General features: G+C 45.0%; 1 long non-coding RNA gene across 1 annotated transcript; it reads left to right on the forward strand.

The window, feature by feature from the left end:
- The first annotated feature begins 1886 nt into the window (after nt 1–1886).
- LOC105708688 (uncharacterized) lies at nt 1887–76009 on the forward strand. Its single transcript, XR_010337601.1, has 8 exons — nt 1887–2033; nt 27952–28083; nt 29257–29353; nt 49736–49849; nt 73391–73602; nt 74091–74221; nt 75096–75201; nt 75838–76009. It is a non-coding gene; the product is annotated as an uncharacterized LOC105708688 (long non-coding RNA).
- The last annotated feature ends 68170 nt before the right edge of the window (nt 76010–144179 follow it).

Genomic DNA, 144179 nt, shown 5'->3' on the forward strand with positions numbered 1-144179 from the left:
GCTCAAATGAGCCCAGGTGTGGCTTGAATGGCCCTTCCAGAAGGTACAGGCCATAAACCATGCCAAAATCCTCATGATGTCAACTCTGCAGGCATGGAGAGTACATAAGCTGTGGAGGATGGCCACCTCCACCTAGATTTCAAAGGATACCTTGGGGAGCCACAGAGCCCAGGCAGATAACTGACACAAAGGTGGGGCTGCCACAGAGAGCTCCCACTAGGGCAATGCTTAGTGGATCTTTGGTGGCAAGGCTACCCCCAAGATGACAGACCTGGAGAGCCATCAGCTACTAATGCCAGCCTAGGAGTGCTGTAGATACCCAACTCTAATCCCCAAGAGCTTCGATATGGGTTAAACCCAGCAAAGCTATGAGGGTGAGGCTGCCTGGGGCCTTTGGGGCCCAATCCACACCTTCATGTGTCTGGAAGACAGCACATAAAGTTAAAGATTATTCTCAATCCTCAAGATTTAATGTTATTTGCCTTGTTGGGTTTTGGACTTTCTTGGGACCCAATATGTCCTTCTTCTTTCCTATTTATTCCTTTTGGCATTTATTTCTTTGTTCCTCCATTTACCACCACTGTATTTTGGAAGGGCATAACATGCTTGGTTTCACAGGCTCATAGCTGGAAAGGAATTTGCCCCAAGATGAAGCATATCCTGAGTCTCATCCATATCTGATGTAGATGACATTTAGATGAGACTTTGATCCTAGACCTTTGAGTTGATGCTGGAATGGGTTAAGATTTGGGGGTCATTGGGATGCAATGAATGCATTTTGTATGTGGGGAGGACATAAATTTTGGGGACCAGAGGCAGAATGCTATGGTTTGAATGTCTGTGTCCCTTCTGAGATTCGTGTTTAAACTTAATCCCCCAATGCACCAGTATTAAGAGGTGGGGCCTTTGGGAGGTGATTAAGTCATGAGGATTCTACCCTCATAGATGAAATTCATGACTTATGAAAGGGCTGGAGAAAACTAGCTGGGCCTTTTTGTCCTTCTAGTCCTTCTACCATGTGAAGACAGTGGAGGAAGTAGCATCCGAGGTGCCATCTTGGAAGCAGAGACAGGGTCCTCCTCATCATACACCAAACCTGCCAGTGCCTTGATCTTGAACTTCGCAACCTCCAGAACTTGAGCAATACATTTATGCTGCTTATAAATTGCCCAGTATCAGGTATATTATTACAGCAGCACAGACTACAACATGGAATGGGAAGAGTTTAGAGTTCCCAGCAACAATACAGAATGTGGCAAAATGGGAGAAGGGATGAGTTGATCAGGTGGCTGGCAATCCTGAGACATGGCATGGAGTGGCAGCTAGTTGGCGGTGCCTGGTCTGGGAGAGACTGAAAGGACTTTAGAAATGGACACATTGACTTTATTCTGATGGACATCTCCTCCCTGTTCTCAAATCATCAGAAAGGGTGCTGTGGACACAAAGGTTTTGTCTGAGTGGTGTTTCTTTGATAAGAGTCACAGAAGGGGCCAGACACCCACGTGTAGGTTGACATGGCCCCAGTCGGCGAGGGCCATTTGCAGCAATATGCTTGGAAAGCACAGGAACTCAGGACCAGAGATAACCATGGGAACTTCTGGGGTGGCATTGCCTTTGACAAGTCCTGGAACGGGGATTTGGGCCATTGCAAACTGAATGTTAAAGGCCAGGGTGACACCAGCTGGCTTGAGTTACAAATGAGCAAGAACTGTCACAATTGGCAGCAGTGTCTCCACATACTGTGCTATGAGCAATGTTTATAACTGATATCGTTTAGCTGTGTCCCCACCCAAATCTCATCTTGAATTCCCACATGTTGTGGGAGGGACCTGGTGGGGGGTAATTGAATCACGGGGGCAGGTCTTTCCTGTGCTGTTCTTGTGACAGTGAGTATGTTTGATGAGATCTGTTGGTTATTATAAGGGAGAGTGTTCCCGCACAAGGTCTTTTGCCTGCTGTCATCCACGTGGGATGTGACTTGCTCCTCCTTGCCTTCCACCGTGATTGTGAGGCCTCCCCTGCCATGTGGAACTGTAAGTTATTAAACCTTTTTCTTTTGTAAATTGCTCAGTGTCAGGTATGCCTTTATCAGCAGCGTGAAAATAGACTAATACAATAACCCATTCCCAATCTTGTTTATATCATGATAGTGTTACACCAATGCAATATTCAACATTGGAAGAGCAACATTATTTCATAGGTATGGATTATTAAAATGAAGTGCAAAAATGTGGAGTGCAAATGAGCTTTAGGTAACGACTCCCCAGGTAACCTCCAGCAAGTCCCGTACGTTCCCTTAGCCTTGGATTTCTTAACAGAAAAATAGGAGTTAGATGAATACATGAGCCTGCTTACCTCCAAGAATTATCAGAAAAATACATCTGTGAAAGAACATGGAAGTGTTTTGAGTTAGAAGCAAAAGATTGTAATGTCACAGCATGTTGAAATACCACTCTTCCTATTTTTTCATTTTTCGGACCCCAAACCAGAAAAACCAAAGGCACAAACAAACAAACAAAAAATCAAGTGCGTGCACACACACACACACACACGGATAAGTTCTTATGAGCCAGGTCAGAGCACAGAGGGACGGAAGAGAGAGGACAGTTTTTTGACTCTGCCATTTTGCACCTCTCCACTTCCTGCCGCATTTGGGAGGATATACAATGAGAAGAGTCTGAGAGAGGGCTTCCAGCGAGAGCTGTGGGGGCTGTGTGTTCGCCCTCCCCTCCTGATGGATGGTGCTGTGCTTCTGTTTCATGTCAGGGCGGTGGAGGAAGTGGAGGACTAAGGCGGAGAACTGGTCAGGAGGCTGCCTGTGCCCCCACAACCCCCTGCATGTCTCTGAGCCACCTCAGGTGAAGCTGGAAAGCAGCAAAAGCCTGAAATTGGATGAAATTAAAGACTTGATTCAGATCCAACTGGACTAGGCCAACAGATCAGGAGACAACTGGCATTGAAAAAACAGTTTATTGATCTGGCGCGGTGGCTCACTCCTATAATCCCAGCTCTTTGGGCAGATCACCTGAGGTCAGGAGTTCGAGACCAGTTCTATCAACATGGAGAAACCCCATCTCTTACTAAAAAAAAAAAAAAAAAAAAAAAAAAAAATTAGCCAGGCATAGTGGTGTAAGCCTATAATCCCAGATACTCGGGAGGCTGAGGCAGGGGAATCACTTGAAGCTAGGAGGCGGAGGTTGCAATGAGCCAAGATCGTGCCACTGCATTCCATTCTGGGCGACAAGAGCGAAACTCTGTCTCAAAAAAAAAAAAAGAAAGGAAGAAAAGACAGTTTATTAATCACAGTTCCCAAGAGGGGGGATGTGCCTTGAGATGGGGGCCACATAGAGGAGTACCAGGTAAGTTGGGGGCAGAGGGAGCAGGGAACGAAGGGGCCAGAGCCTTCAAGGTGGTTCTGCAGTAAGGAACGGGTCAGACAGGTCGAGCAGGTTTAGGACTGGCCAGTTTGGAAAATTTCAGCAGGCTTTGGGCACAGGACTGTCCCTGGCTGTCTGGTGCCCCACCCTGGGGTGATTGGGGGCATGGATGAGAGCCTGAAAATGGAGGTGATTGGAGGTGTGAACTCTGGATTGGTTGGTTTTTATTTGAAAAGCAAACCCCTGAGAGGAAGATGTTCCCCAAGGAAGGGGAGAGCAACAAGGGAGGCAGGAGGCCAAGACAGAGTGACTCGGGCATCTGAGTGGGTTGTCCATTACAAGGCACATTCAGCATCTGCATGCAGGGCAGATGTCAAAGCCTCAGACTGACAGAGTCTGGAAACATGGCTAATATGCAAAGCCAAACTACCTCTGCAAACCTTAGCCATAAGGAGTCTGGGAAGGGTGATTTTTTAGGCTTACAGTCTCTGCCATCTAAAAAGTCAAACCAGAAGAAAATTGGAACTGACATGGAGCAAACCAATCTACCACCAAACACATACAAATCGCACAGTCCACAAATATAGAAACACAAACACAGAAATTAGAGGTCAAGAGTAAACAGTCTAGGCATTCTGGCATTTACTTGCACTGCAACGGGTCCAGGTGCAGGCCTCTCTGTGGAGACCACTGTTTGCGATCAGTAATTAAAAACCACATGATAATGCCTGTGGTAGGAGAACCTCGTGTGCTGCAGAGGGCTTCTGCAGACCTTAAGCTGTTTGGACCCAAACACAACTCCATAAGGTGGGCCTGCGGGTGTTGTCCCCATTTCTACCCAAGGAAACTAAGGCCCAGAGATGGTAAGTTGGTAACAGACCTGCAGCTTGAGTTCTGGTGTCTTCTTGGTCACATACTATAGGGTTGCATGAATATTCTAGAAGTGTCTACCAAAAAATTGTGGTCTTATATCTGGGTTTTAATAATTGTGTATATCTTTGATTCTCTTTCAACTTAAGGCTAAATGCTAGGTAAATAATTAGGAAGAAAACTTTTTTGTGAACTTTAGGTAAACTATTGTCTAACTCTGTAATTCCATACACTTCACAGATTTGAAAGGGTATCTGAAGACAGTCTCTCCTAGTTTCTTGATTTACCTTTCCAATATTGACAATTTTCCACTATTATCAATATTCCAATATTGACAAGTACATCAAGGGAGGAAGGCCATTTCTGACTTCTGCCATAAAACAGCCATGGCATCAACTTCCATTACTTCAGGGATGTCCAATCTTTTGGCTTCCCTGGGCCACACTGGAAGAAGGAGAATTATCTTGGGCCACACATAAAATACACTAACACTAATAATAGCTGATGAACTAAAAAAAAAAAAAAAAAAACACAAGAAAATCTCATAGTGTTTTAAGAAAGTTTACGAGTTTGTGTTGGACTGAATTCAAAGCTGTCCCAGGCTGCATGTGGCCAGTGAGCTGTGGGTCAGACAGGCTTGCATTACTTTTCTGAATTCAGAGCCCTGAAAACATGGAAAATACAGAGCCTTAAAATTTTTAAACTCATGTAAGCAAATTCTGAAATAGAACAGGTTTGGTTCTGTGCTGGTCAGCCTGTTTCTAAACAGATCACATGTTTTGAAAAAAAAAAATACTCCATAGAGATTTAAAAAAAAGACAAGTTGAGATACCCTGAAGGAACTCAATGACTCAGACTCCAGACAAATAAATTACACCTTAGATTCAGACTAATTCTGTGTGTGCTTCTAAAAAAATATGCAAACAGACGTAAAGAGTTACTTAGAGTTTAATGGGTTTAATGTATTAATCACCGTGTTGCAAAACCAGGATACTAAGCTAGCAAATTTAATTGTGGAAAGAGAATCCAATTGCAGGTTTCATTTATCAGGGAAATATTTACCTCCGTTTCTGTCGGATTTTTATTACAGCAATGAATAGTCCTACTTCATTGAGACTTCTGTGTCACTAGAGAAATCAAAACGCTTAGTTTACTTTTCAACATGGAATTGAAAAAGAAAGAGACAAGTTTCTTGGGAATCAGCTGTAATATGACAACTAGCCCAATGGGGAAAACCCACGGGGACCTAGCTGGTTCGTTCATGCTTCCTGTTTGTGTGAAGGAGTCCCAGATCTACCCCAAAAGAAGTCTGTTTTTAAAAAGGAAGGGGAGCCATTAGGGTATTCTCTGCCTGCCGCTGAAGTTACAGAGATGTGGTCAGTGCTGACACGATATAATCTTAGAATCACAGGGAGCAGGAGAATGAGATCCTTCTTAGTCAAATAAAAATGAATTCCCCAGATTACTAATCTTTGCTGGATTCCATGGAGGAAAACTATACTTTTCTGTGGCCTCAGGGAGCTTAGGTTTTCATTTGAGTCTACCTGGAAGATTCACCATCCTTCCAAGGGAAACAGAAAGAGAGAAAGTAAAAACAAAAGAACCTCAAGTCTGGGGTTTGACATGTGGTGCTCACAGAACATTCCTTTCAGCAGCTGGTGGCTTATTTCTATTGATTAAGAATGTGGGCTTTAAAAAACAAACAAAATATATATCATTCCATTGTCCCCTGGCTTGCCAGTTTCTGATAAGCAGCGTCTTGCCTGAGGCTTTGTTTCTCTGCATGATTTTTTTTTTCTCTCTCTCTGGCTCTTTTTAAAGACACTCTCCTTGTCACCGGTTTTCAGAAATTGGATTACGAAGTACCCTGGTGAGGTTCTCTTTGTGTTTACACTATGCGCTGAGGGTGCTTATTCAGTGCCTTTGATCTGTGGATTTATGAAACTTGAAATGTTTTCAGCACCCAAAAAAAGGAAGAACATGAGCTTTAGGGTCAGCAAGACTCCAAATCAGGTTAAAAGCTGAGTTAGCAATGGGATCTTAGGGAAGTTCCTCGAATGGACTGAGTCTTGATTTTCTCATTGGTGAACAGGATAATGCCAACCTTACAGGGCAAGTGTAAGGGCTACATAAGCCAGGCAAGCGTGGCAAGACAGAATTCTGCAGTATTAGCCAAGTTTCTCCCCACATGGTCCCTCCTTGCTAACCACAGCTCCTATCACCTTTGCCCTCTATTCTCTCAAAAGTGTGTATGGCCTTGGGGGGACAGATACAAAAAGGTTAACAGCTCGGGTCTTGCGGGGATAGATACAAAAAGGTTAACAGCTCAACTCTTGAGCTCCAAGTGGGCTCTCTCCTTTCCTGTCCTTAAAAATGTTACTGGATATGTGTAAGGTTTGTTCTGAGGTTCTTGCCGAGTTTAAAAGGAAGAAACTGAGGCCAACAGAAGATCCAATGTGAAGCGTTTATTCAGGCTTCCAGGCGAGGTTCTCAGGTCTGACAAGACGGGCCGGAGAAGTTGCACGGACTCCGCTCAGACGTGGAGTTTTATAGGGAGTGAAGGCGCTCGATTGGTTGTGGAAAAGCAGGACTACTATTGGGTAAGGTTACAAGCCTTTGTTTGCATACAGGACTTGGCTGCTATTGGTTAGAAGTACTTGGCTGCTATTGGCTAGAAAGACTCGGCTGCTATTGGCTAGATAGACTTGGCTGCTATTGGCTAGAATCACAAGACCCCGCTTGCATACTGGGTTATTTAAGCGAAAGCCAGGCTGTGCGAGAAAGGGAGAAGGGAACATGCCCGAGCATGTCCGAGCTTTCATAAAAAAAGGCAGGGGTTGGGGGTGGTGTGCGTCCGAGATCCCAGCGAGGCAACCGGCCTTACAGTATGCAAATACAATACCATGCAAATGCAAATACTGTGCACAAATCTGAAGTGCACAGCTTGATTATGAAATACATGAATGTCTAAACTGGGAGGCTCACAGAATGTCCAACACAGTGGATGAGAAAGCACAAAACTCACCAAAACACATTGCTAAAATGTTAAAACACTAATAACAAGACACTGTGCTAAATTCTCTCCCCATCCAGAGACGGGGAGAAAAGTTCACATACAAAGGAAAGAGAATTGGAATTTCATGGGGTCCTCTCAGAGCCATAACAAAAGCCAGAAATTCAGAGGGAAAAATGATGCTATTTTTTTTTCTTTTGAGACAGAGTCTCTCTCTGTTGCCCAAGCTGGTGTGCAGTGGCTTGATCTCGGCTCACTGAAACCTCTGCTTTCTGGTTCAAACAATTCTCTGCCTCACTCTCCCAAGTAGCTGGGATTACAGGCACCTGCCACCATACCCAAGCAATTTTTGTAATTTTTTTCTTTTTTTTAATTGCATTTTAGGTTTTGGGGTACATGTGAAGAACATGCAAGATTGTTGCATAGGTGCATACGTGGCACTGTGATTTGCTGCCTTCCTCCCCTAATTTTTGTATTTTTAGTAGAAACGGGATTTCACCATCATGGCCAGGCTGGTCTTGAACTCCTGACCTTGTGATCCACCTGCCTCAGCCTCCTAAAGTGATGAGATTACAGGTGTGAGCCACTGCACACAGCCCAAAATGACTCTTAACAAATTATCCATCCAGAGAGAGGAAGCCTTTGCTACCGTCTCTTGTGAGGCATGGTTTAAAAATATCTACCTCTCATGTTGTCTCTTGTGAAGCATGGTTTAAAAATATCTACCTCTCATGTACCATTTCTTGAGTTATTAGAGGAAAATAAAGGGGTATACCAAGAATGAGAAAAACAGGGGCTCCAAGGGAACAGAGCATCCCAAAGCAGACAGAAGCACAGGCACCCCCAGCAGCGGCATGTGGGGACCAGCACATTCTCCGTCTTCTCAGTAGGAGGACTGAAGGCTTAGGAGAATAATATCCTGGAAGAAAATGGAATGGTTCAGTTACCGGATGTGTTTGGTCATGTAGGTAAATAATATTCAGAGGGGTTTTATAATTCTGTTGAAGGATTAAGGAAGAATTAACAAAAAAACCAAGCAAACAAACAAAACATCATTAGCTACCCAAATGACAACTATTAGTATTGTCTGGTGGAGGACCTTTGGGCACCCCCCCCCCCCCCCCCCCCGGCCACATGGAAAGTGCCTAACTTCCGGATGAGGAAAGCCCCTCTTCCCTCGCAAGGAGGGTCCCTTATCTCACTCTGTCTGCCGCCTTGGCTCAGCCCGATTCCCGGCAAACATCCCCCCCGCCCAGTCCCTTATCTCACTCTGTCTACCGCCTTGGCTCGGCCGATTCCAGCAGCCTTCCGGCCGGGCAACCAACTGAACCAATCACCATCCGCCCCATCAGCTCTCCAGTAACTTCCAGCCCGACAAGCTCCCCGCCCGGCCGACATCCCCCCCCCACCCCCCCCCCCACCCCCCCCCCCCCGACAGCCAACCTGACTCATTGCCACCTGCCAAATCAGCTCTCCCACTCCCCCAATCCTTCTACCCCTATAAAAACTGCCAAACAAAGAAAGCCGGTGCGAGACTGCTAACTCTTCCCCCGTTACGAGTCCAGTCCGCCCGGAGACTCTCCAATAAAGCCTGAACTCCTCTTTCATCTGGTCTAATTCGGTCGCGCCTTGGGGTCCAAGTTATGAGGGTCCGGGCAGGTCAGACAAGTATTATTAGATTCAGGGAAAAAATTAAAATTGTGAGGAATAAGTTAAATGACAGTTCCTGACCATCATAAGGTAAGTGCAGACTATGGATGTGGTCAGCGTGAGGTTTGTTCTTGGGTTCTTGCCAAGTTTAAAAGGAAGAAACTGAGGCCAACACAAGAAGATCCAATATGGAGAAATTTATTCAGGCTCCCCAGTGAGGTTCCGTAGTCCGACAGGAGAAATCAGAGAAGTTGCACAGACTCTTTTCAGATGTGGGGTTTTATAGGGAGTGAAGGAGCTCGATTGGTTGTGGGAGAGCAGGACTACTATTGGGTAAGGTTACAAGCCTTTGTTTGCATACAGGACTTGGCTGCTATTGGTTAGAAAGACTCGGCTGCTATTGGCTAGAAAGACTCTGCTGCTATTGGCTAGAATCACAAGACCCTGCTTGCATACTGCGTTCTTTAAGGGAAGGCCAGGCTGTGTGAGAAGGGAAGAAGGGAACATGCCCGAGCTTGTCCGAGCTTTCAGAAAAAAGGGGGTTGGGGGTGGTGTGCATCCGAGCTCCCGGCGAGGAAGCCGGCCTTACAGTCAGTATTGGGAAGATGGAGGAGAGACTGGAGCTTGAGGGGCTGAGGAGATGCAAGATACTAAATGCTTGTTTTCCATAGCAGGAAGTCAATGATGATGTCTAAAATTAATAAATCAAGAAATAATCTTTAATAATATATTTAGAATTAAGGCTGTAAATACTAGAATGGTGAAGAGTTAAAAGTGTCTGTTTTCATCACAAGGCTTGTGGTTCTCTTTGATTTTAATCATGTACTTGTATTTCTTTGATGATTTAAAAAAATAAATTGTCGAGAAAAAGAAAACTGAGAGTCTTGAGAAAAAATGCTTTTGATTTGCAAGAGCATGAGCTTGAGAATCTAAAAAGGTTACCCTCTGAGGATATTGCCATAAACAATGCATTAGAAAGAGAATCGATGGCTAGTGGCCTGACATGCCCTTTGGATCTAGATCATTGTCTGAGACAGAGCTGGTGGAGAGGGAATGAGAGGGTAGGTCCTGGCGTCGGGGGTGCCCCTCCCGCCTTTCTGCTTTCTAGACCAAGTTGCTTCTGGTGAGAAATGATCATTGAAGTCTCAGAAAAGTTTCAGAATTTGAGAGTCTGGGGGCCTTGTGCTCCATACCCCAGAAGTCAAATGTCACAGCAAACCACACAGAGAAGACTCCTGCCCCTCGGTTGCAGCAGAGGGCACATGATGAACATGTGGCCAGGATAAGGAAAGTCCCCAAGAACTCACCTATCTCCTGTGACCCCAAGAGGCACAGGAGAGCATTTGAACACTTCATTGTCTGCTCTGTTAGGTGGCTCCCAGCAACCCCCAATCCCAATGGCTTGAAACAATGAGGTTTCGTTTCTTGCTTCTGTGACATCTTGTATCTGCTCACATTGTCCTCATCCAAGGACCTAGGAAGCTGGAAAAGCCACCGCGTGCCCCAGACACAGGGAAAGGAAGGTGGAGGCCTGCTCCGTGGCTCTCACAGGCTTCTACCTGGAAGTCACACACATGCTTTTCCCTTCCCTTTGAAGTTAGGTGACCTTATGCCATGTTTTGGCTGATGAGATGTCTCTGCTCATGTCTCATCATCCCAAACATGACATAAGGTCACCCAGCTTCAAAGGGAAGGGAAGTGTAATCTCTCTAATTTTACTTCCAGCTCTCTCTATGTACCCAGAAGAGGAAAGCTGGAAGTAAGCCTGAGTGAGAGGTGGTGAAGCCACAGGGCCCTCCAGGCTGGGGAGAGAAAACAGAAGAACGCATGGGCTGCTGTGCAAGAGGGTGCCAGGCCCTCAGATTTCCTGGGAGATGCCAGTGGGGACGGATTCTAGCTCTCAAGGGCAAATCAGGAGAAGCACACCCCAGTGTGCATGGGAGCAGAGCGGGAGATGGCCTCAACCAGACCCCACTCTCAACCGCTGAATGCTGCCTGCGTCAGTCAGAACGTCAACATGTGCTCAGAGGAGTCAGCACCGGATTGACTGCATTTCACGTGAAATGACTGAGAAATCCGGGGAATCATTAAGTTTTTTGCCTCTGAGCAGAATGGAGGCTGGAGGCAGAAATGAAATGCTGTGAAAGTGAAAACGTGGCCTTTTTGCACGTTTGGGTTTTGTGCGCTGTGACACTGTAACCTGTTCTGTGTGTAAACCCCACAGTGTAGTGCCCGGCAGGGAGCAAGTGTCTGGTGGAGAGGTGGCCACTGGGGCTGTTCTTCATTCCTTTCTCTAAGAGTTGGTTCTTGTTCCACTGCTTCTAGGCTGAGCACTCAAGAGACAGTAGCCAGGTCTTTAGGGAGAGGAGACGGTGCTGGGAAAATACTTCTATTGTCTGTGGTGTAAAGCTGGAAAGACCCATGAGATGCAGTCATTCACACCTTTGAACCCTGGAGACCTCAGCACCCTCCTGCCCTGAGCTTTGTATCCATCACCTTGAAAAACACTTGAACGGCTGAGGTTGCAAAAGCCTCATGTATTTGATTTCACTTACACTCCCAAGTGAAAAGGTGATTCTTGCCTGTCTGCTTTCCGAACATGGAAGGAGACACTAAGGAATGGTGTCCCTCTTCAGGACATGTGTGGACCACGCTGGTGGGAGGTGACCTCCAGAGGCCGAGTGACAAGGGCAACTGATGCAGCAGCTGGCTCTGGTCCTGTCTGCCACCACTTGGAGGGGTGGCCTGGGGTAAGCCCTGACTTCCTCTGGAGCTTGATTTGCTCCTCTGCCACCCCAGTGGCTTGGACTGATGGCCTCCCAAGGTCACTTCTGTTTTTAACATTTGGGTCATTTACTGCTACAGAGGCCCAGGGAAAGGGAGGCAAAAGCAGAAGAGGAGACAGAAATGAGAGAAGAGAAAAGGGAATGGAGGAACTGAAGAGGGAAGTACAGAACGAGGAAAAACAGAAGGCAGGAGAAAACTCGGTGCTGTATTTGCTGAGAATAAGGGACCTGCCTTGACGCTTTATATCCTTAATGGAGGTTTATTAAATGCCAGAACCGCAGCAGAGTGAAGAGCCCTCAGCAATGCATCTCAAAAGAGAAGGCTCGGTATTTATTTAGAAGACAGTCATTTCATTTTCCAGGGAGAATTTTCAGTAAAAGGGGTTTACATGGGCTATTAAATTCTTACCTTTCAATGTATCTGCCTAAAAGCTGTAAAAACAATAACAACGTCTTGCATTTCCTATGAGTCAGCACTTTCGAAGGACATATAGTACCTAACAGCATCCTCACAACGGCATTATGAAGTAAATACCGCTGAAGTCCCTGTGTACTGTGTATGCACACCCTGGCTCAGTGAGGTTGTCATTTGCCCAGCAAGGAATGCCAAGATTCAAACCGAGCTCAGTTTTATTCCAAAGCATGAGACTCCCAGGACTTTCCACTGTGTGAGCTAATCATAGGTTTATTTAGACAGCTCCTTAGACATGGACGCTTGAGTGGTTTCCAAGTTTTTAGTATCAGAAGCAACGCTGCAGTGAATAATCTTGTCATGTGTCAGTTCATACTTGTCAGATATAATCCCAGGAGTGGGGTTGTTGTGTCAGAGGAAGGACCTTTGAAATTTTGATGATGATTGCCCTTGGTAAGGAATGCCCCATTTTGCAATCTCATTGAGAACAGACATTGGTGCCTGCCTTTTGAGTGACAGAGGGTTTGTTCAAACATCTGGAATTTTACCAATCTGATTAAGGAAACATCATCTCCTAGTGTCATTTTGATTTTTCATGCATTTAATTATGAGTGCTTGCAAGAATTTCAGATCATCTGTGTTTCCTATTCTGTAAACCGCTCATGACTTCTGCCCACTGTTTAAAATTAATCTGTGGTCTTTCCATTTCTCATTTCTGGGAGCTCTTTGTGTGTTTTGGAGGAAACTAATTTTCTGTGTCATGAGCTACACACATTTCCCCTTGTTTTTGTCTTTTTTACTTGTGTTGTGCTTTGGTTTTGTTTTCTATACAGGTTTTTTTTTTAAATTTACATTCACAATTATTACTCCTTCCTTTATGGCTTGTAAATTTTGAGACAGAGTTAGATATGCCAGTCTACTCCAAGGTTATCCTAGCAGAGTTCTCCCAGGAAGCAAATGGCACATTGGATTAGGGTAATTCACAAGGGGTTTATACACAAAAGGGTGAATTGCATAAACCCTACAAAAGTTTACTGCAAGGGTGTGGGCAAGTTTTAGGGGACTCCCAAGGATGGTGCTGAAATCAAGACTTAGCAGCAACAGAGGAGTCATGACTTCTAAGCCCTAGGGGACAGAGAAGTTACTGCAGCCTGGAAAAAGAGAGAATTATGTAGACCAGGGCACCCAGAGAAGAGCAGGGTGTCTGTCAGGAAAAACAGAGACCTGCAGGAAAAACCCAGGAAAATAAATATCCCTCCTTCACCTCCCTTGTTCCCTCCCCTGTCTTGTCGCAGCTCCACATTGGCCCCACTTAGCGAGGCCTTCCAGGGTTGAAGACGTGGGATTGCAGATCTGAACTCTGTGGGCGTCAGTGGGAATTGCAAGAGCTGCCTTCTGGCAGTAGTATTTCTACGGTTTTACTTTTTTGCATTTGAAACTTTGACCCATTTGCATGTATCTTGATGCGCTATGTATAGTGTGGCTGTAACTGTACCTGTTCCCTAAGGGCTATCCGTTGTCCCAGCGCTGTCTGTTACAAAGTCCACTTTTACACACTGATGAGAGTATCTATATTTATTGTATATTCATTTCCCACATACATTTGGGTCTATTTCTGGACTTTCTCTTCTGTTCCATTGGGCTGTCTATTCAGGTGCCATTCAGTACTAATTACCGAGGCCTTGCGATGAGTTTTAACAGCTGGGAAGACCAATCCCTCCTCATTTTTCTTCTGTTTTAGGATTTTCCTGGGCTATGCTTCCTTGTTTGTTTTTTTTTTTTGAGTGCATCTGCTTGTCTACTTCTGTATTTCTGGAGGAAGGAAACTTTAAGAGATTTTAGAGATTGTGTTAAATTTGTATATTTCTTATGAAAGACTCAAATCTTTATAAAGTAGTTGTTTTCTTCTTTAAAACAGTGATTTGTGAAGAAATCCAGCAGACATCACCTTACTAAATAAGAGAAATTATCATTCACCACAATGGGGTTAACTAGCATCAGGCACTGCTGTGGTTTGAATGTATGATGGGTCCCTTCAAAACTAATATGTTGAAACCTAACCACCAAGGTGATGCCATTAGAAGGTGAGGCCTCTGCTTAGGCCATGAAGGTTCTGCCCTGTGAATGGAATGAATGCTCTCATAAAAAGGCTAGAGGGAGCAAGCTGGGCTTTTTTGCCCTCTACCTACTATGTGAGGACACAGTGTTTCCCCCTCTGGAGGATGCAGCAACAAGGAAGCAGAGGCCAGGAGCTTACCAGACACTGAAACTGCTGGTGCCTCGACCTTGGGCTTCCCAAACTACAAGACATAAATTTCTGTCCTTTATAAATTATCCAGTACCAGGTAAGCTGTGATGGCAGCACGAATGGAGTGAGACAAGTGCCTCCCAACTCATGCAGACTCAGGATTCACTGTGAACACATCACTCAAGCAGGATTCCTGCCAAAAATGCGGGTCCTGACTCTAATATAACAGCATATCATAAAAAAATTAAATTGGGGTCATTCTCTAAAAGAAGTGGCCCGTATTCTTCGAAACTTTCAGGATCTGACTGGGCGTGGTGACTCACACCTGTAATCCCAGCACTTTGGAAGGCCAAGGCGGGTGGATTACCTGAGGTCAGGAGCTCTAGACCAGACTGAGCAACACGGAGAAACCCTGTCTCTACTAAAAATACAAAATTAGCCAGGCATGGTGGTGCATGCCTGTAATCCCAGCTACTCGGGAGGCCGAGGCAGGAGAATTGCTTGAACTTGGGAGGCAGAGGTTGCAGTGAGCTGAGATCACGCCATTGCACTCCAACCTGGGTGACAAGAGCAAAATTCCATCTCCAAAAAAAAAAAAAAAATCCCAAAAAACTTTCGGGATCTTTAAGTCCTGAAGAAAGGAGACAAGGGAGACGTGACAACTCCATGCACCTCCATGCAAAGAGGTGGTCCTCTTTGGATCCGAGATCAGAGAAAAAATATCTATAAAAGACATAAATATGGCAATTGATGAAAGTCGAATATGCACTGTAGATTATATCATAGTATTGCCTCAATGCTAAGTTACCTAAATGTAATCATCGTACTGCGGTTACCTAAGAGTTATTGTTCTTACAAAATTCATGCTGAACTATTTAGGGGTAAAGGGCATGGTGTCTGCTATTAAGTTTTAAATAGTTCAAAAAATAGTAATATACACATGCGGTTAGAGAGGAGTAATAAAGCAAATGTGGCCAAACGTTCACAATTGGTCATCTGGGTGAAGAATATATAGGAATTCTTTTTTATTTTTGAGATGGAGCGTCGCTCAGTCACCCAGGCTAGGGTGTAGTGGCGCAATCTGAGCTCACTGCAGATTCTGCCTCCTAGATTCAAGCAATTCTCATGCCTCAGCCTCCTAGTAGCTGGGATTACAGGCACCGCCTGTAAGGCCGGTCGCCTCGGGAGCTCGGACACACCCCCTCCCTCTCCGGGAGCTCGGACACGCCAACCCCCCCTCACACAGCCTAGCCCTCCCTTAAAGAACCCCGCCAAAATGCAAAAGAAGTCTTGTAAATCTACCCAATAGCATTCGAACCCTCCCTACCTGCCAATAGCAAGCTTGCCTGCTCCGTATAAAACCGCACGTCTGAGAGGACTCCGTGCGACTTCTCCGGCCCCTCGTGTCGGATCGCAGAACCTCGCCCGGGAGCGGAATAAATTCTCATTGGATCTTCTGGTGCTGGCCTCAGTTTCTTCATTTTAAACTCGGCAAGAACCCAAGAACCCTTACACCGCTACCACACCTGACTGATTTTTTTGAATTTTTAGTGGAGATGAGGTTTCACCATGTTAACCAGGCTGGTCTCGAACCTCTGACCCCAGATGATTCTCCCGCCTTGGCCTCCTAAAGTGCTGGGATTATAGGCGTGAGCCACTGCACTCGGCCAGGAATTCTTGATATTATTCTTGCAACTTCTGTAGCTATAAAATTATTCATGAATAGAGTTAGAACAAAAGAAAGTTTGTGTGAGTGAATAGGGAGAGGAGATGTTAAAAGGTATGAATTCCTCCCTGCTTTTAGCCATTTGAGCTTGATTTCCACTTTTTAACACATTGTCCAAGAAACCCAGAAGAATATCAATCTATTAATTAATCCATAGAAGTCAATCTGATTTTTTAATTCCCTTAATTAATCATCACTATTTGGATGACACACAGTCACAGTCACAAGTTCCTTCCATCCTGCAGCAGGTCCAGGCAGCCAGTTTTATTGGGTGTTTGCCATGTGCTGAGCACTTCCTTCCTACAAAGACCAAGGGTACATGCAACGGAACAGAGCTTGCTGCTGTTTGGCAGTGACTAGTGTCAGTGACCAGAAAATGATGTTTGATTTTGATTTTCCAAGCTGAGAGGGACTCTCCTTAAGCCTCTTCCTTGGGGTCCTGCCCGCAGTGGTAGGAACAACACTGGCTGCTGCTGCCACGGCCCCACCACCATTCATGGAGTGCTTACGAGGCACAGGGCAGGTGCTGTGGTATTCGCTCACGTGACCTTGTTTTCTCAGAACAACCTCCTATGGAGGTCCTATTACTAACCCACTGACAGATGCGGAAAGTGAACTAATCCTCCCCTCGTGAGTGTTGGTGATGGGACTCAACACTGGCTGGTTGCTTCTAGAGCACACCTCCTCGTGTGCTCTTCAGAATCTCTGCAATGCCCAGGGGCGCACAGTGCACCACAGGGCTGGGGCCATGAGGCCGTCTCTAGCAGGATGTCAGGCTTCTTAGCCAGAACAAAATCGTGAGAAACACCAATAATCCTCGGAATGGAATCCTCTTGCCTTACAAAGCACAGACTGATGCAGAGAGCCAGTACCCTAGGTGGCGAGGAAGCCAGCCTCCGGGAGTCTGGGAGGAGGGCTGGTACACAAATTATGCATGCTCCAGGAAAGGATTCACAAATAAATCCTATGGATTCAGAAGGCAGAGGGTCAGTGACAAAAGGAAACAGATGCTCTTTTTCAAACAAACACGGAACCACTGAGAGGTGGGAGCAGGAAGGAGCGGCGGGATGGTGAGGGTGCTGCGGTGGGACACAGTACTGAGCAGGGAGAGGAAGTTACCTCCCTCTTGGGCCAGCTATCCCGAGCCCATCGATAAATAAAACCCTGTATTCTTTGACTGCTCTGCTGCTGTGCTCTGTGTGTGTGTGTGTGTGTGTGTGTGTGTGTGTGTGTGTGTGTGTGAGAGAGAGAGAGAGAGAGAGAGGGAAAGGGAGAGAGATTGAGGTTGAGGCTCACCTTGATTACCTAATGATGCCAGGGTCATAATTGGATTCTGCTAGGTTATTAAACCCCAATTCTAGGCTGAGCCAGATAAAGGAGTAGCCAGTGGATAGTAGTTGCCCAAAGCACCACTCAACATGGGCCATCGCAATGAGCACTGCTGTGCTCCACCCCCTCCCCTTGTCTCCCTGTCCTGGTTCCTGTGTGCCCAAGCCCCGGGGCTGCGGCTTGGATGTCGGACCCTCCAAACCTCCTGTTGAAACTGGATCCCAATGTTGAAGGCGGCATTAATGGGAAGTGTTTGGGTTTTGGGGGTGGAGTCCTCCGGAATAGATAATGCCCTCCCTTGGAGCAGAACCAATAAGTTCTTGCTCTGTTAGTTCCTGCGGGAGCTGGTTGTTCAAGGAGCCTGGTACCTCCTTCCCTCTCTTGCTTCCTCTCTGCAGACGCTGGTTCCCTTTCACCTTCCCGCATGAGTGGAAGCAGCCTGGGCCCTCCCCAGAAGCAGATGCCAGTGCTTCTTGTACAGCCTGCAGACTCATGAGCCAAGTAAAACTCTTTATAAATTATCCAGCTTCAGGTATTCCTTTATAGCAACGCAAACATGGATGAGGACACCTAGCATCCTTGTGCTTTGCTTCTGATGGCCAGCACCTGTGTCCCGACTGCCTTTGGGTGACTGCAGCCATTTTGCTTCCATTCCTAGAGTTCTGAAAGTATCCAGGAGTGACAGCTCCTCGAGGGTGGCCCTTGGCAATGACTAACTGATGAAGAAATATGGAAGCCCAGGTTCCTTGCTATGACACAGGACAAGCTCTGAGAAGGCGTAGTTTTCACTCCAAATTCCTCTGCAGGGTCAGGCAGAAAATGCTTTTACCACGTGGCTTGGAGGCCTCCCCTTCTCGCCATGCTGTTCCTGCCTGTTGGTCAGTTTCCCCAGGAGAACTGCCTGAAGAAATTGCCTGCACAAAAATTGTGGTCTCGAGGTCTGCTTCTGAGGAGGCTGACCTCCGACACCCACTAACACAGTCCTAGAAAGGTAATGGTGAGGAGAAAAGCAGCATTTATCCACCTGATCATGGCTCAGAGAGACGACCCCATGTGACTGGAGAGAATCCTCAGATGTGACTATGGTGCAAGGGGTGAGCCCTTCCCGCTCCAATAAGTTGACAAAAGTACCCTCTAAGGAATGCAAGTCCAGTCACCTGTGGGCTTTTTGGTCAAAATATGTAAATTGAGTGCCTGAGTGGAGCTGCCCTTGACAAAAGTGTGTGGAGTTTGAGCCTCGGCTGGAGAGGAAGGGAGGACGAGAGCTGGACGTGGCACTTGGCTCTTCCTCTAAATAAATATCGAATAGCATTAAATTTTATGAAAACCGCAGCTTTCTCAGGGTACCCACTGCCTCCAGCTGACCCTGCTTCCTAGTGAGAATGAAGAGGGATTTTTGCTGGGCCTGCTGCAGAAAAATTCCTAGGAAATATTCCTATTCCTAGGAAAGGAATAGGCTGCCAGGATTGGGAGTGACAGGCTTTAAGGCCCTGTGTGTGGCTGAGGTGTCCTTGAAGGAGGGGAGAGGCTGCAGTGGCAGGATTCTGGATTCCTTTCCTGGTGGCCTGGGGGAGAACTGGACAGTGGAACCAGAGCTGTTTCTCCATGGCTGGAGCAGGACACATCACACCTGGGGCCCCAGGCAGGCTCACCTGGGAGCCTGAGAAGCGTGAGGGTTTCCAAATCAGCCCCTCCACACCAGCCACTGCCAAATGTCTCCTAAGCCTGTGTTCTGGTGAAACTTCTGCGTCATGAGGAAATCCACAGGCCACATTACACTTGGTGAGCGGGTCTAACAGTTATGCTGATGACGTGGCTGAGCAAACTGTGCAGCAGACAGCAACGGTCAGGCTTATGACCCATCCATCTGTGCGGATGCCAGTTCTCAAGACGAGGTGTTGGCTTGCTCCGAGGGGTCACGACCAGCTGTGGACGTCCCCCTGGGCTGCAGGTATACAGAAGGAGCCAGGTCTGCCCCTGCCCTGCCTGCCAGACTTCCTGTGTACTGCAGAGTCCCGAATGCACCCTGACAGCTGCGAGAAGGCAGGCTCCAGGACCTGCTTAGTAGCAAAGAGGCAGAAAGAAAGCGCCGGGGGGGGGGGTGAAGGTGGGCATGGGAGCCACTCCTGCTAAGCAGAGCGCTGGGTGAGGGGCCTGCCATAGGGTCTCAGAGGACGAGGAGGCAGAATGATAGTGTGGGTTTCGGTAGTGGCAGTAATTACAGTACTCACCGCAGAGGGCTGCTGTGAGCACTGGATAATGCATGCCAGGTGTTTGGAAGAGGAAGAGTAGCTGGTCCAGAAAAAAGGCATATTGTGTTATTATAGATGCACATACACACACAGAGAATTTCACAGACCACTTAAATTATTTAGTTACTATGCATATTTATTATAATCAATAATAATACAGTATTAGATACTATATAAAACATATTAAATGTACTACATTAATATATTATCTAATTATAATTACATGTATGATAATTACCGTGGCCAGGCTGGTCTCAAACTCCTGGATTCAAACAATCCTTCCACCTTTGCCTCCCAAAATGCTGGGATTATAGGCATGAGCCCCTGCACCTGGCCTAATAATTTCTTATTTATTATGAAATATATATCCAAATTATTAAACTTGATATATTATGTACTAAGTTAAGAGATAAGTATTTTAAATTTGTCGGATTGAATGCTACCATGTATCAATATATTCTGTTCCATGCATAATACATTGTCCACGGTATTATGAGCCAGGAGCTCGAGGCGGGAGTGTTCCAGATTTGTGGAGGTGATGGGAAGAGCAGTCAGTCCGTGAGTGCACAGGGGCCTGGAGTGCAGAGAAGGGTACAGAGCAAGCTGAGAATGCCGTCAGCTGGGCCTTAGGGGAGTTGGAGCTGCGTTCTGTAGACCGCGGGCCACTTTCCTTCACTCAGGAGCAGGTGCTGAGTGCTTCCTAGGAGCCGGCGCTGTGCTATGTTTAGGAGAGGAGGCAGGGATGATGCAACGGGCCCTGTCCTAGTGGAGGTCTCAATCCACAAGGAGACAGGCACTGCAGGGGTCTCACCCTGGGATGAGCATTACAGAAGGCAAGTGAAAGACCCCCAGTGCAGAGCAAGGGGGAGCCATGGCCTGAGGCGAGGGAGGGGTCTCAGGGAAGCCCATCGCCAGCTGAGCTCTAAAAGGAGTCAGGCAAGTTAAGGGCAGGGCGTGGCCCCTGCATGGGAAAGACTGTTGGACACCCAAAGATGGCTCAAGGGAAGGTCAGAGGGAAGGCAGTGTCCACTGGGTGGACTGGACAATGGCCCTGGCTTGGACCTGGGGAGCAGGGAGCGAGAGGGAGCAGCCTGGGGAGAGGCTGGGATAGAGGCACTGGGGAGCCACATTCAGAGGCAGAGAGAGAGCACAGCAAGAAGTTAGGGCTGTTAATTCAGAGGGCTGGGTGTCCACTTCTCACTGGTGATGGAACAGGCGGCTTCTGCGAAGGGCCAGGGATGATGGAGGGGAATTGGGTCCTGGAGCCTGAAAGTAGGGCATGGTTGGGGGCTGATGGGGACCTGCGGTCCTGAATGAAGGAAGGCAGCGTCTCAGAGCAAAGGGTGTCCAGCAAGCCTGACGCTGGGGATGCCAGAAAGCCAGGCATCAAAGGTGACACAGGGGCAGGGAAAAAGTGACATTATCGAAGATGGGGTATACCTCTTGGGAAAAGACTGACTTCTATTTATTTATTTACTTATTTATTTTAAGATAAGGTCTGACTCTGTTGCCTGGGCTGGAGTGTGATAATGTTATCATAGCTCGCAGCAGCCTCGACCTTCTAGGCTCAAGCGATCCCCCACCTCAGCCTCCTGAGGAGCTGGCACTACAGGTGTGTGACACCGTACCCAGATAATTTTTAAATCTTTTGTAGAGATGGGTCTTGCTATGCTATCCCAGCTGGTCTCGAACTCCTGACCTTCAAGCAATCCTCCCGCCTTGGCTTCCCAAAGTGCTTACAGGGATTACAGGTGTGCACCACTGTGCCAGGCTTCTGCTTTTCATATTTGCAATGTTATCATCTGAAAGTTGACTAAGCTTGTTTTCCTAGTGTGAAATTCAGGATTTATAAATTCAAATAGACTTACAAGACAAATACACGATGTTTAGAATTTGTGATTGATAACCTCTAACTGAATAAACCATTGGCTTTCTTGATAATTGTCTGTAATTAGAAAGATTATACATCTAAACAAGGTGGAAGTCCCCCTTCCCTCCCCAACACACATGTGTGCACAGCTTCTAGAATATGTTACCAAGTTGTAATAATCAGACTTCTGAGAATTCTGGCAGGACTCAACGATGCCGAGAAGGCACAGGGAGGCTGCTCTGACCTGTATGGAACGGATGTTTGATCAGTTAGAGCGCCCTCAGATGGAAGGGCAGTTCCCAGAAGAGGGGAGCTCTCTCTCCTGGTCTGTTCAAGGTCTGACAGTGGAGATTGGGAACAGGCTACATAAATGAGCAGACTGCCACTAAGGTGACTCAGCTCTGAGGTCACAGTCCTGTGATTTCCCAGCTTTGGAGACAGTACCTTGGACATCTCCTTTTCCTTAATTCAAATTTTCACTATCACTCACTGTCCCATCACACAGCTTGTGGACATTCTCCTTTAAGAGAACCCTGGACCGACCCACCCAGGAGGAATGGTTGGGATGAAAATCTCCTGATGCTCATGCTTTCTCCCCTAGTATTTAGACCAGCTACACTGAAACCCCAAATGTCAGAGTAATTAAGTCTGTGGCTGCTGTAACTTTAAGCACAACAGCCAGGCCTGCCCAAGGATCAGCATCCACCGTCCCAAATACAGTCCCCTCAACCCCATCATCTTCCCTACTCCCCAACATCTCCCCCACTTTCCATCATCTTCCCAATTCCCATCATCTCTCCCGCTCCCATCATCTCCCCCAATCCCATCATCTCCCCACTCCCCATCATCTCCCCCACTCCCATCATCTGCCCACTCCCCATCATCTCCCCCACTCCCCATCATCTCCCCCACCCCCATCATCTCCCCGACTCCCCATCATCTCCCCCACTCCCATCATCTCCCTCACTCCCCATCATCTCCCCCATTCCCATCATCTCCCCACTCCCCATCATCTCCCCCACTCCCATCATCTCCCTCACTCCCCATCATCTCCCCCAATCCCATCATCTCCCCACTCCCCATCATCTCCCCCACTCCCATCATCTGCCCACTCCCCATCATCTCCCCCACTCCCCATCATCTCCCCCACCCCCATCATCTCCCCGACTCCCCATCATCTCCCCCACTCCCATCATCTCCCTAACTCCCCATCATCTCCCCCGTCCCCATCATCTCCCCCACTCCTCATCATCTCCCCCACTCCTCATCATCTCCCCACTCCCCATCATCTCCCCAGTCCCATCATCTCCCCCACTCCTCATCTCTCCACTCCCATCATCTCCCCACTCCCCATCATCTCCCCTACTCCCATCATCTCCCCCACTCCCCATCATCTCCCCCACTCCCATCATCTCCCCCACTCCCATCATCTCCCCACTCCCCATCATCTCCCCCACTCCCCATCATCTCCCCCATTCCCATCATCTCCCCCACTCCCCATCATCTCCCTGATTCCCATCATCTCCCCACTCCCCATCATCTCCCCCATTCCCATCATCTCCCCACTCCCCATCACCTCCCCCCTCCCCATCATCTCCCCCACTCCCAACATATCTCCACTCCCCATCATCTCCCCCACTCCCATCATCTCCCCCAGTCCCATCATCTCCCCACTCCCATCATCTTCCCCACTCCCATCATCACCCCCACTCCCATCATCTTCTGCATTCCCCATCATCTACCCCACTCTCCATCACCTCCCCCCTCCCCATCATCTCCCCAGTCCCATCATCTCCCCCAGTCCTCATCATCTCCCCCACTCCTCATCATCTCCCCACACCCCATCATCTCCCCCACTCCCCATCATCTCCCCCACTCCCATCATCTCCTCCACTCCCCATCATCTCCCCCACTCCCATCATCTCCCCCACTCCCCATCATCTCCCCAACTCCCATCATCTCCCCCACTCCCATCATCTCCCCCACTCCCCATCATCTTCCCCATTCCCATCATCTACCCCACTATCCATCACCTCCCCCCTCCCCATCATCTCCCCAGTCCCATCATCTCCCCCACTCCTCATCATCTCCCCACACCCCATCATCTCCCCCACTCCCGTCATCTCCTCCACTCCCGTCATCTCCCCCACTCCCATCATCTCCCCCACTCCCCATCATCTCCCCCACTCCCATCATCTCCCCACTCCCCATCATCTCCCCTAGTCCCATCATCTCCTCACTCCCATCATCTCCCCCACTCCCCGTCATCTCCCCCACTCCTCATCATCTCCCCCACTCCCATCATCTCCCCCACTCCTCATCATCTCCCCACACCCCATCATCTCCCCCACTCCCCATCATCTCCCCCACTCCCATCATCTCCTCCACTCCCCATCATCTCCCCTACTCCCATCATCTCCCCCACTCCCCATCATCTCCCCCACTCCCATCATCTCCCCACTCCCCATCATCTCCCCTAGTCCCATCATCTCCTCACTCCTCATCATCTCCCCCACTCCCCATCATCTCCCCCACTCCCGTCATCTCCCCCACTCCCATCATCTCCCCCACTCCCCATCATCTCCCCCACTCCCATCATCTCCCCCACTCCCCATCATCTCCCCCACTCCCCATCATCTCCCCCACTCCCATCATCTCCCCCACTCCCCATCATCTCCCCCACTCCCCATCATCTCCCCCATTCCCATCATCTCCCCCACTCCCCATCATCTCCCCCACTCCCATCATCTCCCCTCTCCCCATCATCTCCCCCACTCCCCATCATCTCCCCCACTCCCCATCATCTCCCTCACTCCCCGTCATCTTCTTCCACTCTGAACCACCTCTCTGCAGTGGTTCACTGTCGTTCAGTGGAGCGGAATTCATGGATGCCAGAGGAGCAAGTGTGTCTGCAGAGATTTCCATGAAGTCAAAATACATCTTTTTAGTAGAGGTAATGTTGTTTTTGTGAACCAAGGTTTCAAAATGCCACATTCCTCATTACCTTTTCAAAATCTCCCTGTGTGAAGCTTTTTTTTTTCTGCCCTCTGCTATTGAGCTGTCATAGACAGGCAGTATGAGAGCCAATCCTTTCATCTCCAGGGAACTGTCCATTATGAAGCTCCGTCCAGGTCTGTCCTACTGTCTTTCCCTGGCTTACCCAGAGCACCTGCCTTGGTGTAATCCTCCATCGCTGCCACATGGAAGTGATTTTTCCCTTCCCTCTACTGGCAAGGCTATCAGTGGACCCTGACACGGAGCAAGGCACTTGACGGCGTCTGGAATTCAGATGGTAGCACACAGGTTGCACTTCCAGGAGGCAAGGAAGCAGCCCTGGACCAGAACCCTGGAACTCTGCTCTCCCAGGTGACCTCGGGGGAGCCATAGTCCATCTTAGGCAGTCCTGCCTCCTCTTTGGAGACAGGAAATTGAATACAGTGATCTCTGAGGTCTAAGTGGCTCTAAACCTCTACCATGGACAGCTAGGATGAAATTTCAACGAGTATTTATTGTTTTTCACCCACCTAGTTCTTCCAGTTTGGTTAGAGAATAGGGCCCTGAAGCCCAGCCTGGGGCTGCAGCGGCCTTTAGCGTGTAGCCCAGCTCTAGACCGGGTCCCTGAGCAGCTGCTTCTTGACACTTCCCAAGGTCAGCGCTGTTCTGTGCCCCTTCCGAAGGTGATCCTGCAGGACTCCAAGCCTATGCGAATATCTCTCTGTCACTCCCAAGGTGGCAGGACACAACACAGGACCCACAAGTCATCTGGGAAGAGGAAATAGGAAACCCACTGGGGCAAAGATAAGCCAGAGCGAAAGGTACACCAAGCTGCGTTTCCAGCCAGAGGGAATGTCTGGCCTGGGATGGGCTCTGTGGATGAGTCAGCAGGGAGTGGCAAACTTGACCTGGCAGGTCCTGGGCTTGGGATGGAGAATGTTGATTGCCTTGGGGTGCAAATGAGAGAGGAGGAGGGGGAGAGAGAGAGGCTTGCACACCAGACAGAGGTAGAGAAAGAGGCAAAAGGCATATGGCTCTGATTTTCCCTTCCAAGAGCCTGTCAGTAAGAGCTGAGGCCAGTCTTCGTGCAGGCATATTGTTTTCTCACTAAACCCTAAGTCACTGCTGTTGCCCTTCAATAGGCTGGCGGTGAGCAGGCATGGGAGGAGCAGGGACGATGGGGAGGTGCAAAGCTGACTATGGTGGGCTATGGACCCTCCAGCACGCCTGTGCACAGCTGTCAGCAGCAGCACTCATGCCTCTCTGAGCCAGGCTGCGTTCATCAGCAACCACTGTGTCCTTTGCAGGGAAAGGACCTGAGCCCAGGGAGCTAGCAGAGGTCACCCTTGGCTTTTCACCAGCAAATTCTGTTGTCTAAGGACAAAATTACTATTTTGCCAGAGTATATGACTTTAAAGCAGAGGGCTCTAAATACATTCCAGACAGAAAGAAGGAATTCATTTCCCCCTTCGGTACAGGGTCAGCTCATCTGAGGACGAGTGTGCCCTCTCCTCAGCTATGACTGGAATTAATCTCCCAGAGTTAGACTGTTTGGTGCAAAAGAGAAATGAAAAATGCAGCCCGAGGACATTTAACTCAATAGGTGCAAGATTCTGAAGGGCTCTGGATATGTCTGCTCTGTGTAATTAGCAAGAATATAATCCAATTTAGCAAGCGTTTATTAAGTAGAAACTGTGTGCCAGGTCCATTGCTGGAGCTTTCAATCTGACTAAGACTGACATGTTCATATGCTGTCTGGTGATTTTGGTGGTTGTCAGGGAGAAGGTGAATATTGTCATTGCTTCATTGAACAACTGCTTAAACTGTAGCCTCTAAAAGAATAAAAATCATTACATTTAAATTTTACTTATTTTGTAAAAGACAAAAAACAAACTGAAGCTGTTGAGCCTTAAGTGAATGTTTTTTACCACAAAGGAGATTATTTCTCTAAGGGTAAGGAAAGGGATTACAGATAACATGAACAGGTTGGGATTTTATATATGCATGGATGCACATACACATACAAATGCGTCTCAATTTTAGAACATAGCAATTGTCTCCTTCCAAATAAGGAAGAGGATATTGGCATTGTCATACCGCTTTCATTTTCCCTCCTCTTCGTCTCAATTTTAGTAAGTTATGTTAGGGTTGGTTGGATTGATTTTTCTCAAATTCTAGTCCCAGGACCTGTGAATGTGGCCTTATTTGCAGAAGTCACTGAGTTAGGATGAGGTCAGACTGGATTAAGGTGAGACCCTAAACTGGTGACTGATGTCCTCATAAGAGCAAAATTTGGACACAGACACACAGAGGAAAGAAAGCCGCATGAAGACAAGGCGATCTTGGAGTGCTACAGCTACAAGCCAAGGAATGCCAAGCATTGCCAGAACCGCTGAAAACTGGGAGATATGGAACAGACTCTCCCTCAGAGCCTCCAGAAGAAACCAACCCCGCCAACACCTTGATCTGCCTTCCAGCCTCCAGAGCCTGAGACAACCCATTTCTGTTGCTTTAAAACTACCCAGTCTGTGGTGCTTTGTTACGGCAGCCCTAGGGAATGAAAACAGACATTTTCACATTGACCTGGTTGATGGGACTGTGATCACGTTCTCTTTGGGAACTATAATTCTTACTGGTGTGTAACGAATGTTGTATATTTCAATCCATTCATTGCTCACCACCTGTTTCCTTGGGTCTACAGTCTCCCTTTTCCTTGTTCCCACTCCCTTCCTCGTTCTCTCTTTTCCTTCCTCCCTCCCCTCCTTCCTTCTTCCCTTTCCCTTTCCTTGTGCTATGCGTTTGCATAATTACTCAGCCATTCTTTTCATCTAACATATGCTTGGGTAGCTCTCTCCAGACATCGTGTCTGCTCTGAATTAGAGAGAGTAACTTGACATTACATTGCGGAATTGCAAAGATAAAAGGAAAGAATTCGGTGGCTCCGATTTGATATATTTGTTGGACTATCTGAACCATCTTTCATGAAAGGAAATTTTGTTAAGTGTCCAGTTCTGAGACTGACTCCACTTCGCCCAAAAGCAGATCGCATTTCCATGGGGAAACTCGAGGGTTCAGATCTCTTCTGAGATCTAAGTAAGCAACTACCTACGCCTCACAAGGGATTCCCCAGCATCTTGGTCACAAGAGGAATTAGAGATCTCTCTTCTGAGCTTGGCTCTCAGGGTTTGGAGGGTCACCAGTAGGGCTTCTGGGGAAGAGGTGGAGACTGCTGAAGACTGGGGCTCGGGCCCCACTCCAGAATCTAATATTTCTTTCCTTGGCTGCTGATTTTTGAAATGAACTTTTTGTGGTTACACTCTTCCCCTTCATTGCTGTTGGGAAATTGCTTAGGACTAGAATTTTAGAATGCTTGAGCTGGGAGGTAGCTTAGAATCAAGCTGATCCTATATTATGTATGATATAGGAACCACGCAACTGGCGCTCAGAAAAGCTTAGGCTGCCTGGAAGGAGAGGGCGAGGCGATAGGAAGCGTGGATGGTGTCCAGAGTGGAAACACGGGCTCCGCAGTGGGCTGCAGACCGCGAGGCCCCATGCGGTGTGCTTGTGAGTCTGCACCAGGCAAGTTCATTACATTTCATCAGATGAACGCAGTTGTCAGAGCTGGCTGGGGATGCCACAAGCGTGTCTGAAGCAGGGTCTGAAATCAGTCAGTGGCTTCGGTGTTTACCTTAAGACGATGCTATTTGTGTGAACTGTTTTCTGTATCCCAATAGGGCAGTCTTCATATTAACCCATTTCTCCATTAGTTTAACTTTCTCACTCTTCCCAAATATGCCATTTGGGGGAGGAATGTTTTTAAAACCCAGTAAGGTAAGAGCCACGTGGGCCCTGCCATCATCAATATTCGCCATGATTTATTCATCACAACAAACCTTCCAAGCCCACAGACTGCTGCTGTCATCCTTGCGTTATCCTTACACGGCCTGATGATCCAGCATGTATTAGTCTGTTCTCGCATTGCAATAAAGAAATACCTGAGACTGGTCATTTATTAAAAAAAAAAAAAAAGAGGTTTAATTGGCTCACAGTTCCACAGGTTATTCAGGAAGCATGGCTGAGGAGGCCTCAGGAAACTTATAACCACAGCAGGAGGCGAAGGGGAAGCAGGCATGTCTTACGTGGGTGGAGCGGGAGAAAGGGGCTGGGGAAGTGCCACGCACTTTTAAACAACCAGATCTCGTGAGAACTCACCATCACGAGAACAGGAAGGGGGACATCCATCCCCATGATCCAATCATCTCCCACCAGGCCCCCCCTCCAACACTGGGGATTACAATTTGACATGAGATTTGGGCGGGGACACAGATCCAGACCATACCACAGCATAAGGGTGTTTTTTCCTCTTTGGGTCATACGTGGGGAGATAGAGGCACGAAAGAGGCCTATTGCCTCCCTAAGACACTCGACAACTGAATAACTCAACAACCCAACCCCGGAATCATCTTGCAACACCAAGAGTCGCAAGCTTGTCACCTCCCACTGCAGATTGTGCAGCCCCTCCAGCAGGTGCATCACAGCTCTTCCAAAGCTAGGGAGTAGGGCCTCTTGGGCAGAGAATGGAGCTATTCAGTACTGTTGTTTGGATGGTTATAGATTTAACATGCGATTTCACTGACCGGGATAGCGGTTACTCTTGTTACCAGTGTTTTCCAAGGGAAAAGCTTTATGACTTAAAACTCAAGTCTTTTCCTATTTGATGTCATTGTAGGCCATCGCTTGCACCCAGCCTTAGAGGAATTGCTGGATGCAGAAACACTACTGTGTGCACCATACTGTGAGCTCACGCAGAGCAGAGACTCATCTTGGTATGTTTCCCAGCCCCTGTCATTCTACCTCGAATACACTAGGTGCTTAACACATATTTGTTGAACTGACTGGATCAGTTCATTCATATTCAAAGGATAATAGTTGGATTGCACTGAACATATTCCAAACAGATTTCAAAGCCAATTCCAAAAGGAGGTTGTTTTAACAAGGGAAATGAAATAAATGAATACTGATTATGATAAAGGCTGAACATAATCAAGGTTTGCCTTGCAATTGTATCACAGTCCAGTGTGGGGCCAGGGTGGCCCTCCTCCAACAGCGATTTGGGTCTGGGCTGCTGCTCTCAGGGCAACACCCACAGGTGGTCATCTGTGAGGTCCTCCTCAGAGTGAAATGCACATTATGAAAGTTCTAATTCAACTGAAAGTATCTTGTGTCTTACACAAAAAATGCTAGACTTACCATGCAAATGTTGATTTAGAAATGACTATATTTATACTAGATCTGGGAAGCCGAATTAAAAAGTGTCACTGCATTCCAAACTGCCTTTATCAAGTCACTTCATTCTTTAAAAAAATGTGTCACATAGTTAGGCACTGAGCACTGTGCTAGACGATGTATGGAACGTGGAAGACATTGCCCCGAAAGTTAAGGATCTATCTGGACAGATAAACACATAGTTCAGTGGTGAGTAAAAGGTGAGAGTCTCAGCAGGGGTGAGTTAGGATTCCCATAGGAACCTAGGGGAGCGATTCTAACTGGGATCTAACTGGGTCCTGATGTGATTGGGAAGCCCCCAAAGGTGAGGACACCAGAAGAGAACTCAAGGACCAGCAGGATTTTCTGGACAGAGCAGGCTGGGAGGGGTTAGTAGAGAGAACAGCATGGGGAAAGGCCGGAGGCAGAGGGCGTGGCAAATCCTGAGATCTGAAAGGTGGTTTATTATGGCTGGACCATGCGGGCAGAGGAGGTTTCTGGCAGAGAGGCAGTAACAGGTGCCTGCCCGATCCATTGGAAGGAACGTAAGCCAAGTCCTGGGACTTTATTCTCCCTCTGCGATGCCCTACTCTGTTCATTAGAGCCACATTCCGCCCTTCCTCCTCGGACTCTGTCTTCGGTCCTAACCTAGCTCTTGACCATCTGTCTGGCACAAACGTGATCAGTTATCCCAGACAGGTGTTAGCAGAGAGGTACACTAACACGTCTCTCTGGTGTTCATAAAAAGACAAGCTCCAAACTGGGGAAGATGTTTGCCACACATATACCTGATGAAGGATTAGCAAGCAAAGGACGTAAAGAATTGCTACAAGCCAATATGAAATAACTCAACGGAAAAGTTAGAGAAAGCACAGGGCAAGCATCCAGAGAACTGGGACCGTGAATGGCCGTAACATATGAAAAGATGCTCACCTCATTAGTAATCAGGAAAATGCATAGTAAACTACAAGATTCAGGGTGTTCTCTTCTCCTCCTAGGCTATTTGCACGTTTATTAAGGGACGGTGAAGGCCAAGAGGCCTTTCTGATCCAAGGGGAGGGCATTCATGTAGTGACATGTCCTGTCTTATGTCAAGCTAGTGGAGCAGATGTTTTGGGCAAGATGTCCCTTGCCTTTCAAATCTCAAGTGAGAGACACGACCTCCTTTTATGGGTAAGGAGGCAGAGACTGCGTGCTTGGCTAAACTAAGCGCTTCATTTGGCTTAATCCTGGACTCCACATAACGATTAAAGGAAGGGTCCCTGGAAGCAGCATCCTGAAGCCGTCACCACAGTGGTGTTCTAGTCCAGTTTCAGCCTCAGCTCATGCAGCCTCTGCTGATTTCTCATCGCCTGCCTCTTGCACCCAAAACTTCAGCCACAGAAAACCACATAAGCCCTCTGAGATGCCACAATGCTTTAAGCCTCTAAACTTCAGCATACACTTCCTACTCTGCTTGGAATGCCCCCTTCCATCTCATTCCCTGGAAAACTACTCTTCCTTAAGATTCCACCAGTATGTTATCTCTTGACTCATTCTTTTCCTGATTCACCCAAGCAGTACTAGTAGGTCCCCTCCTCTGTCCTCCTATTGCACACAAAACAAAATTCTCTTCTATCATAGCACTCATCCCATCCTGTTGTAACTGTTTTGTGGTTTGATCTGTCTTCTGACTCTCAGGTGTGAACCCCCTAGGGTGGGAATTGCATCAGGGCAATTTGAGGAGCGAATGAGTGAATTTCCTCTGACATGAAAGTGAGCATCCACAGATTCTCTGCATGTTTCCAGGATGGTCAGATATTCAGTGAGGCAATTGGTGTCCAGGAAAAGGTTTGATTCTATTGCACAGTTAGGTCCGCAACCTCTTGTCTTTCATTAACTGTGCACATTTATTCCCCACCAGTGAGGTCACAGAGATTAACTGAAATTTTGCAGAAAAGAAAACAGCACAGAAGTGTTTGCACCATGAGCTTCTCGTTTTTACCTTTCAGGTCTCTTAGGAAGTTCTCTTACTTAAGGCACAGACTTTGGCATTTGAGAAGAGTGTTCGTGTTTCTCTTACATCCTATGACATCCATAATTAAGTTATAGGTCTGGAACCACAGTTACTACATTTCTGAGAGAAGGAGGCAGATGGCCATTGGTCTCACACCTGGGTTACAGGCAAGGGCATCCCTGATACCCACATTCCTACCTCTCTTCACTTTGGTATCAGTTCCTAATGGTGGTTGTGGAGAGAGGGGCAACCCGCAACCAATAATGTGATGCTCCCTGGAAAGCCATCCTTAACTCCACTGAGCATTGAGACCATCACGATTCTCATCAGAGAGGGTGGTCCGGTGGCAGGTTATTCTCCAGTCATCGGTCACGTTATGCAGCCGTTCTTTCAAACCCTCAGGGCAGGCATGGGAGGCAAATGGGTGATTACTGCCGCTTGGAAATACAGCTTCAACAACTAATGGAAAACATGATAATGGATAACTGAGATTTAAGCCAGGGCTGAGAGTCTCAAGGCTGGCAGGGCCCACAGGTACTTTGCAGAATCCCTATGACCTGGCCGACTGAGGTAATACCCAGAAAACACTTTGCACAGGTGCGGCCATGGTAAGTGCTCCACCCACGTCCTCCACCACTATTTGACTGGGAGGGCTCCAGCTGCCTGCTGAGGGGAGCTCGAAGGCTTCCCTGCCACCTGCCACCTACTCCCGTTTTACACTTCTAGCGCCTTTAATATTTTGATTATCTGAGACAATCCATAGGGAAAAAACACCCACTGCCAAAAACAGACAGATAGCAAAATAAGTGGGGAAAAAACCCAAAAAACACAAGGAATCTTATGGTTACTAGTTGGCACTTAAAAATTAACACTTCCCCTTCCACAAACACACAAGAACCTAACGGTAACCTGTGTCTGGTGTAAGTGTCCTTTCAACTTGGGAAAACCTCTTCCTGAACTTAATAGCGATGGAATTGCATCTCGTTCTTGTGGTTTTTGCCCACAGAGGTCAAACAGGGACTTCACTATCTTTGCCTCCACAGGTCCTTGACCCAGCAGGCGTGAGAAATGGGAGTGAGAATGCCACTATTTGCCCCCTTTGCCTGTGGCATTCTTGAGCTTATTTGCTAAACAGTTTCTTCTAGCCCATGCCGAGCTCACTGTGCTGCTGAAGAGGACGGCTCACAGCATGAAACAAAACTTCCCCACGGCAGGATTCTCCAGAGGGAATGTGCATATCAACTCCGGTTTCAACATGCACATTCCCGCACTTTCCATGGACAGAGGTGGCGTGCGGCTCCCGGGGCGAGGACTCACCAGCTTTGAGCTGTGAGTGAGGGTCCAGGCGCTGAGGTCCGCTGCTCTTAACCACCACTCAGTTGTGGGTTCACCCCGCGTTCCCGAGGCCTCCGGGAGCCCCTAGCTAAGGGACTTGCCTTGAGTCTGTTGGCCTGGCGACAGAGACAGGTCAGGCATTATTTTTGTTTGAATTTTTTTAAGGTGAATTAAACCTTGCCTGGGGGGCATGTAAGGTTAAATTCACTTTTTTAAAAAAATTCAAACAAAAATGTTGCAGTTAGATTCCCAGGTGAGGGGATTCTCGGTGCCATTATGGAGGCCAAAAGAGTTAATTAACTCCACTTAAAGCTGAGTTATTAGCTGAGAGATTAGAGCTTTATTGCTAAGGACCTTAGGGAGGAGATAGTTGCTAAGATTATCTAGATAATGCAGACAAAAGAAATCCATTGGTTGGGGAATGAGTTAACTGGGCAAGGCCTCGATTCCCCACAGTGGAGCCCAGGCCGAGAAACATTTTTTCTCATCTTAGAGTCAGACCTTTTCGTGTTGGTGGGTAGAGTGGTGTGGGAGAGTGTCAAACTTGTCGCATAAAGGGTTGGATTGTAACTCTTTCAGGCTTTCTGGGCTAGATGGTCTCTGTCACAATAGTATAACTCTGCGGTTTTAGCAGGAAAGCAGCCATAGACCATACGTGAGCCAATGGGCATGACTGAGTGCCAATAAATCTTTATTTACAAAAACAGACTGTGGGCCGGATTTGGCCTAGGATGAGAGACCAAACCGCAGAGTCTGTTGATCTTAGATTTAGACTGTGACTTATATAGTCATGTGCTGCATAATGATATTTGGCCAACAATGGATTGCATATAGAACAGTCGCCCCAGAAGATTCTAACACTGCACTTTTACTGTATCTTTTCTTTGTTCAGATATGTTTGGATACACAAATGTTTACCATTGTGTCACAATTGCCTACAGTGTTCAGTACAGTGACCTGCTATTCAGGTTTGTAGTACATGATTGATGACTGTATTCCTTCAGAAAGTTTGAGTCTTGATACACAGCACATATATATATATATTTTTTGAACCAGAGTCTTGCTCTGTCACCAGGCTGGAGTGCAGTGGTGCAATCTTGGCTCACTGCAACCTCTGCCTCCCGGGTTCAAGTGATTCTCCCGCCTCAGCCTCCCAAGTAGCTAGGACTACAGGCACATACCACCATGCGCAGCTGATTTTTGTATTTTTAGTAGAGATGGGATTTCACCATGTTGGCCAGGCTGGTCTTGAACTCTTGACCTCGTGATCTGCCCACCTTGGCCTCCCAAACTGCTGGAATTATAGGCATGAGCCACTGCACCCGGCCACATAACACATATCCTGAATAGGCAGTTTGTTCTCTAGGATGAGAGATACAGGAATCTCATCAAAACTAAACACCGTCTTAGCGCGCTGCAGCTCCAAGGAGCTTGTATCATTGTCTTCCTCTGCGTGGTGGGTATTCCAGCATTCATCTCCAGCGCCCAACAGTCTCCCAGGTTCCTCTTCTGTTTGCCTCTGCTGGGAAATGATTCAAAGATGCTTTTCTCAGCCCGTAAGCATTCTTGTTTTTCCAAATGTTATCATTTATCTTGGTGTAAGACTGCCTGAGTACATATTCTGGCTCTACCACTTATTAGCGGTGTGGCCTTCCTTTGGAACTTTGCTTAGCCTCTCCATTCTTCCATTTCCTCCTCTGTAAAACAGAAAAAAATTAACAACACTTCCCCTGCAGGGTTGTAGTGAGAAGACAGGCGGCTGGCGCTTAGTGTTTTCCTCTCACTCGATGTAAGTCCTTAAGGCAGGCCCCTGCCTTAAGGATCCTTAAGTCTGTCTGATTTATCTCTGTATCCTCAATGCCGGGGACAACATGGTGGGGGCGCAAAGTGACTATGGGTGAATGCGGTGTCGTCTGTTCATGCGGCCACTGTCTCCATCCTCACCCTCACCACCTTCCCCTGCTCCGCCCTGCTCTCAGTCTCCGCTCGGCTCTCGGCCTCCTCCGCCCCTCACTGCCCCTCTACTCCAGGCATCCTCACAGCCCTAAGACTGTCAATCCTAAAGAAACTTCCATATAGCTGAGCTAAGAAGACAAACACTCATTAGGATAATATACTCATTAACATGTCAAGAGCACTCCACAGTTTGCCATATCCTTTATTTCATTTAACGCTCACAACATCCCAGTGAAGCAGGGAATTATCCCTACTTTATAGGACTGAAGCTAAGAGAGGAATGAAAATGGAACTGGCGCTCATGGTGTCCCGGGCGCTGCGCGTGGCACTTAGAGAATAAGCTCTTTCAGATGTATCATCTTACTGAAGATTCCCAGTGGTCATTCAGTCTTTCAACAGATTTTCGGTGAGCACCTATTATGCTCTGAGGACTGTTGTGTTAATCAGGGTTCTCCAGAAAAACAGATCAATAGGATACATATATATCCTATTGATCATATCATATCATATATATATGTAACCCTGGTCATATCATATATATATAAAAAGAGAGATGAAAGAGGAGACTTACTATGGGAATTGGCTCAGGCAGTTATGGAGGCTAGAAGTCCCTTGATCTACTGTCTGTAAGCTAGAGAACTGGGAAAGTTTATGGCATAATTTAGTTAATAATTAGTTAATAAATCAGTTAATAATAAGCCCTGGAGTCTAAAGGCCCAAACCAGCAGTGCTGATGTCCGAGGACAGGAGAAGATGGATGTCTCAACTCAAGCAGAGAGAAAGGGAATCAGCTCCTTCTGTTTTTCGGTTCTATCTGGGCCTTCGGTGGATTGGATGACACCCACCAATGTTGTTGAAGATGTGCCTTCTTTACTCTGTGTATTGACTCAAACGCTGATCTCTTCTGGAAATGCCCTCACAGGCATACCCAGAAACAGTGTTTTACCAGCTATCTGGGCATCCCTTAGCCCAGTCCAGTGGACACTAAATTGAACAATTGTGCAGGTGTTGGAGGTAAAATGGTGAATAAAGCAGGCACAATCCTTCCTTTATGAAGCTTTTAGTCATGTGCAGTGGAGAACACAGATAAATAAAAGGCCTTCACACCACTGCCTGAAAAGCCTGGGATGGGGTCGTTTGAGGGTAGATGAACACAGAGAAGGACGTTTTACCCCAGACTTGAGAGGTCATGGAAGGCTTCCTGGAGGAGGTAGCAACAGAGCTGTAGCTGGAAGGAAGAGGGAGAGTGAGCCATGTTGTCCAGGGAGAACAGCTAGAGAGGAAAAAGGGACCATCTGAGTGAAGAGGATGAATCTGAGAGACAGAAAAGAAGTGTTGAGGCCTGAAGCACCGATTCCTGGGGCAAGTGGTGAGGGATGAACTGGGCAGAGAGGTGAGGTCTTGCAGGGCCTGGGAAGCCACTGTGTGGGTTTGAATTTCGTCCTAAGGTTGTGGAGTGAAGTGGCATCATTAGCTTTGCATGTGAAGAAAAATCCATCTGCTTGTGCTGCAGAGACAGGACTGGCAAGGTGGGGGGATGTCATCAGGGTGACTTGTGCATCAGTCCAAGAGACAGATGATGGTGGCCCGAGTGAGGCTGGTACCACCACAGGTGGGGACAGGGGCCTGCATTCTAAACTGACTGACTTAGAAGCTAAAATAGATGGGCACTGATAAGCCAATGTTAATGATCAGCTCTATTTTTAGATGAAGAATATGTGCATTTGAGATTGGTGAGGAAGCAGGAGTGTAGCAGGGGGCTAAACCTGGATTTAGGGTCAAATGGGCCCAGGGGAACCCAAGGTGGGGAGAGGGAGTGGTGACTGCAATGGAGAAATGAAGTCAGACTTCTTGATGAGAGGAAGCAGCCAACTGGGGACGGGTGCCACAGAAAAATGGGCAAAGGGCCAGCTCTCCCCTGTCAGGGAGGGGAAGGGGTCCCTGAGGAAGCCAAACATGTGTCTAGTGGTCAAGTTCTCCCAGAAAGGCCAGTTGCTTGACAAAGATTTTCTCATCAGTGCCTTCACTGGAGTCTATGGAGATAGCTTCTGGCTGTTTGGGGACACATCTTAGATTTTATAAGGGGACCCAGTGGGAGAATTAGATTTGCGTGATCAAACTTCATGCTGCAATTGGTTTGATTGGTGCATATCTGGAAGGAAAGAATTGTAGCGTCCTAAGGATTCTCAGAGGCGAACTGTCTCAGTTTGTACTCAGGGCATCCTCCCGCACCTCTAACAGGTGCTCTAAGGCCCAGGGGGAGGAAGGCCAATGATTGTTTTAATGCAAAGATTTCAATCCTTGAGTTAGGCTCTGGCGTCTTGGACAAAATAAAGTCAGCTGGCAGCCTGGGTGAGCTCGGCATGTGTCTTAATGGTGGTGGAGTGGGCATGTGAAACATGTTCCTGGAAATTGAAGGAAAGGTGATCCTGGTTGTGAAGTGGCAGAGGACTTGGCTGAACTGTGTTCTGTCCTGTGGAAAGTAGACTTTCTACATGATGAAGTTGGATGTTTAGCAGAGGAGATTTCTAAGCCAGGCGTTGAAGGTGCATCCTGGTGTCTGTGTCTAAGCCTCCAGTCCATGGTGTTTTTTAGTGCGATGCTAGTAACATTTGCATTTGGCAGGCCCACTGCACGAAACTCCAAAGGGGGCTGCCGAAGGTGCATGCATATAATTCCTGCTGTTCTGTGACCAGAAGGCTCGATGATGTACCTCTGTCAGGGCACACCTGGCCCTGCTGTGGCCCCTAGGGGTTGCTGCCCACTGGTTGACAAGTTTCCTTTTTTTTTTTGAGACAAAGTTTCGCTCTTTCGCCCAGGCTGGAGTGCAGTGGCGCGATCTTCACTCACTGCAACTTCCACTTTCCGGTTTCAAGTGATTCTCCCGCCTCAGCCTCCCAAGTAGCTGGGATTACAGGCACATGCCACCATGCCCGGCTGATTTTTGTATTTTTAGTAGAGACTGGGTTTCATTCACCCTGTTGGCCAGGCTAGCCTTGAACTCCTGACCTTGTGATCCACCTGCCTTGGCCTCCCAAAGTGCTGGGATTACAGACGTAAGCCACCGTGCCCAGCCAACAGCTTCCTTTTTAAAAAAATTAATTGACAAATAAAACTTGTATGCATTTATGGTGTACAATGTGATGTTTTGATATATGGTACACATTGTAGACTGGCTAAATCAAACTAATTAACATATGCATTACCTTATGTATTTATCATTTTTTGGTGATGAGAACACTTAAAATCTACCTTCTTGGCAATTTTCAAGTATACAATGTATTGTTAATAACTATAGATCCGTTGTATGTAGGTCTCTTGAACTTACATCTCCCGTCGAACTGAAAGTTCATCTGCTTTGAGCAATATCTCTCCATTCTCTCCTTCCCTCAGGCCCTGGTGACCACCCTTCTTCAACTCTCTGCCTCTATGAGTTTGACTTTTTTAGATTCCACATATAAGTTAAATCGCACAGTATTTGGATTAAAAAAAAATGTGGCTGTTGCATTGCCTTTCCATGGGAACTGTTTGTTGACTCTTCAAGGAAAAAACCAAGCTGAGTGGAAGGCAGTTTTGTTTTGCCACATTCATTCTTTTCTCTCCACAAAGTTATCCTGCACAAGGGTTAGGTTCCAGAGAAGAAGCTCTGCCTTGAGAGCCAGATAGGCTTCACCGTGGCCAGAAACCATGGCATCTCTCCAGCAAGGGGCCATGAAGAGCAGAGTGGGAGCTGTCACTGTACCTTCCAGTTCTCAGAGAGCAGGCAGAGAAAGCCCAGGTGTGCTGTGGTGTCCGACCTCCCACTGCTCTGCCTCCTGTCCCTCAGCCCTCTTGTCACCACTGACAGGCAAATGACAGAGCTTCCAGAGCCAGCCAGGGGCTTTTCTATTGTACTAGCTTTCTAGGGCTCCCCTAAATAATACCATGGACTGGAGGCTTAGACACAGACACCAGGATGCACCTTCAGCGCCTGGCTTAGAAATCTCCTCTGCTAAACATCCAAGTTCATCATGTAGAAAGTCTACTTTCCGCAGGACAGAACACAGTTCAGCCAAGTCCTCTGCCACTTCACAACCAGGATCACCTTTCCTTCAGTTTCCAGGAACATGTTTCTCATTTACAATGGAGACCTCACCAGGAGGTAATCCATATTTCTAGCATCATTCTGTTCGTGGTGATCAGATGTTCTCTAAAAGGAGGGAAGCTTTCTCTGCAGCTCTCCTCTGTTCTATCTGAGCCCTCACCAGAACTGCCTATAATGTTCATATTTCTACCAACAATTTTTCAAGGCAACCTAGGCTTTTCTAGTTTGCACCCTGAAAGTTGGCACCCAGCTTTCACTCATGGCCCAGTTCTAAAGCCACTTCCACACTTTTAGATATTTGTTACGCAGCACTCCACAGCATGGTAGCAAAATAGGTATTAGTCTGCTAGGGCTGCCATAACAAATACCACAGAATAGGTGGCTTACACAATAGAATTTTATTTTCTCACAGTTCTGGAAGTTGGAAGTCTGAGATCAGGGCATCAGCAGATGCCCTAATTAAGGCCGCTTTCTTTGGCTTGCAGATGCTGTCTTCTCTCTCTCTTTTTTTTTTTTTTTTTGAGACGGAGTCTTGCTCTATCACCAGGCTGGAGTGTAATGGCGCAATCTCGGCTCACTGCAACCTCTGCCTCCTGGAGTCAAGCGATTCTTCCGCCTCAGCCTCCCGAGTAGCTGGGACCACAGGCACGTGCCACCATGCCCGGCTATTTTTTTGTATTTTTAGTAGAGACGGGGTTTCACCATGTTGGCCAGGATGGTCTCGATCTCTTGACCTCGTGATCCACCTGCCTTGGCCTCCCAAAGTGCTGGGATTACAGGCATGAGCCACTTCTCTCTGTCTTAATGTGGTCATCCTTCTGTGTGCATTTGTATCACAATGTCCTCTTCTTAGGAGGACACCTGTCACATTGGATTAGGGCCCATCCTAAGGGCCTCATTTTATCCTTAAAGGCTCCATCCTCCAATACAGTCTCATTCTGCGGTACAAAGGGTTAGGGCTTTAACGTATGAATTTTGGGGGACGCAGTTTAGCCTGTGATATCTATTGCGCATTGTCTCTGTTGCTCAGTGTGTCTGGATGCCTCTCTAGCTTGCATGTTTCATACAGTTGTCTGTGCCACAACTGGTTTGTTCCCAGAACAGATGGAGACAGGCTATGACAGGGTATATAGGAATTGGGACTGCCTTTCCAAATGCGTGATGCCTACAGGTGGGTAAGCCCATGGTCATGACTGCCCCAGGAAGAGCCATACCTGAGCTAGTACAGACTCATACTTATTGAACCTTTGAACAAAAAAACTGTCTCCAGGAATCCAGGAATGCAGCCCATGTTAACCATGGTGTGATGAAGTGGGAGAGACGGGGTTTTAAATCAACTGGATTTGGTTCTCAGCTCTGCCTCTTATAGGGCCTGCAATGCTGGCCAAACCATGTTGCACCTCTGAAGGGCAGTTTTTCCATCTGATGGTTTATTTTATGTGTCAACATGACTCAGCCATGAGGTGCCCAGACATTTGGTCAAACAATATTCTGGGTATGTCTGTGAGGGTGTTTCTGGATGAGATTACATTTGAACTGGTGGACTGAGTAAAGCAGGTGACCCTTTCCAGTGTGAGTGGGCCTCTCCAATCCATTGAGGGCCTGATAGAACGAAGACCTGACTCTTTTATGAGTAAGAGAGAATTCCTCCTGACTGGCAACCTTCGAATTGAGACATTCTCCTTTTCCTGCCTCCAGACTTGGAGTAAAACACTTGCTCTTCCCGGGTCTGGAGCCTGTTGGTCTTTGGACTGGAAATACCCCATCATTTCTCCTGAGTCTCAGGCCATCAGACTTGGACTGAAACTTATACCCTCAACTCTCCTGGGTCTTCAGCTTCCAACTCACCCCACAGATTTTGGGAATTGTCCGCCTCCATAACCATATGAGCCAATTCCTTATATGCGTTATATAAATCATATATCTATATATTCATATACACATATAATATGCACACACACACACACACACACATCTTATTGGTTCTGTTTCTCTAGAGAACCATGATGAATATACCACCTCCATAAGTGGAATAAAATCCTATCCATTAGCGGTGGCTATTTTTGCAGTCAAATGAGGTGTTCTGAAAATTGTGATGTGCTATTCCAATGATGGTTATCCATTATTGTTGTTCATGGCAACAGTGACCTCTGAATTGCTCATACAAGGTCAATTTCCAATCCTATCTTCCTGACCAGTAGCGTCTGATGGAGTGAATCATCCTCCTCCGTAAACCCTCCCCTGCCTCCCCAGGCGCCCCACCCTCCTGGCTGTCCCCCTTCGCCTCTGCCTATGCCTTCTCTGGTCCCTTGCATACTTTCTTCTAATTTCTGGGACCTCTAAATATTGGAACACCCCAAGTTCTGCCCTTGGGTCCTTTGTTTCTCCATCTAAAGTTACTCACTCGGTGATGTCAGTGAGTCTCTTAGATTTGATCATTGTAGCTCCCCAAGGAACAGACTCTGCACAGGAGACTTGCATGTAGGAAGCTTAATGGGGACAGCTCTCAGGATCCATGCCTGCTACACAGGTAGGATCAGGGCTAGACACTGACTGGGCAAAAACTGAGCTGTGCTGTCCTTGAAACAAAATGATTAGTTTCCACTGGGAACTCTACAGCTGGGACTGTCCTTGTCATACTTGGAGGAAGGCCCTGGGCTCTTCTGTGTCCAGTCATTGGGTGTGGCCATCTGGGAAGGTTCATGGTCCCAGGCCAGGCCATTGTCTTCACCAGAGGGCACGTCTGAAAGAAGGTTCAGCTGACAACCATCAGCCCCGACACTCCTGCAGCCGGAAAAGTGAGCGCTTCTGCCCTCAAGGGGAATTTGGTTGAGAAAAGTTATGACTCTGAAGCATTAGAAATCAATTCTTGCTGTCAGATGACAAGATTTGAACATAACCCTGGCTTCAAAGCAGGCAAAGCTTTAGAGGTTTTATGAGTTTATTTTATTGTATAAGTATTCCGAAGGATGAAGTTTGGCAAAGTCACAGAAGATAAATCCAGGAGCACTTTGTTTTTTCCCGGCTTTTATAAACATTGTGGGTTTACTCCCTTCCGTCATGTCAGATCCCAGTTGCATCAGCAGACAGCGCCTATTTACCTAAATTGTACAGTCTTCATTTTGTTTTACTTAAAAATAATTAGGGCTTCACAGAACCAGCTCTGACTCTTTCTTTTTGCAGCAGGGACTACAGAGGCTATCGGGGGTATGTTCATGTTGTGCTGCATGCTTCCTTGCTAAAGTGCAGATCTTGTAAAGGCCACTGGGGTTGTTATTGCAGCACTATGATTCAGTCCCTCTGTGCAGAGCTGGGAGAGGCAAGCTCCCTTTGCTAATCATTAATCATCTGATCCAATCTTACCAGTCATTGAGAAATTATGACAGCAACCTTCATTCTGACCAAGTCCTAAGGGCAGAGAAGAGATTTTTTTCAGCTTTGATTTCATAGGAATGCATGAGGCTCTCAGGGCGAACAATTTCTGTCATAATTATTCTAATCCTGGAAGAAAGACCAAGCTGCTGCTTTTAGTGTAGAGACTCAAGCTTGGAAGCCCAGTTCTCCCGCTTTGTGGGCTCCTCCCCGATGCACAGGGAAGGGAAGATCCATCTGCCGGATCTGGGGGAGCCGGCTCAGACACGGGGCCATTCTGCTTTTTTGGTACCCTGAGAGGACATGCTCAGCAGCTCCGTGGAAGACCCCTCGGAATGCAGCACCCGTGGACAGTGTGCAGCCTATCTCTGTTACCAGACAGTTTCTGATCTGGGAGAATCATGCTGTGTGCATACCACCTCCACCACCATTTCTCTCAGATAAAATTAATTGAAAAATACACATTAGGAAACGACTTGGAGGGGTTATTGAAGTATTACAGTTTCTCCTCTTTGCTTTAGTCTGGTCCACAAACATATGCCCACCATTCGCAGTCCCCAGAAACTGTCCAGCCTTCTAAAGAGCCACAAAAGACCCGGCAAAGTCTACATAACCAGTGGCTATGTTGTACTTCTCAGGGCGGGAAGAAGAAACCATATTTCAAGTGGTATGGTACTGAGAGATTGCAATTTATTGATCAGAATAAAAGGCCCATGTTGTCATATTAAGAGAAAGTTCATCCCATTTAACTTTGGAAGTGACGTTAGGGAAAAGTGATGATAGTGTGAATTCTTACGTTAGAACAAGTGGAACTTGCCCTCGTATCCTCTCACTCTACTGTTAATCTCATCTCACTGGTTCATTGAGGAATAATGGAGGATCTTACTAGGAACCCAAAGCTGGAAATTAAGTGTTTTTTTTTCCTTGAAGGCACATACATTCCGGTGCTTGACCATCTGGGTTGAGCTCTGCCTCCTGCTAGCTGTGGGACCTTAAAGCAAGTTAATAAACCTCTCTGTGCCTCAGGTTCTTCCTCTCTAAGATGGGAATAGTGGGGGTTTCTAGCTTGGAAAGTTGTCTGAGCATTTAAGGAGCTGGTGGGTGCTGAGTCCTGAGGGCCTGACATATGGAGAGTCCACAAGGTTAGCTATTATGATTTCCCGCTTATCTGAGAGAGGAGCTGTCCCAGGATCAGGAGTTTGTTAAGATATAAGGAAGGGAACATCACATACCACAAGGGGGTGGGAGGCAAGGAGAGGGAGAGCGTTAGGACAAACACCTAATGCATGCGGGGCTTAAAACCTAGATGATGGGTTGATGGGTGCAGCAAACCACCATGGCGCATGTACAACTATGTAACAAACCTGCATGGTCTGCACATGTATTCCAGAACTTAAAAAAAAAAAGCCAGATGCAGTGGCTCACGCCTGTAATCCCAGCACTTTGGGAGGCTGAGGTGGGCAGATCACCAGGTCAGGAGTTCAAGACCAGCCTGATCAACATGGTGAAACCCTGTCTCTACTAAAAATACAAAAATTAGCTGGGCGTGGTGGCATGCGCCTGTAATCCCAGCTACTCTGGAGGCTGAGGCAGGAGAATTGCTTGAATCCGGAAGGCAGAGGTTGCAGTGAACTGAGATCGCACCATTGCACTCCAGCCTGGGTGACAGAGTGAGACTCCGTCTCAATAAATAAAAATAAATAAATGAATAAATACAGATGGCAACATCTAATGCAGAAAATAGTTCTAAAATAAGACCCTACCATTGAGCTGACAGGTCACCTTAATCACAGTTTCATATTTTCAACGTAGGACTTTTACAATTGTTATGAAAAAGTGGGGCTCCTGAGCTCTGCCACTGGGGAGAGGGGAGACACGTCACGTGTCCGCTGTGCTGCGGAACCCAGGGCCCTGCGCCAGCTCCCCCATGGTGCTTTTGGTGTCAGGAGAGGTTGGCTCTGCATGGACTGGACAACCACAGGGTGGACTGGACCCTTTCTCCGCTCAGGCCATGGTCTTCGCTCCTCTTCAGGCCTTATCTCAAAGGCAGAAGCCGGACAAGCATTCCTCATTCTTACTACAGGCTTGTGGATAAGCTATTGGTGTACAAGTCTTCTCTGGCCTCTCCGAGGACGTAGATGGATTTCCCGTCTCCCTCATGGCTAACCCTTGGCTTTGGGACAATGTCTAGAGGAGTTCAGAGGAGGATATGCTAAGAATGCCCTGGCATACGACAGACGCTCAATACATTGACATCACATGCAGAAAGCATTCTAAGTGCTGAGTGGCTGAAAAAGTCAATGAGACGTTCAGAGGTGGAGTCGTCCCCAGGCCCCATCTGAAACGGCTGGCTAATGACAGGGCCCTAGAGACGTGTCTGTAGGTTTTTGAAGAAGCATTGAAAATCCCGTGTTTCGGATGATCTCCTACCTGACAGTATGTTAAGGGCCCCATCCCCAGGGGCAGCTCTGAGGGTACAGCATGGCTGGGATGAGAAGGCTTGGGTTCAGGGAGGCACGCTTGTGTGCTTACAATCCACATCCACGTGGAAGCAGAAGATGAAGTCCTAGCAGGGCATTTGTTTCACTTTCTCCTGGAGAGATGTATTAGCAAAGGGTCTGTGGTGAGCAGCGGGGGTGCGTGGGAGCGTGCCAGCCCCTCCACGGTGCTCTAGTGGTTGTGTCTGGCCACTCCGCCTGCGCTCTGCCCTCTACACATGCATTTGCTTGTTGTATAACCTGAAGAAATATCAGACCCTCCGCTCTTAGGAGCAGATGCTTTTCCGTTGAGTTTACTTCTGATTTCCAGGTTCAATGGTAGCTCTCAGGAAGCCATGCTAACAGGGACACACACCACTCCAAAGCAGGCCATGGTCCCCAACTGGAATGACGGACAAGGGCTATGGGGACAGGGTGAAGTCAGCCAGGAAACGGACATTTCTGTGCACACAGAGCCCAGATGGAATGCCATCTGATCTTTGCTATTTTAGGCCAGTATTTTCAGGAAGTAAAGTGTACAAATTATGGACAAAGGCTGCAGGTGTGCAGATATAGGGCAGAGAAGGGCCCTCCACTCTGGTGTGGAAAGGAAATCACATGGTTTGACAAGGGTTAGATCAGAGAGAGGCAGATACGTGCCTACGTCCTGTTTGCATACCTTGTCATGGTTTACTCCACAGGAGCAATATGGATTTAACCCAGGAATGCTCGTGTTCTTCGTTCTTCGTTGTGACAGAAGCAGTATTGTGAGTGGCGTGAGAGAGTCTGGAGACTTTACAGCTCTGCAGTAAATCTCTGCCCCATTGTGTAAAAGCTTTGCAATGGCAGGGAAGTTGCTCAACTTCTCCAGACCTCACAGTTTATTTGAAAAGCGAGGGTAAAAATATGCTCTCTGTGGGTGGGGTTCATATCTCAATAAAGCTGTTTAAATGAGTAAAATAAAATCCACCTTAAAAAAATTGAGCTGTGTGTGTGAGAGCACCCACCTAGCATGATGCTCAGGACACAGAAAAACTAGATTGATGCTTCCTTCTCTTCCTTCCCGTTTCCCTCTCATTCATTTTTCTCCCACCTCCTCCCCTGGAGGAAGCCAGGATATCATAGTCCTCAGGAGCTCCAGTCCACTGGAGAGGTGGGTGAGGCAAGCTCACTTTCACTCTGCGTGATCCCTGGGGATCCCAAAGGCTGGGATCTTTGAGATCCCTAAAGTGGGTCCGAGTTGAAAGGAAGACCTGCAGACATCAAGCTCAATAACAAGGCCTGCTGATGGGAAGGGCGAGGGGAGCCAGGCAGGAAGCCTGGGGTGGCCTGTTCATTTATTCCCACCCTCTACCCAAGTATCTTTTAAATAATGGTTCTCCCTGAGTGAAGGGTTGCCAGGAGTGAACAGCTGGGGGTGTGAAATGTGCAGTGACACCGTCTCCTTGCTTTCCATGCTGTTACCTGCCAATTCAGGAGACTTGATAGGTCCTAGGGAAAGAAAGAAAAACAAAAGTCTCTTGGGACCCACTGGACAGTGGTTGAGAGGAAAACTAGAAACCGAATGTGAGTTGGTAATTAAAGGGCACAGAGAGGGAAAACTCAAAGGACTCCGGGGAGTATGGAGTGATGGGATTTCATGAAAGAGAGAAACTTCCTTTCCAAATATTTGCCAGAGGTTTCTTTTTATACCACTCCGTGCCCTGATTTGAAAAACATATTTTAAAAGCATAAGGTGTAAAATATCGCTGTCTGGTGTGCCTTGGGCCTCATTCCCCTGTGCTCAGTCCCTCTTCCCAGCTTTGGGAAAGCTTTGGGAATCTTATTAGACTTTCTACTCAAACTACAACTCAGAAGTGCGGAGAAAAATGTAGATTCCTTGATCTATCGACGTCTAATTTGGTCGTCCTACTGAGCCCTACCCAATGCTTAGCAGGGGGAACATTTTTAATGATGCTGCATTTTTTGATTTAAAAATTATTTAAGTTGACATCTAATGTGGCTCAAATTTTGATCTGAAAATGTAAACAATTTCTTCATGTAATTCTCACTTTCTCAAGGCGAAACATGCCCAGACTTGAGTTCAAGACCAGCCTAACCAACATGGAGAAACTCCATCTCATTAAAAATACAAAATTAGTCAGACGTGGTGGCACATGCCTGTAATCCCAGCTACTCAGGAGGCTGAGGTGGGAGAATCACTTGAACCCGGGAGGCGGAGGCTGTGGTGAGCCGAGATCGTGCCATTGCACTCCAGCCTGGGTAATGAGCGAGAACAAAAAATGCCCAGACTTATGAATTGCCTTCCCCTCCCCAATCCTGTGGGCTGGGTGGAAAAGCAGGGCAGTTAATGACCTCAGCAGAACAGAAGGCCTGGCACTCCCAGGCTGTGTCCCTGTGTCTGCTGGCCACTCCCCCCTGGCATCTGCAGCATGTGCCTGGCCTGTCACTCTCAGCGCGGTCCTCCCCTGGCTTGTGCAGAGTCTGGGCTTCTCCTGGCAGAGGGGGGCTCACTGCAGCACCACCGTCTGCAGACCCTGAGCCTCTCCCTGTCTTGTCCACTATCCAAACCCCTCACTTGAGATCCCCATACACTGTATGGTAGGTATGTGACCAGCCGGTGCCTATCTACCCAGTGTTGATGCCGCATGACACTGAGACCAACCCAGAGCCACCCTTGCCTGCGTGGCTGTGCTCCCAGGTTGATGTGGTCACTCCTGAGGCTGGGAGCAGCAGCTGGGGAGTGAGCACTTCTTTTTTCTTTTTTGAGACAGAGTCCCACTTTGTCATCCAGTCTGGAGTGCAGTGGCGCGATCTCAACTCACTGCAACCTCTGCCTCCTGGATTCAAGCAATTCTCCTGCCTCAGCCTCCTGAGTAGCTGGCATTACAGGCACTCGCCATCACACCCAACTAATTTTTGTATTTTTTTTTCCAGTAGAGATGGGGTTTCATCATGTTGGCCAGGCTGGTCTTGAACTCATGACCTTAGGTGATCTACCCGCCAAGGCCTCCCAAAGTATTGGGATTACAGGTGTGAGCCACCATGCCTGGCCAGTTGCGAGTGAACACTTCTCAAAGTCCTGGAGAGTCAGCAGAGGAAAAGCCTGCTATAAAAGTGTCACTTTGATTTAGTGAGTGTGCTTCTTCCTTTCTGGGCTGAAGCCAAGAAGGGAGAAAAATAATACCTGCCCTTCTGACCCAGAGGCCCTCCTCTCTTCCTTTCCTGTCCTCCTCTCCCCTCTCCTACCTCAAACCTCCTTTAGTGCTGAACTGCAAGCCTCCTGGCTCAGCTGTCAGAGGGACTAAGGGAAAGACGCTTCTTTTCTCCAAAACAAGAGAGCCCTCAGGGGGATAAAAACCTCTGAAGCAGCAGGGTGCGGTGGCTCACACTTGTAATCTCAGCACTTTGGGAGGCTGAGGTGGGCGGATCACGAGGTCAGGAGATCAAGACCATCCTGGGCAACATGGTGAAACCCTGTCTACTAAAAACACAAAAATTAGCCAGGCGTGGCAGCGTGTGCCTGTAATCCCAGATACTTGGGAGAGAGAGACAGGAGAATCGCCTGCACCCGGGAGGCGGAGGTTGCAGTGAGCAGAGATCTCGCCATAACACTCCAGCCTGGCGACAGAGCCAGACTCCATCTCAAAAACCAAACCAAACAAAAAATCTCTGGAGCACTCTCTCTCATGACAATAACCTAGTTTACAGATTATCTTACTCAATAGGCTTATTCTGCATGACTATTTGTTTGACAAGGGTTAGATCAGATTATGTGGCTATGCACTGTTTGCATTCCTAGTCATTCCTATCTTTTCTCTTTGTATTCTTTCTGCAACAAACCCATAGCTTGTCTAGAGATGGGATGCTAATGGCTTATGTACTTAGGCAAGAGTGAAAAACTCATTAAGAATATTTGAGATATAATCTTGGTGCGTGTGTGAATGGATGTAAGTACCTAACACTGTAAAACAATAGACTCGCTCTAGACGTAGAGTTCTGCAGCTTGCTTTCTTCACTGAGTCCGTCTTTCCCATCTTTCCTTATAGGTACTTATAGACCTGCTTCTTTTCAATGGCTTCATGCTAATTGTAAGGCCGGTTGCCTCGCCGAGAGCTCGGACGCACACCCCCCCCAACCCCGGCCCCTTTTGTCTGAAAGCTCGGACATGCTCGGGTATGTTTCCTTCTCCCCTTCTTGCACAGCCTGGCTTTCCCTTAAAGAACCCAGTATGCAAGCGGAGTCTTGTGATTCTAGCCAATAGCAGCCGAGTCTTTCTAGCCAATAGCAGCCGAGTCTTTCTAGCCAATAGCAGCCGAGTCTTTCTAGCCAATAGCAGCCGAGTTTTCTAGCCAATAGCAGCCGAGTCTTTCTAGCCAATAGCAGCCAAGTCCTGTATGCAAACAAAGGCTTGTAACCTTACCCAATAGTAGTCCTGCTCTCTCACAACCAATTGAGCTCCTTCACTCCCTATAAAACCCCACGTCTGAGAGGAGTCCATGCGACTTCTCTGGCCCCTCCTGTCAGACCGCAGAACCTCGATCGGGAACTTGAATAAATTTCTTCACATTGGATCTTCTTGTGTTGCTCTCAGTATATTTCTTTTAAACTCGGCAAGAGCAAACCTTACGCTAATGCATTGTATGGATGCAATATAATTTATTTAATCCTTTTTCTTTAATTTTGGATGTTTCTAATTTTTTCTTTTTGTTTTCCCACCCAGAACAATGATGTGTTGTTTCCTGCCTAACTCCCCAAATGCAAGGAGAGTAGGTGCCTTACCTGCCTTTGTCACCGCCTACCTGGAGCAGAACACACAAACGGATGAACACACACAGTAAATGGATTCATCCTAATGGATGGAGGGGTGTATCTTTTTGTTCTCATGCACAAAACTGTTTTCTGCAGGATACATTTCTAGAGGAGGAACCATAGAGTCAAGGGCTCTGCATCTTCACATTTTACTGCGTGTCACCACACTGGGCTCCAAGCTTGTGCTACTGATCCATCTGTATTCCAGTGGGTGGAGGTCCTAGACAGACTGCAGCAGGGCTGTGTGCAGGTCGCTTTGGGAAGCAATTCCTGGGAGCAGGCGTGTGAGAGAGGGAAGGTCGCCAGAGGCAGAGGGGGAGCCAGTTCAGGGGAGAGGCACCAGGCTGATCCCCGATGAGGGCACGGAGGGCTCCTTCCCCTGCAGACCCTCAGAGGCACTGTGTAGAATGTGGCTCAGCAGTTTCCCCTGGGCCGTGCACAGGAAGAATGTGTACGTTCCGCTCCTGAGCCTCAGCAGTCAGGTATCCCTGGACGCAGGTCAATAGCTTGCCTCTGACCCGGGGGCGCCCTGGTTTACAAAGCAGTGAGGTGGACCCTTGGCTTGCTGTGTAGACTCCCCTCAGCAGTCTCCACTGAGAGCCCAGCACTGGCAAGAGGGGCAACTCTACTTTCGCTTTGCTTTTGTTGGTAATTTTTTGTTGTCTCTCTCTACCTCACTTTCTCTCTCTTTCTCCTCAGAGACCACTTATGAAGGGAAACCACACGGATTTCCTTATTTAGTTTTCACAGCACCCTAAAGATAGGTATTATTCTTCCTGTTTTATAGACGAGGAAATGGAGCACCTTGAGGTTAGATAATTATTCCAAGATCACACAAATTAAGTAAGCGGGAAAGCTGGGATTTCAGCTTGCATAACCTGACTGGAGAATCTACGCTTTGAACACTGAAGGAGACTGCTTTTTCAAGCACTTCTGATAATTTCTACATTTGCTTTTTTTTTTTTTTTTTTTTTTTTTGGTGAGAGTTTTGGCCACATTCCATAGACCTTGAAATGTAGAGTTCTTTTTGATGTTTTCTTCTAATTAATTAGTCTCAGTGTAATTATTTAATCTTTAATTTTAGAATTATTTATAAATGCTTTTAAATTTCTGGGTTAGATGTGGAGTGCTGTATTTTGTTGCCAGAAAACGTGGTATGTTCAATTGCTATCTATCTATCTCTGCCTCTGAATTTGTCAAGATTGTCTTTATGGCTTATGAACAATTTCTATAAATTATCCATCAACATTTAAGAAAGATTTTCTGTTTTGTACAGAAATAGTATGTCTACTAAATAAAGCTTATTCTGTAAGCTTATTGTGTAATTCAAATGCTCTAATCATATTAACACTTTAATGAAATTATGAAAGCCTATTGTGATTTTACCAAAATAACCTTGAATTCCTAAATTATTTTTTCTTTAAGTAGAAGTAGGTCTCTGCAATGTAATTTGGTATGTAAGTGTCTATGACTGCCACAATTTCTTTAGGGATATTATCTTTTATCAATAAAATTCCTCGGCCTTATTTGATGTTTTTGACCATAAAATTTGCTTTGTGTGATGGTATTTTTTCCATTTGTCATTGTTAGCATTTTCCTGATATATCCTTGCCGACTTTTTTATTTTCTACCTTTTTTTCTTTATCATTTTGTTTTAGGTATGTACCTTAAAAACAGCATTTAGCTAATTTTTGCTTTTTTATGTTGTTTATTATTTTATTTGCAAATATAACATAGCAAGGGGAATAACTTGTTCCATGTGTGTTATTACTTATTGCGAATAATGCTATATCCAATCTTTCTCCTGCCTTCCTATTTTATGTGTTCTGTTCATTATAATTTCCTATTGCTTCATTTTTTCACCTTTCCTGCCTCTTCTTTCTTTGATCATTTTTTGTCCTTTTTTTCTCCTCTAGCAATATGAAATATTACAGCTAAGTGTTATTCAACAGTAGTTACCTTTATAACAAATACATTTTCTTCTACATGATTCTATCAAAGTTAAGAAGTAAGCATTATTCATAACCACCAGCCCTCATGTAAGCCAAGAATTGCACTTACTTCCCTTTTCTTCTTCTTATCACTTGGATTTTATTACATGATCTAGAATTTAATTCATATTTCTCTCTCTCTCTCATCCATTCCTTCAAAAATAGACTTGGAGGCTAGGCATGGTGGCTCATACCTGTAGTCTTAGCTACTTGGGAGGTTGAGGCAGGAGGATCGCTTGGGATCAGTAGTTACAGACCAGGCAGGAAACACAGTGAGACCCTATCTCTACTAAAAATGTTTTATTTTCTTTTTTTTTTTTTTGAGACAGAGTTTTGCTCTGTCACCCAGGCTGAAGTGCAGTGGTGCGATCTCGGCTCACTACAACCTCCACCTCTCGGTTCAAGCAATTCTCATGCCTCAGCCTCTCAAGCAGCTGGAATTGCAGGCATGCACCATGACGCCCTGCTAATTTTTGTATTTTTAGTAGAGACAGTTTTTCACCATGTTGCCCAGGTTGGTCTCAAACTCCTAGCCTCAAGCGATCCGCCTGCTTTGGCCTCCCAAAGTGCTGAGATTACAGGTGTGAGCCACCATGCCCAGCCTGCTAAAAAAATTTTTAAAAATTAGCCTGGCATTGTGGTGTATGCCTGTCATTACAGCTACTCTGGAGGCTGAGGTCACTTGAGTCCAGAGAGTTCAGGGCTGCAGTGAGCTATGATCATGCCACTGCACTCCAGCCTGGGCAGCAGAATGCAGAATGAAATCCTGTTTCAAAAAAAAATAGTTTAAAATGCATCCATTTTCAATATTGCATGCAATGAGAATTTGGAGGTTGCAAGTAGTTTCAATATCTTAGGGTGGTGTGTAAGTCAGGACTCTCCAGAGAAACGAAACCAAGAGTATGTAACGTGTGTGTGTGTGTGTGTGTGTGTGTGTGTGTATAAAATATATACATATGTATCATATATACATATATTATATAAATAGAGATTATATATACATATAAGATATATATACATATATCTTATATGTATATATATTACATTTTATTATATACATATATTATATAAATATACAATTTATTATATAGATTTTATATAAATAATACATTTATATATAAATATATTTATATAAATATATAAAAATAAATATATTATACATTTATGTAAATATTTAATATATATATTTTATGATTTAAATATAAATATATAATATATAATGATATTATATTATATATTTAAAATATAAATATATTAATATAAATAATATAATATAAATATACATTTTATATAAATATATATTTTTATTAATATATATGTATATATAATATATTTATATAATAAAGTGCTTTCTTCCTCTGCTGTTTTTCTACTGTATATATTATTATATATACATACATTATGTAATTATATGTATATATAATTATATACACATACATTATGTAATTATATGTATATATAATTATATACATGGATTATGTATATAATGTATACATATATTATATAATCATATATATATGATTTATTTAAAAAATTGGCTCAACCAATTATGGAGTCTGAGGAGTCCCATGATCTGCAGTCTGCATGCTGGGGACCCAGGAAAGCTGGCGGTGTAGTTGGACCACCCGAGAGCTTGGGGAGCTGATGATGCAGATTTCAGGCTGGGTCTGAAAGACTGAGAACTAGGAGCACCAAGGCAGGGAAAGATCAATGTCCCAGCTCTAGCAGCCAGGCAGAGAGAAAATGCTTTCTTCCCCTGCCGTTTGTTCTACTGAGGCTCTCGGTGCCTTAGATGAGACCCACCCATCTTGGGGAGGGGAGGGTCATCTACTTTTCACAGTCTACCAGTTCAAGGCTAATCTCTTCTGGAAACACTGTCACAGACACACCCAGAACAATGTTTAACCACATATCCGGGTACCCTGTGGCCCAGAAAAACTGACACCTAAAATTAACCAGAAGAAAATCATTTTGGGACAAATACCACTCTTTATCCTGGGATAAAGGGCCCCTTTAAAAGTCAGGTAAGAAAAGGATCTCCTGATTAGGGGAAAGGCTTGAATTAACCTAAATGCAATTGTTTCAGATTAAGATGTTGTGGGTTTTTTTTTCTTTTTTTCTTTTTTTTTGCTCACTAAATATTTGTTAACTGGATTAAGACCAATCAATGACAAATGTTATTGTTTGTTTTGGGAGATATTTATATCTCCTTCCGGGTCCCTGGCTCTGAACTCAGGTTAGTCTTCTAGCCTGCGTTTCACGCAAGACTGATTTTCTCTTCATCTCATGAAGAAGGAATGACTGGACTTGGCGCAGAGCTGATTTTTCCTAACCAGTGGTGTCCCAATGCAGGTTCTTTAGGGTTGAGTGCTCAAGTGTTTGAGGGAAAAGTATTAGAGACATCGGGATTATCTTCACTGGCTCATGAGAATGGGCCGAAATGTTTTGGGTTGGGTTCAGGAAACTCAGAAGGCAATAAGCATTTCTACTGCCAATCATCTGTTATTTCTTAATAATTGGTTGCCCACTGTGTAAATATGCAACTGCATAAATTTCGATTTACCTTCTTAGTTCTCTAGCTTTCTTTGCTTTACAATTTCTATTTCCTTTTGCCATTTTATCACGTCTTGTGAGACTTTCTTCAGTTAATTTACCAATTCCAAAATTTTATTCTTAACAGTGTTCTTTCTGCTGTTCAGTTTCTTGATTTAATGTTATACTTCTTCAATGATTGTTCTCACCTCACCTCTACAACTCTTTTCTGTGTCCCTAGTGGGTTCTGGGAGTCTTTTGTTGTTTTTTTCTTTTAGACATCACTGTGAATACCAATCAGAATTTATAAAAGGTATCTTCTGTTTCCTACTGTAAATCTTTTTAATTGAAAGTCTTTCATGCTAATTGCCTGGTTTAATTTCCTTTCTGTTTGCTCATTCTCCTCAAGAGTCCAATAAGTTACCTTTGCTTGATTATATTCATAAATTATAGTCTAGGCTGCTAGGACTCCATCAGCATCTCGTGTAGGTTCATGTCATTCCTTCTCTAGCACATTCTGATTGAACACACTAAAGCCCCTATCCCAGTGAGGCTACTAACTGGAAGAATGTTCTAGAATCAAGGAGGGCCACCAGCTACCTTGCTTGAGAGGCTTTGGAGTATTCCTGTGGCCCCCTACACAGGTACCAAAAGCTGATTCAGTCAACACATTACATCATTGCATGTCAGTGAATAAGGTTGTTGCATAATTAAATTTAAACTGTGTTTTCTCTGGCTGATAGTCTTTCAAGTTGTTAAAAATGACAGAAGGTTTTCTTCATTTCAGTGTAGTTGTCATTCTTATGATTCTTTTTTATAGGTTTTTGAGAGGGTATTTAAAAATTACAGGCATATTCTCATTATTCTTAGAAGTCTTCCAACATTTTTTAACAGATAGATGTGTCTTTATGTACATTAATATACATGATTTAATGATTCAAGTTATTAATTTAAAACCTGAAGTACACCATAGGTATAGAAAGGAAGTGTCACATACTATGAAGAATCCCTGGGCTGGGATTTAGATCTACTTTTTAGTCTTGGCTTGACATAAGCTGTGTGACTCTCACAAGTCATATCACCTCCCTGGACCTCAGTTTCAATGTCCTCATCTGTCAAATGAAGGCTGATTATTCAGACATGTTACATCCTATTCAGTTCTTCATTTGCAGGGATTAAAAGCCAGATATGGAACTATATGCAAGAATATAAAAAATAAAATACTGGAAGAAGAAGGAGGAGGAGAAGGAGGAAGAGGAGGAGAGAAGGAAGAAGAATAGAGGAGGAGAAGGAGAAGGACAGGAGAAGAGGAATGCCTTTCGTATGTTCTAAGCCAATTGGGAGAAATCACACACGATTTCTAAAAATTTTCAATAATTGTTATATTACAACAAAGTACATTATTTAATAAGAGAAGAGAGGAGCGAGATCTTTACACTTTCTGAAGGTTTGAGCGTGATTAGGAATTCTTTTATTGAGGGGACTCAGTGCACATGTTGAAATGTTGGCCAGGAGTTTGTCACAAGACCAGTGAGCAGTCAGGGGAAGGACCAGCACGTGCTGAAGGGTGGAGGCTCTGTGAGGAGGCTGGGAGGAGGCGTGGTTTGGGCATAGATGGAGAGATCTTGGGGCCCTACTGAAGATAAGGGGCCTGCGGGTCATTACAGGAGACGATCTACAGTCCAGGCAAAGGGCGGTAGAGCAAATCTGGGGGACAGTGTAGCAGAGCGGATGGCATGAGTCTCAAAGGGGATGAGTGATGCTTGGCAGAAGAGTGATGGAAGAGTGCTCACTCACCTGAGGATGTATACAGACCTGGAAAAAGGACAGCGACTGTTTGGAGGGGCTAGAAAGTCCATGCCCCCAGTGCAGAACAAGGTGTCAGTAATGGAAGGAGCATTTGATGAGGGCTGAAACAATTTTTCTCTCCAGTAGACAAAGATCCAGACGGTACTAAAGACAAAGCAAGGAAGGTAGCAAGTAATGGCATTTCAAGTGGGAGAAAGTTGGGGCAGCTGCATGGGGATGGCAATGCCAGGGAGGACAGGTGACCAGCAGAGGCAGGCGGAGGATGGTGGGGATGATAAACAAGGCAGGGGCAGTTGGCCTCAGGTCTCCCTGTCAAAACAGGGTAGGCTACTGGAAACCTCATGACCACAGGAGAAAACAAGTAATTAGCAAGAATTTCTGTCTACTCATTTTCATAACTGTGCTGTTTAAATGTAAAGACACAATAGCCACTTTAATTAAGCTAATAGCTGGTCTGAGAAGAGCCATTCTAAATGAATGGTAGCCTATTCCTCACTGGCTTTGCTAGCCTGAGCGGTCACGTGTGCCGTCCCTGGTCAAGTCCTGGGTACGGCTGCACGCTCCTTACTCAGCTTCCCTTTGTTGCTGGTAATTGCATCTACAAAGCTCTTCCAGCCAATGATCCTTTAATTAGAAATTGCCGACTGAAAATAATGGTGCAGACTTCTAGAGCTAACAGGTGGCCTTCAGAAGCTAATTTTCACTGAAGCGTATTTTTAATTAGTGCAAACAGGAACATTTCCAAGCCTCGCCAATTCAGCAGTTCCACTGTGTCTCACAGGAGGTTGAGCATCCAAGGTGGAGTCATGCAGGGACAGGGAGGGCACTAATGTGAAGGCACAGATTTGTTTAGGAACACCCCTGGCAACATCGGAGGAAGGACAATGTCATGCTTGCAGAAGAGGGTGATTTCTCCTTTCTTGACATGTGCAGCCAGTCATTAATTGAGATAAACTGTGGATACTGTTAAAAGAATAAACTATGCCATTATATATACAGTCCTGTCCAGGCTCAGAGGCTCACGCTTGTAATCCCAGCACTTTGGGAGGCTGAGGTGGGTGGATCACCTGAGGTTAGGAGTTTGAGACCAGGCTGGCCAACACGGCAAAACCCATCTCTACTGAAAATATGAAAAAAAAAATAGCTGTAATCCCAGCTACTTGGGAGGTTGAGGCAGGAGAATCGCTTGATCCTGGGAGGCGGAGGTTGCAATGCATTGCACTCCAGCCTAGGCCGTGGAGGGAGACTCTGTCTAATAAAAAAGACATACAGTCCTGTATGAATACACATCTTACTTCTGCCAACTCTGATTTCTACACTCTATGTTTTGCTGTTATGCTTACTTCACATTGGTTTCCTCAAATCCCGTAGGTGCCCTGGGAACTAATGACTACCACTAGAAACAGCTGCCAAATCAGTGCAAATTTTCCCACTCTTGGCAACTCCGAGGACACTCGTTCACCTTCCCCCTCTAGGTTTCTTTTCTTTTCTTCCTTTTTTTTGGGGGGGGGTGTCTCATTCTGTCACCCAGGCTGAAATGCAATGGCCCAATCTGTACAATCGTACAGAAGTTATGTCATCTGCTCACTGCAACTTTGAACTCCTGGGCTCAAGCAATCCTCCTGCCTCAGCTCCCCAGATAGCTAGGACTATGGGTGCACATCGCCAAGACTGGCGAACTAAAAAATAAACAAACAGAAACAAACAAAAAAAAACTTTTGTGGAGATGGGATCTCACTACGTCCCCCAGGCTGGTCTCAGACACCTGGCCTTAAGTGATCCTCTCGCCTCGGCCTCCCAAAGCACTGGGCCCCCTCTGGATTTCTGAAGGGACTATAGGTAGGAGGAGTCCTGGATTTCCTATCAAGTCATCACCAGCGTAGGTATATTCCTGGCATCCCAGGTTGGAATGATAGTAGCTTTTCAAAACAAGGTTAAAGAAGAGTGATTTTGTTTTCTTGAATAATCAGTACTATAGTTCAGCTAGTTAGTGGGCTAAATGGACTTTTTTTTTTTTTCCAAAGAGGTTATCCTGTTTTTTAATGACTTCTTATTACAGTGTTGCGATTTTCAAGTACTTGACTTATAAGGGAGCGCTCAAGCCAGGCTCTGGGGAAACATCTGGGCCATTGGTAAGAGGGATGCAAAGATGGACAGTCAAATACTCAGGCCTTCAGAAAATTTATTTTAAAATTTTTATGCAAAAAATTGCTCTGAGTTTTGACAAATGCCTGCAGCCCTGTAACCATCACCATAAACAAGATACAGAACACTTCCACTCCACCAACATAATTTGTTTTCCCATTTTGTGGTCAAACCAACCTCCACCCATAGTCTCTCACCACCACTGACCTGTTCTGTTTTTCATCTCTTTAAAAGTTTTGCCTTTTCCAGAAAGTCATATAAATGGAATCACACAATGTATAACTTTATTAGCCTGGCTTTTGCCACTTAGCATAATGCATTTGAGATTCATCCATGTGGTATGTATGAATAGTTTATTCCACATTGTTGCTGAGGAGTCATCACAGAGCACATTAACTTACTCATTTACTAGTTGAAGGAAATTTGAATGGTTTACAGTTTTTAGCAATTGTGAATAAGACTTCTGTAAATATTTTCATACAGTTTTTAGTATGCACAGAAGTGTATGTTTCTCTTGGGCAAATATTGAGACGTAGGACTGCTGGGTAATATATTAAGCATATATTTAATGATCAAACTATTTTCCAAAATGGCCATTCCATTCCTCATTCCCAGCAGCCATATATGAGAGTTCCGGTCACTCCACATCCTTGCCAGTATTTGATATTGTCATTTCTTTCTTAGCTGTTTTAATAGATGTGTAGTGGTATCTTGTTGTGGTTTTATTCTGCATTTCCCTAATTACTAATTATATTGAGTCTCCTTGGATGTGCTTATTTGCCATTCTTATCTTCTTTGGTGAAGTGTCTACAAAACTTCTGCTTTTTAAATTTGATTTTTGTTTCCTTGTTGTTGAGTTTTGGGAGTTCTTTATGTATACTGGATTTAAATCCTTTGTCATATATGTGATTTGAAAATATTTATTCCAGGTGTAGCTTGTAATTTCAATCTGTCACTAGTGACTTTTGCACAGCAAAAGTTTTTAATTTTCATGAAGTCCAATTTATCAAAAGTTTTTTCTCTTGTAGATTATGCTTTTGCTGTTGAAGCTAAAAATTATCTCCCTAATCTGAGTTCACAACGATTTTTCTGAGTTTTCTGATGAAGTAAATAATTTTACATGTAAGTCTATTGTCACTTTTGAGTTAATATTTGTATAATATACGAGATATGGTTTGAGAGTTAATTAATTAATTAATTTATTTTTTTGAGACAGGATCTTGCTCTGTCACCAAGGCCAGAATGCAGTGGTACAACTTGGCTCACTGCAGCCTTGACTTCCCGGCTCCAGTGATCCCCCCACCTCAGGCCCCCAAGTATCCAGGACTACAGGCACATGGCACCACACCTGGCTAATTTTTGTATTTTTTGTAGAGATGGGGTTTTGCCATGTTGCCTAGTCTGATCTCAAATGAACTATTTGACTCAAGTAATCCTCTCACCTTAGCTTCTCAAAGTGCTGGTATTACAAGCATGAACCACTACATCCCACCAGCGGGTTTATTTATTGATTTATTTATTGAAATGGAGTCTCGCTCTGTTGCCCAGGCTGGAGTACAGTGGCACAATCTCGACTCATGGCAACCTTCGCCTCCCAGGTTCAAACGATTCTCCTGCCTCACCCTCCCGAGTAGCTGGGATTACAGGCACCTGCCACCATGCCTGGATATTTTTTATTTTTACTAGACACAGGGTTTCACCATGTTGGCTAGGGTGGTCTTGAACTCCTGGCCTCAAGTGATCCACCTGCCTCGGCCTCCCAAAGTGCTGGGATTATAGGCTGAGTCACCACACCTGGCTGGGTTCATTTTTTAAAATGGATTTCAAATTGTTCCAGCACTATTTGTTGATGAAACCATCCTCACCCCATTGAATTGCCTTTGCACTTTTGTCAAAAATCAGTTGTCCCTATTTATGTGGGTCTATTTCTGGACTCTCTGTTCCAGTAATCTATGTGTCTCTACTTTCAACAATACCACACGGTATTGATTACTGTAACTTTTATAGTAATTCTGAAAACCAGGTAGGAGGAGTCTTCCAACTTTGTTCTTTTTTTAAAAATGGTTTAGTTTAGTTCCTTTGGCATTGCCTATACATTTGCCTGTAAAATTCTACTGAAACTTTGATTGAGATTGCATTGAATGTATAGATCAATTTTGGGAAAATTAATACCTAAGCAATATTGGGTGTTATTCTCTTCTATTTTTCTGGAAGAAATTATGTAGAAGTGGTATTATTTCTTCCTTTACACATGAGGTAGAATTTTTAATTAAAACTGTTTGGGTCTGGAGACTTTTTGTTTTTATTGCTGGAAAAGTTTAAACTATGAATTCAATTTGTTTAATAGATACAGTATTTTTCAAGTTATTTTTGAGTGAACTTTTGTAGTTAGTACCCTCAAGGAATTTGTTCATTTCATTTAAGTTGTCAAATATATGACATTTTTTACAGTAGTACCTTACTATCTGTTTACTATCCGTAGGACCTGTAATATCTTCACATTTACTCCTAATGTTGGTAATTTGTGTCTTCTCTCTTTGTTCATCTGGTTTATCACTTTGTTGATGTTTTCAAAGAATCAGCTTGTGGTTTTCTTAATTTTCTCTGTTGGTTTGCTGTTTTACATTTCACTGATGCCTGTCCTTACCTTTCATGTCCTTGCTTCTGCATGCTTTCGGTGTTATGGTTTCTTAAGGTGAAAGCTTTGATTATTGATTTTAGACCACTCTTTTTTTCCCTCTATTATATTCATTTAAAGTTACAAACTTACCTCTGAGCACTGCTTTAGCTGTTTCCCACAAATTTTGATATGTTGTATTTTCATTTTCATTCAGTTCAATTTTTTTTATTTCCCAAGACTTACTCTTTTTGATCTATGATAATTTACAAGTGTGCCTTTTAAAATGACACTTTATTTTAAGATAATTGTAGATTCGTATGCAGTTATAAGAAATAATCCTAGAAATCTCATGTACCCTTCACACAGTTTCTCCAAGTGGTAACCTCTTGCATAACTATAGTACAATATCATAATTAGGAAATTGGTATCAATACGATCCACCAATCTCATTTAGATTTCAGTAGTTTTGCATGCACCCATTTGTGTGGGTGTATTTAGTTCTATGCAATTTTTTTCCATGTATAAATTCACATAATCAGCACCATAGTCAAAATACAGAAATGTTTCATCACCACAAAGATCCCTTGTGCTATCTTTTACCTTTTAATAATCACAACCACCTAACTCTCTCCCTCCCTCTATCTCTAATACCTGCTAACCACTAATCTATTCCTAATCTCTATCATTTATCATTTTAAGAATGTTATATAAATATAATCATATAGTATGTAACCTTTTGGGATTGGATTTTTGTCACTCAGCGTAATTCCCTTGAGATCCATCCAAGTGGTTGCATGTTATCTATAGTTCACCCTTTTAAAATTCTGTGTGGTATTCCATGGTATGGAGGTACATCAGGTTAGTTAACCATTGAAACATATTTGTGTTTTTTCCCTCATTTTTGGTTATTGCAAATAAAGCTGCTATCAACATTTGTGTGCATGTTTTGGTATGAACATAAGTTTTCAGTTCTCTAAAATAAATGTTCAAGAATGCAATTTCTGAGTTGTATATGGTAAGCACAGATTCAGTTTTATAAGATACTGCCAAGCTGCTTTTCAGAACAGCTGTATCATTTTACATTCCTACCAGCAACGTATAAGTGATCCAATTTCTCTGCATTCTGACCAGATTTTAATGTTATCACTATTTTTTATATTTTAGCTATTCTGATAAGTGTTGTAATATTTTATTATAGTTTTAAAAAATTTTCCTGAAGGTTAATAATGTTGAATGTCTTTTCATGTGATTATTTGCCACTTATATATCCTCCTTGGTTAAATGTTCATTCATGTCACTTGTTCATTTTGTAATTTTCTAGTTGAATTGTTTGTTTTTGCTTTTGAATTTTGATGGTTATTTATATATAGATACTTAAAACGATAACAGTCCTTTGTTGGACATATGGCTTGTAAGTATCTTCTCCCAGTGTGTGGCTTGTCTTTTTATATTTAAGAGGATCTCTTGTACAGTAAAAGTTTTAAATTTTGATGATGCCTAGTACATCAATTTTTACTTTTATGCATTGTGCTTTTTATACCAAATCCAGGGACTTTATGTAGCCTTAGCTTCTGAAGATTTTCTTCTATTTTTTCCCAAAAGTTTTGTAGTTTTACATTTTACATTTAAGTCTGTGATCCACTCTCTGTTAACTTTTCATAAACTATGGGGTTTAGATTAAGATTCTCTCTTTGTCTCCTTTTTTTTTTGCCTGTGGATGTCTGATTGCTTTAGTACCACCTGTGGAAAGGCTAACCTTCCTTCTCTGAATCACACTTTTGTAAAAAATCAGTTGGTCACATTTGTGTGGGTCTATTTCTGGATTTCTATCCTGTTGCATTAATCTATGTTCCTATCCCTGCACCAATACTGTAATAGCTTAAATACTGTAACTACACATAACAACAGTAACAATAATAATGCTAATATTAATATTGAGTACAATGATCTCTTCCAGTTTCTTCTTTTTTAAACTTTTTTTTTTTCAGGGGTTTGAACATTTCTATATAAACTCGAGAATAGCTTGCTACATCTACAAAAAATCCTTACTGAGATTCGAATCAAAATTGCATTCAACCTATAGATCGATTGAGGTTTAATTGTCATCTTTACTATATTGTCTTTCAATCCATGAACATAGTATGTCTTCCATTTATTTAAGTTTTCTTTGATTTCTTTTATTACCAACTTATAATTTTTAATATAACAGCCATGTACACATTTTGTTAATTTATACCTAATTATTTTTAAGAGTAATTGTAAATAATGTGTGTTTTTAATTTCAGTTTCCACTTGTTCATGGTTAGTATACAGAAACATTATTTTTCTGTGTTGATCTTGTATCCTGTAACCTTGAAAATCTCAGTTATTAGTTTTAGGATAGTTTGAAAATTCATTGGAATTTTCAACACGAATCATTATGTCATCTTCAAATAGGAAAAGTCAGAAATGTGTTTTTAAATTTCTAAATATTTGAGGATTTCCCAAACATCTTTCTGTTATTGATTTCTAGTTTAATTCCATTATGGCCAGAAAGCAGATTTTGTATGCTTTCTGCATACATTAAAGTAGACTTTAATGAATTTAAAAATCATTAAATGTAATCTTTCATCTCAGGAGATAATTTATTTTGAGATCCAGGTACTTTTGAAATAAATGTATATTCTGTTGCTTTGTGATAAGTTATTCTACAAATGTTAATTAAATCAAGTTGGCTGATAGTGTTGTTGAGATCTTCTATATCTTGGCTGATTTTCTGTCTGTTGTATCAATTACTCAGAGACAAGTTCTGGAGTATACGGATGTATTTGTAAATTTGTAAATTTCTTTTTTTAGTTCTATTTGGTTTTGGTTCATGTATTTTGAAGTCCTACTTTTTATGTGCACATTCATCTAAAATGGTTATTTCTTCTTGGTGATTGACCTTATTATCATTATGTTATGTCACTCTTTATCTCCAGAAATTTTCCTTCTCCTGAAGCCTACTTTGTTTGCTATTAATATAGACACTCCACTGTCTTTTGATTAGTTTCTCCATGTTATATCTTTTTCCATCTTTTTAACCTATTTGTATTCTTATATTTAATGTGGATTTCTTGTAGGCAGCATGTAGCTGAGTTTTAGTTATTCGTTGAATCTTTCTATATATCTTTTAATCAGTGTAGTTGGATGATTTATATTAAATAAAATTATTGATATGTTTGAATTTAAATATACTGTTTTATTATTTTTTTTTTAGTTTATCTTCATGTTTTTTTGGTGGTGGTTCTTTTCCCTTTATCCTGACTTCTTTTGGATTATTTGAACATTTTTCAGTATTTCATTTTAATTATTTCTTGGATTTTGCCTATATCTCTGCATTTTTTATTATTTTTTAATTTTTTGTAGCAATGGGTTCTCACTGTGTTTACTAGGCTGGTCTCAAAATCCTGGCCTTAAGTGATCCTCCCACTTTGGCCTCTCAAAATTTAAGGATTACAGGCATTAACCAGAATACCTAGTCCATTCCTATTTTTTAATAGTCTGATATTAAAATATATATGCTACATTTTTACAGTAAAGTACAATATTTTATTACTTTAAGTATCACAAGACCTTAATGCGTTCATCATTCTTTTACTATTTTCTGTTTTTCAGACTATATAATTTCTATTAATCTATCATCAAACTCACTCACTCTTTATTTTGTCATCTTCCTTCTGCTTTTAAGCCCACCCAGGAAATATTAATTGCAGATATTATATTTTTTTAGTTTGAAAATTTCCATTTGGTTCTTTTTAATACTTTGTTTCTCAGCATAGAATTTCTGTCTTTCCACTTGTTTCAATCATGTTCATTTTTACCTCCTAAAGTATAGTGATGATAGATGCCTTAAAGATTTGTCTGACAATCCCAACATCCGGATCATCTCAGGTTTGCAGCTATTCATTTTTTCCTAAATAATTGGATGTATTTTTCTGAATCTTCATTGTTGTTTAATTTTGGATTGGATCCTAAATTTTCTAAATATTATCTTGTGAGACACTGGGTTCTATTAAAATTCTCTGGATAGACTCAAGAACAAATAGAAAACCTTAACAAATCTGTCACAAATAAAGAAATTGAATTAGTAACCAAAAACCTCCCAAAAAAGAAAAGCCAGAAGGTCTACGGTGAGACCAGAAGGTTTCACTGATAAGCTCTATCAAACATTTGAAAAAGAATTAACACCAGTGCTTCTCAAACTCTTCCAAAAATAGAAGAGGAGGGAATACTTCCTCTTTCTAGGAGGCCAGCATTACCCTGGTATCAAAAGCAGGTAATTGTGTCACAAGAAAACTATAGACCAATATCCCTTCTAATATAGATGCAAAAATCAACAAAAATACTAGCAAACTAAATCTAACAGCATATTAAGAGGACTATACATTGTGACCAAGTGGGATTTGTCCCCGGAATGCAAGTGTGGTTCAACATAGAAAAATCAATCAATATTAACACTATATTCATAGAATGAAGGAAAAAATTGCATATAATGATCTCAATTGATGCAGAAAAAGTATTTGAAAAAATCAACACCCTTTAATGATTTTTTTTTTCTTGAGATGGAGTTTCACTCTTGTCACCCAGGCTAGAGTGCAATGGCGTGATCTCTTCTCACTGCAACCTCCGCCTCCTGGGTTCAAGCAATTCTCCTGCCTCAGCCTCCTGAGTAGCTGGGATTACAGGCACCCACCACCATGCCCAGATAATTTTTGTATTTTTAATGGAGACAGGGTTTCTCACCATGTTGGCCAAGCTACTCTCAAACGCCTGACCTCAGGTGATCCACACATCTCAGCCTGCCATGTGCTGGGATTACAGGCATCAGCCACTACGCCCGACCCCTTTCGTGATTTTTTTTTTAAAAAGCACTAAAAATTAGAAATGTAAGAAAACTTCATCAATGTAATAAAGGGCGTTTATATATATAAAATCCGCAGCTAACATTGCATTCAATGGTGAAAGACTGACAGCTTTCCCTCTAAAAGATCAGGAACAAAACATGGATGACCACTTTCACTGTTGCCATTGAAAGCTGTACTGGAAGTTCTAGCCAGAGAAATTAGGCAGGAAAAAGAAGTAAAAGGCCTCTAAATTGGAAAGAAAGAAGTAAAACTATCTTTATTTGCAGATAATATGAGACATAAATCCATCTGTCAGCCTACCTATCTCTGTATCTATCATCTATCTTTTTAAAAACTCCTAAAAATGTATTAGAGCTGGAAATAAATTCATCAAAATTGTTAGATTAGGGATCAACACATAAATTTCAATTGTATTTTTATTCACCAGCAATAAACAATTCAAAATTGAAATTCAGAAAACAATTCCACTTACAGTAGCACCAAAAGAATAACATTATTAATAATAAATTTAACCAAGAGCTGGAGGAGTAAGATTGTATGCTGAAAACTGCAAAACACTGATGAAATAAGTGAAAGAAGACCTAAATAAGTGACAATATAGCTTCTGTTCATGGCGTAGAAGACATAATATTGTTGAGATAGCAATACTATATCCAAAGAGAGCTACAGATCCAACACAATCACTGTGAAAACTGCAGTGACTATTCTTGTATAAATGCCAGATCTGATCCTCACATTTATAGGAAATTTTCCTCTGAATCACTGAAACAATATTGAAAAAGAAAAATACATTTGGAGGACTCGTGCTTCCTGGTTTTAAATTTTACTATAGGTTGGGTGCAGTGGGTCACAGCTGTAATCCAATCACTTTGGGAGTCCGAGTCAGGCAGATCACAAGGTCAGAAATTCCAGACCAGCCGGGCCAACATGGTGAAACCTCACTTTTACTGAAAATGCAAAAATTAGCTGGGTGTAGTGGTGCACGCCTGTAATCCCACCTACTCAGGAGGCTGAGGCAGGAGAATTGCTTGAACCCAGGAGGCGGAGGTTGCAGTGAGCCAAGATCACTCCAGCCTGGATGACAGAGTGAGACTGGGTCTCAAAAACAAACAAACAAACAAACTTACTGCAAGCTACAGAATCAAAACACACAACAGCATGGTAAGGACATCAGAACAGATATATAGATCAATGGAACAGAACGAATAGTCCAAACATCATCTCATTTCATACATAGCCAATTGATTTTCCACAAGGATGCCAAGACCATTCCATGGGAGAAAGTATAATTTCTCCAGGAACTGATGCTGACACAACCTTTATTCATGTTTAAAAGAATGATGCTGAGTCCCTACCTGGCACCATATACAAAAATCAACTCAAAATGGACCAAATGCCTAAATGTTAAGTACTAAAACTATAAAACTTTCAGAAGAAAAATGGGGGTAATCTTCATGATATGGACTAAGTAATAGTTTCTTACATATAAAATCAAAGGCACAAGTAACAAAAGAAAAAGTAGACAAATTGACTTTACCCAATTTAAAAACTTGTGTGTTTCAAAGGACACTATTGAGAGTGTAAGTATCAGATTCATACTTTGCAAATATATTCTCTTATTTGCAGACAAGAGAATATTTATTTACAAATAAGAGAAAATATTTGCAAAGTATGTATCTGATAAGGGTTTGTTATCCAGAATATGTAAAGAACTGAACCTAGGGACATCATGCTAAGTGAAAAAGCTAGGCATAGAAACAAAAGTATTGTGTGATTTCACCTGTACATGGAATCTAAAGAAAACGTTTTTAAGAAACCCAGAAAATTCATCTACATTTAAACAGAAAATAGAACTGTGGCTACTCTGTGTGTGTGTGTGTGTGTGTGTGTGTGTGTGTGTGTAGAAAATGGAGAGACATAAGTCAAGGGTGCAAAGTTGTAGTTGTGTAGAATGGCTAAGTCTAGAGATGCGATGTATGGTGTGGTTACCATAGTTAATAATATTGTATTGTACACTGGACATTTGCTGAAAGAGAAAATTTTAGGTATTTTAATCACAGAAAAAGGTAACTGTGTGAAATGATGAATATGCTAATTTGCTTGACTCTAGTAATCATTTTACTATGTATTATGCATATCAAGACATCATGTTGCATACCTTAAATGTATACAATAAAAATAAATTAACAAATAAACCATAAACCAAACAACCCAATTGGAAAGTACGCAAAGAACTCGAAGAGACATTTCTTAAAAAAGATATACAAAGACCAATTAACACATGAAAAAACATTTGCCCTTGCTAGCTATTAGGAACATCAAAACCACAATGACATACCACCTTCCATTCATTAGGATGGCTAGAATAAAAAAAACAATTACAAATGTCAAAGATACAGAGAAACTGGAACCCTCACACATTGTGGGTGGGAATGTAAAATAGCACAGCTGCTTTGGAAAACAGTTTGGCAGTTCTTCAAAATGTGTGGGTTCTTCAAAATATGGAGTTACCACATGACCCAGCAATTCTACTCCTAGGTATATACCCCAAAGAATGGAAAACAGGTGTTTAAATACACACTTAGACACTCATCTTCTTGACAGCACTATTCACAACAGCCAAAACAAGGAAACTACCTAATGTCTTTCATCAGTTGAATGAATACACAATATATGGAATATTCATTTAATAAAAATTAAACTATAAAAAGGAATGAAGTACAAATATATGTTTATGCATGTTGCACTTATGCATACGACATGGGTAAATTGCAAAAACACTGCCAAGTGAAAGAAGTCAGATGCAAAAGATCACATATTGTACGATCCATTTATATGAAATACCTGGAATGGGTAAATCTATATATAGAGGAAACAGACTGATGACTTCCGGGGATGGGGGGAGGGGACAAAGGAGTGACTGTTTAATGGGTGCAGGTTTTCCTTTTGTGGTGATGAAAGTGTTTTGAAACTTGATTGATGTGATGATGGCACATACATTGTAAACATACCTAATGCCACTGAATCGCACAGTGTAAAACTGTTTCTTTTATGTTATGTGAATTTTTCAAAAATACCCAAGCAACTCACAATCATGAGACAAGTATCAGACAATTTTTTTTTTTTTCCGAGACAGTCTTGTTCTGTCACCCAAGCTGGAGTGAAGTGGCGCAGTCTCGGTTCACTGTAATCTCTGCCTCTGGGGTTCAAACAATTCTCCTGCCTCAGCCTTCTGAGTAGCTGGGACTACAGGCACCCACCATCACACCCAGCTAATTTTTGTATTTTTTTAGTAGAGACAGGGTTTCACCATGTTGCCCAGGCTGGTCTTGAACTCCTGACCTCGTGATCCTCCCCTCTCAGCCTCCCAAAGTGCTAGGATTACAGGCGTGAGCCACTGTGCCTGGCAAATATCAAATAAATTTCAGTTGGTAGGGACATTCTGCAAACATTCTACAAAATATCCAACCAGTACTCCTCAAAACTGCGGTCACATAAAACAAGAAAGCAGGGAATAAGCTGCCACAGCAGAAACTAAATATAATGTGCTGTGCTGGATCAGATCCAGGAACAAAGACAGACAGGTAAAAACCTAGGAAATCTGAATAAACTATGAATTTTAGTTAAAAATAATGTGTTAGCATTGATTTCTTAACTCTAATGAATGTACCAAACTAATATAAAAAGTTAATGATAAAGGAAATTGGGTGTGGGGTATTGGAGAATACTATGTTGTAAATATAAGGTCTATTAAAAAAATTCTCTCTTCAGCTTAACTCTTTTTGTGTTGATGACAAACTGGTTAGACTCAGCCTCCCACTTCTGACTAGCCTTTTGTGGCTGGTAGATCAGTGTCAATTCTGGTTCCAAAGTCCTTGCTGTGCTTTGTGACCACCACATGTACGTGCCACTCAGGGGCTCATCTGGACGTTCTCGGGCTGGGGTTTAGATTGCAGCCGGAGAACTTCAGTTTTTGAAGTCTTTGCTAAATGCTTCTTCGGGTCTGCTCCATGCATGTGCATCTCAAGGGTGAGCCTGGGACTTAGGTAGGTCCATTCACAGAACTGGGAGATGCCTGCCTCCAGTTCTCACCCCTCAGCACACTCCATTTCCCAGGGCCCCCTTTTTGTGGTTCCCCTGGCCAAAAAGACAGGTTTTCTCCCCAGGTTTTATGTGCCTGTGCTGTGGAGGCAGAAACAGTATTGCTTTGCAACTGAGACTGACCTTGGGGAAAAGGTAGAAAAGAAAAATGAGGGAAAAAAGGAAAAAGAAAGACAAGAAGGGGAATCCTCCCTAACTCTTAGGCTCCCAGAACCTCTTCCTGGCTTTCTGGCTGGGGGGAAGGGGTTGCATGCGGAATTTTTCTGTCCACACCCTCTGTGTAGTTGTAAGGCTTTGGCTCATCCCTGGATCAAAGCCAGGAGATGGGAAAAAGTGAGTAAACTCGACACTATATTGGTCATTCCTCAAATTGTTCTTGTTTTCTCTTTAGAGTTCACAGGTAGTTACTTTTCTTCTTTTTTTCTTTTTTTTTTTTTTTTTTTTTTTTGAGACAGAGTCTTGCTCTTGTCGCCCAGGCTAGAGTGCAGTGGTGTGATCTCGGCTCACTGCAACCTCTGCCTCCCAGGTTCAAGTGATTCTCTTGCCTCAGCCTCCCAAGTAGCTGGGACTACAGGTGCCCGCCACTGTGCCTGGCTAATTTTTGTATTTTTAGTAGAGATGGGGTTTTGCTATGTTGGTCAGGCTGGTCTCAAACTCCTGACCTCATGATCTGCCCGCCTCGGCCTCCCAGAGTGCTGGGATTACAGGCGTGAGCCGCTGCACCTGGCCCAGGTAGTTACTTTTCGTATACTGTCCAGAGCTTTTAGCTGTAATCAGGGGAAGAGGTAGGTTATAAGGGGCTTCCTCCGTTTGAGCTGGCACCTGGAGTTCAAGTTATGTTCTTGAATCAGTCTTGAGCCCATCCACACTTTCCAGTATGCAGTGGATCCACTAGTTCCTTCCTCTCCAGTTTAACCTTCCTACATGATCAACCCATCCATTGACTTCCAGGCACTTGACTTATCTGCTCAGTTTCCTGGACTTGGCTGCCTTCTTCCTCCTGGGATGGCAGTTAATCAGACACATTCCCCAGATAACAAACCTCTCTTGGCTTGTCCCTAGGACCACTCACACCTGTGAAAGGGCACAGTGATGCCTGCAAATGGGCACTGCTCTGCTCTGTGGATGCCATTGTCTCCTGGTCCTGGCCAGGTCCAGCTCTACTGCACTTTCCTGAGCCTTTGCTATATCCTAGCTGTGCCCAGGTTAAGTCATACTGAGAGGTCATCAAAGACAAGACAGGACAAGGTCAGATCTGGAGGAACTAACTCAGATACAGAGCGGCCGTGGGGTAGCAGACCAACAGGCAAATATTGACTTTGGTGGCAGTGTAGGGGACGGGGTTAACGTGGGCAGGCTTTCCCCTGGCAGCTTCCCTATTGCGTATAGGGAAGAGGGAGAGGACTGACAGGGGACCTAGAATCAGCCTCCATGTAATTTCCTTTTAATAATCTCAGCAGTGACAAAAGTCCTTCTTTTGAAGGAATATTCAATTTTTTTTTGAAATTGTCAAATAAAGCCATTTCTGATCAATGAGATGAGTTATCAAGTTGGAGATGCTAACATTGATCCCAAGTGGGGTGAGAGTGCAAAGGAAAATGGACTTGTGTAGCCTATAAATTACTTTAGAAGACAGTTCAAAAAGAAGGTTCAGATATATCTTGAGAAATGCCAGTATTGCCTTCCGAGGTAACTCCTGTGAATGAGACAGCACTCACGTTGTCCTTGCCTGTAGTAGCTTCCGAGATGATAAACCAGTCCATTAACTTCTAGGCACTTGATTTACCTGCTTAGTTTCCTGGACTTTGCTAGAACGTTCCCTTCTCTCATGGCATCTTTTCAAATCAGTTTACCCGGTATAGAAGGAGTATCAGTTAGGAAATGGGTTTGACTGCAAGTAACAAAGCTCTGAAAAACAGTGTCTAAAACCAACTAAAGGTTTATATTTCTTCACTTAACTGAACATCCTTAGCCGTAAGGGTTATTGGAACATGTTTTTCAGCTGTGTCTCATTGTCTCTCATCCCAAACAAATTGAGAATTTTGTTGGTTAGTTTGTTTTTGGTTTTCTGTTGCTGCTGTTGTGTTTTTTTGTAAGAAAGAAGGGGAAAATGGATATTGGGTTGGTGGACTACTAGAGTCTCTATCAAGCAACCCTCTGGTAAACAAAAATTGGGTCTAAGTCCCCAGATCTACTGGACTCACAGGGGAAAGACCGGTTAATTCTTCAAGATCAAGGTTGTCAACAGAAAGTAATGGGATGCTGGAATGTTTCTGCTGTTTTACTGATGGCTATTTCTTGGCTCCTGGTTATCATTGGACATGGTGCCAGTCCAAGTTAGGCCCAAGAGTTTTTTTGGCCTTGGACATCAGTGAAAATTAGAAATTCAGCTCCATTGCCAAGGTCATTAAAATCCATTTGAGTTCATGTTTTTTGAGACCCTGGGCCAGTACCTAATTTTGAAAGATCCTCATGAGGATGGTTGAAAGGAAGGAGCATTCAGTGAGCTATTGATTATTCAGAATGGAGTATTGATACCTACATCTTTATCTCCCAGATAACTCTTAGGGCTAAATAATCTATTCATCTATCCATCCATCCACCCATCTATTCAATCTATCCATCCACCTACTCATCCACTCAATCATCCATCCATCCGTCCACCCACCTACTCATCCATTCAATCATTCATCCATCCATCCATCCATTCATACACCTACCTATCCATTAAATCATCCATCCATCCATCCATCCATCCATCTGTCCATCCACCTACTCATCCACTCAATTATCCAACCATCTATCCATCCATCCGTACACCTACCTATCCATTCAATCATCCATCCATCCATCCATCCATCCATCATCCATCTACCTACTCATCCAGTCAATCATCCATCCATCCATACATACATATGCCTACTCATCCATTCAATCATCCATCCATCCATCCATCCATCTTTCCATACATTTGCCATTTGTTGTGTATCTACTGTCACCCAGGTTTCATGCTAGGCATAAAAAACTCACAGATGAGCCAAAAAGGCATGGTCTTTATTTCTGAGGACCTCAAAGTATGACTCCAAAAAATAACTTTGCCTGGCACACAGGGTACTAATGTACAAGTGTATTTGTGTGCAGGTGCCTTAACCGATCTCTTCCATAACTCAGGGAGAATAATTTAGGCCACATCTGCCCCTCCACTGTCTTTTGTTTGTTTATTCAGACAAAGAAAAAAAGAGAAAGACAGAGAGAGAGAGAGAGAGAGAGAGAGAGAGAGAGAGAGAGAGAGAGAGAGAGAAACAGACTTTCTCTATCATATAAAACCTCTAAGTCTTAAAATCCAAGCCAAGGCTGGTGCTTTCTCACTGCACTGAAAATGATGAGAGTGAAAGAAAACATTCAGTCTTAAAATTCTTTCCTGTTTTGCACCAAGTTTGGACTTTATTTTTGCTTCACATTTTCCTTTGTTCTTTCCCCAGTTTCTCTGTTGTTTTCTCAGGAAGGAGAAATCTGCTTCCCTTTTCAGCCCAGTGCAGTAGAATTTGTACCCAAACATCCTCATTGGACTGACAAAGCACCCCACTGGGACATAATGGAGCTTGCTTAATGCCTGTGAGAGGTGACAGAGCCTATGTGAGACGAACGGAACTCCTTAGAGGCCTGGATGAAGACTTCAGTAACTTCTGTTGATGTATGGATGCTTTTTTAAAAAAGAGAAACTTGCATTCATGCTTTTTTCCCCCCTTTCTTCCTTTTATGAGTTTAAAAGCTAACTCTAGACCCACATGAGCGAAATTCTATAGTGATCTGAGAGCAAAATGGTGACAAATGGCATTAAAATTGCACCTACCTTCTGTCTGGAAAAAAAATTCTGGTTTATTGTTAATGGTTTTTTTTTCTATATTTTCCATAACTCTAATCATTGGTACTGATTGGGCTGAGGAAATGAGTCTTCTGGGGCTCAGGAAGACCCAGGACAGTCAGTTTATAGGGTGGAAGCCAACTCTGCCTACGAGACATTAGCAGGAGGAGCAGAGAGATGGATTAGGGAGAATTATGATGAAAGCTGGTGATTTCAGCACTTTACTGTGAGCCAGACACCATTTTAAGAGCTTTATAACTCTTCACTCCTCACAACAATGCTGTGACATCATTTTTATTATTGTTCGTGTTTTATAGGCAAGAAAACTGGGGTACAGAGAAGCGGGAAATATGCCCACATCACACAGCTACGAGGGCACTGTGGCTCCAGAAGCTTCCACCTGAATCACAGCATCATAACAAAGACATTAGAGGGAAAAAGAGAGAAGGTAAGAACTTGTATGCCTGAAAGTCTGAAATCTTCAAGCTATTTCATTTGGTACATTCATTCAACATATATCGATTGAGCAGCTACAAAGTTCCAGGTACTGGGCAATTTAAAACATAAAGTATTCATAGGGAATCTGAGGCCCAGTAAGGTCAACATGTCAGGAGCTGCCTGCCATTGAAAAAAGAGTTTTTACTCACAGTTCCAAGAGGAGGGGCAATGCCATGCCATGTGGTGGGGGGGGCGGATGGTACAGGCACCAGGTCCATCAGGAGGCAGGAGGAGAGAGTAAGCCCCGGGCAGGAGCCTGCACAGCCACCTCTGCAGGAAGACGAGGCAAGGTAGGGTGCACAGGCTCAGTATTATCTTGGTTTGAATAATTTCAGTAGATCTGGGGCAGAAGAGCTATCCCCAGTGGTCTGGAACCTGGTCCCATGGTGACTGGTGCAGGGCCCAGGTGTGAAATAGTGACCCATGTGTGAAATCCCAATAATGGAGGTGGTTGAGGTGTGGGCTCTGGATTGGTTGGTTTGTATTTGAAAAGTGCACTCCTGGGTGAGTTGTTTGCTGTCTCGAAAACCGGCTCATTCTAGAAGAGGCAGTCCCTCCAGGGACAGCAAGGCTGCAGATGACAAAGCCCGAAATACAGAAAATGAAAAGTGTGCTTAATACCCTGTGTGCTAAATGGTGAGAAGACAGCAGGGAGTAGGACGGGTTACAGGAAAGTGTGTGTGTGTGTGTGTGTGTGTGTGTGTGTGTGTGTGTGTGTGTGTGTAGACCAAGCAAATCACCGAAAAACGTATGTCATTGTAAGTCTAATTATTAGTCTATTAAACAAATGACTCATCTGTAGAAATCTTGCAACAATCGAATAGGTGTGGAATGTGGAGTCAAATATACTCGGAAACCCTGGATACCAGAGAAACCACCTGGAGTCTCATTTACCTGAGGACCTGCTGGGCGAGACTTCCTGGGAGAATGGTGAGGAGGCTTTGGGCTGTGGGCAGAGATCCAGGATGCTGGACTCTTAAAGATGGAGGTGAAAGTTGCTCCTCACCTATGTGGGGAGTGTCTGGACAATTACAGCCCTCATCCTGAGGAGGCAGACAACCTCACCATTGGTGGTCTCGGTTCTGATGAGTGTATCATAGCAGCAGGACCCCCAGGAAGTGGAGCTCTGACATCCAGTGACAGGCAGGGACATAGTATGGTGGACCATCTGGGTGAAGACAGGGCTTCCATCAGCTGAGGGATCAGGAAGCTCTTCCTGAGGTGAGCATTGGAGAGGAGGGGGGAGGCAAGGTGTTCAAGAAGGAAAAGTGAAAGAAAAATAATGGTCCAGGCTTGGAGAATTTTCCCCAGTTTCCTCAGAAAAAGGGATGTCATCTGGAGAAGCATGTGCCCTTCTGGAAGTTAGAAAAGACAGCCGTGACCCTGGTAGGAGAGGGCTTGCCACAGCCCCGTCACAGAGTCAGTTTTGGTGGGTGAAATGGTTTGGTGCTGTCTCCTCACCCAAACCTCACATTGAATTATAATCCCCAGTGTTGGAGGAGTAGCCTGGTGGGAGGTGACTGGATCCAGGGGGTAATTTCTAATGGTTTAGCATCATCTCCCTAGAGCTGTCTCGTGTTAGAGTTCTCATGAGATCTGGAGCACCTGTCCCTTCTCTCTCTCCTGCTCTGCCATATGAAGACGTGCCTGGTTCCCCTTCACCTTCTGCTATGATTGCAAGTTTTCTGAGCCCTTGCTTCCTGTACACCTTGCAGAAACGTCAGTCAATTAAACCTCTTTTCTTCATAAATTACTCCATCTCAGGTAATTCCTTACAGCAATGCAAGAATAGACTAATACAGTGAAGCATGGGAAACACCTCCAGGTGTGCATAGAGCTGCATGAGTATAATGCATTGCAACACAGACCACAGTTGCAGACAAAAGCACCGATACCTTTTCTGTGTCCCTGAAGAATTGTAGCCACTGAAATCAGTTTCGGTAACCACACCAAAACTTAGCAGCTAAATCTCATGATTTGGTGGATTGACTAGGAGTTTCTTAGGTTTTATGTTGCTGGGGCATTTGGATAAGTTGAAGTCCCAAATGGTCTCAATCACATGCTGGAGGTTGGTGCTGCCCATTAACTGGGAGCTCAGCTGGGACTGTCAGCTGGTGGCTTTAGTTCTCCACATGAGCTTTTCCCTGTGGTGTCTTGGGCTTCCTCACAGCATGGTGGCTGGGTTCCTAGAAAGAGCATTTCAAAAGGCAAAGGTGGGAGCTGCACATCTCTTAAGTTCCAATCTTGGAGGTTACATAGTATCACTTCTGCACTAATTGTTTGCTTAAATAGGCCACTGGGCCAATCCAGATTGAAGAAAAAGGGAAATAAACTTTAGCTCTTGATGAGAGACTGGTGAGGTCACAGTGCAACAGAACACTTGAAAGCCTGTGACTTTACCTGCTCAGCAGAGCACAGGTATTTGCATTCATAGATACTTGCCAGCCTTGACGGAGTAGCTGCTGGCAACACACAGAGCAGTTCAAGCTTGCGGGTCCTTGGCCTTACACACTCCTAGAAAAATTAAAGATTTGCCTTTATGGGAACTGTACGGTGATTCACTGACTTTTGCTTTAATGGTGAAAGCAACCACTTCAACCCTACTCTGTAATTTACAAACTTCAGTGAACCTAATGTTATTTTCCGAATGGAACAGGTTAACAGTTTCAGAGAGGTGTGTGTGTGTGTGTGTGTGTGTGTGTGTGTGTGTATGCAATCCTGCATGGTGCATGATGCAGAGAGGCCTATTCAGGTCGCCAGCAGCGCTGCTGAATGCACACACTGACCCAGCGATGTGAAGGCCGCCCTCAAGGCTGCTTCAGCACTTCGGAGTGCTACTGAGAATGCAGTCCAGATTGCTGAGGTGGCAAAATGGAGTCCACAGGCACAAAAACGCTAAAGAATCCCGTGATGGGAGGGCCCCTCAGGACCTCACACAGGGCCTGCTCACCCTCATTTTAGTTCTAAGTGTGGCTCTTCCATTTCCCACCCCTGCTGGGTTAGAAACAGCAGGTGAAGTGGGATGGGGTGGCAGGAGATGCAGCCGAGCAAGTGTGTGCCAGGCCATCATGTTTCCTGTTGGTGGACAGAGGCCGTGGCTCAGAGCCGTGTACCCTCTCCCACCCCTGAGCCACAGGCATGAGAAACCTGTTGTTCTCTCTCCTGAAAGGGACTCCCTGCAGCAGCCAGGATTCAGGCTGTGATGGAATGACCTCAGAACACAGTTGGACTTGTTCTTCTTTGGGCAGTTTTTTTAAACTAGAAATTTTTTAAATAATACTGTTCCTAGTGAGTAGTTTTCGTGATTTGGGACAAATTTTATTTTTCAGCAATAATCTTTTCTTTAACCAAAAAGTGAAGTTTCCACCTGATGTAGTTTAGGTATCTGTCTCCTCCAAATCTCATGTGCAAATGTGGTCCCTGGTATTGGAGGTGGGGCCTGGTGGGAGGTGTTTGGGTCACAGGGTGGATCCTTAACGAATGACTTGCTCCCCTCCCCGAGGTAATGTGTGAGTTCTCACTCTATCAGTTACCTGGAGATTTGATATTTTTAAAGAGGCTGGCACCTCTCTCTTGCTGTCTCTCACCATGTGACATGCCTATTCTCCCTCTACCTTCTGCTGTGAGTAAAAGCTTCCTGAGGCCTCCCCAGAAGCAGACGCCAGAGCCAGGCTTGTATGGCCTGCAGAACCGTGAGCTAAATAAACCTCTTTTATTATAAATTACCCAGTCTCAGGTATTCGGTTACAGCAACACAAAACAGACTAATGCATTACCCATGTGCCGTAGTGACTTGATTCCTGCTGAGGATGGACACACAGGTGGACAGACATTGCTTCATTTTAAGTCTACATTTTTGAAATTGTTTTTTCTTGGGTTTATTAAGTTAGCATGACTGAATCATTGGCCACAAGGTTGAACTCAGTCTCCAGCCACCATCTCTCCCTGTAGGTTGGGCTGATACCATGTGACTCAAAGCCCCAGCCTTCAATCATGGTTGGGCTTTCTGGCATGGCCATTCCCAGCTTGAGTCATTTCCTTAACTTAAACTATCCAGAGGCCCTCAGATTCACCTCATTAGCATAAACTATCAGGGCCCACCATAAGTAACAAAGACAAGCATATCACTGGGGAAATTCCAAGGATTTAGAGGGTTCCTCCCAGTAACTGGGGACAAGACAAAGGCTGTCCAAATTTATCACACAGGAGTGGCTATACTGCATTCACAGTGATGATTGAATGGTTCTGTAATTGACGTATTATTTTCACATTTCCATTTACAATTGCTGCTGCCCTTATAATAAGCAGGGGCATGGGTGTCAACATCAGAACTTGGAAAATGGGAATCAATCTCAGAAGAAAACTCTGAGCACCCTTTGAAGAACTACACCATCACCAAAGCTCTTGCTGGTACGGTAGACCATACTAGAGGGAAAAGCATGAACAGCAATATTGCTAAAACCAAACATTATGCAAAAATGTTGCACTCTGAAGGAAGGCAAAGGAGTTTTAGAGGTACCTTAACTGATTCGTTTCCTTATGGCCTCCCTTTTACGTAAGTACAAACCTTTTTTCCCCTTAGTGGTATGTAATATAATGTGTATCTTATGATACGATGTGTTATAGTCAATGAAATATGGAGTTTCATAACTGCTGTTTTTCTCTGAGTAGATTGTGAACATCTTTCCACATCAAAACGCTTCATGTTTCTCATAATATATAATTTTATTGCATTGTTATATAATTTAACACTATTTATTTAACCAATCCTGTAGTATTGGACACGTGTGTGCTTCTCATTTCCGTGATTGTAACTAAAGCTGAGAAACAGTGATTGTGTTTTGCACACTTGTCCAGTTTTTTTTTTTTTTTGAGATGGAGTCTAGCTCTGTTGCCCAGGCTGGAGTGCAGTGGCACGATCTCAGCTCACCACCACCTCTGCCTCCTGAGTTCAAGAAATTCTCCTGCCTTAGCCTCCTGAGTAGTTGGGATTACAGGCGTTTGCCACCACACCTGGCTAATTTTGTACTTTTAGTAGAGACGGGGTTTCACCATGTTGGCCAGGCTGGTCTCGAACTCCCGTCCTCAGGTGATCCAACCACTTTGGCCTCCCAAAGTGCTGGGATTACAGGCATGAGCCACTACGCTCGGCCTGTACTTTCTTTCTTTTATTGAGTTGTCTTTTTCTCTCATATGTATTATAGTATTTTCCCCAGGTTTTGGATTGCCTTTTAGTTTTGGCTTAACTACCTTTTAATTAACACGTTGTCATGTCACATCCAGACAAAAATACAAATCAGACTGGGTGACAGCTCAGAGGGAGCTGCCAAATGGCCATCAATGTCCCCTTGTGGGAGGCGGGGCTGCCAAGCCTGCTCTGGGTCTGAGCTCCTGGGTGTTTCAGCATCCCACGTGGGTAATTGGCAGTCCCATCATGCTGAATTCATGAGTCTGAGGTGTGTGTGTGGCTTTGCCACGTCTGCAACGTGGCCTTGCTATATGTGATCCAGGCTTACAGGGTGGAAGTGCTTTGTACATCTGAGTGCATCCGCTTCTGCATAAAATTGGGAAACACATCCTCAGTAAGAAACAGAAAACAACACAACCATGCCCACAGGGGGCGAGGCTTTCCAGGAGGCCCCTGATGAAGCCTGAATCCCATGAGCCAGCATTCTTTTGACCCTGCTGTTTATCAGCAGAGTCCTTTCCCTTATAAGGGAAGTTCTCTCTCTGTATCTCAGGGCATCTAAGCCACCACTCTGGATGTTTTATTAGAAAGCAGTGAACAGGCAATAAGCCCCTTGACAGGACAGTTCTTTGTTGCTGAGAAATTGCTCTTGGCTACCTGTCTAAATCACTGGGGAATCATCAGGAAACCTTTTAAAGGGACAAGAGAGGCCGGGGCACCTTGAACCCCAGCACCCACCCCCTTATCAACAAAGTCAGACACTGGTCTTTTAATTCCATACAGCTGACTTCAAAGGAAGCTCTGCTCCATTTCCGAAAATGGATGATATTCTTGTATTTTGAGATGTCTACTTTCAATAAAACAAGTTATACTATTTGTCAGCGGAAAGTAAGGGAAAAGAGGCTGACATTTATTAAGGACCCACTGTGCCCCAGACCCAGGGCTCAGCACTTGCCACTGGGCAGACTCAGTCGTGGTGAGCACGAATATGGCTGAGATCTGCATTTAATTAATAAGAGACGATTGTAAACATCATACAGGACATCATAAACAATTTAAAAATATCTTCTTCTTAAGGCCCTGTGCTTCAAAGAAGAAAGAAAAATTAAAGACACTGAAAACCGTGTACTTTTTCCTAATCATTCATTAGGGTCTTATGGAGTGAAGGCAAATATATTATATTATATATTTAATATATAGTATATGTTACATATAATGTGTTTACATGTATATACACACACATATATATATATTTGACTGTCGGAATTCACTTGGGGTGGCTAGCAATATATCAAGTATTAGGAAAAGTTGTAGATTGTAATCGCAAACCTTTTGGAAGGCCAAAAGGTTTTATTGGGGCAGGCTGAAGGCAGCCGTCTCATTTACATTTGCATGGGAAAGAGACAGAGATGATAAGAGGCTTTCCCACTTTAAGTCTGTTTACCCCACATCCCTTTGCTTCTACTCTGTTTACTCATGTAAGCTTTGTGCTGGGTGGTCCTCTCAGGGTGAGATCAAAGGGGAATTACCTGTTAATAGCATTTACTGTGGGCCGGGAACCTAAAGCTTTTATCAATCTTAAAACCATTCTTTTAACCATGTTAATTATCCACAAGTGTGTTAACTCAGAACCTCTGTCGTAAAATTGAACTGAATAAATGTAACATGGAGAGGGGGTCTTGGTCGATTGGTTGCGTTTCGCCCTCTGAAAGCAGCCCAGGACCATCCCTAGCCCACTTGAATCAGGATAATGGTGTGAGAATGCATTCATTCATCTGTCGTTGAGCCAGGGTCTGCAGGCCAGACTTTCACAGGTGGTATTCAATGTCTCATTTGACTTTATTTCATGAGACCCTAATGCTCTGCTTCATCTTGCTAGATCTAGCCCTTTAAGATAGTGTGGAGGATGACAAAATTTTGGAAGGGAAGGAAACTTCTAATTAAAGCTCCTTTTTAATTTCTTACAAGGGTAAAGCTGAAAGAGTGTCACTGGAACAGAAATCATTTCCACCCTCGGAGAGGTGGCACAGACCTACAGTACCGCCACAAGCTCTGCCCTGGGTCAGCTCACGTTGATGCTGGTGGCAATGTGGCCCAGGCACTGACCAGTGAGACTGAGGCTGGTGTTGTGGGTGGGAGTGGGTCAGGGTTGAGGCGGGGGAACCATTGAGAGCTTTTGGACACAAAGCTGTTTAATAACTAGCACCGTATTTCAAACTTCTTACAACTCGTGTGTCTGTATCAGGGAACACCAGGCAATCATCAGCCCTATTGGTAAAGCTCCTAACCAAAGTGACTTCTGGGTTTTAGAGAAGGACGAATGAGGGTTCATTTCAACAAACGCTGTAAGAAGCAAGCTCCTAGATGGAGTTTCTGGCGGACTTTCCAGCTCATAAATCAGTCTGTCTCTCTCTTTCCCGGACGTGGATCCCTTTGGTTTCTGCAGCTTGTTTGAGTCTTATCTTATGTTACATGTATTTTTTTCTCAAATGGTATGGTCAGCCTTTTCAACTAGATTGTACCCTGGTATTTGTTATCTATTATTGTGTAACAAGTTACACCAAAACATAGCAACTTAAAATAAGAAGGATTTTTTATCTCATATGCTTACTGAGAGCAGCTTAGCTGGATGTGCCTGGCTCAGGGCATCTGTGGGAAGTAGAAAAGTTCCTTTTTAAAGTTTCCTTTCTTGTTAAATCATAAGTGTGCTAATAACTTTGTGAAGCTCTATCCTATGTATCTGTTAAGCACGCCGTGCTTACAGGCATGTGGTACATTCTATGTCCTTGTACTTTAACCAAGATATCTGTGCTGGATGTGCTCAGAGGCATGTCCCAGCTCTCCATTGCTTTTACCTGTTTAAAAAAGTTTTAAGTTGTTAGCCAATCGGGTTTTAGTTTAGATTGGGAGGTCTTGCTCCAGCCAACGGAGATCAGACACAGCAGTAAGGATGACCCCAAATGCGTAAGGGATAAATTTGTGTGTTTTCCGTCATTCATTGCACTCTCATGGCATGATGGCTAGCCATGAGAGGGTACCCTTTCTGCAGTCCAGGAAGTAAAAATTGGGTTGCTGAAAGATCCTTTGTCTCAGTGCTAATTTTTCTTTCCTTTTTTTTCTTTATAAAATAAGAGACGGGGTCTCACTATGTTGCCCAGGCTGGAGTGCAGTGGCTATTCACAGGCGCGATCCCACTACTGATCAGCACGGGAGTTTTGGCCTGCTCCGTTTCCTACCTGGGCCAGTTCACCCCTTCTTAGGCAACCTGGTGGTCCCCTGCTCCCAGGAGGTCACCATGTTGATGCCGAACTTAGTGCGGACACCCGATCAGCATAGCGCACTGCAGCCCAGAACTCCTGGGCTCAAGCGATCCTCCCACCTCAGCCTCCCGAGTAGCTGGGACTACAGGCACGCACCACCGCGCCCAGCCTCAAATTTTTCTTTGTGGCACCGAGCATCCAACAGCATCCAAGTTATCAGTCAAGGTTGTGGGTATCTGAAGGCTCGACTAGGGCCAGAGACTCTGCCTCCAAACTCACTCTTGTGTGTGGCAGGAGACCTCAGTTCCTCCCTGTTCCCTACCATGTGGGCCCCTCCACAGGGCAATGTGGCACTGGCTTCCACGAGTGAGGGAGCCAAGAGAGCAGGACAGAAGCCATGCTGTCTTTCACAATCCTGACAAGTGGCCCATCAGCCCTCCTGTCCTACTGTGTCGGGCACCCAGGCCAACGCTGATATAATGCGGAGGGGACCGCGCAAGGCTGTGAACCTCAAGAGTGGGCATTTTTGAGGGTCACCTTGGAGGCTGGCTACCAAAACCCTCCTTGGAGGGACAGCTCATGCTACATCTTTTCTTGGCCAGTATTTGGCATTGGTCTGGTCAGATAGAAGGTACTCAATGAAGTTTGTTGATTATAAAAAGTGCTGGGCATTAAATATAAGCTGGAATTCAACAAAAATATTCCAGAAGATGAGACACACAAGAGATACCCCATTGACTCTTGACTGATTGTCTACACATTCTTTCATTCTTCAGCAAACAGTTACTGGCCGTGGTATGCTCAAATGACTTTGTCCCGACAGAGCCCCTCACCTGCCAGCCGCCCTCACCAACTCTCAGCAAACCTGAGTACACATCCATGCACCATAGCAGTCGGGGTCTGGTTCCCTTGTTGGGAAAGGGCAGGTCTCACCCCTAGGTGGAAGGAACCGGTGTGAATGTCCAGAAGACGCCCCACTGACAGGCATTCCTGCTTGACTGCTGAGTTCCTTCTGCAGTTGTTTCTGAGGAGTAATCCAATTCCCTGAGGCAAAATAGAGAGTGGAGAAGCCACTGCTGTCTCCTGTCCCAGACCTTTCCTGGGCCTCATCTGGCTGGCATAGGGCGGGGTGTGGCCAAAGGTGGGTAACCAAGGTCACTTTCCCTCCTGGGGAGGTCGCCTCTGCAGCGGGAGAACATGTTCCTGGAACTGCCAGAAGCTGTTTTCATGGTCATGAAGATTTCTGGACTGTGGGATCCTTAAAGTAAGAAGTAAAGACTGAAACTGTGGGTGTTACTCGTCCTCATTGTTTTGTGAATTTTCCCGATTCTATAAAATAAACAGCAGCTTTGTCTGAGTGAACATTCACTACGCGAGAGGCAGGGCAGGGAGGCGACCTGAATCTAAGGATTTGAATCTAAGAGATTTGAATCTAAGGATTTCTAACTTTAGAAGCAAAATTCTTCATGGAGATGACACCCTACCTCACAACATAATGCAGCAATGGGATTATTAGGGGTTGAACAGACGGAAAAAAGGATGTGGGACTAGATAATAGACCAAATGGCTTCGTTTATTCCTTCCTTCCTTTATTCATTCACTCATTCATTCACTTAGCACTTACTGAGCACCTATAATGTACCAGGTAGACTGGAAATTGGGGAATCACAATTGTAGCCACATGTTCCTAGCCACAGAGGGCTTATAGGCGATCAGCAGACACACACATCAGTCACACGCCCATCTGTAAGTGCCCAGATTCATGTGGTGAGTGAAGTTAAGGGGCAGGGTGCTGTAAATTTAAGGGCTTTGATCTGGTCGAATGAGTGACTTTGTTGAGGAGTGCCTTTTGAGCTGAAATTTTAAGGAAGAGCAGCGGACAGGAGGCAGAGGACGTCAGGAGAGCAGAAGGGCTCTGGAACTAGCAGTGCTGGGACCAGGAGGGGTGTGGATCACCTGAGGCCTGGGGACAAGGCCAGGGAGGCCTGGCTCTCAGAGCAGGGAGAATAGGATGGAGATAAAGCTGGAGAGGAGGCTGGGGAGGCCAGGCATGGCTTTTAAGCCTTGTCGAGGAATTTAGCCCAGAAGTGTTTTACGTAGAGGAGGAATATGGGGATAACATTTGAGTTTTTATAGGATCCTTCTTGCTGAAGTGTGGAGAATGGTTTGGAGAGCCCTGAGTAGAAGTTTCAAGACCAGTTCAGGTCTTCAGCTTTCTGCTCATCAGAATCTTTGTTCCCTGAAGTTTCCAGCCTGGAAAAGAAATTCTACACATAGCAAACACACAGCACTCATCTTTGGACACCAAGAATACTCAAGGGGCTTCAAGTATGTGCCCATCTCCTGGTTTCTGGCTCCCACCCTCCCTCCCTCTCCCCTCCTTCCCTCTCCCCTCTCCAGCACTCTCCCTCCCTCTCCCCTCCCTCCCTCTCCCCTCCTTCTCTCTTCCCTCCCTCCCCTCTGCCTTCTCCAGCACCTTCCCTCCTTCTCCCCTCCTTGGCACCCTCCCTCCCTCTCCCCTCCTTCCCTCTCCCCTCCTTCCCTCTCCCCTCTTTCCTCTCCCCTCCTTCCCTCTCCCCTCTCCAGCACTCTCCCTCCCTCTCCCCTCCTTCTCTCTTCCCTCCCTCCCCTCTGCCTTCTCCAGCACCTTCCTTCCTTCTCCCCTCCTTGGCACCCTCCCTCCCTCTCCCCTCCTTCCTTCTCCCCTCCTTCCCTCTCCCTTCTTTCCTCTCCCCTCTCCAGCACTCTCCTTCCTTCTCCCCTCCCTCCCTTTCCCCTCCCTCCCTCTCCCCTCCTTCCCTCTCCCCTCTCCAGCACACTCCCTCCCTCTCCCCTCCCTCCCTCTCCCCTCCCTCCCTCTCCCCTCCCTCCCTCTCCCCTCCCTCTCTCTACCCTCCTTCCCTCTCCCCTCCTTCCCTCCCTCTCCCCTCTCTCCCTCTCCCCTCCCTGGCACTCTCCTTCCCTCTCCCCTCTCTGGCACCCTCCCTCCACATCTGCTGCAGGTCCTCCTCTCTCCCCGCCCCGGCTCTACCCACAGCTGCTGCCCTTTTTGTCATAAAAAATTACCTAACACCATCTTCCTGGTGATTCTCCTCTGCCAATATCAAATCAGTTATCTAAATCTGATTTGCTAGGGGCTCACATTTCATTTCAGCTTTTCTTGAAATAGAAGCATTTTCATAAATGATATTCAACACATCAGTACAAAATATAAAAATAATTCAATTTCTTAACACAAGTCTTTTATTTTCTCATAAAACGAAGCAGGGACGTCTCCCTAGGAGAAGCTCCTTGCCTTGACAGCACCCTCCTTGCAATCTGTGATCTCTCTGTACTCATTCATGTGGGTTACGTTGTGGCAGATTCTGTCATAGAGAAGCGACAAAGGAATGGTCACAAAAATGCACTTAAAAGTGCTTTTCAGCACTCTCCTCACCCGCTGATATGAGGAGGGGTTAGCAAGCCCTCCAGGGGCAGGTGGTCATTTTGCTCCTTTGCGGGTTGTCGGCAGGGGCCCCTCCTCCTCTTGTCTTGGCCCGTGGTGTGGACCGTGAAGTAGGTTGTTCTCACGTTATTCCTACTCTGGAAAAATAAGAAGGGGTTGTCCTCTGGCAGAAGATAAACATCTGCTGAGTTCAAACACTCTTTTATTGCACTATATGGAGAAACTAACATGCTCATCAGTGCATTTCATGATTGCTGTGAATATTAATTACACCTCATGGTAACAATCATGGCTTCCATGATCACAAACTATCCGCTACAAGTGACGTTTCTGATTATCTGTCATCTTAGCTTGAGGAATTCCGGCATGATGTTCCCAAGCATTCCCCACCTGCACCCCCACTCCCCAAGCAGCACTGCCCATTCCCAGCTGTAGAGCTGCCCTGGGACAGGGAGGGACTGCCTTGTTTTATTCTGTAGTAGATGAATGATGGAAGGGCAGAGGCAGCAACCTTTTTCTTGATGTGCCTTGGCGGGTGTCCTGCCTTCCCTGGCTTGGGTCCACCAAGCTGGTGGATAGGCTGTGTACCCTGCAGCCACCTCCTGGGCAGCAGGTGGCCCAGATCTGTCTGTGGCTGTGCTTGCCACTCTGCGGGGTGTCATGGCTCTTTTCTCCTTGGCAGGCGCCTCTCACCTTGACCGCGCTCTGGTCTGCTGCACTTGGTGTCAGTCCATGAGTTCCCTGGGTTTGAACCTCCCCTGGGGACTTTGGCTTACCTTGGCTCGGCTCGGGCTGTCTCGTGCTAATTCTGGTAGAAGAAACATCTTGTTCTTGCTGGAAATAGAAGCTTCTCCTTATCTCCCCCTCCACCTACACACACATGCCCATCGCTCTCCACCAAACAGGGAGTCAGCACCTCCATAGGCTGTGAGGAGACTGAGCTCAATTCTCCTGTTCCAGCAGCCTAGAGCTAAGGTAGTCCAGGGCATGGGGTCAGACATCAGTGGCTTTCAAATTTTAGCTTGTGCAAGAAACCCCTGGAGGGCTGGTGAGAGCATCTGATTCAGTAGGGCTGGAGTGAGGCTGGGAATTTGTATCTTTAACAAGTTCCAAAGTGATGGTGGTGGTGCTGTTGCTCAGGGGTTTGAGATGCGGGCAGTGGCAGTCAGGGCAGGGAAGAAAGCTGGCCACAGCCTCTGTGACCTACAGTTGGAGCTGGTCATGCCTAGCATGGCCCACCCTGGGCCACAGAGCACCTTTGAGCAGCTGGCAAAAGACCTGGCTAAGACATGATTCAGAGGTTCATGGTGGAGGAGACATCATTCAGACACTCTTGGGAGAGGAGGCTCTTTTGCTCAGCCTAAAGCCAGAGCCACTTTTACTGAAGAGCTAGAAAGGCCATAGCAAGAACGTGGACTCGGGGGGAAACAAGCCTTGCTCAGAATGCTGTATCCATGACCTCTGGTTCACTTAGCCCTCGTGGGCCTGCAGAATGGGACAGCAGCATCTGCCCCACGAGGTTGTTGTGGGGCCTTGATGAGACACGTCCTAGCGTAGCTGGGGTCGGGAAGGAGCCCATGAAGGTGGGCTGCGATGGTTAACAGCTGCACAGGAGCACTTCTCTCCAGCTCCACCCTCTGGCAACGCGTGCAAAGGCAGAGGCGTGGGGTCTCCTCGTTACTCCTCCGTGCCCTACGCAGCTTCCATTAGGACCTCCCGCCCCACCCCTCAACAGGCACTGGGGAGAAACAGGAATCAATGACAGTAAGACCCCCACAGCGCTGGCAGAACAAGGGAAAGGAAGCCGGGAAGGGAGCCACAGCCAACCGTGTGCCTACTGTGCGCTGGCATTGTGCTACTTCAGGAAAGAATTCTGTTTCCATTTTACAGATGTGAAAACAGAGGTTAAGAAACTGGCTCCAGAGAGAAGCAAAGGTCCTAGATTAGTTCCAAGCCCCTCATTTATTGTTGTATGTTTTTGAGACAGAGTCTTGCTCTGTCGCCCAGGCTGGAGTGCAGCGACGTGATCACCGCTCAAGCGATCCTCCCTCTTCAGCTCCCAGGTAGCTGGGACTGCATGTGTGTGCCACCACACCTGGCTAATTTTTGTATTTTTTGTAGAAATGAGGCCTCACCATGTTGCCCACAGGTCCCTCATTTTAGAGGTGAGAAAATCAGAGAAGTTGCATGATTTTCCCAAAGACACACAGCCGTTTTAGTGACAGCATTAGGGCGCATCTCAGCTTCGAAAAACTGGGTTTGTCTCACTGTCTCATGGCATCCTCTTCACTCCTTCCCTTGGACAGTTAAAGCAGGAGAAAAGGTGTGGTGTGATAGCACTGGAGTCGTAAAGACATTTGTGGTTTGGTTTTTAACAAGTTGGTGTTGGTTTTCCCGTTTAGAAAGACTGGGAGAATCTCTTTTGATGACAGGCATTTGAGGAATAGCCCCATTACGCCCACAATCACGCTACATCTGAGGAAGAGTTACTGATCAGGGACCCTTGTCCAAGGCAGCTGTCTCTGCGAATAAATTCGAATCCCGGAAATTTTGCAAAGTATCCTGACCCCAGAGAGTTCACTTTTATAGACCAAATAATGCATGATACACAGCCACTCCAGAACTCAGTGGGGGATTTTCAAATCATCAATGGCTAGGGAAGAGATCTCAGCTCTGCAAAATTAGAATCGGCCCCTACAGGGCAGTCTTAGCCTCCTAGTTAATGTAAGAAGGATCTCTCTTCTTGATTTCCTATAGCCTCTCTAACTGAATCGCCCTCCCTTCCTCCACTTCCTCTTTTTCTTTGCAGCCTAAATAGATCCCATAGGAGAAGAATTCTGAATAAATAATGAATTAAAATAAGGTAACTGAAGTGTGAACCTGTTGGAAATAGATGCTCGGTGCTGCAAAGAAAAATCAGCACTGAGACAAAAGATCTTTCAGCAACGCAGTTTTTACTTCCTGGACTGCAGGAAGGGTACTCTCACTAGCCATCTTGCCATGAGAGTACAAAGACCAAAGGAAAACACACAAATTTATCCCTTACACATTTGGGGTCATCCTTACTACTGTGTCTGATCTCTGTTGGCTGGAGCCAGATCTCACAATTTAAACTAAAACCCGATTGACCAACAACTTAAAACTTTTCTAAACAGGTAAAAGCAATGGAAAGCTGGGACATGCCTCTGAGCACATCCAGCACAGATATTTTGGTTAAACTACAAGGACAAAGAATGTACTACGTGCCTGTAAACATGGTGTCTTCTAACAGCTACATAGGATAGAGCTTAACAAAGTTATTAACACACTTATGATTTAACAAGAAAGGAAACTTTAAAAAGGAACTTTTCTACTTCCCACGGAACCTGTGTAAGTATTGTAGTATTTTATTTTTAAAACATCTAGTAGTAAGATGTCTTTACTGACTGAAAACCCATCACAATCTACCTGCATGTGTTTTCAGTCTGAAGGTCACTGCGCAAATATGAACGAAGCGTCTTCCACGTGGCAGGCGTACTTCTGGGCACTCACATATCAGCGAACAGAACACAGACTCCTGTCGGCCTCACTGGAGCAGCAGGGAGTGAGATGATACAACAGACTTAACACACAGGGAAGTTTTTCAGGTCAGAAATGCTAAAGAAAAAGGAAAAAGCAGAACAGAGAAGAGGGATTGGAAAGGCTGTGGTATGAGTGTTGTGTGTGTGAGTGTGTATATGTATGCAAGTGTGTGTGTGTGAGTGTGTATGTGTATTGGGATTATGTTGGATGAACATGTGGGTGTGTTTCCTCGGGGGGTGTTTGTATGCGTGTGTGTGTGGGTGTGTGTGTGTGTATGGGTGCATGTGTGGGTGTGGGTGTGATAGTGGGGGGCACTTTTATGTAGGGTGCTTAGAACAGGCCTCACTAGGAGGATAGCTCTGAGTCAGGGTGTGAAGGAGGTGACGAGGTGCGCTGGGTGGAATCTGAAATGAGAAGGGGAGAAGTTTTCCTCTCTAGGGATTTCTGGTCCCGATCTGCAAGCTATAACTCTCTGGAAGTGGTGTCAGAATGAAGCTTGCTGCTCATGGAAGCATCTGGATATTCTCCTATTTTCTTGGTAGGCTTTGCTTAAACACATCAGCTGCTCATCTTGAATGGGATGTAGAAGTGTGTCTTTTTAGAGGCGGTCTGAGCCCTGCTCTGGGACTGATTCTGGATGTGTCTGGGACATCTTAGATGATACCGATCTCCATGAGGGCAGAGTGGGCTCCGTACTTGCTGGGTTTGCTCTAGTCTGGCTGCAGCAGACTGACTGGTAACCTCTTGTTGTCAGCAAGGCCAGACAGGGCCTGGGGACAAGGGCAGCAAACAGAAACGCTGTGTCTCCAGCGTGGCACCAGAAGAACGTGGAGGGATTACCTGAGGGAGATATGAAACAAAAATCCAACGCCTGAGGGGCAGTGTCTCCCCCTACCTCTCTCCCTTGGAAGCTTAGATGGATCTTAACCTGTCCTGAAGAAGGGTGACGCAGCAACCAGTACTGGATTTGCAGAAGGAATCACTTTGTGCATTGGATGTTGAAATACATGCAGCTCCCCCAGGCCCTGGCTCCTGCTGGCATCTGCCAGGTCAGCTCGGGAGGCCCTCTACCTACAGGAATTAGCCTCCAGGAAGGGCTGCTCTCCCCAGCACCGTCGAGAGGGGGACCCTGCCTCAGATGGAGTAATTCAGAGTCTGGCACCAAGATTTTGTCGTGAGCCCTTTGTGCTGGGCAGCACAGCCCATTCCTTGTCTTGCATTATTCACAGCCGTGCAGCCCCCACAGGCTCCAGCGTGGTGAACACAGAGGAAAGAGCAACTTTCCACATAGCGTTGCCAATGTTCGTGCCTGTCCCCAGTTCCGTGGAAACCAGGAGCTCTTGTCAGGTTCCAATTACCGAAGTCCTTAATGTGACCACAGGTGGAAAAACAGACCCTTGTAGCTTGGCTCTCTGCTGTGTTTAACTTGAAAGATATGCTTTAAAAAATCCCTGTGGAGACTCAAAACTCCACAGAGCCAGTTGGCGCCCTACATACATTAGAATAATCATCCTCAGCCCAAGTGCACAGGGAATTCTTCAGAAACATCACAGTGATTCATGAAACAGGAAATGCCAGTGGTTCACATCGACGATACTCCAAATGCAGTTTGACAGCAATGGCATCCTTTCTCTTTTGATATTCAATTCCAAGTTTAATTACTGCTCAGAGAGATAGGGCTGAAAAGTTGCTAGCATATATAGAATTTTTCTATTTCCATTTTTTTTTTTTTGCTGCTTTGACTTACAGAGTCAGTACAACTCTTTGATCCAGGCAAGGGGGATCCTGCCTCTGCCCTGCCTCTGGTGGCTGGAACGGTAGTGTTCTCAGGCCACAGCTCCCTAAGCCTGGTCCTAGTGTCCTCGTCCTCATCACTCCCTTCTGGAATAGTCTCCAATCCACTCTCTGCAGGTGGGGCTTGACCAGATGGCCTGGAGCTACGCGCCTCACCTAGCAAGGCCATCCGATGGGAGTCACCTGGCATGCAGACCACTGTCATTGCCTGGGACAGTACTTTGTTTATGGGATCAAATGAACTTAGGCAGCCAGAATGATGCTGATGGGCTAATACTGAGCGATTACGTTGTTTCTATAGATAGGGGCCCCATGAAAGAAACGGCTGCTCCCTGATTCCCACAGCAGGTGTGCATAGAGTAAAATTTCCACAAATTCTAAATTCCTAATTTGGCCAGGAGATAGTTTGACATTTACCTTTATACTATTAAGTGTAGACGTGGTCTGTTAGGCAAATGATGGCAAACGATGGTAAGGAAAAAAGGTTGATGTGTATAAGAGAAAAAATTTACTTTGAGAATCTTTGGAGTTTCTGTCCATCAGTGATTGATCTAAGTTTTAATGTGTTCTCATCAATTAATTACAGGCTCATGCCTGTAATCCCAGCAATTTGGGAGGCCAAGGCAGGCAGATTTGGGAGGCCAGGAGTTCAAGACCAGCCTGGCCAACATGTTGAAACCCTGTCTCTACTAAAAACACAAAAATTAGCCAGGTATGGGGGCAGGCGCCTGTAATTCCAGCTACTCAGGAGACTGAGGCAGGAGAATCGCTTGAACTTGGAGGCAGCAGTTGCAGTGAGCCGAGATCATGCCACTGCACTCCAGCATGAGCATGACAGAGTGAGACTCTGTCTCAAAAAAAAATTAATACGTGCTATAAGGACCTCTGTATTCTATATACTAAAAAACTTTACATTTATCCCTTTAAAATAATCCTTTGGACCTTTAGACCTTTGCATTGCTACTTCCAAGCAATGTTTGTGAAATTATGTAGGATATTTAGTCATCCTCTCTCTTCATTTATGATAGATCTCCAGATAGTTATTGATGTCTTAAGAAATACACATCTGCCTAATTTTGTTCATCCCTTTTCACTTTCTCCAGCCCTCATAAAAGGACAGCATTTGGAAAATTTAGTAGGCACTAGGCTGGGATCAGGACAGGCAAATTCTACATCTGACTCCAGAGCAAGCCTCTCCCCTTCCCTGTTCTTCGGGGTCCTCATTTGTTTAACAAATGCTGTTAGACTGAGTCCACAGCTTTTGAAAATATTTCAGTCATAGGATCCATTCTTCAAACCTAACCTTACAAATGAAGCCTGGTACAGAGAACAGGCGGAGTGAAGTTGCTGGGTTTTGGTTTTCGTTGCTTGATTTTCCATTGCTGCAGGGGTCGGGGCTCAGTGTGGCGTCCTCCCGCCCATGTCCACAGAAAATCCCCACAGCTCCAGGGAATCCAGCGTAAACCCCACCCGACTAAATGAGGTTCTTCCTCTCTCAATCCTTCTGTTGGATTTAAAGGTACCGATGGAGGAATTCGATAGTGAAGAATTCTCAATAATATGAGAAATTACCTCATGGGGGTTCTTATAAATTCAGCTTTTTCTATTTTGAGTTTCTTTAAAATAAAGTATACTTGTCTAATTTTTGTTACATCAGCAAGTCTACAATCCTGAATAGATCCAATGGATTTAATGCGTATAATGAAACAGTCCATCTAGTTGGAAGATACTGGTATAGTGAAAATCCCTGACTCTAGCCAGCAGTGAGGGATGCCCCCACAGCCAGCCCCCTCTCCTGCAGGGTTGGAGGGCTCAGTGTGGTTGGGGCTGCAGGGCCATCTTGTTCATATGCCCTGAGAAAACAGGGCTGGCTAAGGCCTCAGACCTTCAACTCGCTCCGGAAAGTGTGACCGCAGTGGAGACGCAGCTGCAAAAGCAGATGAACAGATCCAGACCTGAGAACTGAACAGAAGCCTCTCGACACATGTCTGTCTTATTTGGCTCTGGGGACAGGATGAGATGGAAGTGGTGTCAGCACTGGCTGTGTAGAAACCAAGGCCTGCGCTGGGTAACAGCCTCAAAGCCTCTTTGCATTACAAGATCAAGGCACCATCAGGGGAAAAAGAGAAATGAGGTAGGAATAGAAAGAAATGAGACTTTCTTCCTCTCATCGCCACCCTTCAAAGTATGTATTGTCATTCTTATTTTACAAAAATGGAAATGAGCTTGGCAGTAAGCTTGTTGCACAGTCAGAAGTGGATGGATATATTTTTTATCTCATTAGAAACAGCCCACGTTCCTGGGCTACAGAAAGAGCCGGTGGCCGAGAACCGTCAACCCTCTCAGCTCCCAGTTCTGTTCTCTTCTTGGTCCTCTCCTGTCCTGAATCGACAACCAGCAAAAATGACAATCCAATTGGTGGTTCTACCAGACTTAAGCCCCCCCGGGCCTCACTTCAGAAGCGACCCTTCACTCTCAGCCTGAGACGCGGTGGCCTGAGCGTTAGAAGGACAGGTAAGCTTTTGGGGGGCCAAGTCTGCACCAAGCAGTCAGGACATCACTAGGAGAGCTCTTGCTTCCAGCACACACGCTCCCTGGGAGCAAGGTTTGTTTGTGTCCTCCTGGTCCTCCCTCATGGAGGAATGTGGGGGCTGTGGGAGCACTTGAGCAGGAGTCCGGAGAAGGTGGACATTCCGCTGCTGGGGAGCTCACTCCAGTGCTCAGCTTGGTTTCTCTGAGCTTGTTTTAAAGGGACCCAGGCTGCAAAATCTTGTCTACAGCAGCACCCGTAGAGTCTTCAGGGCAGAAACCTTCTTTTGCCAGGCAGTTTTACAGGGTAAAAATTCATTTCAAGATTGGGCAGGCTCGGAAAGGTCCTCAGTGTGTGCCTGGGTATTGAAAATTGGACAAATGGGGCCCATGGGAGAACACTCTCTGGGGAAAACCTGGAGAAGAAGAGAATAAACAGTTCTTCCACTACTCAGATGTAAGCAAACTGCAGCGAGGAGGTTCTGGGGAAAACTCATTGAGGTTTAGACTAAGCCACCTGGAAACAGCAGTGCTTCCCTCACTCCAGGAGAAATTCTGCACGAATGTGTCAGGCCTTACAAGTTATCACAAGCAGGAAGCCTCCAGGTTAAAATGCTCCCAAGGATTGAAAACCACGTGGTTCTGATGCTTTCCCTGCTCCAGGTGGACAGGGCACCACTTTTCCTGGGCTCCTCAGCCCCAAGGGAAGGATGCTGGTCAGAGTGTGAAGATCACTGGTTTGGAGGAGGCTTGCCTGCCTGATCCCTGTGAGTGACAGAGGCCCTGCCCACCCTCGGCCCACCCTTGGCCCAGCCATGGCTTGCTCAGATGACGGTTGCCCCTGGCAGCCCGTGAGCTCAAGGTGTGACATGTTGAGCTGTCCTCTTCCTCATCCTTACTGCTGGCGATGCTAGAAGCCGTGTCCCCAGCCCTCTCAGACCAGGCTGCTCTTTCCCCTCAGCAGAACATGGATATCACCTTGGAGCCTTGGTCACTCTGCCACCTCCCACCTCCCTCACCTGCCTTTCCCCCTCACTCCTGGCCACACTGGGCTTCAGTGATTGGGTGGATCACACCGGCCTCGTGTTCCCTCTCTACTCCTCATGAAATTGTACTCGTTCAGAGCATACAGGCCATCAGGATGCAGGGCAGCTTCAAGACTTATCAGACTGAGCGATGAACAGCTTGACTTCTCCATCATACCCCGTGAGAACAACAACGGACACGTGGCAGGTAGCAGCAGGCAATTTACAAAGGCTTTTGCAGCCACCTGTTTCTGTAATCCTTACAACTGTTGGGCAGAAAAGGGCGCTTGACTCTCTCCCTTGCATGATCTCACATAATGTGCCATCTTGTGCTACAGACGGATTTTTTTCCGTCTTATCTCCTTAACTGGGCTGTGAGACTCCTGATGGCAGAAGCCTCGTGTATTTTGCTAATAACATTCCTTCCAAGTCCTTGGGCATTCAGGAGCCTCCCTCCCCTACTCACACAAAAAGAGTCATTCTTAAATGAGGAGAAAGATTAACTTTTCCAGATAAATGCCTGGCTTTAAATCTGCTCTTTGCTGGAATTCTATCTTTAGATGGTACATGCATATGTAATGTTGTATAGAAAACATATTTCATTATGACAGCAGAAAAACTAGAAGGGTTTGATGAAGAATAATGAGAGTGCAAATCCTTTAAAAAATATAACAGATCTCATTTTTAAAAGTCTGCCATTCTGCACTAACAGTATTTTTCATGCCAAATTTTCTCAATCTTAAGTTTGTTGTAATCATCTTATGTTGGTTGCAAGTTCTCCTGTGAGGATTTCCTTATATGTAAATGTTAAGCGTTTTTGAATTACAAAAATAATATATGCTGTAAGTCACAACGGTGGTTGCCTATGGGAAGATTGATTGGAAGGAGACACAAGAGAGCTTCATTGCTGTATGGCTCACCCGGGTGTAGACATTTGTAAAAATTCACTGAATTGGGCCGGGGGCAGTGGCTCATGCCTGTAATTCCAGCACTTTGGGAGGCCGAGGTGGGCAGATCACGAGGTCAGGAGTTCGAGACCAGCTTGGCCGACACGGGGAAACCCCATCTCTACTAAAAATACAAAAATTAGCCGGTGTGGTGGTGCACACTTGTAGTCCCAGCTACTCAGGAAGCTGAGGCAGGAGAATCGCTTGAACCCAGGAGGCGGAGGTTGCAGTGAGCCGCGATCATGCCAGGGCACTCCAGCCTGGCAACAGAATGAGACTCTGTCTCAAAAACAAACAAACAAAATACTGTCAGAGGCATCAGATGCTCGTTAATTGTGGCCTTCAGCTTTTCGTGGTGGAGTTTTTGATGCTATTTTCCTCCAACATTTATACAAACTTAGTAGTTCTTTACAGTTGCAGAATCTCAAAACAATAAATTGTATCAGAGATAAAAATATGTAGAGCCAGAAAGATATGATGAAATAATAAATCCAGAAGTACTTGGAGGTTATAATTGACCTAAACACATTTTTTTCTCAGTAATGTATATCAGCAAATTACCATATAATTTATACCATTGAAAGTCTCTCTCTTACTGTGGAAATTTTTGTTTTGAAAACCTTGAGAGCATTTAAACTTGATGGAAAATCTATAAGCCACATTTTTAGAAAAAAATTAAATGTAAAATAAATTAGCTCTTGGATTTAAATATTATCATTTACATCATATTAGTCTAATTTCTTGATTTTATAAAACAATACATTTTATACACATTAAGATACGCTTTTCTCTTAATGTGTTATTGAAACTAAAATGTATCTTGCCCTTCTAAGTGCTGGGGAGAGGCGGTGGGTAAAAATACTTAACAGGAAGCAAAAGAATGTGGATGAGGCAACTTCTGCCAGTTAACAGCTGTGCGGCTTTGGCTGTTACTCTCGCCCCTCACTCCTGTCCGTAGAATTGGCACTAATAAAGCTTAGCTGGCCGGGCGCGGTGGCTCACGCCTGTAATCCCAGCACTTTGGGAGGCCGAGGCGGGTGGATCACGAGGTCAAGAGATCGAGACCATCCTGGTCAACATGGTGACACCCTATCTCTACTAAAAATACAAAAAATACAAAAAATTGGCATGGTGGTGCGTGCCTGTAATCCCAGCTACTCAGGAGGCTGAGGCAGGAGAATTGCCTGAACCCAGGAGGCAGAGGTTGCAGTGAGCTGAAATCATGCCATTGCACTCCAGCCTGGGTAACAAGAGCGAAACTCCGTCTCAAAAAAAAAAAAAAAAAAAAAAATGCTTAGCTGACCCATCCTATGGTTTGGTGAGAATTAAATGAAATGTCTGTGAAGGTTTTTATTAAACTGACAAGTTCCATGCTTATTTAGAAGGTTATAATTGCACCACGATGCTTTTATTCCACTTTGAAAAGCCTTTAGCACACACCATTATCCAAAAAGTGGCGGTTGATATAGTATAGAATTTTGAATATAATGCAAGAGAAATGCAACTGTCATGACAATTTAATTCGAGATTTGCAATCCTTATTCGTGTTGTGGAAGACGGCAGTAAGTGTAGACAGATACTTAATGTCGTGAGCCTCTACGTTAAGAAAGAAAGGTATGTATTAATTTAATTATTTCAATAATCATAGGCATTCCTCTTTTTACTTTTAGTATTCATATATAATTAATTTTTGAAAATTTTTCAATATGTTCACCAAAGTATACAGAATAGTATAATATATCCCCACATATCCAAATACTTTAATAATAATTAGCTCATGAGCAATGTTGTTTTATTTTTACCACCCCTAGGTGCCCTACTCTTGTACTCACTTGAAGCAAATCCTAGAGACCTTATCATTTAACCTGTAAATATTTCAGTCCGTGTCACTAACAGGATAAATTCTTCCCCTCCCCCAACATAATCACACTACCACGATCACATCTGTAAACAATCAAAAACAGTTTCCTAACAGGCCTCACATGTCTAGTCAAATTTGAATTTCCAGTTGACTCATAAATGTCATAATTTTATTTCCTCGTAGGGTTTATTTGCTTCAGTCGAGATCTAAATGAAGCCCACGCCTGTGATTCGTTGTTATGTCTCGTGTCTCTTTCAATCTAAAGGCCCTTCTTGCATTTTATTTCTGGTGGAAGCCACATTGCTGTCCTGTAGCATCTCCCCCGACCAGAGTGCTGATGGCACCCCCATGGTGGGTTCACATGTCCCTCTGTACTTCCTCTCACTTGGTAGTTGTATCTAGAGGCCTGTTCAGATTCAGGTTCTTTCTTCTAGCAGAGAATGAGGAGTGGGAAATATTTCACAGGTGGTGTTGTATTCTTCCATCAGGATATATAGTATCTGGTTCTCTCTCTCTCTCTCTCTCTCTCTCTCTCTCTCTGTCTGTCTCTCTCTCTCTCTGTCTCTCTCTTTGTCTCTCTCGCTTGCTCTCTCTCTCTCACAGTAGCAATTGTTGATGCTCAATGCATCTATTCATTATTCCATGAGGAGCTGCACAATGGTTATTTTCTATCATGCCTTCTTCGTTTATTAGCTAGAATGCTCCTGTAAAGAGAAATTTCCCCTCATTTGCTGTTTGGTTACCAGTATAGGAAAGGTGAATAAATGGCTGTCTCTTTTCCCTTATTTACCCATTTTCAAAAAATAAGTTGGTCATCAGCATCCCCCAAGAGCGACTAGTTAGATTTTTTTGTGTGTTTTAAATTCACAGATGTTTTGGTCCATTGAAGCTATTGTGCATGTGATGTTCGCATGGTCCCATCTTTGGGGTATTTGAGACCACTGGGAGCCTTGTCAGGCTGGCGTGTGAGTCCTAGCAGTCTTTGAGACTGTCCTGGGGGTCCAGGCTCATCTTTGACATTCTCTACCTCAGACCTAGACTCACCCACTTCTCCAAGGGGCCCGATGAATTTTTCTTTTGTTTGTTTTGCCGGAAATAGTATTTCATGACTATAATCTGGGTGCTGTTCTAAGACATTTCAGTGGATAGAACTAGGGAAAGGCGTGTGTGTTTGTGTGTGTGTGTGTGTATACATATATACACACACACATATATATACACATTTTATATATAAAATTACAAAAGTATATATACTTTATATATATAAAATTATAAGAGTATATATACTTTATATATATAATTATATATACAAAAAATGTGTATATATATATAAACATACATATGTATCTCAAACACATGTATCATTTTCAAATTATTAATAAACCATGGTAAGGCAATTGACAAACCAAGGTAAGCAAAGATAATAAACCATTTTCAATTACATAGTTATGTACTAATCTTATAGGGCTTATATGTAAATGTTAAGCGTTTTTGAATTACAAAAATAATATATGCTGTAAGTCACAACGGTGGTTGCCTATGGGAAGATTGATTGGAAGGAGACACAAGAGAGCTTCATTGCTGTATGGCTCACCCGGGTGTAGACATTTGTAAAAATTCACTGAATTGGGCCGGGGGCAGTGGCTCATGCCTGTAATTCCAGCACTTTGGGAGGCCGAGGTGGGCAGATCACGAGGTCAGGAGTTCGAGACCAGCAACTACACAAGCAACTACAATTCTGATGGTTCGACACAGCAAATTTGCAGCACTGTTGTACGTTTTTACAGATATTACACATATCTGTCTCTACAGGAACATCTCGAGTTTTAGAAGTCCCTGCCCTATTTGTCCCCCAGAAAATAAGGGAATATAGACTTACACTCTTTCTATCCATGTGTTGAAATTAAGTTGCTTTGCTTGTTTATCGTGAGAGCACAAAAGAGTAGCTTTTGCTACTAAAAGATTTTCCTATACCAATGAAAAAGATGACAAAATGAAAACGTAATGATTGTGACTTTATTGAAAACAGCATGGCCAGGCACTTGGATGTTGTACAGTTTTGTGTATGCAAACATATTTTTACTAACCAGTGCTGCCCCTTTATACAGTCATTTGCATTGTTATTGACGAAGCAAAAGACTGGTGGCGACCACTTGTAATCCTTTCTGACGTGTTTCTATAGCAGTATGGCACATCCCAAGAGAGAAAAGTTCAGGCAGCCAAGTTTTCATTAGTTACACCACATATTGTACTAAATGAGCTTCCAGAAGAAACACAGACTTTGATTTGAATGACCACCAGAAAGCCACTCTCAAAGAATGTTGACGATACCCCTCTATCCTAGAAGGACAAAGCATATACCACTTCTGTTAATACCGCCATTCCACATATTGTGGTTCTGAACTTTGATTTTTCCCTGACATCAGAGGACTTTCTCTTCTACCAAAATTAGGATAACTGCAATGCTGGAAATATTAATGCATACTTTTCTCTTAGAGGATTAAAAAGTGGTTTGTCAGTACATGTATTATGGTCAAAATATATATTGCTTTAGAAAATATAATCAAGATAATATCTGTTTTAGTTCAGGCTGCCATAACAAAGTACTATAGACTGGGTGGCTTCTAAACAACAGAAACCTATTTCTTATAGTTCTGGAGGCAAGAAATTGGAGATAAAGGAGGGAGCATGTTAGGGTCTGATGAGGGCACTCTTCCAGGCTGCAGACAGCTGCCTTCTTCCTGTCCTCATGTGGCAGAAATAGTGTCCTTTAAGAAAGGCACTAATCCCATTTACAAGGGCTCCACCCTCATGACCTCTTCACCTTCCAAAGGCTCCACCTCCTAATATCATCATCTTGGGGGTTAGGATTTCTACATAGGGATTTTGGATGACACAAGCATACAGTCCATTGCAATAATCAGTTATAATCAATGCATTTATTAACAAAGTAAAGCTTATGACTATGCTTTGGATGAAATTATACATCTTAGAGAAAATTGACAACTTAAGGTTGTGTTTATTATTGTACTTTGTTTCCTTGCTTTTATTTCTCTTGGTAAAAAGTGTAACGTTCAAACTTGATAGTACCACATACATACAATTTTTTTCTCTAACTTATATTTACTCACTGGGATTCAAGATAATAAAGAACACACACTTGGCTGTTAAAATGCTGCAGCTGGCTGGGCTCCATGGCTCACTCCTGTAATCCCAGCCCTTTCGGAGGCCGAGGCAGGCAGATCACTTGAGGTCAGGAGTTTGACAGTAAGCCTGGCCAACATGGTGAAACCCTGTCTCTACTGAAAATATAAAAACGAGCCAGGTGTGGTGGCATACACCTATAATCCCGGCTACTCGGGAGGCTGAGGCAGGAGAATTGCTTAAACCCAGGAGGCGAAAGAGATTGCACCACTGCACCCTAGACTGAGTGACAAAGTGAGACTTCGTGACAAAAAAAAAAAAAAAAAGCTGCGGTTACATGAAAATCTCATTTTTTCACTTTATTAGTAATTTTTCTCCTGGAAAGTCTGTGTGTCCCTATGAGAGTCACTGGTTTTAGGTAAATTAGTGGTCAGCTAAGTATTTGCAACAAAAACATGCCTTTGATTTCAGCTGAGAAATGGGAGGCATGGCCTACACTGTTAGTCGTGGGGCCCTGGGCAAGTTGCTTCACTCTTCCCCCAGGTCCAGGATTCATAGCTTTCAAAGATGGGCTGGGCCAGGTGGCCGGGAGACCCCATGCATGTGTGTGTGCTGCAGGGTCTATGAGTTTCCAAAATATGATCCTTTGTTTTTAAAAAAGCCAGGTGTGGTGGCTCATGCCTGTAATCCCAGCTACATAGGAGGCTTAGGTAAAGTAACTGCTTGAGCTCAGGAGTTGGGGTCCAGCCTGGGTAACACAGTGAGACTCCATCTCAAATCAAAAAATAACAAAATAAATAAGAAGGGGCTGCCTGGTTACCTGACTGTGGGAGCGCCTCCCGTTACATCTCCCATTGTGGAAATTCCCAATGCCTGCTCACATCCTAAGTCTCTCAGAAGCACTGCCTGAAAGAAACATAGTTAACCTTATTTAATCCAGAGTTTCCCAAACTTGTTAGATTCTGGAATCTTTTGTCCAGGTGATATCGTTGAACACCCCACAAAACTAGTGTTCTGTAGCAGTACCCTTTGGGGACACCACCTTACAGCATTGGGTACACAATAGGTACCCAATGAAAATGTATTCATGGATGTTGGTCTCATGGCCAAGTAGGGCACTAGAACTCGAGGGCTCCTCTGCCTACCAAATCTACCAAGGCACGTGTTTTCCAGTTAGGCTCCCAAGTCCAAAGAGGGACAGAAGATATTACTACCCGCCAAGCCTAAGGGTAGGGCGAGGGGAAGCCACAGCGGATGCACACTCCACGCAAGAGAGTGCCTGTGGGAAAGAGAGACCATAGGCGGTGGCAAGGTGGGGGTGCTCAGCATGACAGCGGGAGGCCAGCACTCGGGGCCTGCCAGGGGGCCATCTCTGCCCACCCTACATAACCCCCTGCGGAAATCTGTAGGGTTCACTCACAGGTAAGTTTTATAATCGCATGTTGTTGACATTGAGGCCAAGGAAGGAATCAGTTCTGCAGATGAGAAAAGAGCTTCCACCTGGGCCCGGATTTCCTAGAAATGAGCATGAGAACCAACCCATGGTATGGACTTAGTGTCAGGGTTATTGCCGAGTTTAAAATGTGGAAACTGAGGCCAGCACAAGAAGATCCAATGCGAATTTATTCCACTCCTGGGCGAGGTTCTGCAGTCAGACAGAAGGGGCCGGAGAAGTCGCATGGACCCCTCTCAGACATGGGGTTTTATAGGGAGTGGAGGTGTTTGATTGGTTGTGGGAGAGCAGGGCGTGGGAAGGCAAGCTTGCTATTGGCAGGTAGGCAGGATTTGAATGCTATTGGGTAGATTTACAAGACTTCTTTTGCATTTTGGTGGGGTTCTTTAAGGGAGAGTTAGGCTGTGGGGGGGTGTGGGTGTGTCTGAGCTCCCAGTGAGGGAGAGGGGGTGTCCGAGCTCCCAGAGAGGGAGGGGGTGTGTGTCCGAGCTCCCGGCGAGGCGACCGGCCTTACACTTAGAGCCCACAGAACAAGAAGCATAACCAGTCCCGTGGTTCAAGGCTGCATTTTGCAGAGGGAGCCCTTGAAGCTGCGTGGTTGAGTGGTTAAGCAGCTCTCCTGGTCAGCGAATGCCGTGTCTGAAATACGGGCTCCAGCTTCTGACGCCACCCAGGGCGTTTCCACTGGGCCAGCACCATAAAGGGCTGATGGCAGCTGCACTCAGGAAGCTGCTAGTCAGGGGAAAGAGAGACAGGCGGAGAGCCACAGGCGGCCCGGTTTTGCTTCTTTTTCTTCTTCATATTTGCATAGTCTTAGACGGCTGCTCATTTTATTTTTAATCTACTAATACTTTATTCTTTGAAGGCATTCTTTAGTGAACTAATATTTTTTAATGCCCGGAAGAAGTGGAAAAAATTAACTTTTGTTACCCACTCAGGCTTAAATTATTAATTTAAATCACTGGCTTCTACAGGTAATGTAGAAGGATAATTCTTTACAGATATTTACAGGACAACAAGGAATCATGTATTCAATGAATGCATGCCTGTCACTGTTCTAGCCTCTGGGATTCATTATGAATAAAACAATAAAATCTCTGATCTTTGTGAAACGAACGTTCTAGTACAAAACTACTGCTGTAAACAATACATAACATAAAGAAGCAAATCATATTGCATGTTACAGCTGGGCTTTCCAGACCTCAGTGTACCTGAAGACCAGCTGGGAACCTTGCTAAGATGCAGATTCCGGCTCAGCGGGTCTGCGGTGACTGAGGCCATGCAGCTCTCACCAGCTCCTGGTGATGCTACTCTGCCTGTCTGCGCTTCTCGCCCCACACTTTCAATAACAAAAAGTTGGAAGGTGTTCATAACAGGTAAGGGAGATTGCAAGGGAGGAGAAGAGTAGTCTCCTTCTGAATGGAGTTGTTCCGTGGAGGCCTGGTTGAGAAGGGACGTTTGAGCAACGATTTGGGGGAGATGAGCTACAGGGGTGTCCTGGAATGCGGCCCAGGGCTTCCAGGCTGAAGGCACTGCTGGGGCAAAGACCTGAGGGGAGGGCATGCCTGATGTATTGGAGAAATGGCTGGGAGGCCAGTGTGGTGGCAGTGGTGTGAGCGACAGGGAAGCCAGGGGTAAGAGAGCAGGAAGGAGCGGTACTAGGATTTGCAGCCCACAACCAAAGCTTTAATTTGACTCCGAAGGAAGTGGGAAGGCATGAACAATGTGGGCGATCCACACAAAGATGTGTTTGTGGTTGTTCTTAGCAGCAGCATCCATGAGAGTCAAGACCTGGAGACGATTTGATTATCAGCTGGTGCACAGATAACAAAATGTGATCCGTCCACACACTGGAATACTATTCAGCAATAAACAAGGAACAAACTAGGCTGGGCACAGTGGCTCACACCTGTAATCCCAGAACTTTGGGAGGCCAAAGTGAGGTGGATTACCTGAGGTCAGGAGTTTGAGAACAGCTTGGCCAACATGGTGAAATCCTGTCTCTACTAAAAATACAAAAATATTAGCCAGGCATGGTGGTGCATGCTTGTAATCCCAGCTACTACAAGAGAATCTCTTGAACTGGGAGGCAGAGGTTGCAGTGAGCCGAGATCACACCATTGCACTCCAGCCTGGGCAACAAGAGTGAAACTCCATCTTAAATTTAAAAAAAAAAAAAAATCATTTAAAAAGCATAAAGGAACAAATTGCTAATCCATACTACAACATGGATGGACCTCAAAAATGTTATGCCATGTGGAAGTAGCCAGATGCAACAAAACTATAGATTGCATGGGTCCCTCTTTTTGAAATGCCCAGAAAAGGCAAATTTAGAGAGAAAGAAAGTAGATTGGCGGTTGCCTAGAGCTTAGAGGTATTAGTAGTAGCAAGGATTAATTGCAGAGTGGCACAAGGGAACATTTTGGGGTGGTGGATATGTTTTAAAACTGCATTGTGGTGATGGCCTCACAGCTCTATAAATTTACTAAAAGTTACAAAACTATACACTTACAAGGAGTGAATTTTATGACATAAATTGTATCTCAATAAAGCTATTTTTTAAAAAAGTTTTTAAAATAATGTGAGCTGAGGAATGACATGCCCAGCTTCCACCTTACAATACCTCTTTGACTGGTTCCTAAAAATAGACTGCTTTGGGCAAGGTTGGAAGAAAGACCAATTAGAAGGGTAACTTCTGCATGGCAGGGATTGTCTTTCTTTTGCCATTATTTTTGCATAATAATTTATGTAGGTATAGAATTGTGTCTACTGGCTTGGTGTTTCCAGTTAACAAGTAGATATTAATGCAACTCAGCAAATGGCTGTATGTCAGCAGGTACATAAAGATCATTAATGTACATATGTTAGCATTTTGTATGAAACCTTAAACTTTTCAGACCATTTTCAATTATATATGTTTTATTCTTCTTTCATCTTAAGTCCTTTGGGAGAGATAGCATTTGTTTCATCATTCTCCTTTAAACCATGAGGAAATTAACTGACTCATCTGAGATTGTTTATCCAGTTAGTGGTAGAGCCAACGCAAATGATGAGGTCTTGTAGCTCCTATCTGTACCATCTTTCCCGAAGACGGGTTATACAAGATCAGGCCTTGTCCTATGTGTTTCAATGTTCTGCCTCTGATGCTGACACCACCAAAAAGTGTTGTGTAAGGCCATGAGCACTCTGCTTCATGCCATGAGTGGTGATTATGATTTCATCACAAAATATTTGACCTCACCGTTCATCATCTTGGATTAAGTCACCTAATGTTTCGTAATTCTCTTTTGTCATCTAAGACATAACAGTATGAGTAACCTACCTATTCTATGAACTACAGCGTTGTTGTAAGTGCAGAGAAGTTGGTAGACATCTGATCAGCATGTGTAGACTATTGCTTCACGTGCCCTCACCCCCACCCATAGGTAATCGCAGTTTCTGAAGGTCAATCTCACATTTGTTCCTGCAACTTTTGCTGTGTGCCACTGCTCCCAGAGCTGCCCTGCCATGTGCAACAGACCCTCCCAGTGCTCCGTTAGGCAACAGTAAGGCACCTCTTCCAGCGCCCGCTAATGCGCTGGGGGCCCTGGGCTTTTACCAACTGGTCCACTTGGCCCTTTGATTTCTCTTCATTCTTTGTAAGTCACGTGGTTCCTCACTGGTGGCTGCTGCTGCTATTTCAGGCCCACCATTTGTGTCCTACACCTTTGAAACTGCAGGGAAGCCTCCGGGGCAGTGGGGGCAACTGACTCTCCCCCCTATTAATCATATCTTGCTGGAAGGGGCTGCAAAGCAGAGCTTAGGGAAGCCTCTATTTCCCCCGATCACCCTTTCCCCTCAGAAATACATACTCTTTATTTGCTGATGATGAAAACCAAGTTTCAGGTTGTTGAAGAGATTTGCCTTAGATTTCCTCTTGAGAAGACAAGAGACAGGAAATAAATCCATCTGGAAACCCATTCCACTAACCAGCACCGCCTGTTTGCATCTGTGCATGTATGTAAATACGTCCTTAGATTTATTTAAAATGTGTGTAAAAGTTAAGGCATATTATCTGTAGTAGCTGGTATTCTCGTAACACATTATAGCACAAGGCAGCCAGAATTATTTTAACACCATTCGATTAAAAACAAAATTGTCTAATAGGTGATTCAGTTTTATTATGCTGATTAGCAATAATTTGCAGAAACTATTGAAACAAGTCATGGAAAATAAAATGAAAATTTAATTAGCAATGGTGTCCAGGGTAAAAAGCAATTAATATTAAACACTAACGTGAAGAACACTGTTCTTTTGTTTTTAATTGTTCAATACCACACTGAGCAGGTTTTGATTATTTTTTTCTTTCTGAGAAAATAAAGGACATTTTAAATTATACTTTGTATTAGCTGTACTTACTATAAATGATGAAAACAAAAAGGCTTATTTTTATTGTCAGGAAATCTAATCTACTAAGAGGAAATGTAGCAATTTTTAATTTTTAAAATTTCTGGAGACAGAAATCACCTGAAACCTTAACAAAATAACCATATGCCTTTCAGAGCTCTCGGACTGGAGTTTAACAAAGGGATAATCGAAGCAAACAGTTCATTTTCTGGAGCGGTGAAGGACAGTTGTAATGCAGCACGGGCTTTTCAAGCTCAGGTGTTTTTTCACATGATGTTATTAGCAGAATTTAAAGAGAGGGTTTGCCTAGAGATTAAAGAACAGACTCCAGAGACCTGATGCTTCCTTTCTCACATGTGGAATCTGTGTCACACTCACTGAACAGGTTTCTCAATGTGTGGCCCACAGACCATTAAAAGCAGAACCTCCCAGACAGGTTGAAAATTCAGATTGTTGACCCATAGAGCCACGGAAGGGCCGGGAGTATGCATTTGAAAAGCCATTTATGGTGCTTCTCATCCATTCTGGAGTGTAAGAACCCCAGTCACAGAGGCGTACCTGCTCAGAATGTCACAGGAAACGCACAGGGAGATGTAGCAACAGCTGGAGGAGGCAGAGTCATGTGATGATAGCACCGTCCCCAGCGACTGCACGGTGTGTTTCCAAACACCTGATACATATTCTGGGTTGATCCAATGCTCAGTCTTGGGTGTGGATACAGTTCAGCAATCTGCAACATCCACTCAAGTTTGTTGACCGGTCCATCTGGCCAGTGTGCGAGTCTGTTGGAGGTTTTGTCTAGGTTCGGTGGGTGTGATGATAACACAGTCCTCAGTGACTGCACGGCGTGTTTTATCTGTGGGGCTCACAGCCTGAATTGTGATACTTATGTGTATGGCTTTTGTTTCCAGAAGGAGAAATTGGACTGTAGAGAATTCTTTAGGAGGGATGACCCGATGTTGCAGACTGCCGAAAAGCTACAGATACAGATAGAGTTGCATATGACATGCATATATGTGCATAAAAGACAATGAGGTTCATATGTGTTGCAGGCATATGAAAGACACATGTGCTTACATGTTTGTGTGACTATGAAAGGCACATGTGGTATGCATATGTGTTTGTGTATATATGAAAAACACATAATGTATGCATATGTTTGTATCATAGGAGATATATCTATGCATACATCTATGTTTGTATGCATACGGAAGATGATGTGTATATATTGTTATATAGGACAGATGTGCACACGTATTTGCATGCTCGTGAAGACAAATGATTCACTCACACATTTGTGTGGCCTATGGAAGACGTATATAATATGTAGGTGTGTTTATATGTATATGTCATTTCTGGGTGATTGGAACTGTAGCTGTTTGATACGGTTCATTTGCTTGTCTATATTTTCCGATGTTACTGTAATATGCATGCAATTTCTTTTGTACCAGGAAGTAAACATATACAAAACTTCATTTTCAGAAGCACTCCAAATCTAATGGGCTCAGTATCTTCTTTGGTTGGACATGGTTCCATGACTGGGCGCAGTCCCTCCGCCTGTAACCCCAGCACTTTGGGAGGCCAATGTGGGTGGATCACAAGGTCAGGAGATTGAGACCATCCTGGCCAACATGGTGAAACCCCATCTCTACTGAAAATACAAAAATTAGCTGGGCGTGGTGGTGTGTGCCTGTAGTCCCAGCTACTCTGGAAGCTGAGGCAGGGGAATCACTTGAACCCAGGAGGCAGAAGTTGCAGTGAACCCAGATGGTGCCACTGCACTCCAGCCTGGCAACAAAGCAAGACTCTGTCTCAAAAAAAAAAAAAAAAAGAAAGAGAGAGAGAATTAGGCACACCACTGCTGTGCAATGGCCAAAACATTGAAGAGTGAGGACACAGGGTTTTTTTTTAATTGAATCCTCTTCTGAAAAAAAATTTGTTCCATTCCATTGTGAATAAATGAAAGTATTTGTTTAGGGGATGTTGGATTGAAAAGTTTAGGAGAACTTTTATATCTTCTAGTATGGCATTAGAAAGAGAGTTTTTGGCTACCCAAATGCTTCATCGGTTTTCACAGAGGCCCTTTATAAGGGTCTGATATGATATGGAAGTTTCCATCCTCAAGGTGGGCAGGGGCACTTGTAGATGGAGTGTTATTGTCTAGATGATATCGAGTTTTTATTTTAATTTAACTGTTCAGCATTCCACATGTCTGTTTAATTTTAGCTCTTATCTTTGTCAGGATTTTTTGTCTGTCTCTCAAAGAAAGTTGCCTAACTTTCATAAAACTTGCTTTATTGCCAGATGACACCCATGTGCATCTTAAAGTCAATTGAGGTGAATCTTGAAACAATAGGCTGGCTGACACCAACGTTCAAAGCATCTACCTTCCATCATTTTTAACAGAGTTCAGTGCCTCTTGGTACACGCAGGGGCTATAAATACGAGTAGCTTCACTGAGTGAGATTTACAGTTTCCAGGAAAGATGACTACACATAATTAGAAAAAGAAAGAAAGAGAGAAAGGGAGAAAGGAAGGAAGGAAGGAAAGAAGAAAGAAAGAAAGAAAAGAAAGAAAGAAACACCTCATGGAGAGCAGTGGTAAGACTGCCCTGTCCCTTTCCATTTTCTTGTGCTCTTTGATGGGGTGTCCTGGTGGACACATTCTCCTATAGTGGCTACACGCCAGCGTCCCATGGACTGTATTTGCTGAGGATAGATGATGCTATAATGGCTCTGGGGCTCAGGAGCTTCCTGAATATAAACTTGCCAAGAACAGCATCTGTGATGTCGAATTTACAGGTCTTAGAGAGAGAAATAGCTACACAGTAAAGTGGAGCCTCTGGAATTGCAAGGTGTTTAAGAGCAAGATTGTACTGTATTTTCTTATATTTTCTGGTTGTCAGACAAAATGGGAGAATCCCAAGGACAGGGCACCCTAGCATCACCTACACCTTGAAGCTGAGCATTAGAGAGATTTGCTTTCTTGTCAAAAGGAACATATCCCCGAATGTAACAATGACCTCTTATAGCAACCACTTTCCCAGAAATTTTCCTTACCTCCAGGAGCCAGGAATGAAGACAGAAAAGCTCCTGGGGCCAGAGCATCAGCGGCAGTCAACCACCAATCTTGTCTTCTTCTGAGGCAGAGGCTATCCTGGAGCAGCTACACAGCATAATTGATGAACCTCTGGTTCAACTGAACTGACAGCTGCAAGGCTTGAGCTTTCCATTGAGCTGAACATTTCCCAGCAGGAAGGTAAAGTAAAGAGCATGGCATGGAGCCACCTACAGCTTCTGGGGTCCAACTAGGCAGAGCTTTCATTCCGCACGGACGCTTGAGGGAGAAAATACAGAAGTCAAGCCAAGTCAACATGAACCATGAACTCAGTACCCAACGGCTAGTGGGATAGGATATGAATGGTTTCTATGAAGATCAAATAAAGGGGGTCCATGGTACAGCTCTTGGTAATTCTACAAAAAAATACAATTTCTTGAGTATTTAACCCTGTGTGAGGCACTGTGCTAGACACATTAAATATATCCGCTATGGGAAACTTGTTCTTACCTTCATTTTGCAGATGAGTAAACTGGCCTCAGAGAAGCCACCTAAGTTGCCCTGGGTCACCCAACTGGCAAACGGTAAAGCCATAATGCACCTCTGTCTGTCCGACCTAAAAGTTCCTGTTTATAAACGTGGTGTTGTAAGAAGACTTGAACACTGTATTGATACATAATATTTGTACATATTTTATAGGCACATGATATTTTGATACATAGAACGTGTAAGGATCAAGTTGGAGTATTTAGGGTATCCGTCACCTCAAGTATTTATAATTTCTACATATTGGGAATATTTCCATTCCTCTCTTCTAGCTGTTTGGGAATAGACAATACCTTGTTGTTAACTATAATCACCCTACTCTACTATCGAACATTAGATCTTATTCCTTCAATCTAACTATGTTTATACTCATTAACCAACATTTCTTCATTCCCCCTTCGATCCTACCAATACAATGCTTTTTGGTTACTACAGCCTTGCAATCTATTTTAAAGTTGAGAGTGTGATGTTTCCAGCCATGTTCTGTTTGCTCAGGATTTTGCTTTAGTTATTTAGACTCTTTTTGGTTCCATATAAATTTTAGGATTTTAAAAAAATTTCTATAAAAATGACATTGGTATTTTGATAGGAGTTGAATTAAATATGTAGATTGCTTTGGGAAGTATGGTAATTTTAGCAAATATTAACTCTTTCAATTCATGAACATGGAATGTTTTTCCATTTGTTAGTTTCTGTAGCTATTTTTTCTTCAGTGTTTTGTAGTTTTCCTTATAGAGATCTTTCACCTCCTTAGCTGAATTTATTCTTAGGTGTTTTTTTGTGGGGATTGCAAATGGATTGCTTTCTTGATTTCTCTCTCAGATAGTTCGTTATTGGTACATAGAAATGCTGCTGATTTTTGTATGTTGATTTTGTATCCTGCAACTTCCCTGAATTTATTTATCAGATCTAAAGGTTTTTTGTTTTTTTTTTGTTTTTCCTTTTTTGGGCAGAGCCTTTAGGGTTTTCTAGATATAAAATTATGTCATTTGCAAAGAAGAACAATTTGACTTCCTCTTTTCCAATCTGGATACTTTTAATTTCTCTCTCTTGCCTGATGGCTTTGCCTAGAACTTCCAGTACCATGTTGAAGAAGAGTGGTGAAAGCAGGCATTCTTGTCTTGTTCCAGTTCTTAGAGGAAAGCCCTTCAGATTTTCCCTACTCAGTATGATGTTAGTTATGGGTTTGTCTATATAGCCTTTATTATTTTGAGATATGTTCGTTTCTTTGATGCCTAGTTTGTTGAGAGTTTTGATCATGAAGGGATGTTGACCTTTATCAAATGCTTTCTTTGCATCTATTGAAATGATCATATGGTTTTTGTCCTTTATTCTGTTGATGTGATGTATTATACTAACTGATTTGCATATGTTAAACCATCTTTGCATCCTTTGGTATTTTGATAGGGATTGCATTAAATCTTAGATTGCTTTGGATAGTATGATCACGTGATCATGGTGTATTATCTTTTTGATGTGCTGTTGGATTTGGATTGCTAGTATTTGGAAGATTTTTTGTATCTATGTTCATTAAGGATATTGGCCTGTAGTTTTTGGTTTTGGTTGCATTCTTGTCTGGTTTTGGTATCAGGGTAATGCTGGCCTTTTAGAATGAGTTAAGGAGAATTCCCTCCTCTTTAACTTCTTGAAGTAGTTTGAGGAGAATTGGTGTTATTTGTTCTTTGTAAATTTGCTAGAATTTGGCAGTGAACCATCTGGTCCTGGACTTTGCTTTGTTAGAAGACCTTTTATTACTGATTCAATCTCATTACTCATTATTGATCTATTCAAGTTCTCTCTTTATTCCTGATTCAGTCTTGGTAGGTTGTATGTGTCTAGGGATTTATACACATTTACTAGGTTTTCCAGTTTATTAGCATATAATAATAATAGCCTCTGATGATCTTTTGTATTTCTGTGTTATCAGTTGTATTTTTTTCTTTTTTAGTTTCTGATTTTGTTTATTTGGGTCTTTTTTTTTTCTTTGTTAATCTAGCTAATGTAACTTTTTGTTTCATTGATGCTTTTATTTTTAAAGTCTATTTTGTTTAGTTCTACTCTGATCTTTATTATTTCTTTCCTTCTACTAATTTTGGGTTTGATTTGTTTTTGTTTTTCTAATTCATTGAGGTGCATCATTAGATTATTAAGTTGAAATCTTTTTACTTTTTTGATGTAGATGTTTATTGCTATAAAATTCCCTCGTACCACTGCTTCTTTCTGTAATCCATAGGTTTTGGTGTGTTGTGTGGTTTCAAATTTTGTTTTGTTTTTTAATTTTGTTTTTGGAGAGAGGATCTCACTTTGTCATCCAGACTAATGTGCAGTGTTATGGCCATAGCTCACTGTAGCCTTCAACTCCTGGTCTCCAACCTCAACCTCTCAAGTAGCTGGGACTACATGGGACTACAGGCACCCACCATACCTGGCTAATTTAGAAACTTTTGGTTGCTTTATATATCTGGATGCTCCAATTATGGATGCATATATATTTTTAGATATGTTATATCCTTTTGCTGAATTGATCTATTTATCATTATATAATAAACTTTTTGAGTCACTTTTTATGGTTTTTGACTTAAAGTCTGTTTTATCTGAGATAAGTATAGCTACTCCTGCTTGCTTTTGGTTTTCATTTGCACAGAGTATCTTTTTCTATCTTTTTACTTTCAGTATATATGTGTCTTTACAGGTGAGGTCAGTTTCTTTTAGAAAGCACATAGTTGGGTCATTTTTAAAAATCCATTCAGCCAGTCTATATCTTTTAAGGGGAAACTTTAGGCTGTTTACATTGAAGGTTACTGTTGATACGTGAGGACTTATACCTGTGAATTAATTGATAGTTTTCTGGTTGTTTGTATGTCCTTTGTCCCTTTATTTCTGCCTTATTATTTATCATTGTGATTTTGTGGTTTTCTTTAGTGGTAACATCAGGTTCCTTCTTTTCCTTAATTCTGTGTTCCTCCTGCCCAATGGGTTTTATACTATTTTGTATTTTTATGACGGTATATATTATCTTTTCATTTCCAGGTATAGGACTACCTTAAGCATTTCTTACAGACCCCATCTAGTGGTGATGAATTTTCTCAGCTTTTTCTCATCTGGGGAGAACTTTATTTCTTCATCATTTATGAAAGATAACTTTACTGGGTGTAGTATCCTTGGCTTACAGTTTGTTTGTTTTTTCTGTTCAGCACTTTAAATGTATTATCAGCCCATTCTCTCCTGTTCTGTAAGGTTTCTGCTGAGAAATCTGCTGTTAGTCTGATGAAGTTTTCTCGTAAGTGACATTTTTCTCATGCAGGTTTTAGAATACCGTCTTTGACTTTTGGCAGTTTGACTATGATGAAGAAGACCTTTTTGAATTAAATCTGTTTGGAAATCTCTGAGCTTCCTGCCTCTGTGTGTCTAGATCTTTTGTTAGACTTGAGAAGTTTTTACCTATTATTTTATTGAATAGGTTTTCTATCCCTTCAGTTTTCCCTTTGCCTTATAGGACACCAAACACTTAAAATATTTGGTTGCTTTATGGTGTCCCATATATCTTGGAGGCTTTGTTCATTCTTTTATTTTTTTCTTTATTTTTGTCTTACTAGGTTATTTCAAAAACCTGTCTTCAAGTTCTGAGATTCTTTCTTCTGCTTGATCTAGTTGTTGCTCAAGCTCTTCAATGCATTTTTTATTTCATTCAGTGAATTATTAGGTTCCAGGATTTCTGTTAATGATATCTATTTCTTTGGTGAAATTCTTATTCATATCCTGAATTGTTTCTCTGATTTCTTTGTATTGTTTAAGCTATATTCTCTTGTATCTCACAGAGTTTCTTTAATATCACTATTTTGAATTTTTCTGGCATTTCATTTACTTTCATTGGCATCTGTTGTTGGAGAATTATTGTGTTCCATTGGAGGTGTCATATTTCCTTGCTTTTAATGTTTCCTGCCTCCTTATGTTGATATCTGATGCATCTGGTGTAACAGTTGCTTGTTCTGATTTTTTGGATTTGCTTTCACAGAGAAGGACATTTTTCTGAAGATGTAGCTATGGTGTAGATTGGGTAGGGCACTTTGGCCTTGATTCTGGGTGCATGCAGTAGTGTAGTCTCTGTATGAGTTCTTCAGTTGTAAACATTGTCAGTGGTGTCTGTGATTTCAGTAGTGGGCCAACAGCATGCCTGTTCTTGGGCCCCAGGGCAGTTTATGCTGGTCCTGGGGTTAGTGGTTCCAGGCAGGCTGATTCTTGGGCCTCCAGGAGGCTTGCTCAGGTGCTGGCAATGGCAGTGGTAGGCCAATTGGGGAGGGGCTCAGGTTCCTAGGCAGCAACGGGCATGGCAAGGGCAATGACAGCAGCAGTGGCCAGATCATTCTCTAGCTTCCGCCCTATCCATGCTGGTATTGGTGGTGGCTGCACTGGCCTGGGTGGGCTAATCCCCAAGTGACGTGTGTGTGGATGTGACAGCTATGGTGGTAGTGGCAGGTTGAGTGAGCCCATCCTCAGGCTCTTATGAGGAGTGCTCAGGTGCCAACGATGGTGGAAGGGGTAGCGTAATTTCCATGCCCCTACACAGAGTGCTTGGGTTCTGGGAGGTGGAGTCGGGCTGAGTGGACCCATCCTGAGGATTCCTGGTGTTGCATGCGTATGCTGGCTGTGGGAGCAGCAGTGGGGTGATCCCGAGGCCCTGGCAACATGCTCAGGTACACGGCAGCAGCAGCCACACTGCAGCTCTGCTGTTGGGGAGAGTGGGGTTGCTTTCAGTGGTAGCTGCTGTAGGCAGATGGCTGGGAAGTGTGCACTTCAGTTCCAGGTGGCCGCTGTGGGTGGTGGAGCCTGACCTTAGGATGCTTGTAAGAGCATCCCCTTTGCTGGGGGTGGCAGAGTCACTCCTGTGGCTCATGCTTTAGTTCTGGTGGCAGCAACCAGCAGCAGTAGTGGCTGTGGATTGGGGATGTCAATGGGATTCCAGGGATGTGGAGATGCAGGGGCGGTTGGGGCCCAGAACAGGATGTGGTCTGGTGGGGGCTGGGCTCTCAAAATGTCACTGTGGTGTAGCTGCTTAAGTCTGGGGGGATGTAAGCTCCCTCTCTGAAGCAATGCTGTCATGCTGTCTCCAGACAACTCCCTATTTTAGTCACAGACCTCATGAGAGTCAAGAAGCTCTCCCAGGGCTGGGATTGCAGATGTCCACAGTGGGAATGTGGACCGCCGAGGGTCACCCACTTACCCTTTCTCTGCACTAGGAGGCCTCTCTGGGCTCCCAGCCAATCCCAACCAAGCAGGCTGCCTCGCCTCCCTCTCCTTCCTGGCCTTAGGTGTTTCCTGTCACTTCTCTATTGAATTCCAGCATCCTCTCTCAGACGATCTATCCAAAGTGTGATTATCAACTTACTATTTTGGTTTTTCTTGGTGGAGGAGGTGAGTACCAGATGCCTCTAGTCAACCATCTTGAAGCATTTGACTCAAGCATTTTTGAAGTCAAGTGAAATCAGTTCAATTGAAAAGAATCTCTATAAGTATAGATGCCCTGAGAAACATGCCGCTTCACAGACTGAACTTTGGCACTTTATGCCAGATATGCAGCTCTGCCTTCATTCCTCTCTGTTTCTTTTGAAGTTTGCAAAGACATTACAATAGTTAATTTTATGTGTCAACTTGGCTATGGTGTCCAGCTGTTTGGACAAATGCCAGTCTAGATGTTGCTGTGAAGGTATTTTTTAGATGACATTAACATTTGGAACAGTAGATTTTGAGGAAAGCGGATTAGCCTACATTATGTGGGTGGGCCTCATCCAATCAGTTGGAGTTCCTATTAAAGCAAAGGCTGAGCTTTCCCAAAGAAGGTATTTGACCTAAAGACTGCAATGTAGATACTCTTCCTGGGTTTCCGGTCTGCCTGGCCTGCCCCTTAGAATTCAGACTTAAGACTGCAGCATTATTTCTTACCTTCATTTCCAGCCTGTTGGCTCACCCTGTGACTATTGGACTTACCAGCCCCTACAATGGTGTGAGCCAATATCTGAAAGTAAATCTCTCTGTGCTTACACATATCTCGCCTACTGCTTCTGTTTCTCTGGAGAGTCTTGACTAATACAGTAGCAAAGAAGACACAAGGAGACTCTCTGCAAAATATCTTTCATTAACAACAAGGAATAGCACATAGGGAAAGACTTGGGTATATTTAACCATTTGCTGTTGGCGTCAATGTGCAAAATCTCATGTACAGTCACAGCTCCCTCTGACCACTCTCATCATTGCTCTGTCCCAATGTGTTTAAAAGACACACTCCACCTCCCAGAAACTACATCTCCCAGCTGCAGGTGTTCCCTGTGAGGCAGAATACTTCATGCATATCAGTACATGTGCTGTTCACTGTGTGCTCCCCTCTCCTCTTCCAAGCTGGAAGACAGGTTTTTCATGGTCCCCTGCCTGAAAGCAGAAACCTTTTGGTCATCTGGGTGTTTATAATAGCTTTTAGTTCCTGAAAGGTGAGCCTGGGGACAAGGGGTGTACAAGGGACAGGAGAAAGTCTCCCTGCCAAGTAGTGCAAAGGGACACAGGTGTGCCGGTCCTGCAAACAGGGGCCTGGCACCTGCCTTCCGCCTCTTCTTCACTATTTCTGGCCAGAGGCTGGACTCTGTCAAGAGTCTGCACCTGAGCAAGGAGTTCAGACCACACAGGCCTGAGAAAGCAGAGGCCCTACAGCGAGTGGGAACAAGGCAGAGAGACTACAGGCCTGTTGGAAGTCACCAGAGAGGATGGGATGGAAGGCAAGAGCCTGATGATTCTTGTTACTGCAGAAGCCCCCAAGGCCTCTCATAAGCCTAAGAATGATAAGCACGAATGTCCAAGCAGATGACGGGGTTGGGTTCAGAGTTAGAGTGAGATTGGAATCAACTTAAAGAGCCTGTATATAGATATATATATAGATACCCATACACATTTATACACATATGACATATGTGCATACAGGCACACATATATATAACAGATAATATTTCTGACAGAGACTGAGGTTTTTACCCACTATTCTGGCAAGGATGATGGGGAACAGAAAAACAAGGTTATGGAAGTGTGGCTGGGTTGCTTTTAACATAATTTTCTTTTGATTTGTCTATATTTAAAATTTTAACAATTTTCCTAAAATACATATTATTTTATGATATAATTAATCTTTTAAACACTTATGTTTTTAAGTATCATGTTACACATGAAAAAACCTTATAGTATAAATTTAGAGAAAGGAATGAAATTCAGAGTGGTATACACAGTGTAAAAGCTTTTTTTTTAAGTAAAATAAAAATACCTTCATGCAAAACAGATAGACAAAACGCCCATATAACCATTTATAGAGAAAAGATTGGAAGGAAAGAGATTAAAATGATGTTACTAGTGATCATCTTAAGAACTATTTTTTTCTTTTCTCTCCTTTTCTGAAATTTCAAAATGTTTAATGAGCACACATTACTTTTTTAGAAGCAGAACTTTGCAAGGAATTCAACTATTTTAATAGATCCTGGATAAACTACTAGTTCAAAAATACATGTTTTAAAATTTTGCTTCTCTGGCTAAGTGTTTTGTTTGGATTATAAGTCCTTGAAAAGTATGGAAATTGTAGTTTCTACCTGATCTTTCTTAAATAAAAATTTAGTAAGTAGAAATTCTTTTAAGGCCCTTCCTTCTCCTCCAACACACGTGCCCCAAATACACACAAACTCTCTCCCGCCACACACACCCCACCACCACTATCACCAGCACCATCACACACCCCCCACATAGCCTGCCCCAAACTAGGTGGGGGTGCTGAGGGTGGGGGATTCCTGTGATCTTTGCAAGGCAAGGTTAAGCCCGAAGAGTTACTGAACAGAAAGTTTAATTCAGAGAAGAAGTCTGGGCCATGAATGACCACATGTGGGTCCTGCAGTTCAGAACGCTCTAGGGCCAATGAGCCCTAAAGAGATACCAGGTGGGACGAGGCACAGATTGGTTCTAAGAGCCCCTGAGGTGGCGAGGTGAGCCATCTCACCGGCTGTCTCACCCACTTCCCCAGAGCATGACACGTGCCGCCAGTTTCCATGTGTGCTGTGACTAGAAAAGGCAGAGATACTCTGCTTTGTCACCGGAAATGAAAATCTCAGCACTCGGCTTTGGTTCCGGGAGAGGCTGTGCAGATTCCCATGGTCTTTTGTGGCCAGCAGGGCTCTGGTCCCTAAGGCTTTCCTACCCCAGTGACTGGTGCTGTGGACACCTCACCTTGGGTTTGTCCCGGAAAAGCCGGGCGAGGGTGGGGTGGTGCCGGTGACTGTTTGGGGCTCGCTTACCATTCAAGCTGGCACTCCTTTCAGGCGCTCATTTCTCCCTGCAGAGCCCAGCTCCCACCTCGTCATTTCCCTGAGCCCAATGAACGAATGTTAGCATTCCTTGCTGTGCAGTCATCAGTCATGTAAGCTGTGTGAGATTTCTCTACGCTGGACCTTTGTATTACTGGGCATTTCTCTTTGACCTCCATCCAGTGCCACCCTCATCTTGCCATTCCTTAGTAAGTCTCTCTCCGTTCCGCAGCCTTGCCCTTAGCCTTTGAAAGTTCGCTGCAGAGCGAAGGTTTACAGGGTCTCGGGAAGATTTCTCCCAGCTGTCCTGCTTTGTCTCTAGCATCCAGTAGGCTGTTGCCTTGTAATTGAGGCCAGCTTCACAGGTGTGTGACCCGTACAGTTGCACAGGGTTTTACTCTCAGAAGAGCCTGGCGCTTGGTTTAATGCTCAGCTGGAGCTGTCCTGAAACTTCGCAATTTTATCTTTGAACTTGTGTTTTATAAAGGAGGTCTGATGGGCAGTACAACGTGCACGCTGGGCTGCTGCATGCACACAATGAGCTCAGGCCTGCGGTCCTGGAGGCAGCCCAGGCACGGAGCAATTCATCCAGCCAGGTGTGTAGGTGCCTGCCTTGGGGGCACCTTGGGCCCCATTGGCTGCCACCATTGCCATCGTCTGGGCCTAGGTTTGGGCCGGGCCGCCTTGGGTCCCTGCAGTGCACCTACACACCTGGCCGAGCAGTTGGTCCAGACGATGGCAATGGTGGCAGTAACAGCAGGGGCAGCAGCAGCAGAGGTGGTGGTCATGGCTTTGGGAGAAAGGAGAGGCTCTGCACAGGAGCAACACTGGGACCTAAAGTGGGAGTCTGGCCCGTCTGTCGATCCCCAGTCCTGTGCCGGTGGCATCTGCACAGATACGAACTCTCTGGTCTGAAAGCCAGCACACAGGGAGCCAGCACTCAAGGCAGTAAACTTCGTCAGTGAATTATTATGAAATGAAAACACACTCATGCACATTGCAATCAAGCATGTCAAGAAGTTAATTCATTCTGCTTTGGAGGAGCTGAGAGAGAGAAAACAAAAAAAGAAGTTAATTCAGCAACTTCCACCCAGGACCACGTCCAGTTGGGGAACTCTGTCGTAAAGCAAGCATTAATGCGGAGTGTGAGCGCCTTCCCAGTGTGGCTTGAATGCACAGCCCGTACGCGTCCCCAGCGGGCTCTGCCCTCATCTGCTCTCCCCACCTGTTCCCTCCCCCAATCCCTCCCTGCTTTCCAGCTATACAGTGTGCCACAGGATTTTGAAAGTCCTTCCACTGCGCAGGCTTGGAGGTTTTTTGCTTGTTTGTTTGTTTTTGAGATGGAGTATTGCTCCGTTGCCCGGGCTGGAGTGCAATGGCGTGATCTCGGCTCACTGCAACCTCTGCCTCCCGGGTTCAAGCGATTCTCCCGCCTCAGCCTCCCACTTGAAGCTTTTAAATTCGCACTTAGAGCCACCCCTGGCACACAGGAAATCGGGGGAAATTGTCCTCCCTCCTCCACATTGGGATCTCTCATAGTAGGCTGTATTGTGGGGTGTGAATAGAGCATAGACATGGGCCAGAGAAAAGAAGGCAGTCGCTTGATAGAAAAAAAAACTTAAGGAGACCAGAAGTTCACATACCTGAGACTGGCCCAGTTATCCTTCCACTCACACCAAAGCAGGGAGTGGGACGCCCCTGAAGCCCCATGTCCCTCCCCACTCCCTTGTTTTCTGCTTTAAATTTACTCTTACTGTTTACTCTAGCCTATTGGCAGTGTTGGTACTAGGAGAGGCAGGAAGGGCACAGATGTCTGCCAAAATCCTACTCATCCTCCAAGACCCAGCTGGGACGCCACCCCTCTTGATTCCAACTTGACATCCCTATACCGTCAGGTCCCATCCTGTGATCGCACAGCACCTAGTGCCTTCCTGAGTTCCTGACACTTACAATGCCTGTGCCAGGATGGGAACCTTTTGCGGGCTTCACAGAGGAGCTCCATTGCCTACAGCCATTCTGTTTCTCTCTCCTGCCTGAGAAAGGTTTGACACGGATACTTCCTGTCTTCAGAGAAAGGAGAACCAGCTTTTAGTCACTTAGCTTGGATGTTTTCTTGTTCCTGGGAAGGAACAGGAGGGGAGAAGGGAGACTTTGCTGGAGTCAAAAGGAAGTTAAAAAAGATTTATGTGGATAAGAAAAAAAATGTTTTTGGGTAAAAAAAAGAATAAAACATGTTCAGTAAAGTGGATTTTAAAAAGCAATTAGTTTGATAGAAGATTAAGACAATGGTGGTAAGATCTGAGTGGCGGACATATGGAAGTAATAGAGAAAATAGTCAAAAGATGACATCTTTCTGAATGGGCATCAAGCCCCCAACCATCTGCATGGCCTTGTCCCCACCCAGCCTGTGCTCCAGGCCTTTGGCTGTTCCTCTGGGCTGCTCCTGTGATGAGATCATGGAAAACTTCTCCCAAGGATTCTCTTGCCCCAAGCCTGGCACCAGTGCGACTGAACACCCTGGGAGGCACAAGGTGAAAGGTGGGTCGCTCCCGGGCCTCCTGCTGAGCTCTTTCACCAGGAGGGCATCTCACACTGCCGGCACCCAGGCACCAAGCTGGGTAGTGCTTCTCTCTGGGAAGGAGGGAGGAGAGATGGTTCATCCACCAGAAGCCAACAAATTTGCCACCTGCCAACAAACAGAATCGATTTTTGCTGATGCCTTGACATACTGCTTGGGTCCTACTGATGAACCACACGCAGGCAACCCCCTGCAATGCTCTGTGACATCCCTAAGCCCTACCATCAAAAGGTAGGGTCTTGGGGTCATGGTGGTTGGAGGAATAACCTGAACTGGTGGAATGGGCAACAGCACTCCCATTACATGTGGTTTGTCCTTCAGGGGCAGGGCTTGTGGGTTTTGTCTGTGTATCTCCAGCACAGAACACGATTCATGAAATAGCAGGTGCTCTATTGTGAGAACAGCAGAGAGGGAGAAAGCAAAGGCTTGGAAGGGAACTTAGGACCTGCGAAAAAAAGGAAAGCATTGTTCTGGGCTCGACACCCTCAGGGATAGCTGTGTTCTCGCTTCTTTCTAATGAGTAGCTCTTCCTTTAGAACACAAATGGAGTCAAGGAAACAGCAAACCTGTGTTCCCTGCTCCCATCCGTTTCCTCCTGGCTTGCCCCAGTGCAATGACCAGGGAAAACATTCTCCTCCTCCCATGGCGTTTTGGCAGATTAAGCTGAATAGCTCCATGTGGACACTAAGCACAAGTTCTAACATCATTTCATTTCACTTCCTTTAGAGTAAAACAAGTTCCCAGCTCATACTCTTATCCCTCGAGGCAGCAAAGCAAGTCATAAATAATCACAGTAATAATGTCACGTAAACACTTTCACTGGGGAAGATAGAGGCGCTGGTTTTGAATCTCCAGGATGCAGAAGATTAGATACAAGTGATGACTCACGTGTGCCTCCGCCCCAACAGCAGAAACTACGTTGCCTGCTCCCCGCACCGTGGAGGCCTTGCCGTCTTAAAGAGAGAGCATCCATTATTTCCTGAAGTTAAAACAATTCTCTTTGGGGACAGTTTGATTCAGTCTAGACCCTCTCTCTTGATCATGAGATGCCTTTAAAAATTCTTCCTAGTGTTAGACAGTTTATTCTGTGTGGACAGGGATCACGTCAGTCTGTTCAGTATTAAATCCCAATTATCAGCCATGTAGTAGGTGCTCAGGAAAGAAGACATCTTGAATGTTGTAAGTTCTGATAAACAAACCAAAACCAGGAGCAGAGACTGACCTAGCGATTGAGTGACAGTGGTTAAGGCTAAAACGCACAGGACTGAGATCAGGGCCTTCCCCACCTCTCTGAGTTCAGGCTGCCTGTCCCAGAGCTTCGGAGCCCATCCCGCAGCTGGTATTCCAGACACTTGTTTTTCATGCCTAGAATATGCGAAGACAGGCATCAGAGGTCATTAGAATCAAGATGAGGACAGTGTTGTAGGCAATGACAGTCCACAAAACACTAAGTAATGATCCTTTGCACTTCCACGGCACCTTTCATCGAGGATTTCAATGTGGATTTTAGTTTTAATCACATTTTCATGATGAGACTTCTTATTACAGATGGAGAACTAGACCTTTGCACCTGGTACTATACAGACACCTCACACTCAGCATATTCCCAACGTAAGTCATGATCTTTTCCCCTCACCTCTTCCTTTTTCTGTGTTCCCCTTCTTGGCAAAGGGCACCCTCATCCAGCAGGTCCACAGGACGGATACCTGCACGCCATTCTAGCCTTCCAGCTCTCCCTCCCCTCCCTTACTGGTCCCACCTCCCAAATGCCTCCCAGCTTCCTCTAGAGTCCAGCCCCCAACTCTGGTCCTTGAATATCTTCCTAGAGGACAAATCCCATAGTGCTGATTCCTGTCTTAAAATCCTTCAAAAGTTATCTGTTGTGAGTAAATTCAAACTCTTTATCACACCATGCAAGTCTTTCCATGATTGGTCTCTGCCTACCTCATTTTCTTTTATTCTTTTTCTTTTTTTGAGACAGAGTCTCACTCTGTTGCCCAGGCTGGATTGCAGTAGCACGATCTCACCTCACTGCAGCCTCCACCGCCTGGGCTCAAGCTATTCTTCTGCCTGAGTCTCCCGAGTAGCAGGACTACACCCACCACGCCCATCCTATTTTTTTTATATTTTTGGTAGAGACAGGGTTTTGCCATGTTCACCAGGCTGGTCTCGAACTCCTGACCTTGTGATCTTCCCACAGCCTCTCAAAGTGCTGGGATTACAGGCGTGAGCCACTGCACCAGCCTCATTTTCATCTGCTGTCATCTCATCCCTCAGCTGTTCCCCCACAGCACCCACATGTGTGTGTGCACACATTTACACATTCACACACCTACACCTACACCACAAGGTGCAGGCCTGCAATTCCTTAAACTCCCCATACCATTTCAAGCCTCCATGCCTTTCTACCTATTATTATTCCCCACTTTTTCCCCCACGGAAAACTGCTGCCCATCTTCTAGGCCACAGCTCAAGTGAAATTTCCTCTACAAAGCCTCCTATCTCACTAGGAAAAATGGGTCATTTTCTTTTGCGCCACCCATATAACGTGAGCGTGTTTCATTTCTACTGCTCGTCATGCGATGCAGCAGTGGTTGAGTTAGAGCCACAGCCTCATTAGACTGAGTTGTTCTTTGAGAGCAAGTCATATTCATCTTTATACCCTAGCACCTAGTGCGATTCCTGGCACACAACGGGGTTTCCATAGATGTCTAATGAATGGCTCAACAAATCAGTGAGTCCTTTCCAACGCTGAGCCAAAGGGAGATTAAACACCTCGCTCCAAAGATAGAGACAAATGGATGGATTGCAGCCAAGAGTAATGAATGATAGCCTGAGTTTAGCCTATCCAGCCAATTATTGAGAGATTAAAATCTTGTCGTTATGTAACTTCGAATCAACACCTGCGGGAGTGATAGCTGAAAGAAATTTTACCAAGCCAGGTAACAATATTTCAAAACGCTGGTGGAGGAGGGGAAGGTGTCAGGGCAACCAAATGAATCACTGGGTTTCAAAGTATCTTTTGACAAAGGAAGATGCCAAAATATTTATAAACCCATAAGTTATGCTCCAGTCTCCCAACCAGCAACTTGTAAAAACAGATGACTCATTCATAGGGAAGCTTAATGGCTTGGACTGAATTCATTACCTGCTGGGCCAGAGCAATGAGCAGTAATGGTGGATTTTACGAAGAGGCAGTTTGGAAGGTGAGTGGCCTGCTGGTAAGTAACGGAGGCGGAATATCGCGGAATAGGAAGGTTGTTCACTGTATGGCTGACAGGCAAACAGGGCAGGATAAGAAGCTTCTTTGACTCTAGAATTTTAGCACTAGAAGAAATAGTGAGGATTATATATTTCAGCAGTTCTCACTCAGGATATCAGAAGACACTGGGAGTCCTGATCCCAGTTATGAGAAAGGACCACCTTCCGCTACAAACTAGAAATTGCATTTTCTGCCAGAACATTAACGACCAATGCCGTCTACACTGGGATGTATCAATGGAAGTGTCTCCAATGTCAACATGGGTCATAGCAGAAGAGACATGGAAAACCACGACGTCTTTAGTCCAATTCCTTCACTGTAACAAGGAAGAAGTTAAGGGCTAAATTTAAAGTGACTTATCCAGGAAACAATAGATGCTGGTGAGGCTGTGGAGAAATAGGAACGCTTTTACTCTGTTGGTGGGAGTGTAAATCAGTTCAACCATTGTGGAAGACAGTGTGGCGATTCCTTAAGGATCTAGAACCTGAAATACCATTTGATCCAGCAATCCCATTACTGGGTGTATATCCGAAGGATTATAAACCATTCTAGTATAAAGACACATGCACATGTATGTTTATTGCAATACTAGTCACAATAGCAAAGACTTGAAATGAATCCAAATGCCCATCAATGATAGACTGGATAAAGAAAATGTGGCCCATATACACCGTGGAATACTGTGCAGCCATAAAAATGAATGAGTTCATGTCCTTTCCAGGGACATGGATGAAGCTAGAAGCCATCATTCTCAGCTACCTAGCACAGGAACAGAAAACCAAACACCCCGTGTTGTCACTCATAAGTGTGAGTTCAACAATGAGAACACATGGACACAGGGAGGGGAACATCACACACCCGGGCCTGTTGTGTGGTGGGGGGCAAAGAGAAGGAGAGCACTAGGAAAAATATCTAATGCACGTGAGGCTTAAAACCTAGATGAAAGGTTGATAGGTACAGAAAACCACCATGGCACGTGTACATCTATGTAACAAACCTGCACATTCTGCACATGTATCCCAGAACAGAAAGTAAAATTAAAAAAATAAAAAATAAAGGGACTTATCCACTGTCACACTCCTCTCAGACCAGGGCTGAGCCCAGGACCTTGTCTGCTGACTTGTAGCCTCAGCACTCTTTTTGCTCCTCTGGGCTGATTTCTGCATCGCTTGTTCCACAGCTGTGATATGGACCACCTTGCATTTTAACAACGTTCCAAAACTTTTGTTGGTGGGAGGGTAGGAGTTGGAATCTTGAAGTTCCTTCAGAGCCTAGCTACTTTCTGTGCTAGTTTTATGACATTAATTATTGGTTTTTGTGTAATTATTATCATTAGGATAAAAAAACTTTAACCTATAGGTATAATATCAATAAATCTAAAATAATGGTTCTCAGTCAGGCACGGTGGCTCATGCCTGTAATCCCAGCACTTTGGGAGGCCGAGGTGGGCAGATCAAGATGTCAGGTGTTCAAGACCAGCCTGGCCAACATGGTGAAACCCCGTCTTTATTAAAAATACAAAAATTAGCTAGGCGTGGTGGCGCGTGCCTATAATTCCAGCTACTCAGAAGACTGAGGCAAGAGGATTGCTTGAGCCTAGGAGTCCAAGATTAGCCTGGACAACAAAGGGAGACGCTGTCTCTACAAAAAAATATTTAATACTACAAGCATATGTCTGTAGTCCGGGAGGCCTGCTTGAGTTCAGGAGGTGAGGCTACCGTGAGCTGTGATCACACCACTGCACTCCAGCCTAGGCAGCAGAGAAAGATTTTGCTCTAAAAATTAATTGAATAAACAAACAAATAATAAAAGAAATAAAAACAAATGTTCTATATTAAAACAGGACTCTCTGGGTGGTTCCATTCGTTTAAGCAAGAGCTCCTTCTCTAAACAGACCCAAACTTCCCAGTCATATTGTCCAGGGAAAAGTATTTCGGAGAAAGTTTCCTTCGGCATCAATTCTCCCAAGCTGTAAGCTCATCTGGAGGCACGGAGGTAGGTGTGAAGCCAATGGCAGCGCCTGTCTTCAGCAACAAGTCCCCAAATCACAGAAGAATCCAGACCAGCAGGAGAAATTTGAGGACAGCAGAAGATGAGACTGTGCATGACTGAAGGAGCAAGACCTCAGAGCCTCCATCCAGAAGGTCCAACCCCTCGCCAGGCCATGGCTTAGAAGGGAGAGGTGAGGGTGTGAAGTGCTGAGACTGCGGTATTTCTTGGCGCAGGCTTTGGTCTGGTGAAAACCATTATTTGACCACATCTTCTCAAAGTTGCCCCCAAGGCTGGACAGATGGGGGACTCTGAGAGTCATTGCCAGGATGTAAGGTTGTGTTCATATGGAAGCTGCTGATGTATCCTAGGTGGCTCTGTACACATTTACTGCATACCTAAAGGTACTCATATCATTTTCCCTTTGCCTTTCAGCATTATTACCCTTAGGATCTGCAGTCGCGAAATCAAGGCCTGTGGAATTCATTCCCTTGACAGAGCCTGTGACGTGACAGAGCCCACATATTATGTGTGATAACAACGGTGATGAGGAGGAAGATGAGGGTGATGACGAATAGAAATGCACCTTCCCGAAGGGCTCCTGTCCCTCATGAATGCCTATCTTATTTGGTACGTTCCTTATAATAACAAGCTCCCTATTAGTTTCTACCTGCTCAGGGAGAAGAGAGGTGAAAAATTGCTTATTGCTCCTTGTCATTTTAACAAGACAGAGTTCCAGGTTTCTTGCCCTTAAACAACCAAAAATTACATGAGCCTCTTCCTTCAAATGTCAGAATGCCATTTAGCCCGACAGCTTTCTCATTATTATGCACTAAGAGCTTCTCTAACCCAACCTGTCAAAAATCTTTAACAGACAGGAGCCTCATCAACTTGGAGCCAATGTCTCCGCCTTGTGTCAGAGTTTAGAAGCTTTCAGTGAGGTAAGGGGAGAGAGGCCTGCTTGGGTGTCCTCTGATACTGGGATTCCCCCAGGGATTCCTTCCCATCATTTCCTGGAGGAGAAAGAAGCAAGGCTAACCTGGGTGGAAGGTTAGAGAGATACCTTCAAGTGACTGCTTTGGAGACGACCCTGGATCCTCTTCTGCAGTCATTTCAGAGATAGAAAAAGGGCAGTCCGGGGACAGAGAGCTTCTGAGGGCAGCTGCGATCTCACTGGGATAAACGGGGATTGTGGGGCCAGGTAAGTCAGCTTTCCATGTTGACTCTTCCAGAACCGGAAATGCGCACGCTGAGTCCGCTCCTGCTGGAGAAGACAGTGCTGTGGCTGACGGATGTATGCCAGCAGGCACGGGCAGAGGACACAGCTGCCTTTCTTGCCACAGAAATGTACACCTTTCCTATCCACTGAAATCCACACAAACAGGTGGCACAAGGGCCCCCTTGGCCAGAGATCAAGTCTCCCTGGGCCTCCAACTTCCATGGAGGCCCCCAAGCTGCCCTTGGTTCCGATGGCACAGGGAAGCATCTACCTGATCAAGAGCTCTTTTTTGCCACTTCCCAGGAGTTTTAGACCCTTCTGACCACCCCCCTGCCTTCTAGAATCCCAGGCTATGGGCCGGGCGCAGTGGCTCATGCCTGTAATCCCAGCAGCTTGGGAGGCCGAAGCGGGTGGATCATTGGAGGTCAGGAGTTGGAGACCAGCCTGGTCAACGTGGTGAAACCTTGTCTCTACCAAAAACACAAAACATTAGCCGGGCCTGGTGGCATGTGCATGTAATCCCAGGTACTGGGGCCAGCTACTGGGGAGGGTGAGGCGGGAGAATCACTTGCACTCGGGAGGCAGAGGCTGCAGTGATTGAGATTGAGCCACTGCACTCCAGCCTGGAAGACAGAATGAGACCCTGTCTCAAAAAAAAAAAAAAAGGATCCCAGGCTATGTGCCCACCTGCTGCCCACCAGGTGCAGGTAACAGTGACAAACTCAGCATTTGCTAAAGGTCACTGTGGGGCCGTGTGCCTCCAAGGCCCCTCCCCGCTTTCTTCTTGGGTCACAGAGGGGCTATGCGTTGTGAAGTCGCAGTTGCAGTAACAGCTGTGGCAGGATCACTCTCCTTTGGGCAATTCCGGTGAACCTGCAAGCCCAGCTTCCAACTCCGAAGACCAAGCAGCTGAGAGTCACCTAAAACCTGCAGTCAGCGTCAGCTAAATTTTTACAAACGATGAAGGCACAGCATAGTGCTATTTATTGGAAATGCGACCATAAAATAGATTTATTTTATTATCCACATTTTAAGCAGTTTAACTTGTTAATGTCTGGCAATAAATTTCGTGGTCTAGAAAATGACACCTAATGAATGAATGTCATAAATCCCTTGTTTGAAGCATAAATAAATATATTTCATATATGTTTTTTTAAATTGCCACCTCTGCTAAATAAATGTTGGATTACTGTTCAAGGAATACAGGCTTGCGAGGGGCGCACACTATTCTCAGGGTACCCATATGTCTTATATGTCTTGGAACTGTGCCAGGGCACAGACAGGTAGAGGCTCCCCTCATCTGGGAAGAGATGATGTAAGCCTCGCCTTTCAAAACAATGGCCCTTTCCCTGTCTGCTGCTGGTAGGGTGGAGGTGTGGAGGGAGACTGAGAAGAGAGAGAGGAAAGGGAGACAGAAGCCCCTGCCCCAAGGACTAACTTTGTCCTATAAAGGTGGGGACCTCTGGGGTGGGTAGCCCCAGGGGAATCCAGTTCCACACAAGGATGCAGGGGAGGGGCACAGAACCTGTGCTGGGGTCCCCATGCTCCTAAAGCCTGGAACCCCAATTTGGTGTGGATAGCACGTGGGTCTGGGCCCTGCCTTCTGGGCACAGCTGGCAATGATTTCCGCATGTCAGTTCCTGACCTCACTTTGACATCTGTCTCTCTGAGAGCTCCAACCCCAGCTTGGAGCCTATGTGCCTATTTCTGGAATCTGAGAGGTCTCAAATTCCTAAGGCACCATGAGAGTCTCAGGACTCACCCTTTCCACCCTTGCCGGGGTGACTCGTGACTTGGGAGGGAATCGAGCCCAAGGCTAGTGTGCAGTTTGGGCTGGGGCTGAGGACCAGGGCCCAGCTCAGGCTGGCTTTAGTGACTCGGCCTTGATCCTGCCACAGTCACAAGGGTGGGAGAGTTCCTGCAGGGGCCCAGTTGGTGTCCCCAAAAGGCCCCTTCCCTTCAGGGTCGCCATCGTCACCTTCGGTGCTCTTTTTCAGGAGTGCAAACGGGCAGTCCAGCGCAGGACCCCAATGCCGAGGGCAACTCCTGCGGGCCTGGCTGAGAAGGGGCATGACCATGACGCACTGGTGATGCCTGCGAGGTGCAGGCAGTGGTTGTGGTGAGATTCGTAGCTCTTTACCACCCCAGCCCGAGGACAGAATATTTTTTTTAGAGACAGAGTCTTGCTCTGCTGCCTAGGTTGGAGTGCGGTGGTATGATCACAGTTCACTTCCACCTTGAATTCCTGGGCTCAGGCAATCCTCCCACCTCAGCCTCCTGAGTAGCTGGGACCACAGGTACACACCACCATGCCTGGGTAATTTTTCATTTTTTTGTAGCGACAGGGTCTCTCTATGCTGCCCAGGCTGGTTTCAAACTCCGCCAGCCAGGACTCTTTTTTTTTGAACTTCATCCTCCCAGCTAATTCAAGACTGGAGAAAATTACATTTCAATTGTATTGAAAGCTCAGGAATAGCAAAAGGGAAACAAATTCAAATGCATTCTCAGGGCAGCCTGGCTTATAGGTTAGAGAGCAAGGCTGGCACTCCGGGCTAAGCAGGGTCTGGCACAGCCTCGGTCCTAGTGAGGGACTCTGTTAACCTCTTCCCCGGGCCACAAGGGGCGTGGTTTCAAAGGCAAGAACTTCCAGTGCCACGCCTCCATTCACCTCCCCATCTGGGAACCTAGACTTCTTTGTCTAACTTTCCCATGGGCGGGCTAGGTAAAATTCCAGGTGAACTTCCTGTCAGAAAGGCCACCAAAAGCCCTGGAAGGAGGGGCTCTGTTGTGGACCCAAGCAGCCAATATGGAATCAAAGTCAAAGATCAATCACTCCAGAGGAAGTCTGAAAGAACTCCTCTCATTGGACAAAAACATGAATGGGGGTGGGAATAACTTCAAAGTTAAAACCCCACTGCCCCTTACCTGTGCGGACTCCTTCTCCAGATCCCCTCCCATGGCAACGTGGGAGCTGTCTCTCCCTATCTACCTGTGCAGATTTCCCTTTCTGGGATCCCACAACAGTGTGGGAGCTCTCTCTACTTCTCTCTCTTTCTCTGTCTCTGCCTAATAAATTGCTCTCTGCAAAACTCTTTGGGTCTGTGATATTTATACGAACGATAAGCCCACCACACCTCCAGGGCCTCTTCCCCCATTCCTGGGGCAGGGAACGCCAAGAATCTGGAACACCTGGTTACACTAGCGTGCTTCCAACGGGTGGTGTCAGGGCAGCAATCTCGGCTGGAAAGACGCTGGGCTCCCTCCCGGCCAAACTGTTCCCCCTTAATTCTGATTTCTGGAACCAGGAGAGGAGGCTGCTCCTTGGGTAGATTATTCACTTTGGATACCCCAGTGCCTTTGGAGGGGACTATATTTCTGGGTTGGGGAGTGGAGGGTCATTATGAGGGCAGGGGTGGCTGTGCACATAGCGAAGCAAGGCTGTTTTATTTGCCATTGATGCACTGATTGGGCTCCCAGTCCTCCCACTTGAATATCCAGCTCAGCTCACAACCACACACATCCTTAGCAGGAGTGTCCCAGAGTACAACATCTCCAGCCACCTCTGGCAGAAATAGGCAGCATCCTTGAAGGAAGAGAGGAGTCAGAAGCATGAAATCTGTGTATTCAGGCAGTGTTTGAGGTTAAAAGAAGTGAGAATCCTTTTCCCCCTCTGAAAAATGCCTATTACTCAGCATCATCTGATTCTTAAATAAAGCTGTTTTTCTACAACCACGGAACAGAGGTGAGGCTTCCCCTGGGAAGAGGATTCCAAATCTAAAGAGCCAGCGTTGTCTCAGGGAAGCAAAAACTCAAGTATGATGAGCATCAGGAATCCTCAGGGCAGACAGGAGCAAGGAAGTCTTGTGAGCCCTTCCCCTGCCTTAGGCTTTCTGAATTTCAACTCCTTTCCCCTTCCCACCTTGCTGACAAATACCTCTGGGTCTCTAAGTGGGTTTCATCATCTCTCGCCCAGTGAGGCCCAGGGAACCTGAGGAGAATGAAGCACTCTTTGGTTTGGGCACATTCCAGATTGGCTGGTCTTGTTGGTTTTGCTGTCTATTTTCAACAATGTTTAAGTGCATAAGGAAATCCAAACAATGGAACCATTCCAAAGGGAACTGCTACACAGGGAAGGGATGGTGAAGACTTGAGGTCCACTGACCCTGAGGTGGACAGATCACTTGAGGTCAGGAGTTCAAAAGCAGCCTGATCAACGTGGTGAAACCCCGTCTCTACCAAAAATACAAAAATTAGCTGGGTGTGGTGGTGCACGCCTGTAAACCCAGCTACTGGAGAGGCTGAGGCAGGAGAATCACTTGAACCCAGGAGGTTGGAGTAAGCCAAGATCACGCCATTGCACTCCAGCCTGAGTGACAGAACGAAACTCCATTTCAATCAATCAATCAATCAATAAGACAACAGTTACACAGACCTCCCCACTCCATCCAGTTCCTGCCCCACCTCTGAGAATGCAGCCGGCCAGCCTCCAGGTCACGGCCACAGCCATTGCAAAAAATATGTTTACATTGGAAAACAGTATACACAAACACTATGCACACACAGACAGGCACATACACATATATACCCATATGCACTCACCACACACATGCACACATACATACACATGCCACACACATGAATACACACACACGTACACCACACACATACACACAGATGCACATGCATACACATGCACACACACACACCACATGCGCTTATACACACCACATAATCCAAAGTGCAATGTGTGCTGAGACTTCCTATTCTATTTCACCCACCTCCCAGCCTTGATTTAAGAGCTGCTCACAACCCACTAAGTTGATTTCATGAGCCACTAAAAGGGTCACAACCCACAGCTTGAAAAATATGTATGTAAGCCCTACCAGGATAATCAGATAAAATTGAGCCCGAGCCATTTCCTCACATCAACACCTGCACGACTTCCTGGTCTCTGCACATGGAAATGTCCCCCACTCCACACGGTGGGGCTCAGCCCATCCTCCTGGGAGGGCCTCACTGCTCCTTGTTCCTGGTGGATTTGCCCTCCGTGGGTTCCCAGGGCTCCTTGCTCCTGGGCCTCACCAGCCTCAGCCTACACTTGCTCTGACAGCTTCTCTCCTTCTCTAATTGCCACCTCTCACTCATGACACCTCCACACGGCTCTAAGTCTCATCAAAAATGGCTGCACCTCACTCAGTCCTCATTTAAAACTTGGATTCCTAAAATCCATATTTGGCCTGAGAATGCTACCTCTACTGCAGTTAACTTCTAGGATACGTGAGTCTCTTCTCCACACCATTGCAGGATTTATCCAAATAATATACAACAACTACAAATAACAATCTGGTGGCCACTGCTTTGCTCTTGGATAGCTGACAGGCTGTGCCAGAGCCTTTCCTGTTGCCTTGACCCAGTGTTTTGAAGCTCCGAGTCTCCTATGAGAGCACAAAGTGTCTTGCCTTGCCTGGCAAATTGCTTTGAAGTCTCCCAGTCTACCTAGAAACTCATGTACATTTTGCTTTCTTCTCCATAAAGCATCTTTCAGTGACAGTACAATATTTTGTTAATTTCACCAACTCTTCATGCAGAAATGGTAGCCAGGCAGGTGCACCCAGTCAAAATCACACCTTGAACAACAGGGTTATTTGTTTCACACGCAGAAGAAAGAAGCTCTGAGGCAGGAAGCCTCCGGGCTTGGCCCTCAGCCGTTCAGAGCCGCCATCGGGTCCTCTAGGGGCTAGCTGTGTTCTCCAGCAGGTACCCTCTGGGTTGCAAGACGGTGGCTGCAGTCTTAGGCATCAAGAGTGCACTACAAATGTCCCTCAGCGGCACAGGACCGTCTTTGTTACTTGAGCATTTTTTTAAAGATCGGAGAACTTTCCCGGAAGCTGCTGGCCAGCTTTCCCCTCTAGTCTCACTGACCAGAATGGAGCCAAGGGCCCAAGGAGAACAGTCTAGAAGGATTGGCTTCTTCCAATCAGAAACCTGCTCCGGCCCACCCACCATGATGGGCTTATCCTAACAGGAACCCACCCCCACCCCCACCATGATTGGCTTGTTTTATTCGGCCTCGCTCATCATTATAACTGGCTTTATTTTAAACTGAGCTTACCCAGCACCAAGCCTGGCTTAACCTAAGCAGGATCTTCCCTGTCCCAGCCCTCTCTGGGTGGAGGAGCATGAATACCTGAACTAGGTGGAGACCTGTTAGGAAAAGGAAAGGCCATGGGGGTTTGAAGAGGGAATAAAAGACTCCAGCTTCAAAACCTCAAAATGCCAGATGCTTTGAGACTTAACTATTTTTTTTTGAGATGGAATTTTGCTCTTGTTGACCAGGCTGGACTGCAATGGCATGATCTCGGTTCACTGCACTCTCCCCATCCCGGATTCAAGCGATTCTCCTGTCTCAGCCTCCCCAGTAACTGGGATTACAGGTGCATGCTGCCACACCCAGCTAATTTTTGTATTTTTAGTAGAGACGGGGTTTCGTCATATCGGCCAGGCTGGTTTTGAACTCCTGACCTCAGGTGATCTGCCCGCCTCAGCCTCCCAAAGTGCTGGGATTACAGGCTTGAGCTACCACCCCCGGCCAAGGCTTAACTTTTATATGATATTCTTTCTCCATTATTTTAGCTATAAAAGGAGGGTGATGCTTCTTCCAGGGTGTACCTTACAGGTTGTGGCCTGGGATCACCTGAAGTATGGAACATGTAGATATTTAACCCCAGGTGTTGGCTACTATTCTTCTCACAAGAACAAAATCAGACGTTCTTATCTATGCGGTGGTTCTTCAACTTCAGATTCATCTGGGATGATTGTTTACAATGCACATTCAGCATCTCACTCCGAGAGTCTGACTTAGTAGTTCTTACTTCAGCTGCTTAACTCTTGAAAGTTCTCCCGGTTATGGCCAAGCCACAGTGCAGCAGCCCTTCCAGGGAGAGTAACGAGGAGTGATTCCTTTCCAGTCAATTGCTACAAAAGATGCAGAGAAGAATGAAAATGTTTTCACAGCAGAGCAGTGTCAGAATGAAAACCTCTCTTTCAAGGCACTGTATGTATCCAATATTTGACAAAGGGATGGGAGTCGGCAATTGGTGATGCTAAGAAACTGTGGTGATATTTTACAAGATTGCCGTGGAGAGGCTGGGTTTAGCCTGTGGGATTCCTTTCCCAGCTCTGTCTCTTCTGGCTCTGATTTAAAGATGGACAGAAGCTAATACACTGAGCTGTCTTGAACACAGCTTTGATTTAAAACCCTATGATTTGGAGAATTTCCTCCACAGTGAGACCAGCATCTTCATGCCCTTTGAGGACTTTATACAGTCTAAAGCCTTGGCCTTCAAGGCTAAGCACCGTGTGAAGTTTAAAAGGCAGAGGTGTGTGCTTAGCTCTGTCTGCTGCGGACAGTGATCCTAAAAATTGTGGTGAAATAGACACAACATAAAATTGACCATCTTAAGCATTTTTTTTTTTGAGACGGAATCTCGCTCTTGTTCCCCAGGCTGGAGTGCAGTGGCACAATCTCGACTCACTGCAACCTCCACCTTGTGGGTTCTCCTGCCTCAGCCTCCCAAGTAGCTGGGATTACAGGTGCCCGCCACCACAGCCACCACACCAGGCTAATTTTTGTATTTTTAGTAGAGACAAGGTTTCACCATGTTGGCCAGGCCGGTCTTGAACTCCTGATCTCAAGTGATCTGCGCCCCCTCCTCCTCGGCCTCCCAAAGTACTGGAATTACAGGTGTGAGCTACTGCATCCAGTCTCATCTTAAACATTTTTAAGCATACCGTTCAGTCGCGTTAAGTACATCCACATCATTGTGGATCTGTCACCAACACCCATCCACAGATGGGTTTCAGTTTCCCCAAACTGAAACTCCATACCCATCAATAACATCTCCCCACTCCCCCTCCTCTCAGCCCCTGGAAACCCCAATTCTACTTCTGCGTCTCTGATTTTGACGACTCTGGGTACTTCCTATGAGTGGAATCATGCATCTGTGACTGGCCTAGCATAATGTCCTCATTATGGCTCCCCCATGCTGCAGCGAGTGTCAGGATTCCTTCCTGTTTAAGGCTGCAGGACACTCCGTTGCATGGACAGACTACATTTTGCTTATCCATTCATTCATCCATGCACACTTGGGTTGCTCCCACGTCCTGGCCCTTGTGAGCGGGGGTCTGTATTTTTAACAGGCATCTCAGGGACTCCATTGCCGCTGTTGGGGGAGCAGCCCTGGTGCTGCAGAAAAATTAAACAAGGTTGAAATGTTCGGAGATATCTCGTGCGTAGTGGAGTGATGCTTAGTCGTGTTAAACCTCGTGTTCCTCCCCTAGTCCCCCTCACCCTGCCTTTTCCCTCCCACTCAGGCTTCGAGAATGCTCTCCTAGGTCCCTGCCCTTGCCCTGGGGTTGTCACAACAGGAAGGCGAGAGCAAAAATAGAGTCAACGCTCAGATCTGAGTTCAAGAAAGGCTTTACAAATCTCTAATAGAGGCGATGGTTTCAGAAGAAAAGGCTTTTAGAGTTGCAAGAGCCTGGGTGTCTTTCTTTTCAAAAGCCCAGACTCAGAAAGAGCGAGGGCATGATGATGCCATGAGTGGCTTGGGAAAATCAGAGAGCTAGAGAGAGAAGCTGTGAAGCCCACGACCTCCCCAGACTGGGGACAGAGGACCGTGGCTGGCTGGGTGGGGGCGGAGGCAAGCGAGACCCTGAGGGAAGAACACTAGAATTGGTCCAAGCAGCTGGGCTGTGGGCAGGGGTCTGCTCCCTGTTCCCTCGTCCCACCCCCAGGGTGGGAGAGTCAGAGAGCCAGCCCCCAACTGTGCTGGGGAATTCAAGTGCAGAGAAGATGATGCCTCTCTTTCTGGGTGTAGCCTGAGGAAGCAGCTGGCCCAGAAGGGGTCCCCCACACCAGCCTGGCGAGGAGTCAGAATAAAAGCAGTGGTGTGGCGGGCCGAGGTGGGAAGGCTGGAGACAGCCTGGAGACTCCTGTGGTCCTGAGAAGACGGGAGGGCACGCAGTGGCTCGGGAGGAGGTGAGGAGGGCTCGGCCTGCAGGAGCCTCTAGGTCAGGATGAGGGGAAATGGAGCGTCCCTTATGGGTGAGGGCAGGACCCTGGGTGTGGAATGTGCATGTCTCAGAGAACCAGCGGGAGGGGACGCCATGGTAGGGCAGGCAGGTGTGGGCAGCTCAGCAGCGCCAGCTGGACCTATAGCAACACCTACCCCCACCAGTGCCTCAGTGTCCTGTGAGGCCCCGGGAATGTCCCCAGCCCCAGTGAGAAGGGGGCAAAACTCTGAATGTTTGAGAAAATGGATCGATTTGAATTTACCCTGAATTGATAAAGATTTGAGTTTTTGAAAGGTAGAAATTAAGTTGTAGAAAAATTTAGTTCCTCTTCTCCTCTTCCTCCTGCTCCTCCTCCCCTGCTCCTCCAATCTCTGGCCTGTCAAGGCAGAGTGCCCACGTGTGACTCAGATTATTCATCTGAATGATGGGAATTAACACACCTGACCTGATCCTTATTTTTTGACAGAATCTCACTCTGTCGTCAGGCTGGAGTGAAGTGGCACGATCTCATCTTACTGCAACCTCCGCCTCCCAGGTTCAAGCGTTTCTCCTGCCTCAGCCTCCTGAGTAGCTGGGATTACAGGCCTGCGCCAACACTCCAGGCTAATTTTTTTTTTTTTTTTTTTTTTTTTAATTCTAGTAGAGACGGGGTTTCACCATGTTGGCCAGGCTGGATTCAAACTCCTCACCTTGTGATCTGCCCTCCTCGGCCTCCCAAAGTGCTGGGATTACAGGTGTGAGCCACCACGCCCGGCTCTGATCGTTTCTTTATCCGGGGAAATTGTGAGGTTACATGAGACTGAAAGTGCTAAAAGAAGGGTCAGAGTTCTATTTCTCCCATCGTCTAAGTTCTGGGATCCAGGTTCCGCTTTGTTGAAGATGGCTGTCCACTTGGCTATTAATGGCTGGCGGCTGAGTGCCTGAGAGCGATTTCTCCTTTACTTTCAAGGTGCCTTGGGTGACCCTGCCCAGTGACTTCCACGAAGGACCCTGTATTCATCTACTAGGGCTGCCCTACAAAATACCACAGACTGGGCAGTTTAAACAGCAGACGTATTTCCCCCCAGTTCTGGAGGCCAGAAATCCAAGCTCGAGAGGTCAGGACTGCTTTCCTCTGTGGCCTCTCTCCTTGGCTTATAGACAGGCGTCTTTCTCACATGGTCTTTCTCTGTATGTGTCTCTGAATTCTATTAGGACCTTGACATATAAATTTGGGGGTGGTGTGGAGAGGGGACATAATTCAGCCCCTAGCAGGAGCCGCAGGTGAGTTGAGGCTGTTTAGGATGTCAGTTGTCCTGCTTGAAGCCAAAACTCTATCTGGGTTTCTAACCCGCCACACTGAACCCACTCTGGAAGCTGGCTGGATCTGCGGAATCTCAGGCCCCATCCACGCTTACTGAATCAGAATTGGCATTTTAACTAGGTCCCCAGGTTACTCACACCCAATTAAAATCCAAGGAGCATCATGAATTTTAAACCACTCTCCCACTCAGGAGCCCAAGGGAATTCCACAGCTCTGTGCCAGCAAAGCAGCACTTACATCACCACTCGTGCAAACCTGCCAGGGCTGCGCTGCAGAGGCAGAGAAGCCTCTGACATGTCCGAGTGCATGGAGATGCATCGGGCCTGCAGGCTGCTGCAGGGCCCCCTGGTCTTGGAAACAGTGACAGCCAGGGGGTGGCCACAGCTGGGAAGCTTCTAGAAGGGGAGGGGTTGTCTTGACAAAGATAGAAGCAGCTTAGTGATGATACAGTAGGACCCCCAGATTCAGCATGTGAGAACGTAAGTGATATTAGGGACACACTTATCCTAAAACCTTATTTGCTGTGTAGCTGGAATTCAGATGTAACTAAGCATCCTGCATTTTGTCTGGCAGCCCTGCCACTGAGTCTCGACCTCCTGCATGCCATGCGAACTCTCTTTTCTCTACCCTTCCACCCACACATGCTGCTCTGCCCTCCTTCATAAAAATGGATGAAACAGGAGCACGCTGGGGATGGGAATACAGAGCGGTGGCTGCGGGGGCACTGGGATGCCTGTTATTTCTACCCACACCACTGGCCTGGGACAAACTCCAGCAGCACCAGGCAGGTGTGAAGGAGCTGGCCACCTGGTCGCCTGCACTCTCTCTAGCCTGGGGCCTTTTCCCACCGCCAGTCTGCCAGCTCTCTCCAGCCTCCACAGACAGCCTTACTCACCACCTTCAGTGCACCTGGATCAAAGAAAAGCAGAGATGCCCACATGTGACTGCACAGTTTTGTTGGTGGTGGTGATTTGCTTTTATGAGGAGAGGACACTGTCACAAGATGGTCATAGACTCAGGAGTCAGGCTGCCTGGGTTCTAATCCCCGTTCTGCCATTGTGCACGTCACTCAGTCCCCATTAGCCTGTTTCCTCATGATGGAAGGACGAGAGTAAAAGGACCCATCATGCCAAAAGGGTGTGGAGGAGATGCAAAGTGCTGTCAGTTGGGAGCTGCTCAGCACCAGGCAGTGGATAGCACCTCCTGAGGCTCGCTCCTCTTGCAGGGGGTGTTCTCAGCCACCTCCAAAAAGCTGGGAGTGACAGGGACAAAACTCCCCGTACTGTAACCTCTCTGTTCATGCATAAACCAGGTCTCCATAATTAGAACAGGAGTTTCAGGAGGACACAGACAAGGAGGCAGAGACAATGCCTTATTCATAAATAATTGGCACTTAATAAATGTTTATGGAACACGTAGCTGAATAGATGAATGGATGAATAATTAATAACAAGGCGACTGCAGCTGAGTGTCTAGTTTTGTTCCCAAATTGGACGCACATGGAAATGAAAGGAGATCGTCCTTTGTTTGGTGATTATCTTTGTTTGGAAAGTGTTTGTCCTTTCCCCCTGAGGGTTGCAGGAAGCAGGTTGCAAAAGGCAACAGGAACAATGCCACACCTGTATTCTGAGGAGGAGGGACCGTCAGGTGTTAGAAAAAGAACCACAGGCAGAGGCCAGCCATTCAAAACCAGGAGAAGGGCCAGCAAGGCTTTGCTTTGGCAATACCAATTACATATTTTTTAATCCAGAAATATTTAGAGAAGGATTCCCACTTTGTGCTTTTAAAGTCATTTGTTATTAGTGTTACAGAAGTAAAAATATCTAGTGGGACATCTGTCCAAGCTCCAAAAGACAGGGCTGAGGCGGCAACGTGCGTGGGTGTGTCTGTGGTTATGTTGAGTAGCTGTATGCTGTACCCTCCGCCACTCAAGCCCCTCCAGCTGAGGTGCCCCCCAGCTTAATAGCACAGGGAAACTGTTCTTTTCAAAGAGGATGGGGCGGGGAGGTGAGCAGTTTCCTGCCTTTTATTTAAAGGTTGATTTCCTTTATGAAAAGCGGTGCACAGGCCGAGTTCCTACAACGTATTTTTATTTTTAAATCTTGAGCATTTCAAGTTGCACACAGAAGAGGGAGATTAGAAGCAAGGTGAGGATAGGCAAGGAAGAAACACCGAGTCACGGATGGGTTTGCCAGCGCTGGAGAAGATGATTTAATGAAAAGACCATTACGTGGCAGTCTCGGCTGGTGTCTCTGATGGAGCCAGGCTGTCTTCCTAATCCAAGCGAGAGCAGGAAGATTCCTGGTATTCCGCTTGTGGTTCCCACACACGTCTCATTTGCAAGTACCAGCAGCAGACAGCAGAGAGGATCTGCCGTTAACAATCCTTGTCTCGGGGGAGGTGGGTAGGGGTACGCCATCTCTTTCTCAGAGAGAGAGAGAGAGAGAGACAGAGAGTATTTGCTGGAGAATGACTTGCCTAATTGCCTGCAATGTCACGTTCCTGAAACCTAGTTCTGCTTGCCAAGGATCTTAGCGAATCGCGGCTCCTACCAGCACTCCCTCGCACGTTTGCCACGTGTTAGTGCTCGATTTACCCCCTTCAGTAAGGTCAGCGCAGCTCCTTAAAACAGATGATTAAACACAACTGAATCTACCCATTTGTATTTTGCCGTGACAGTGCAGTCCCTCTTAATTTTCATCTGAGCACTGTGAGTGAGTTCATTATTAAATTTTTGAAATGCCACTTTGTATGAGAGGAACTGCTTAGGTGTCTCGGTGTCTCTTCAAAAGCCATCGTGGAACTTTCCAAGAATAAATTAACACATGCCTATAGTTTCTCTTCCATAAAGATAAAATGCAAACGAAGAAAATCCAATTCAAACTAATTTAGGCAAAAGAGCTTGAGAACTTGCTCTTTTGCCTAAATTAGTTTGAATTGGATTTTCTTCGTTTGCATTTTATCTTTATGGAATCAAGGACAGAGATAGAGTTAGCTTCAGGCATGACTGGATCCAGGATTCCAATGGCCCAGGCTCCCCTCTCTCCCTCCCCTTTCTACTTCTCTCTACATTGTAACCCATTCCTGTTCCACTTTAAAAGTTCTGGAAATGGACCTTTGCCACCTGGGATCAGAAGCCCATTCGTCAGTTAATCACTAAAACCATGGAGACAGCGTGAGAAGACGGTGCCTGCTACCCCCATCATAACACAGAAAAGGGGAAAGGCCAAGAGGAGGGAAGCGCCGGGCAGACAGAGAAATCATTGTCTTGTAGTACCCACGTCTCTCTATTCTGCGTGTTTGATGTTTCGGCATCTTGGGGCTTTGCTGACCCTAGAGGGACTGCTCCCCACTCCACCCCAGGTCTAGCTAATCTCTGGAGATGATAAACAATTCCTCTGCTAACACACCTTTCACAAACAAACCAGCCAACCCCAAATCCATACCTCCAACCACCTCCCTTCTTAGGATCTCACACTCAGGGCCACCATTTACCTGCCCTAAGCCCCCAGGGCCATTAACAGGCAACCAGGGATACCTCCTACGACTCAGAGCTCTGAAATGATTCAGACCGGCCATTCCTAAGCCTGTGCACCCGCCTTGCCTGTCCCTCCCTGCAGAAACAACAATGTAAGCTTTTGCTCAGGTTTTCCCCTGCTCTGTCTGCCCCATCCCCACCGACCAGCCTTGGTGCGTCCTCAGGTGGCCCTGCATGGCTGTGCTTCCTGTTTCTAGGGATCTGTAAGCAGCAAAAACTTCTTCATGGGAATCATCTCCATGTCTGTGTGTGTTACAAATCCCAAGTCTCCTTAAAAGACGTCCGCTACACAAATAGCCTGAACCTGAGGCAGCTGGAAGAACCAGCATCAACTTAACCATGCTAGGTCCCAAGTCCTAAAGTAAGTTTTTGGATAAAACAAAGAGTAAGTAGGAAGTGCATGCAGAGGTCGGTGGAATCAGAACATATCTAATGAGCCTTTTTCTTTCTTTTTTTCTCTCTCTTTCTTTCTTTCTTTCTTTCTTTCTTTCTTTCTTTCTTTCTTTCTTTCTTTCTTTCTCTCTCTCTTTTCTTTTCTTCTTTCTTTTTCCTTTTTTTTTTGAGATGGAGTCTTGCTCTGACACCCAGGCTGGAGTGCAGCGGTGTGTGTGATCTCGGCTCACTGCAACCTCCCCCTCCCAGGTTCAAGCGATCCTTCTGCCTCAGCCTCCTGAGTAGCTGGGATTATAGGCACCTACAACCACACCTAGCTAATTTTTGTATTTTTAGTAGAGACGGGGTTTCACTATGTTTGCCAGGCTGGTCTCGAACTCCTGACCTCAGGTGATCCACCCACCTCGGCCTCCCAAAGTGCTGGGATTACAGGCGTGAGCCACTGCGCCCGCCCTAATGAGCCATTTTCTAAAGCCAGAAACACCACATGGCACATGTAATGCAGAAACAGAATGGGAGAAATATAACTGAGAAATCCACTGGGTTGTCGTAATTCCACTGGTGGAGCCCTGTGCTTAAGAAAGCAGACTCTGCACTAGGGCTCCTATCAAGCCTTGGCTGTTCCCTCTGTAGGCGTGAGACCTTGGGTAAGGGACTTTGCCCCTAAAAGCTTCAGTTCCTCACCTTTTAGATGAAGATAACAGGCTCTGCTTTCTCATATGAAGATTAAATGAGATAATGCTTGTAAAGAAGGAAAACAGTGCTTTCTTGGTGAGTGTTTACTGCCCTCTGTTACTATTTCTAATTCTGATCTTATGCCAAAATGAACTTTAATTTAACAAAATATAATACAGTTTAAATATAACAAATAAGATATGACAAGTTTAATTTTTTAAATGTTTAAATATACAGTAGTCTCCCCACCACCTTACCCTTAGGGGACATGTTCTAAGACCCCCAGTGGATTCTTGAAACCAAGGATAGTATTGAACCTTATATACACCATGTTTTTTCCTGTACCTACATACCTATGATAAAGTTTAATTTATGAATTAGACACAGTATAGATTAACAACAGTAACCAATAATAAAATAGAACAATTATCACAATATACTGTAATAAAAATTAGGCAAATGTGGTCCCCCTTTCTCTCTCTCTCTCAAAATATCTTATTGAGTCTTCTTCTTTCTTCTTGTGATGATGTAAGATGATTCAAATGCCCACGTGATGAGATGAAGTAATGTGAATGATGCAGGCATTGTGACAGAAGTAAGCCACCATTGGCCTTCTGACCACGCCTCAGGAGGGTCATCTGCCCTCGGTGATCCTGGATGGTTGAACCACGACAATATTGACGGGTGGATGTTGGGAGCAGACCGTGTCTGTGGGTAGCGGGTAACAGGCGGGTAGCATACACACCGTGGAGATGCTGGGGAAAAGGATGATTCAAGTCCTGGGTGGGATGGAACAGGATGGCATGAGACTTCATCACACTACCCAGAATGGCATGCAATTTAAAACTCATGTATTATTTCTGTAACTTTCCATTTAATATTTTTGGACCTTAGTTGATTGCAGCTAACTGAAATCATGGACAGTGAAACAAGAAATAAGGGGGGGACTCCTATAACAGAAATAATGTTTAAAGCCCCACAGGGTATTTTTATACCTTTGAAAGAAACAAGGCATTTCTAAGAATGACACATAACTCAGAAGCCAAAAAGGAAGACTTGGACAAATATGACTATATTAAAATGGAAAAAAATTGTAGAGTAAAACCGCCATAAGAAAGTTAAAAAAATATGATATACTATAGAAAAAAATAATTGTGCAACGCATATTTTAGACAAAGGTATAAATTCTCTAATATGCAAAGCTCTCTAGCAAGCCAATAAGAAAAGATAAAATAATTCACTAAAAAAAGTAGGCTAAAGATATGAGCAGATGTTTCTCAGAAAAAAAAGAACCAAGTGGCCCATAAACATATGACAAGACGCTGTGTCAGGAGAGCTCTTGGCTGTAAGTAAAGA

This window comes from Aotus nancymaae, unplaced genomic scaffold (assembly GCF_030222135.1).
Source record: "Aotus nancymaae isolate 86718 unplaced genomic scaffold, 86718_ANA_hifiasm-v0.15.2.pri h1tg000051l, whole genome shotgun sequence".
NCBI lineage: Eukaryota > Metazoa > Chordata > Mammalia > Primates > Aotidae > Aotus > Aotus nancymaae.